At 46.9% G+C, this 138,400-nt stretch overlaps 15 protein-coding genes across 28 annotated transcripts; 6 read left to right on the top strand and 9 right to left on the bottom strand.

The window, feature by feature from the left end:
• Positions 1–18,302: 18,302 nt before the first annotated feature.
• LOC120949348 (electron transfer flavoprotein-ubiquinone oxidoreductase, mitochondrial) lies at positions 18,303–21,162 on the top strand. Its single transcript, XM_040366606.2, has 4 exons — positions 18,303–18,910; positions 19,130–19,249; positions 19,327–20,461; positions 20,529–21,162. Exons 1-4 carry the CDS (start codon positions 18,880–18,882, stop codon positions 21,064–21,066), a joined length of 1,824 nt encoding a protein of 607 aa, XP_040222540.2. The 5' UTR covers positions 18,303–18,879; the 3' UTR covers positions 21,067–21,162.
• An 81-nt stretch (positions 21,163–21,243) lies between these two features.
• On the bottom strand, positions 21,244–22,689 carry LOC120949349 (vesicle transport protein USE1). Its single transcript, XM_040366607.2, has 5 exons — positions 22,386–22,689; positions 21,978–22,302; positions 21,835–21,897; positions 21,624–21,765; positions 21,244–21,542 (listed from the first exon to the last, which is right to left on the bottom strand). Exons 1-5 carry the CDS (start codon positions 22,526–22,528, stop codon positions 21,499–21,501), a joined length of 717 nt encoding a protein of 238 aa, XP_040222541.1. The 5' UTR covers positions 22,529–22,689; the 3' UTR covers positions 21,244–21,498.
• A 279-nt stretch (positions 22,690–22,968) lies between these two features.
• On the top strand, positions 22,969–29,280 carry LOC120948445 (transportin-1). The gene is made up of 7 exons (XM_040364769.2): positions 22,969–23,807; positions 23,913–25,901; positions 25,969–26,140; positions 26,228–26,323; positions 27,449–27,524; positions 27,897–28,071; positions 28,149–29,280. The coding sequence occupies exons 1-7, from the start codon at positions 23,709–23,711 to the stop codon at positions 28,254–28,256; spliced, it is 2,715 nt and encodes a 904-aa protein (XP_040220703.1). The 5' UTR covers positions 22,969–23,708; the 3' UTR covers positions 28,257–29,280.
• A 4,576-nt stretch (positions 29,281–33,856) lies between these two features.
• On the bottom strand, positions 33,857–55,823 carry LOC120949114 (coronin-1C-A). 9 transcript variants are annotated; one of them, XM_040366132.2, is made up of 7 exons: positions 55,722–55,803; positions 55,393–55,633; positions 47,007–47,399; positions 40,867–40,989; positions 39,164–40,015; positions 38,679–38,939; positions 33,857–38,592 (listed from the first exon to the last, which is right to left on the bottom strand). In XM_040366132.2, exons 3-7 carry the CDS (start codon positions 47,202–47,204, stop codon positions 38,278–38,280), a joined length of 1,749 nt encoding a protein of 582 aa, XP_040222066.2. In that variant the 5' UTR covers positions 47,205–47,399; positions 55,393–55,633; positions 55,722–55,803; the 3' UTR covers positions 33,857–38,277. The 9 variants fall into 9 exon arrangements, with proteins under 9 accessions (XP_040222066.2, XP_040222071.2, XP_040222070.2 ...); XM_040366137.2 differs by having other exon boundaries at positions 38,679–38,918; XM_040366136.2 differs by lacking the exon at positions 55,393–55,633 and having other exon boundaries at positions 55,722–55,823.
• A 3,397-nt stretch (positions 55,824–59,220) lies between these two features.
• Positions 59,221–60,012, top strand: LOC120952758 (bifunctional endo-1,4-beta-xylanase XylA-like). 2 transcript variants are annotated; one of them, XM_040372240.2, is made up of 2 exons: positions 59,221–59,630; positions 59,708–60,012. In XM_040372240.2, the coding sequence occupies exons 1-2, from the start codon at positions 59,342–59,344 to the stop codon at positions 59,854–59,856; spliced, it is 438 nt and encodes a 145-aa protein (XP_040228174.2). In that variant the 5' UTR covers positions 59,221–59,341; the 3' UTR covers positions 59,857–60,012. The 2 variants fall into 2 exon arrangements, with proteins under 2 accessions (XP_040228174.2, XP_040228175.2); XM_040372241.2 differs by having other exon boundaries at positions 59,222–59,600.
• Positions 60,013–63,128: 3,116 nt separating this feature from the next.
• On the bottom strand, positions 63,129–69,410 carry LOC120952372 (uncharacterized). 4 transcript variants are annotated; one of them, XM_049605994.1, is made up of 4 exons: positions 69,276–69,403; positions 69,104–69,155; positions 68,678–68,902; positions 68,409–68,629 (listed from the first exon to the last, which is right to left on the bottom strand). In XM_049605994.1, the coding sequence occupies exons 1-4, from the start codon at positions 69,288–69,290 to the stop codon at positions 68,478–68,480; spliced, it is 444 nt and encodes a 147-aa protein (XP_049461951.1). In that variant the 5' UTR covers positions 69,291–69,403; the 3' UTR covers positions 68,409–68,477. The 4 variants fall into 4 exon arrangements, with proteins under 4 accessions (XP_049461952.1, XP_040227607.2, XP_049461951.1 ...); XM_049605995.1 differs by lacking the exons at positions 68,409–68,629; positions 68,678–68,902; positions 69,104–69,155 and adding exons at positions 63,129–63,475; positions 63,667–63,718 and having other exon boundaries at positions 69,276–69,410; XM_040371673.2 differs by lacking the exons at positions 68,409–68,629; positions 68,678–68,902; positions 69,104–69,155; positions 69,276–69,403 and adding exons at positions 63,129–63,475; positions 63,667–63,718; positions 63,840–63,974.
• Positions 69,411–70,492: 1,082 nt separating this feature from the next.
• On the bottom strand, positions 70,493–71,083 carry LOC120952435 (urease accessory protein UreE-like). The gene is made up of 2 exons (XM_040371762.2): positions 70,954–71,083; positions 70,493–70,850 (listed from the first exon to the last, which is right to left on the bottom strand). Exons 1-2 carry the CDS (start codon positions 70,963–70,965, stop codon positions 70,581–70,583), a joined length of 282 nt encoding a protein of 93 aa, XP_040227696.2. The 5' UTR covers positions 70,966–71,083; the 3' UTR covers positions 70,493–70,580.
• A 1,107-nt stretch (positions 71,084–72,190) lies between these two features.
• On the bottom strand, positions 72,191–75,440 carry LOC120949106 (uncharacterized). Its single transcript, XM_040366119.2, has 2 exons — positions 75,226–75,440; positions 72,191–72,980 (listed from the first exon to the last, which is right to left on the bottom strand). Exons 1-2 carry the CDS (start codon positions 75,250–75,252, stop codon positions 72,336–72,338), a joined length of 672 nt encoding a protein of 223 aa, XP_040222053.2. The 5' UTR covers positions 75,253–75,440; the 3' UTR covers positions 72,191–72,335.
• Positions 75,441–75,538: 98 nt separating this feature from the next.
• On the top strand, positions 75,539–76,711 carry LOC120949107 (uncharacterized). Its single transcript, XM_040366120.2, has 2 exons — positions 75,539–76,500; positions 76,575–76,711. The coding sequence occupies exons 1-2, from the start codon at positions 75,989–75,991 to the stop codon at positions 76,684–76,686; spliced, it is 624 nt and encodes a 207-aa protein (XP_040222054.2). The 5' UTR covers positions 75,539–75,988; the 3' UTR covers positions 76,687–76,711.
• A 61-nt stretch (positions 76,712–76,772) lies between these two features.
• LOC120949108 (uncharacterized) lies at positions 76,773–89,219 on the bottom strand. The gene is made up of 6 exons (XM_049606661.1): positions 89,052–89,219; positions 81,704–81,923; positions 80,489–81,628; positions 80,225–80,418; positions 77,740–80,155; positions 76,773–77,669 (listed from the first exon to the last, which is right to left on the bottom strand). The coding sequence occupies exons 1-6, from the start codon at positions 89,126–89,128 to the stop codon at positions 77,463–77,465; spliced, it is 4,254 nt and encodes a 1,417-aa protein (XP_049462618.1). The 5' UTR covers positions 89,129–89,219; the 3' UTR covers positions 76,773–77,462.
• Positions 89,220–93,177: 3,958 nt separating this feature from the next.
• Positions 93,178–103,261, bottom strand: LOC120949474 (ceramide phosphoethanolamine synthase-like). Its single transcript, XM_040366792.2, has 6 exons — positions 101,580–103,261; positions 96,436–96,640; positions 96,176–96,316; positions 95,801–95,958; positions 95,526–95,692; positions 93,178–95,423 (listed from the first exon to the last, which is right to left on the bottom strand). The coding sequence occupies exons 1-6, from the start codon at positions 102,310–102,312 to the stop codon at positions 94,737–94,739; spliced, it is 2,091 nt and encodes a 696-aa protein (XP_040222726.2). The 5' UTR covers positions 102,313–103,261; the 3' UTR covers positions 93,178–94,736.
• Positions 103,262–105,980: 2,719 nt separating this feature from the next.
• LOC120948284 (coiled-coil domain-containing protein 6) lies at positions 105,981–112,873 on the bottom strand. Its single transcript, XM_040364441.2, has 5 exons — positions 112,452–112,873; positions 111,198–111,322; positions 111,028–111,118; positions 110,324–110,757; positions 105,981–110,247 (listed from the first exon to the last, which is right to left on the bottom strand). The coding sequence occupies exons 2-5, from the start codon at positions 111,311–111,313 to the stop codon at positions 109,575–109,577; spliced, it is 1,314 nt and encodes a 437-aa protein (XP_040220375.1). The 5' UTR covers positions 111,314–111,322; positions 112,452–112,873; the 3' UTR covers positions 105,981–109,574.
• Positions 112,874–113,005: 132 nt separating this feature from the next.
• On the top strand, positions 113,006–114,842 carry LOC120948286 (IST1 homolog). Its single transcript, XM_040364442.2, has 3 exons — positions 113,006–113,979; positions 114,054–114,257; positions 114,334–114,842. The coding sequence occupies exons 1-3, from the start codon at positions 113,146–113,148 to the stop codon at positions 114,517–114,519; spliced, it is 1,224 nt and encodes a 407-aa protein (XP_040220376.2). The 5' UTR covers positions 113,006–113,145; the 3' UTR covers positions 114,520–114,842.
• A 368-nt stretch (positions 114,843–115,210) lies between these two features.
• On the top strand, positions 115,211–124,175 carry LOC120961446 (uncharacterized). The gene is made up of 8 exons (XM_049606660.1): positions 115,211–120,306; positions 120,414–120,501; positions 121,297–121,409; positions 121,508–121,715; positions 121,787–122,717; positions 122,816–123,041; positions 123,127–123,295; positions 123,370–124,175. Exons 1-8 carry the CDS (start codon positions 116,419–116,421, stop codon positions 123,912–123,914), a joined length of 6,168 nt encoding a protein of 2,055 aa, XP_049462617.1. The 5' UTR covers positions 115,211–116,418; the 3' UTR covers positions 123,915–124,175.
• A 1,588-nt stretch (positions 124,176–125,763) lies between these two features.
• LOC120951432 (putative uncharacterized protein DDB_G0271606) lies at positions 125,764–134,646 on the bottom strand. 2 transcript variants are annotated; one of them, XM_040370146.2, is made up of 7 exons: positions 133,852–134,646; positions 132,627–133,063; positions 129,589–129,700; positions 129,112–129,186; positions 126,984–127,142; positions 126,339–126,915; positions 125,764–126,254 (listed from the first exon to the last, which is right to left on the bottom strand). In XM_040370146.2, the coding sequence occupies exons 1-7, from the start codon at positions 134,377–134,379 to the stop codon at positions 126,007–126,009; spliced, it is 2,136 nt and encodes a 711-aa protein (XP_040226080.2). In that variant the 5' UTR covers positions 134,380–134,646; the 3' UTR covers positions 125,764–126,006. The 2 variants fall into 2 exon arrangements, with proteins under 2 accessions (XP_040226080.2, XP_040226081.2); XM_040370147.2 differs by lacking the exon at positions 129,112–129,186.
• Positions 134,647–138,400: the final 3,754 nt, after the last annotated feature.

The raw sequence follows: 138,400 nt of genomic DNA, 5'->3' as shown, positions 1-138,400 counted from the left end.
AACCTTTAATGGATTTTCACTATGAAATCGGGCTGGTCTGGTGGTATAGTCGTCAACTCGAACGACTTAACAACATGCCCGTCATGGGTTCAAGCCCCGAATAGACCGTGCCCCTGTAGGATAGCATACGTAGGACTGACTTATCCTGCTATGGTAAACAATAAGTCACTGAAAGCCAAGCTCACTTCAACTAGTGGGTACAGGCAGGCCTTGATGACCGGCAGCGGTTGTTGTGCCTCAAGAAGAAGAAGACTATGAAATGATTTAAATTTATACTTTTATCATTTAGTTTTATTATTGAATACTGGCGATCAGGTTGCCCAAGATGGTTGAAATGTATTTCAACTATCAATTTCTTCGCCAAAACATCATATAAATGTCATCCTTGATAACATTGAAACATTCATGGAAAAGCGCAATATATCATCACATTGTGAGAACATACTCACCTCCATAAAAGGAGACCATTTTGCCCCGTATAACCATATATCGAGACTCCATCCTTCACCTTCATCCTCCAGCAGCAGATTCCTGCTGGTGTTGATGACACGACCGTACGGCACACCCCTTGCGAATGTATGATACGTGTCGCTGCACTGCAGTTGACAAATTGTTCGGGTGCTGCGTACGTTTTAAAATTACTCTCACGTCGTTTTGCGATGAACCTCGCAGGCGCAACATCCTCCCATGGGAGAAAGGTGCGACAGTTTATTGGAAAGCGTTAAAAAAGCACCAAAATTCCGTACCCGGTGTACCAAACCGACCAGCCCCTACTGCCCATACGGAACGTAACATCCGGTCGCACAAGGTTGGTTCGGTTGGTTGGTGTCCTTTTCATTTGCTCATTTTCACGTGCTTTAACTGTTTCACATTTTTTTTAAGTTTCCTCTTTACTTGCATTTCGATGCACACCATGGGAGCGAATTTAATGGAGGTTTTTGCTTACTTTGGGGCGCTTTAAATATGAAAGGTTTTTGTTTATGGAGCTCGGAATGCTCGGCCGAAGGTTGCTGGGAGGCTTGAGAGTCATTAACTCACACACCAAAACGGGACCGGTACGACACGATTGGACGAGGCAATGCAGCAATAATGGAAATCAATTGTGATCGATTGTTCGTTGCGGAATGGAACGGCGGGCGAAGTTTGCCGCTCTGTTTGGAAAGGAATTTCATTTTTATTTAACGCAATGACGATGAGTGTTTTAAATTAAAATATTTAAAAGTGTTGCTTGCAGTAAGAAAATGTATTTTTTCACGTGCTTCCTAGCTTTAAGCTCAAGAAGATATCATTTCCTAATGGGATTTTATCAAAACAGGAAGGCAATCTCTAACAAAATTCAACCACTTTAAATCCTTTTCGCATCTCTTAGCCAAAATTGCTCCATAAAACAATAACTTTAATGCTGCATGTCCAACAAAAAGACGCACGATCAACCTGTTTCTGTTTTCTCTCTTTTACCATCCTCACCTATCGTAACTTGCAACGAAGATCGGCCCATTTCCCAGGACACTGTGCCCAGTAATTTATGACCCCGGCACTCCTCTCGGTGAGCTTCTGTGCGGACGACATCTTCGGCGACACCTTCGGCGGCTTGGTTTTTTCTTCTTCCACCTACCCTAGCCAGGAAATGCACCCTTAAACTAGCCCTAGAAATTCCGCTACATTCCGTTGCGCATCTTTCCCAGCCAGCTGAGATGTGTGGAGAAGCGTCCGTCACCAACAAAAAACCCTCCGTTCGAAAAGGATCACAGAAGCACAGCACGATCGAGTCATATCGATTACATACTCACTTTAAATTTCACCGAAAACGTGCTCGACCCGAAGATCGACCAACACGAACGAAACAACGGGAAACAAGGGGAAAGATCCAGAGCAATACACACACTCGAAAAACCTATCGAAAAGGAAACATGCCGCCAATGAGATAAGTTTTTCGAAACTGTATCCTAGATAAAAGTGTAAAAACCGTGTTCGCGATCGGAGGCAATTCTTTTCGCCTTTTCCCTGTCAACCGTCTGTTGTGGCGAGGTGTAAATGGACTGCTGTTCATGGTTGTGTCTTAAAGAGGTTTTTTGGTGAATCTTTGCCCTTTTTGCCGCATTTTGCCGACTAGAACTACCTGTCCAGTCTGGAACGTAGAGATGTCCTGCGGCGACAGCAGCGCGGTCTTATGCAACATCTCGATTTCCCGACCTTAATGCCCTAGTGGCACTATCGTCCGAGCGGGATCTCCGTTAGAAGATTGGTTCCTGTGTCGTTTATTTCGGTAAAAGTGCGGTACCAAAGTGGTAAAAGTAATACGATACATATCATTGTACAATCAGAGGGCAGTTCGGTTTTCACAAAAAATGCTTTTAGAGGATCGTGGTTAGGAAGTTTGGAAGAAATTCCACTAATCCACACCGTCAGCTGGTCATCGGGATGTATTGAACAACTTCAACTTTAACCCTTATGCTTGATAGCTAACATCCAAAAAGGGCGACAGAAACCACAAAGGAACATGCTTCATGCTTCATCGAAGCGTTTCAATTAATTTCATTTGCTTCGCAGATGAGCACCCAACACTAAGGACACTCCAAAAGGACATCGTGTCACAACGGTAATCATAACCTGCATTTGCCCCGGGTCAAATTTATTGCCCTTTCACCCCAGGCGCCACCTCCAAGACACCGAAAACCCCCGTGAAAGGCGTTACAGACACTGCAAATCTAGTGCCATCGGGGTTAGGCAGGCAAACGGGGCGTACCGGCGTGTTGGCGTCGCTGAAAGCCAAAGCTGTTCAAGAGCATGAAATCGTCCGAGGACGTCCCCGTCTCGCCACCCGTTCGCCAAAAATGTTGAAAAGCCATACGCCCGCCATACAGCCATCCCACCAACTCGTGTGCGTGCGTCTCATAACTTTGACTTTGAAGGCCTCTGTTTTTTTTGCTGTACGATTTTCCACAAATACCATCGGGCATCGTTTTTCCCAAACGAATGTCTTTTCCCTCTTCTTCTTGTTGTTCGCTTTCTACGCGCTGACCGTACGAGGTTGGTGGTCCGATTAACGGTTACCGGGGCCGATCATTGGGTTTACTTTATTATTACGGAACGGTTCTTTGTTGGGCAGTTTTTGTCTTTCCCTTTCAACCTGGTGGTTGGGTTTTTTTGGCAAAGTGGATGGATGGTTGAAGGTCTGCAAAACGGGGAGGATACAGTGATTTACGTGAGCAAACACCTTAATTGAGACGATCTCATTAGCAACGGTGTACTTTGTATGTGCGTTGATGGAGCTTTCAAGCTTTCATTGAAGATCGTTCACGGTGGTTGAAATAATGCTTAACCGTACATTTAGTTAATGAGTCAACGGTCGCTGGATTGAATGTTAATCCATTCTGGATTATTTAAAATAGCAGATTTGATTTAAGCTCATGAGATCGCATGAACGTTTGGTATGCGATCATTCGCATAAGAATTCTAAAACGTTCCACCAAAGTCCAAATGTTCCAGGTTTTGGTCTTCTCCTCTCTGAACCCTCGTTGAGCTGTAATTTGTTAGCTCATAACTCCCGTTGATTAAACTCCCATTATTCAGCGAAAACAAATAAGCCCCAAATCTACGATACGGAGATCGCCCCGATCTGGTGCTAATAGGAAGCAAATTAACATTCCCACTTGGCTACGGCCGCACTGGCTCCGTCCACTGGTCCATGCTTTAATTCATTGACAAATATTTCACCATTCATTTCCTTCCAGCGAAAGGGGTTGGGATTCGTAGAAAAGTGGGAGTTTTTTTCTGTGTGTTTGCTCCTTTCACTCCTCACGAAGATGAGATGATTTACATATCCAGCGGTAATGAAGCTCGGCACACACACACACACACACACACTCACACACACGCACCTCGGATCGGTCATCCGTTCCCCTTGTGTGTGAGTCCGCTCATCCTTCCGGCCCCGGTTTGGGATTTGTGGCAAAATTAGCAACTTGAACGTGAGCGTGTACAAAGCAGCATCCGAGCCGATGCTGCCGCTGCTGCTGCCTGATATCGATCTGCCTGGAATCTGTCCGGGTCTCCGGAGCGGAGAGTCCCTGCGGAGAGACTCACACACACACACACACACAGACACACACCATCCCGACGACGCGCCGGAATATCCTACCAACCAGCTTGACAGCTAATTTCAAAACGATAAATCGTGTCGTCCGAAGACGCTTGAGGAGGTTTGGCCCGCTTACGGCCCCGGCCCCGATTCACTGTTGATGATCGAAAGAACAAACAGTCCATTGTCTGCGCACAGCATGGGGCATGGCGCCTACGAGCTACTTTTCATTAACCGTGTCTATGTCATTTCTCCCGGCTGAGCAGGGCTGGGATGAGGGGTTTCACGGGGGTGTAGGGTGTCGTCCGAAACTGCTTTGCCAGCGCCGAGATCCCGAGGGCCGAGAGTTGTATCGTTTTGCCCTTTGCTGTTTGGGTTTCATTCGCTTTTTTGTTTTTACAGAAAAAAAGGTTATCTCTCTCTCTCTCTCTCGCTCTCTCTCTCTCTGGCTCTCTCTCTCTTTTTTGCTCTCTTGATCGTTCCTTCGCCAGCATTCCAACCATTCCGAAATCAAAGTGTGCCTCTTTTTTGCCTGAGCCCTTGGCTGCACCCCCATTTTCCCATGGCAACGCGCGTCAGTGATCACTTGACGGATCAGTTCAGGCTGTGCGTGTGGACCTGTGTCAAAGCTCTGATCGACTACGGACTGGAGGCTCCCAAGATCCTCGTTACCAACCGCGAAGGTGTCTCCGGAATCCTTCACCTGCGCCCCTCTGCGCCACTGCACCAAACCGAGAACGAATTCTAAGCGCTTCTAACACTCCCAGCCACCGTCTGCTACAAGCTCAAACCAGCATGAAGATACACGAGTTTTCTGACTTTTAAAATCTTGTCTTCTGACAGCTTTTCTCCCCTGCGAACCAACCCCTAAACTGTCCACCGTGGATGGGCTTGGGTTCTGGAGGAGCGTAAAACCTGTGCTGCACCACCAACCGGCATATACATTGGGAGATGGATGGATGGATCGATCGATCGACCCGAAGGAAAGGTTCTCAATTCGTGGGAAATTGATCTTTCGTCACCCCCCAAGCCCCTTGAGAAAGAAGCTCCTGGAATCTTGCGATCACTGGAACGAACGGAGCATTTGGACGCCGACTCCCGAAATGATTCGATACTGGTACTGGCGAGCTGTGTGACAGACGCCCAGCCGGTATCTGATTACCACGAACCACGACAGCAAGGAGGAGCGGTCCACTGGCCAAGGTCACGCACGCCATCAAATTGGAATTCGATCCCGGTTCTGACTACTGGTCAAAACCACGGCTCGTCATATCAAAAGCTCAGCAGTATCACCCTCACGCTCGCGCTTCGGACGCGTCACAACCACAACTTTTTTTCGGAGAATTGTAGAAAGTCTCCATAAAACCATCATCAGCACCATTGTGTGCGTTCAGCCACAAACCCTTACGGTGGGGCGATAAATTTATGTAAAACACCACTTTTCACCCATCAATAAACCAGGAGTGGAACACGCACTCCCGCGTGAAGGTGGAGTTGAGATTCCACACCGGGCTCTCGGGAGGCTCTCGGACGTTTCTTTTTATTGCTTTATGGTTCGTTTACGATCCAGCATTGGGCTTTATAGCGTTGGACGATGCGTCGCAGACGCATAATTATTACTTCACCTCGAGAAGGATCGCGTTCCGAGTCACCAGCGGGCTTGATAAGCAAAGGCGTTAAAATCAATTTTATTGAATTATCAATTCCTCAACTCCGAACCTCATGATTGCTTATCGGAAAGGCCTCCTCTTCCTCTGAAGGCTAGATTCCGCCGATGACGGTTCTCTCGAATCTCCCGATAAGTGTCGTTCGACCATTCCAGGGGGTAATAATTCCGTTTGCGTGTTTTATCGCTTCCCAGGAGCTCAGCGGTAGTCACTGGACATTCGAAACTACGAGCCTCCGAACATCGGGATTTGTGGAGTTTGTGTTTGGACTAGAAAACATCGAATTGTAATTCAATCCTCTACGGACCATACCGGTCAGATCGACTCCATTCGCGCGTTTACCGTGTGAACTAGTCATCCTGGGGCAGGTTGATGGGAATGGAAAAGATATTAAAATAAATTCACGGTGTGAACATATTTCTCCTCGTTGCAAACTGCTAATTTGGATAAATTAACGTCCACTTAGGCTGTGTCTTCCAGCGGGAGGAGGAGTTCGTCGAACGTTTGTTGTGAATGAATGCAAATGAATGAAGCGAACGAGATATATTTCATCCGCAGGTATGAGAAGCATTCATAAATCAAGAAAACGAATTGTGAAGATCGGCAAAAATATACGAAAAGGAGATCGGATCGATCTGATCCAGCAAAACCATCCGACGCAACTTCACTTTTAGGAACTCTGCTCCAGACTACGGCGCATCAAAACCATCAACACCATCTGCAAGTCATTATTGCACTCCACTCCAAATCCCCTTGGCAAGCACACAGGCCACAGTGCTAAAACTCTGCCAACGCTTCCCTTCCAAGTATTGGGCCCATTGTGAGGCTGCGTCAAAGCCCACTTCCCGGAACAACCTGCAACAAATGTCCATCAAAACTCAATGTTATGTCTCTCGCTATGAATACGGCACGATGATAGAACCAGCCCGATAAATGTCATTCCCGTGCTGGCAAGCCGCGCAAAAAAGGGGTCGCGATCGTTGCCGCGATCGTTGTCGTCGCTTGGCGGCTGTCATCAGGGCCGTCGTCGCTCGTGTGGTTATCCACAACACACGGAATATGTTCCCATGTTCTTTCGACACATTTCCCGCCGGTATGTGCGGGAATGTGCGACAAGCGACAAACCGTTTCATTAGCACCGTGGATCTTGTCCGCCCAACGCTTTTCGGTCTGTTTGGAGCTCTTCCGCTGAATCTTTGACCGTAATAATAAAAAAAAAACTGTCTCAAACTCACGGGATGATCTTCCCCCAACATAAATGTGTGCAAAAAAAAAACAAATAAACAAACAGAGGGAAAAACGGTTCACCACTCTTTGCCGAGATTTGTGGCCGCGCCTGACGCCAGTACCAGCCCGACGCCAGGATGCTTCATTTTCTGCACTAAACCAACCGTATCGCTGTCATTAATCGTTGGCGCCAGTTGGGCACTCGTCGTTTTTTGTTTTTTGGTTCTGTTTCGACTGTTTGCGAATGATGAAACGGATGACGGTTTGGACGGTGGAGAAATTCGTTCCGGCGTCGTTCTCTTCCTTCCCCCGCTACCCTGGCTGTGCCGACAACCCATCCACTTGGTCCCGAAGCGATCGATCTTGAATGGATCTTCGGCACTCGACTCGCTCGGCTTGCTGAAGAGGTGAATGAAATGATTTATGATCGTACTATGAGTATGCAAAAAACCAAAAAACCAACACGCAAACTAAACAACACACCGGTCCATGGGGGAGACGAAAGACCCGTACAACCCTAGGTCATAGTCTAGATGCTAACAAAACCAACAAAATAAACCGGGTCGGGGTTTGGTAAAGAAATTCTATTTACCAAAAAACAAACGGAAGATGCTTTGACCCAAGAGAGGGAGCAAGAGAAAAGGGAGGACAAAGAAAGGGCAAACGATCCTCGTAATAGCCGTATTAAATTGGTAGTTAGGCATTAGGTTTGCTGGATCAGCGGATCAACGATCGCACTGAGAGAACACCAAGGAAGTTGATGAAGTTTGATGGAAATTCTGGACAAGGAAAATCCAAAAAGAAAGAGAGAGAGAGAGAGAGAGAGAGAGAGAGAGAGAGAGAGAGATCACAGTGCATTCTATTCTGCTTGATAGATTTTGTACGGCCACCATCATCATCATCATGATCATCTTCCTCCGCCCGGTTTTAGGTTACCCTTTGGGCTCTGATCGGTCAGGGTAGATTATAGATATTTGCTGCCTATTTTTTTTTCTGGCAGCATAATTATCCGTAGTTAGCATCCAAGCTCAAAGCTCTGCCTTACAATAGGCGTGCATAATCGATACACACAGTTATGTGTATGTGAATAAAGGGAACGTGCCTGCCGGTGCTAGCTGAATAGCGGAACGTGTTTTTAAGTACCTTTAACTATTAATCGGCCGTATAAGGAGCATCTGATGTAGTTTTGGGAGGCAAACACAGCCTAATGTACCACAGAAGAGAAAGAGAGTGTGTTATTTCTGTTGTCTTGGGTGTTGGCTTGGGGCCTCACAAGGTCCCGTGCATCTAAATAAAGCTAGGAGTGATAAAATTCCTTTCCAAAACGCCTCATAACACACGGAAATATCTTTTCCGAAGATCATCGTGTTCGCCTTAAACAAGACAATATTGATTCGTTATCCCCCAATCTTGGGTACGAAATCTGCCGAAACTGACGCTGGTCTGGGGGCCACCAGGGCCTTCACGCATCAATAAAATCAGCCGTGTAGCACATGTTTGATAAATTTGGTAACATTTTTCTCCGCCACGTTCCTTCCCCTTTCGTAGCACGTGCCATTTGCCACCCTTAAGCTCCCCAAACGATCCCCAGATGGCTCCACACGGGCTTAGACCTTTTTTTTGTAGTTGCTGCCTTTCGCTCTCTCTTCAAACTGCAGCTTGCTTTTTTATCATCATATTTTGCCCTGTAGGCTCCTACAACAACAAGACAAAAACCACACACACACAGACAGTGGAGCCTTCACTTGATCACCCGTGATAGTATCTTGGATCACCCAAGACGGAGCTGATGCGATCGCTGATTCGGGCTCCAACATAGGCACACGGGGTGAACCTGAAAATGTGTTCTAGTGCAGGAAATGGAATGATTAGCGCACGAGCTCGGAGGATGGGGAGGCCCACCTGGCGGCTTGTTTTGTTGACAGGTTCAGACTCACGCCGGATGCGATCTGGTACGTTCGAGGAGGGCAAGGACTCAACCACGTACACGCACCCGTTTGTATCTGTTTTCAATTTTCTAATTTTCAATTATTCGTTTTACTCCTAAATCCCTCCTTCAACGGCCCTAACGCGGTCTTTCAGTCTACGATCCAAATCTCGCGCGCTCTTCAATGGTTGGTAATTATCACATTTTGATTATGACGTGGCTGTTTTGTTTTTTTGTTGCCCCTCCCCGCTCTTTGTGTTTTCATTTTCAAACCCGTAGCTTTGGCGGTTGAATTTGGTGAATAACCAAAAAAAACGAACAATCCAGAGATAACTTCCGTCGAAAATCGATTACGCAGCGCGGCATGAAATGGATGGAAAATCGCCACCGTCATTCCGGGTTGATTAGCAAAACATCACGGAGAGCAAGAGAGAAAGAGCACAGTGTTGGAAGGATGCCGCTAGGCACTTGGGTCGAGCGAATCGGTGATCGCGCAGGGGAATGGTTTGGAAACTCGTTGATGGAGGCGCCTAGCTTCAAAACCCATATCCCAGAGGCCACACGCAAGTCAAAACGCTCGCACACACACACTCACGATCGAATTGATCGCTGTAACATGGCGGTCCGAGCAAGCCACAACGACGATGATGATGGGACCCTGCGGCATCGTTGGTTAGGTAGATAGATCATCAACATCACACTACGAGACCCCGAGCTCCGGGACCCCATTAGAGTCTCACCATCCCTCCAATGGGCCCCCTCCCCCAAAAAGGGCGCCACACCACACCAGCCCTCACTCCAAACGGGGTGTAAATGGGGAGAGACAGAAAATAATGACTTACTTACCTTTTATAAGACGTTAAAGGGGATGGAAGAAGGGTAGGGTATGGCGCATATTTGCCCAAAGGCCTCCCTGGTTTCTGCCCTTCTGCACACTGCGGTTGCGGCTCGTTACGCTGCCATCGTTAAGCTAATTTTCTCTAATTTTCGGTCCAACAAGACAGTCGCGGCGTAGAGGCGTATTAAAATGAGCCCCAATTGGGCGAGAGGTCCCCAATCGTTTCTGCTACTTTCCAGCACCGGGTGGCAAGTCTCATGTGGGTCTCGTCGCTCGCATCTAGGTGGTCCTCCGTGGCGCGGGTGAAAGGCCAACTCCAACGAAGTTTGGCTCAATTTTAGCGCTGATTGGGAGTGTGCGCCAAATGAAGAAGAGCCGGTAATTCGTTGGTAATGTCGCCCCCAAAAAAGCTCCGAAAAAATCGCCATAGCACACCGGCGATGGCAGGCAGGCATTATCATTACCAGGTGTAGTTGGAGCGGTGTTTACACATCATTAACAACTTCTAACTGGGGAGGACGATCATGATGGTGTTTGGGTCGTTCAATAGTACAACAGAGTGAACGAAGAGTCGCTGACGATTTTGCCACTAATCACATCACAACGTGGAAGTAGGCACGATCTAAGCTCTGTCATCCCAATCCCGATCCCGGACAGACGGACGCTCCCGGACGTCGGAATCGTCGGAATTGGTTACGACAGACAGCCACCCGCTGGGCACATTAGTTCCCAAAAATTATGCTAATTCCCGTTTGCCATGCGAAAACTCATTCATGGTGCCAACAAACGGTGGAAAGGCTTTTTCCCTTCGCCACACCCATTGATCAGCACCGATCGTCTGTCATCGGTTCCTGCTGTTTTGCGAAACGGTAAAGTGCAGCAGCATGGTGTGTGTGTGTGTGTGTTTGTTTGACCGACCGACCAACGTTTGCCGCCAGCTTCCAGCAGTGCTCTGTGCGATCCGTTTTTTCCTCTTCCTCTCTCTCCCTTTGCTAAGGGTCACTTCCATGTGTCATCGGTATCGGGCACGGCATCTTACTGTAGCATCGTCGTTGTGTCGTTTGTCTTCTGTCGCTTCCTTCCTCGACCACCCCCGATGCGTGTTCTAGCCCGGGGGTCAAGTGTGACGTATTGCTGGCGAGACGTATGGCCACGCTCGCCTGTGTGCCAAACCCACCGCCGGGCTCATTCATGAAGATGCCCGATGCCTTCGCACGATAGTCCGATCAAATCCGTTTTGCAACGCAGTGGGATGGTTGATCTCGATTGCCGAAGGAAAACACACACACACACACAGAGGGCGAACACTTAAACAAATATGCATAACTTCTTCTGGAGCGGACAGAGAAAGAAGCACCAAAGTAAAAAGGGGCACTACGGCTGCCCGGGGAAGACTGTCGCCAGTGGTGTTCGAGGATCAGAGGATCGCGGCGACAACGCAGACTACCGCTACCGCCGGAGACGTGTGCACCGTTGCTCCGCTTTATTTGACTTTTTGGCCAGCTTTTTCGCCTCCTGCATGCATTTTCGGGCCGTCTCGGCGGCCCTCTTTTTCACTGCGCGCCAAGTGGCGCTTGGGCCTTTTTATTCTGGTTGGTGTGGTGGGAACAAACATCTTTCTGGTGCGCTTTGGTGCTTTCTTGCTCTTCTGCTTGTCTTCTTCTGCGGCTTGGACAGTCTCCGCATCGGGGTGGACAAATCTCGGAGCCAAAGCCAAAAGGCATTTAAGATAAGCATCGTGTCGTACATGTGTCGCGCGCGGACAATTGATGACGCCAATGGCAAACTGCGGCGAGCGAAAGGACGTTCTGCTGTTTGGTTTGGGAAGGTTCAGAAGATTCAGAGGCGCGATCGGAAGCATCAGAAAAAGTATCCGCAACGAAACTAACTAAGCTTTGATTCTGCTGCTGCATATTAGAAGAAACAAATGCAATCAATCATGATGAGACTTAGATTAGTACAAATTAGTGCGTAGAACATTGGAATAATTATCTCGTATATGAGGATCAAATTCCATATGGGATTTGCGGAAAGGAGATTTATTTCTTAATTGCAAATTCTATAAAAGATGAAGTGTATTTAACCACAAGTAAGACACCCTGATAACAACTTACGTCCTAAATGTGACCTAAATTAAAATTCCTTCGATTTAGTGGTTCAATAAGAAAGGATCGATTGCAAAAATGAAAACCCACAAAGTAGGCTGGTTAAAAGATGAAATAAAAATGCTCATATCATTAAACAGTATCATTAAACAATCTCAATCGCACACAACATGTAGGGTAAATGTACCAATAGTGGTGCAATTTGTAGTGGTACAGATGTGTTTTTATGGATTTAAAGTGTTAGGAAGAACAGTTTCTGAATATTTTAACACATAGCCATTTGAATATGTTTCATCTTCGCAAGCACAACCATTTTTAGCATGAAACACATCAAATTTACGAAAAATTACATATTTTTGTGACTAATTCGTTGTACCTATAATGGTGGTATGGTTCCTATAGTTATCGTATTGTGTTCCTACAATGGTGGTAAACAAAGATACCTCCAAAACAGTGCATAATATCAATGAAACTTAGTTTCGAAGCTGTTTTCGTATGAATAGTAAAGATTACTGCCATAATATTGGTTTCTTGCATAATTAGATCGTAAAAAATGTATAAATTTGATTGATGAAACTATTGACTAACGTACTGCATCACACCTAGTCGTCAACCCACACCCGGAAGAGTGTGCCTGATTTGAAGTCAATTTTTTATCCAGCCATATAAACGAATTTTGGCCTTTTTTTGGTAAATTACTTACATAAAACTCATTTCTGTTGCTTATTTTAGTGAAAACAGTACGACATGTCAAACATATCCTCGAAAAAATCTAAAACGACCTGTTTTTATTGATTTTATTACTACAACCACTATAGGAACATGCCTGTTTTTTGTACCTATAATGGCACTATGGTAAAACACACTTAAAAATGCATAAATATGGTAAAAGGCAAATAATGTTAGTAAAACAATAACATTTCATAGCAGTAATGTTGAAAAACTAATAATTGCGTTGTTATGTGGTCATTTAAAACGTTAACAAGGATATGAGTGTCGTTATGAAATCCTAAGGATTTTGGAAAAATGTTGACACATTTCACAAAATAATGGATTTTTCGGTCACTAAGGAACGGAATGACCCCATTTAACTTTTAAACCTTTTTTAAAAGACTAAAGAACATTTCACACTAACGTAAATAACTTAATTACTTTTAATTTGCCGTATGAACCGCATTTTAGTGCAATACCACCACTATTGGTACTACCACCACTATAGGTACATTTACCCTATACTATATTACAAAGATTCTAGCTAAATATTTGATTGAAGACATTTCCGACGACTACGATTGATCACGGGATTGACCTCATCACATAGTAAAGGCTTCTGTGTGAGGCTCAATTGCACTTTTTAATCACATAAAATCATGTCGTTGTCTCTTTGGTGTAGGTCCAAACGGGGATCAAAACACATCTTGCCTTGCAAGAAGTAAGCGCATCTCAACATTAGACCATCCCGTCAATCCAGATAAGAGGAGATATAGAATCCATATAACTAGTAACAGTGTAACGTATATTCAATCGAGGGGTTGGCTAGCTTGTAACGATACCTAAACACCTTGTCGAAGAACAAAAAATAATGATTTTATAATTATTTATACTTTGTTTGTAAGAAGAAAATATTAATCTAACTGTACTGTCTAATGTTTAAAGAAGGCACCTTGAGTGGTTCTTCACCTATACTCGTAAAATCCTATCTTACTAAAAGACCCTATCTTTGTCTCTGAATGACTATGTATGCGAGCTGATAGATCTAACATATCAAAAATCATCTTAATTCTACTTCAGTCTAATACAATTTCTAAAATTATTTTATAACCAACAATGCATAAGTCGTTATTTTAACTTTAATTACAGTACAGTTGTAGTTTACAGGCAATTGGAAGTTAGAAGTCATTCAACGAGGTAAACCACCATCTACAATCTTTCCATTCATTTCATTCTGGGTTTTCCATGTAGAGCTTCTGGTATGACAAATACTTCATGCTTTCATTCCTTGCTCCTCACACGTGCACATTCCAACAAGGGCAAACACAACCTCAGCGCCGTAATTTCCCTCAATTCAAAGTACAGGAAGTGACTTTTTAAGCATAAACTGTCGCGTCCTAACCTTGTTGACTTCACATTCTTGCCAAATCATAAAAATAACATTCCTTTCGAACAATATTATCGTTCATGCCTGTTCCATATGCTCGTTTTTTCCCCCTTGTTGCCCCTAACCAATTTGCCTAAAAGCGACCGTGTCTCTGCCTTAATGACTCAAAAAAATAAAACTGAACGGTGAAATTGATTGTGGGTTGTTTGCTAAAATTAGGACTCCTTTCTTAACAGGAGACCCAACCCACCCGGTCACGCAATAAATAATACAACCTTTCAACAACAAAAAATCCCCCTCACAGCCCTGTCCACACACACACACACACTCACACGACCAGGGAGACGGGGCGTTTGGGACGAGTTTAAGAAATTCCACAAAACCCATCAATTCCTCTCACCCTGGACCCCCGACTTGCTAAAACCAATATCGGTCGCACACCAACTGTCTGCACAGATATTGTAAATAGGCAACAAGAGCACCAAAAACTGGCCACAAATAGTAGGAAGGAAGCGGAAGCACAGCATGCAAGTGGCACAAAGGCAGACGAATAACAACAACAACATCAAAAAGTAGAGAAATTGCTAAATCTTAAAAACACATCCCGACCCCGCCAAGTTCCCCCGGTTCAGCGAGTGTTAAAAGTCAGGCAGAAAATATGTGAACAAACTTGAGAGGTATTAGTTTTCTCAAATTTGAAAATTGCACTTCATGGCGCCAGAGTTCGCCGGGTCCGGCAGGCTTGGCTAACTTGGCTGACTGACCGACCGGCTGTTTGTTTTGTTTCAAATTCCCAACTTGTGTCGTCCCAGTGCGCTATCCTATCTACCCCCATGGTATGCCCGTTCTTCGCTGGCCGCCTGTTATGTGTCTTCCGGGTTTTTTTGAGGCGTATCTTCGTCCGGTAAGGGACAAGTGCTTTTATTTTTTTGCTTGTCCGGCCATCCGGCCTTGTGCGTCCGGTAATCATGCCCTTGTCATAAAGTAAAGCTGTTTGCGCACTGTTGGGCCACTGGTAGTGATAATGAGAGGACGGCTCTGCACAGAACTGCACAGAAGGTGTGCCTGCCAATATTCTCACTGGATCGAACCGGAAACCGGAAGTGGAACATGGTGGAATGCGGGCTAAATGATGCAGTTGACAATGAAGTCATTCTAGAAAAAATAGGAAGATAATAAAACAATACTGACAGTGAGATTAGGGAGGGCAAAATAAACAAACAAACTTAGTGGAAATTCCCGGCAGGGGGAAAAAACCTCCGAACGGTAGCATTTGATGCGAAAATTTGCCCTCTAAAAGGTAGGCATTTCCGGTGCAGTGATGGAATGTGAAGAATGTTAATTTTATGCTATCGGTTCGTGAAGGCTTTTCTGTGATAAAAACTGTAATAAAGAGGAACTTTTCCGCCATGTTTTGCCATTTTTCTCTAATCGCTGCGACCAGCTTCTTCTCGTACATTCTACCTAATGATTCGTTTTAGGTTTGTATGTTTTTTTTTATTTACCATTTAAGTTCTTGCCTTCCTTATTCTGATTAGTTTTGCCATCTACTAATTGGTGTTATAAATTCCACTATTTATTACATCCATTTACGTTCCATCCGTGTGGCAAAACACGTACGCCAAGTATCGATAGATAAGGGTAAATTAATAAACGCTTATCAGTAACGTTCTATCTGCGGCTCAGATCATCGTTGAGCCCGTTCTTTCTCCTCCTCCAAACGTTACGCCCAAATGTCACCAAGACCAGCAACTCTATTACAAAAAGGTCGATTCGAACACGATCAAACAGCGATCGCGATGGGGCGAAGAGAGGGATAAATACGATAAAGATCCCAAAGTCGCCACATCCTCTCCGTGCTCCGTGCCCAGCAGGACATCATCAGGATAAGCCTTACGCTGGCAACTAACAAGACCTGCGTCGTCTTGGAAGGCGCCCACGGGGAGGCACCCCAAACCGAAGGGGAAGAAACAACCAACTACAAAAAAAGCCTGCCCAAGTGAACGGCCGGAAAAAGCGAACCGGCCGAGAATATTTCATTTTTGCCAACGGTCAATCGTTGGGGGGTCCGGCCACAATTTGGGAAGTTATCGTTCACAACTGAAAATTACCACGGTGATGAAATAATTGTTAAATTTCTCCCTTTTTCTGCTCGGTGGAAGTGATCGGTGATGGGAGCCGAGGGTGGTAAGAGCCCGTGAAAAATGAAGCCAGACGAAGACCCCGTGGGTTCCTTTTTGTTTTATGTTTTCCCCCCTTTTTCTGAAGTGTTTTTTGGGTTACTGATCGCCAGAATGCACTCGCACATGGGTGAAGGAAGTCTTAGGACACACCAGGCACTGGAGGAAGTTTAACGGAAAATTAACTAAAAATCAATTTATATTTAAAATCCAACTCCATTTCTTTTTTGTTTTTTTGCTTGCTCATGCCGTAGCAATTTCTTCCCAATTTTCAACCACCTGTAAAACAAACAAACTTTAGAAAACCAACAATCTACCTCCCCGTCCGGATGACCTAGTAAACGGTGCCAGACGGTGCAGCAACAATCATCCGAAGAAACAGGAAGTCATTCTGTCAGGTCCTGTCCACGGATAATTGAGGATCGTTTCTTCCGCCCCGTCCGCCCAATCCGTTGCCCCTCCCCACCCTCGTTGGTGGTGCTTACGGTTCCGGCCGTCTCAAAAATGGTTTGAGGATCAACCTTTTTTCCCTTTCCTCTCCTTGCTCTCTCTCTCTCCACCTCATTTGAAGGGCCGAAACGAACAAGGCGGTGAAATATTATAATTATGACTTGCGAGAAACGGCACGAAATGAGACACCGGGAAGGAAGGCCGGGTACCCCTAACCGGCCAACGGTAGAGCCCACACAGCGCAAATGGGGGAAAAGGTAAGCGGGAAAGAATTAACAAAAACACAGAAGAAAAACCGGACAGAAGATGACCGCGACCGTGCGGTAATAACGGTTCTGGGTGGGATTGGAGAAAAACTAACAACACATTTACACGGGCCGGCCGGCAGCGATTGTCTCGTTGGGCTGGCTGCACTCCTGGCCAAAGGTGATTAATGAGGTCCTAACGATGGTCACCGTGGGACGTGCACCGTGCACCATGTGTCTGTCTGGCCGTGTACCGGCAAAAGGGCCAATAAAACAAACACACAAACCCATCGGAAGTGGAAACACGCACACACACACACCGACCGGGCCGGTCGCTTAGTAGGCGGTGCCATGAATGTCCGCCATCAATGTACGCATGAAGCCAGAAGGATACGCACGAAAATCGAAACACATGATTGAATTTGTGTTTGGAAAGGATACCTTTATTCCCCCTCGTAATGGCTGACTTATTTCGCCCCGCTCTTTCTCCTCACAGTGTGTCACAAATTCCCTTTGCATGTGGATCAAATGCGTCGCGACGGGTGTAATTGAATTTTAAGTGCTACTAATTACACCCAAGGACGCGCGTTACCGGCATGGTTGCGGCTTTTGTCACACCGGTAGCGGCGGCGGCGGCGGCGGCAGCAGCACACGGACACCCAACGGAAGCATCCACTTGGTGCCGTCTGTCGCGCGGTATAGTTTAAATTTTTGGTGGTTTTATTTCTCACACAACATGCCCCGCGCAAACCAAGTGCGTAAGTGCTTTTGCGTACGGACGCGCGCACCGCACTTGAGGCGCAACTAATTGAGGCACCCCGTTTGTCGGCATTTTGGAGGCCGCGACAAGTGCAGTAGTACCGATCAGGATTGTCTCGCGTTAAAAAGTGTGCATTTGACCCAAAATTACTCATGCTCATGACATTGATTTCTTTGAGAACGGGAATATTCTATGTGCGTAAGCATCTTCAAAGCATGTCTCCAAATTTTATGAATGAACGTGAGAAAACCAGGATCTTCATTAGTTTGCTGTATTTTGTAAGGATCCAATTGAAATGGTCCTTGCCCTTGTCGGCAGCCGCTGAGCCGGTGTATCCTTTTGTCGGCAATTGCTTTGATGGTCCTTGAAAATTGGTTTTTGATAAGCCGGCTCCGTGTTTGACATCCCTGGAAATCTGGTTTTTCTCTGTTTTGATTAATGATAAGGGATACAAAAATGAGAGGAAATACAATTTTACATTCAATCATTTCCATACACATTTAATATACATTCTTGGTAAAAAACAGTTTTAAATACCAAACGGTGTTTTCAACGAGCAAAACCGAACAACGAGAACAGTTGTAACGGTTTTGAAAGCCATGAGTTTAAATTTTAATCAGACGTTTCAAACGTCACGCGCCCTACGACCGTTTTTTGACAGCTACACACCTGGTGGGGGGAAGGAAAATACATTTTTCCTTCGCTTCTTCTAATTATAAATGCACGACACTAAAAAAAGTGTAGTATCATGTAAATAAACAATAAAGGATCCCCATTTCCGTGCCAAATCCTAAACCGAACCCGAAGTGAGCAAAGGTCAGTGGGGCGCGAGATTCCGACGGCCGTCGCAACTTGCAACCGGCCAAGAACACACGAACAGGAAGAAGAAGAAGAAGAAGTTATCATTCCCTTTCAATCAACAAAACACAATCGCTGCTCAGCTGTGTTTTGGAACCGCTTCAATCGCTGGTCAGCCCGAAGTCCACGATTACACCACGACCGCCATCGGCAAGCACGAACGCCCAAGCGAACCGACCGAGCGGACGCACTTTCCTTGCGATCGGTGCGCCAAAGCCGCGAGATCAATTGAGAGGTGTTGTTGGTGTTTGATTTCATTCGACACAGTGCGAAACCAACTTCCGCGAGTGTTCCAGACGCTTCCCTTATCCGCTGCACGCGAGGTTTAAGAATTGGAGCCTTCGCAGTAGAGGAAGGCTGCTTAATTACATAACGAAACAAAAAAACAAAGGTGTTTGCCTGTTGCCTCGAATTGTGAGGGTGGACGTACATATACGAACAACATGGCTCGAAACATGCTCAACATTGCCAAGTGTAAGTGAAATAAAGTGAATCAGTTTGCCGATTTCTTCCCCTCCCCTTCACACCCTCTGCTCTCTACTACACCCACGAGTTGCACAGTTGGACTTTGACCTTGGTCGACGTAGCGCGAATGTTGTCAAGACGACTGGTTGGCTCTGCCTACTTGTTGCTAGAGTTGATTTACACAATCGGGCGTAATTGAGACATGCTGGTTGCTTACTTTCTCCGCAGATACTCGAACACTGCTCCAGCGGCCACAACTTCGCCACTATTCCGAGGCATCGGCACAGTTCCCGAAAATCACCACCCACTACACGATCCACCCGCGGGATAAGGATCCACGATGGGGAGGTGAGTTGAGAAAATGGTGCCTGCCACTTCGTTTTTCTACACACCCCCCCCCCCCCCCCCCCTCTTTCTCTCCACAGAGGTCGACATGGAGCGTTTCGTCGACGAAGCGGATCTGCTCATCGTGGGCGGTGGTCCGGCCGGTCTCTCCGCAGCGATCCGGGCGAAGCAGCTAGCGGCGGAGAAGGGCCAGGAGCTGCGCGTCTGTCTCGTGGAGAAGGCGGCTGAGGTCGGTGGCCACATCCTGTCCGGCGCCTGTCTCGATCCAGTCGCCCTGAACGAGCTGATCCCGGACTGGAAGGAAAAGGAAGCCCCACTCAACACGCCCGTCACGCACGACAAGTTCTCGTACCTCACCGAGTCGGCCAAGCTGCCCATTCCGATCTTTCCCGGCTGGCCGATGGACAACCGGGGCAACTACGTCGTGCGGTTGGGTCACGTGGTGGCCTGGCTCGGCCAGCAGGCGGAAGAGCTCGGCGTGGAGATCTACCCCGGTACGGCCGCCTCGGAGATACTGTACCACGAAGACGGCTCGGTGAAGGGCATCGCCACCGGCGACGTCGGCATCGGGAAGGACGGTGCGCCGAAGGATACGTTCGCGCGCGGCATGGAACTGCACGCGAAGACGACCATCTTTGCGGAGGGTTGCCGGGGCCACCTGTCCAAGCAGGTGATGGCCCGCTTCGGGCTGAACGCGGAGAACGACCCGCAAACGTACGGCATCGGGCTGAAGGAGGTGTGGGAGATCAAGGCGGAAAACCACAAGCCGGGGCTGGTGGAGCACACGATCGGGTGGCCGCTGGACCGGCACACGTACGGTGGCTCGTTCCTGTACCATCTGAACGAACCGACGCCGCTGGTGGCGGTCGGGTTCGTGGTGGGGCTGGACTACGTGAACCCGTACCTGAGCCCGTTCCAGGAGTTCCAGCGGTTCAAGACGCACCCGAAGGTGCGCAGCACGTTCGAGGGCGGCAGCCGCATTGCGTACGGTGCGCGGGCACTGAACGAGGGCGGCTTCCAGAGCATTCCGAAGCTGACGTTCCCGGGCGGCTGTTTGGTGGGGTGCGGCGCCGGCTTCATGAACGTGCCGCGCGTCAAGGGCAGCCACTACGCGATGAAGAGTGGCATGCTGGCGGCGGAGAGTGCTTGCGAGGCGATCTTCTCCGGTGCGACGCAGGAAAAGGCGGGCCTGGAGCCGAAGGACTATCCCGATCGGTAAGTGGGGGGGGGGGGAGATTTCTCGGTGCGTAAAATGACTTTTAACATTTTCGGTTTGTTTCAGCATCAAGGAATCGTACGTGTGGAAGGATCTGTACAAGGTGCGAAACTCCCGACCCAGCTTCCACACCGGGCTCGGCCTGTTCGGCGGTGTGGCGTACAGTGGCTTCAGCATTCTGGTCGGCGGGCGGGAACCGTGGACGCTGCACCACGGTTCACCCGACCACACCCGCCTGAAGCCGGCGAAGGACTGCAAGCCGATCGAGTACCCGAAACCGGACGGCAAGCTGACGTTCGATCTGCTCTCCTCGGTGGCGCTGACCGGCACTAACCACGAGGGCGACCAGCCGGCCCATCTGACGCTCAAGGACGACACGGTGCCGGTGAAGAACAATCTAACGATTTACGACGGCCCGGAGGCACGCTTCTGCCCGGCCGGCGTGTACGAGTACGTGGCGAACGACGAGGGCGGCAACATGAAGCTGCAGATCAACGCGCAGAACTGCATTCACTGCAAGACGTGCGACATTAAGGACGTCACGCAGAACATCAACTGGGTCGTGCCGGAAGGTGGCGGCGGCCCGGCCTACAACGGCATGTGAGCGGGCGGTTTTTGTTGCGGTCTTCCACGTCGCTGGGCGGACCTTCCGGTCGAATTTATTGTGTTAAGAAGAATAAAGTTTCCCATTTGTAATTCGCGCACAGTGGAAGAAAAACAGTACCTCATGTATATCACACATTTTGTGAAAAAGAAAAGGGAACGAGAGAAAAAGGCAAGCTATTTTAGAAAAATTGTTTTATAGTATATTCATACACGCGCAATAAAGGCAAAATTTACAATAAGCAACAAACAAAAAATGCAGATACTGATCAACAAAACAAACGAAAAAGAAAAACGGCAACGGTTTTTGATTCTTCTATGCTCGAATACGTGCACACAGGCGTGCGCGCGCGGCCTACTTGGACGCGTTGTGTCTTTTCTTGCTCGTCTTGTGTCCCCGTAACCAATCGTTCTACTCCTCCTGGAGTGTGCTTTAGTAAACTCTCTTTTTCATTATTTTCATAAACATTACCATAACTGAAAAGGAAGAGAGAGAGAAAAATAGTTATTTAAGTGAAAAGAATGTTCAATTAGCTCCACTGTGCCGAATCTACTTACATATGAACGTTATTATAACGAATACTATCATCAGCCACATCCAGCATTTGCAGGCTTTCTTTGAGTTTTCCTGCAGCTTGGTGGATTCGGTTGTTAGCGACGATGTGTTTTGGTCAGTTAGCTTGGCAGACTTGGAAACGATCTGTAATAAAAATGGTGAAATTGATTATCCCTTCATAAAAAAGCGGAAGCCCCAGATCCAGCTCCGTACCTCGGTGTCCTTCTTCAGGATCTTTCCAGCCGTTTCCGTCTGTTCCTTTAGGTTTCTCGTTAACTGTGAGCGAAAGATAGTGAAAAGACACCAGCGTTAGCTTATCAACTCGCAGATAAAACACGCCCAACACGTCGACCCACCTTAAGCATATCTTCCGCCAGCCGCTCCTGCTCGGTTGAGTATTGTTTCACGGTTTGTTCTAGATTTTCTGCCACCTTCTGCCCTGCCCGCCGCCGTATCGTCGAAAAGTTCCCATTGAACAGCTCGCTGCGGAGCTCCTTTTCGTACTTTTGGTCGTGAAACTGGCGCACCTCGCGCATCACATCGTCCCCGGCCGGATCGGTGGCCTTCGGTTTCGTTCGCAGGCGTCGCTTCTCCTCCGGCGTTGGTTCTACGTAGCTGGACGCTTGCTTCAGTTCGGTGCAGCGGTTCTGATAGTCCTCTAAAACCTTGTCTTCCGGTTTACTGGATCAAAAACGGCAAACAGTTTGTGTTATGTTCTGTTATGTGGAAGGGTCGCCACACCCTCTGGTTCGCCCAAAACTTACTCAAACTGTTCCTCCAGCTCCTGGATCATAATGTCCAGCGATCGGATGTACTTTTTCAACCGCCAGTCCTGTTTGTCGACCGCCACTATCTCCTCGCACTGTGCTATCAAGCTGCGGATGTTTATTTCCAACTTCGATGCCATTGTGTGGCGAGTGTGCGTTCGTTCGTTTTTCCCTGGCTGCTGCTGTTCGCCACCTTGATCCCGTTGCCCTTTTCGTGTTGGGGGAAAAAATACGCTATTTCATGCAAAATATCGACCGGCCGACACGTAAACAAACTTTTCCGTTGCCACAAACGTCAAATCGCCCTCGGCGGTGTGTCAAACCCACATTGCTCGATTCGTCGATCAACATCGGAATCGATTAAGATGGCAAAATTATTGAATGACATTCCACAAATGCTTCTTTTGCATTTTTATGAATTATTTTATTGTTTTCTCAATTCATTTTCCATATCATGACCACATTCTAAAAATAAAAATAAAAATCTTCCAGCAAATTCCGATATCAATATGGCAGCCCCGCACGTCGATGACAGTACCTGGCAGACCTCGTACGCGCTGTCACAAAGTCAAAAACTACCCCCACCTTGCATCTGCAGAAAAAGGATTGACAGTCGCCCGCGTTGAAAGGAAAAAGGTGAAATTCTTGCGGCGGAAAAAAGGGAGCATTTTCCACAGATTTATAATCACTTTCACTGCACCTGGCGAACTTAATTTCCCGACGCGCGAAACACGCACGAAACGGTGGAAAGCCCACCACCCGCTCGAAATCGTGGTAGTTTGCAAAGGATTTGGAAAGTGTGTCTCGCTGTGCGTGTGCGCCTGCATACACATTCGCATTCACCGCACACAGGAACACACACACAGCACAGCGGACAGGCAGCTGCCTCAGACAAGCAAGCCTTGCATTTTCTTCGGGGCGACATCTTTTTTTTTTTGTTTCTTAATTCAAGTGCGGGTTTGCTTCGAGAGTGTTCGCGGTACGCGCCGGACGGGACGGACAAATCGTGCGGAGAATTAGCAACACAGTGTTGTTGACACGGCCGGTGCAAAGTTTGCCGAGAGTGCGAATTTGCGTTCGATCTTATCGCCATCCCAGTTTCGGAAACGTGCTCCCCTATCCGCCAAGGCCGCGTTGTTGCACAGAGAGTCATTTGCAAATAGCTTTGCTGTGATAGCGTAGTGCCGGAGAGGAGGACGTGCACAAAACCGAAGGGCAAACGTTCTTTCAGAGCCCCCCTGCGAAACCAAACGGGCGTGTGTGTGAGAGCACCATAGAGAAGCTCCGGTTGAGACTGCTTCCTTCGTGGTGCCGTACAGAATGTCGTGGGAACCGCAGCCTGATGGCTTGAGCCAGATCATCACACTGCTGAAGCAGTCACAATCAACGGACAACATGGTACAGCGTGCTGTGCAGTTGGTACGTACAAACCTTTGTCAGCCATGTTGCAACTGCTTAACGACCAATTCCCTAACCCACTTCTTTGTTTCCACTCTCTTTGCTGTTGGGGTTTTTTTGGGGCAGAAATTGGAAGAGCTGAACCAGTATCCGGACTTTAACAACTATTTGATCTACGTGCTGACGAAGCTAACGTCCGAGGATGAGCCGACGCGATCGCTGTCCGGGTTGATATTGAAGAACAACATCCGCATCCACGGCACCGAGCTGCAGCCGGCCATCATCGAGTACATCAAGCAGGAGTGTCTGATGGCGCTCGGCGACCCGTCGCCGCTGATCCGGGCGACAGCCGGCATCCTCATCACCACGATCGCCAACAAGGGCGGACTGCAGAACTGGCCGGAGCTGCTGCCGACGCTGTGCGATATGCTCGACTCGCAGGACTACAGTGTGTGCGAGGGTGCGTTCGGGGCGCTGCAGAAAATCTGCGAAGACTCGGCCGACGTGCTGGACAGCAGTGCGCTCAATCGGCCGCTGAACATCATGATACCCAAGTTTCTGCAGTTCTTCCGCCACTCGAGCCCGAAGATCCGGTCGAACGCGATTGCCTGCATCAACCAGTTCATCATCAACCGCACGCAGGCGCTAATGGTGCACATCGATACGTTCATCGAGAATCTGTTCCACCTGTCGTCGGATGATGATCGCGAGGTGCGCAAGAACGTGTGCCGCGGGCTGGTGATGCTGCTGGACGTGCGCATGGACCGGTTGATGCCGCACATGAACAGCATCATCGAGTACATGCTGATCCGGACGCAGGATTCGGACGAAACGTCGCTGGAAGCGTGCGAGTTTTGGCTGACGCTGGCGGAGCAATCCATCTGCAAGGAAGTGCTGACGCCGCACCTGCCCCGCTTGGTGCCGGTGCTCGTGCGGGGTATGAAGTACAGCGACATCGACATCATCATCTTGAAGGGCGATGTGGAGGAGGATGAGATGATCCCGGACCGGGAGGAGGACATTAAGCCCCGGTTCCACAAATCGCGCACACACACCCAGAAACCGTCGCTCGGCGGTGGTGCGAGCGGAGCGGACGGTGCGGTCCGAGCGATGGAGGGCAATGACGACGACGAAGACATCGACGATCCGTACGATGAAATGGACGACGATAGCAATCTGTCGGATTGGAATTTGCGCAAATGCAGTGCCGCTGCGCTGGATGTGCTGGCAAATGTGTTCAAGGATGACTTCTTGCCAATCCTGTTGCCGATCCTGAAGGAAACCCTGTTTCACGAGGAATGGGTCATTAAGGAGAGCGGCATCCTGGCGCTGGGCGCGATCGCGGAGGGCTGCATGAACGGCATGGTGCCGCATCTGCCCGAGCTGATCCCGTACCTGATCGTGTGTCTGTCGGACAAGAAGGCGCTGGTACGGTCGATCACCTGCTGGACGCTGTCGCGCTACGCCCACTGGGTGGTAAGCCAGCCGCACGACCAGTATCTGAAGCCGCTGATGAAGGAGCTGCTGAAGCGCATACTGGACGCGAACAAGCGCGTCCAGGAGGCGGCCTGTTCCGCGTTTGCCACGCTGGAGGAGGAGGCGTGCACCGAGCTGGTCCCGTACCTGGGCTTCATACTCGACACGCTCGTGTTTGCGTTCCGGAAGTATCAGCACAAGAATCTGCTCATCCTGTACGACGCGATCGGTACGCTGGCGGACTCGGTCGGCCACCATCTGAACAAGCCGGAGTACATCAGCATGCTGATGCCACCGTTGATCGAGAAGTGGAACAATCTGAAGGACGAGGATAAGGATCTGTTCCCGCTGCTGGAGTGTCTGTCCAGCGTTGCCACCGCGCTGCACTCGGGCTTTCTGCCCTACTCGGAGCCGGTCTATCGTCGGTGCATTTCGCTGATACAGCAAACGCTGAACCAGGATTTGGCCAGCACCACCAGCCCGGGCCAGTTCGAGCAGCCGGACAAGGACTTTATGATAGTGGCGCTGGACTTGCTGTCCGGGCTGGCGGAGGGCCTGGACTGTTACATCGAGTCGCTGGTGTCGAGCAGCAACATTATGCAGCTGCTTTACCAGTGCATGCAAGACTCGATGCCCGAGGTAAGGCCTGATCCAGCAATCTAGAAGAGAAAAAGGTGCTTACCTCTAAACTGTTCTGTACCTCTAGGTTCGCCAATCGTCGTTTGCGTTGCTAGGCGATCTGACCAAGGCTTGCTTCCAGCACGTGCATCCACACATTGCGGACTTTTTGCCCATTCTGGGCCACAACCTGAACCCGGAGTACATCTCGGTGTGCAACAACGCGACGTGGGCTATTGGCGAGATCAGCATCAAGCTGAGTAAGTGAAAGGAAACTGGAAGGAATGTGCAGTTGTGCGCGACACGGCGAGCTAACTTGTTGCTTATCTTTCTACCCATTTGCACAGTGGAAGATACAAAGCCGTACATTCCGATGGTGTTAGCACCGCTGATTGAAATCATCAACAATACCAACACCCCCAAGACACTGTTGGAAAATACTGGTAAGTAGATTAGTTTGCGTTTTCCTTTATACTGTTTGCGTTTTACCATTGATGGAAAATACAGGGTTTTTTACTTGATTTCGCAAGCGTAGCAACATTTACAGGGGTTTCCAAGTCACTTTCGAATGTGCACATAATTATTCACTGCATCCAAGATGTTTTTCAACAGTTGTCAAATAGTGTATTTGCTTCAAAATGAAATTTCAGTTTTAACACATGATTTTCAACACCTCAATCAAATAACTGTAAAACGCTATTCAGCTTGCGTCGTGTTGAAAATCATGCTGATGGAATTACCAATTGTTTTGATGGAAATGAAATGTCAGATCGATGTGGAATAACATTTTGCACGCGGCAAATAACAATTTTTATATTCGAAAATGACTTGGGAACCCCTTGCTTGAATCCGCAACACTGGAATTGTGATATTGTGTGCCGCGCTTGTAATATCAAGTGCGATGGTTGTCTTAAGCACTGAAAACAACTGATGCGCTTGTCCTGTCAAATGCTGCAGTTTCGTTCAACGTTGCTAGGCTTAAGAAATCAAGTAAAAACCCCTGCAATTCAAATCGAAACATATGGCAACGAAGCAAGCTTTGTTAAATTAAGTTTTGTCCGTTTATCTCAGTATCTGTTTGCGTGTGAATATTATTATTGCCGTGGCCCATTCAATCTGTGTTCCATGTTTTGTTGTAAATGTTATTTGCTTACCAATTTGCCAGGTTTTGTAATAGAATGTTCGAACTACGATCGCGTTCGTTTCATTTACCATACTTGTTTGTGTGTACGCGCGTGTTTCTGTGTTACGGTGGCGATAATTAGTATGTTAACAGCGCAAGTTAGCAAGAAGCTTTAAAATGTAAACGATAAGAAATTAAGAAGAATGATGTAAAGATAAGAATTAAATTAAAAAAATGCACTAGAGATACAGATAGATTGAAGTAGCAAGCGCTTAAACCATATAATCGGCCGTTCATGCACATCAATCGTAATCTACGCAAACGGATCTCCTTTGCCGGTTCAAAACGCTGCCGATTCTGCATATAAGTTTGTCACTTCATGTTTCCATATTCTTTACTATTTGTTTCGTTTTCTTTCTCTTTTCCTTTTTCTTTTCCTGTACAGCGATAACAATTGGGCGTCTAGGTCTCGTGTGCCCCGTAGAAGTGGCCCCCTCATTGCAACAGTTTGTGCGACAGTGGTGTGTAACTAAATTATTTCGCAATATTGTTCGTTGTGGTTTTTTTTTTGTCCATTCTTTCTTAATTAATTACCCGCTCCCCCACTCCTCTTAGAGTGTATCGATTTCTGTTCCCAAAACTCGACACACACACACACACACACGCGTGTTTTGGTGCGTTTTTGTTAGTGTAAATGTTTCATCGTGTTTTATTTTTTTTTTATTGTAAAAAACAAATTTGTTACAAGTGTGTCGTTTTCTACCATTCCGCGGCTACCGCGGTTTTAATTCGTGCGTTTATCGCAACGATGGGACGCTCTACTCCCCTCTGTGTGGTGTGTGGATGGTTCGATTATTTCATTCGTTTTTTACACTCCCCATAAAACGCTTCAGGTGCTCATCGCTGCGAAACATTCGCGACAACGAGGAAAAGGACTCGGCCTTCCGTGGCATGTGTCAGATGATTACGGTCAATCCGGTCGGCGTGGTGCCGGATTTTATCTTCTTCTGCGATGCCGCCGCCTCCTGGATGACACCGAAGAAGGATCTACACGAAATGTTGCAAAAGGTACATGGCACAGGCTTCGTAGGCAAAAGCATACTCCTGCCACAAGATTGTTAAATTAACGTGCTCTTCGTTTGTAGATCCTGCACGGTTTTAAGATGCAAGTTGGTGAAGAAAATTGGGCCCGTTTCGTTGAGCAGTTCCCGCCCCAGCTGAGCGAGCGGTTGGCCGTAATGTACAGCATCTAAGCACCGGCAGCATTGCATCGCTCGTTCCATAAACGCAAACATTACAGCCACCCAAAAGGTTCTCCAACGCGGGAGCGGTGAGTGTATATACATAATGGGGCAAATGCTACTATTATTATTTCCATCATTTTTGTCATCCACGAATGGAACTGTCAACACGGATGATCTTGATTGTTTTTTATTTTTTTTTTAAAGAATGGTTAGCGAAAGACGGCCACGAATTAGTCGTATTAGATACATACCGTGCACATATTCTTCTGCCACGAGTTGACAAAAGCTGCCAAGTAATCAGCTGAGCTTGTATATTTTTTTATCAACAAAGTTGTGAACAATGCATTCAAATTGTAGGCTTGTTTTTTGGAAATTATACTAGCCTTCGATGCTCCAACCACTATTGCACGATGCAAAAGGAATTAAGTAGTTTGGTTTCTATCTTTTTTCATGGTACAGAAGTGAGATTTCGAACTACGGGAGATGAAAATGGGGATTTGCAGATAGAATGCAGGCAGAAAACCCTACAGAAAGGGAATGATGTTGGCCGTATGGATGCGTTGAAACATTCAATTGTAAAATATAACACCGCGGGCATTAGGCCCCTCTTTTTTCATCTTCATCTCTCAGCCGAAATACAAGCAAAAAAGGAAGGCGAGGCTATCAATCAATCGCTCATTATCTCTACTCTAAAACTTAGCCCCCAAAAGCGTGAATTGATGCAATGATATCCGTCATTTAATATCGGTTTTACCATGGAAGCATGGGACGCGCAATAATGATTAGAAAATGAACACCACGTGGAGAACATTCCGTTCTCTTCGGTTTTTTTTTATTTGTTTTAGTTTGTGTCGTAGGATGAACACATAGTTTTGCTGTAGTTGTTTTAGGAGGGCGTGTATTATATATTTTAAACACACAGGATCGTAGAAAGAGAAAACGGAAGAGCAGCAACGCCCGCGCAGTTTATTGCATGTAAATTGTTACGCGCTCCGTGTAATTGTGTTATAAATTGTTTTTCACACACTCTCCACACGCTGTTGTTTCTACGATAGTAATTAGCCCATTCCCCCCCCCCCCCCCCCCCCATCATCATCGTATCCAACACTTGTTGTGTCCCCCTAGGTGTTGTTGTCGTTGTACCGCGTGCGTACGTGCATGCAGCTTCGGGTTGTAAAGTAGAGGCTTTTATTTTTGCAACTCATTTTACCAACGACACCCCGTCGTCTGTGTGTAAGCATGTACGTGTGTGCGTGTGTGTGGGCGACAGCTTTCGTTTTCGTTTAAAACCGGGCTATCTCATCTTTTCATCCCTTTCCCGCCTCCCCTCTCTCAACATAAGCTCATCTTCCCCAAAAAAAAAAACAATCTTCCCTCCGTTATCCTTTCCTCTACGAGAAAACAAAACAAAAGTACGGTAGGAAGAACTCCAAATAAGTTACATTCGAATATGGTGCGTAGAACGCGCCACACTCTGCTATCTGGAGACTTCTGGACGTTACATATAGGGTATGTGTGTGTGTTAGGGTAAAACAAGCGTAGGGCACAAAGGTATCCAAACAAAGTCGATAGGGATAATTTCGTTTCGTCGTGAAGACACACAGGGCAAACTGGGTAGGGTATGAGTTATTAGTAGGAGACAGAAAGGACAACAAACCTAATACTAGAAGCTAGGGCTGTGCATCATGTACTCGGTAGCATTATTATTGAACAAACCCCCGGCTCAGACGGGTGGAGAGAGATAAATTCAGTTGTGAGGCAGCGGAAACGGAAACATACCAAAACGGAACAGATCCAACATTGCCAAGTGAAGCCAGCAGGAGATTAAAAAGAATGGGAAGCGTTAATATTGATAGGGACAATTTTAAGCCAATTTAACTCAGATTAGGGTACACAAGCTTAGGGATAATGTTAGGGCAAAACGAAACAATACTATGTAGGGAATCAGTGTGACTGAGAGAGAACGTGTGAGTGTGTGTGTGTGTGAATGGAGTGTATGAGTATGAGTATAATTGTGAGCAAAATGCCATTAGTGCTTACTTTTTCCGTAGCGTGTAGTTCGTTGTTCAAGACGTTTGCTAATGGCTAAATGTTTTCTGATTTCCGATATCTGAAACGGAGTGGAAAACGGTAGATAAAACATACACACATCCAATCCAATCTATCATCTTCGATTGCGCCGGTGCCGTGTGCACATAGAATCTGTATAGAACTTTCGCCTCTTCGCTATAGAGATTAAACGAAACGTTGTTCGCTGTGTATTGTTTTTTTGTTTTTTTGGTCAGCAATCAGCAATTAAAAGCAAAAAGATCGTGTTGTCGTGTAAGTAGTGTCAAACGCGTTTTCCCTTAGTTCTGGAATCGGTGCAGTTACCGGGTCAGAGTGCATGGGGGAGAAGGGGGTAGTAGGGTACACAGGGCAACAAAACAGAAAGTGATATTATTATTAAAACAAGGAGTTCAAATACGTAAGGCACAACAGTAGGGACACAGAGCAAAGGTTAGGGCAGCTAGCGCAGGGCCAAATCATCGTGCATTCGTCGCGTCGTGTTCGCGTTTCGCAAACAAGCATAATCCGGGTCGGGTCGTTAATTCTTCGCGCGCGTTTCTATATCGGGTCGTAATCGTCGCGGGTCGCGTTTAATAGATAAAATGAAACAGAGTTCGGTTCGGTTCGGTCGCGTTATTCGTCTTCGTCGTCAATCCGTGTCCGCGTTATTTATCCGTCAATCCGTGTCCGGTGTGGTGTGTTTAGGGGGAATGTTGGGGGAAAACGTTGCATCAAACGAATCCGTTGCAAATTGGAATTTTTGTTATAGCTTGATTTTATTGGGGAAAAAATCGTGTTAGTTGTGCTTCCACACAACTGAAAGAAATCTGCTATCTTTACAAAACTTATTAATGATTTTGTTCCACAAAAAGAGAAACCGAATCAGCTTCGTTTGTTGCATCAAAACAAGTTCGAACGGAAGGGAACGAAAGGAACAAACTAATTAAAGTAACTTTGAACCAAGAACTGAAGTAAATAATGAAACAAAAGTCTGCTGTGCGGAAGAAAAAGGAAGAAAAAAAAACCTAATCAAACATACCGTGGGATTGGCAGAAAATTGCAAGTCTGAAAACATTATCTTAAAAAAAAAACCAAGACAGTACTAACACACAACACAAGAGAGTTTGACTGGTTTTATGTTTAGTAGGTATGCACAAAATAAAACAGAAAACAAACTCAATCCTTGCCGCCCTTGACAAAGAAAGGGAGACAAATCAAAACTCAAAGTGTAGTGCGCACAGAGATATGTGTTTGTAAATAGGCAGACTATTTGAGACGCGTGGGCGTGGTGGTGCCATTAGTGTGTGATAGTGAGATATTATTTATTGCTCCAGCGCATAACAAGCAAAACAAAAATCATGATAATAAGTATTCTAAAGCAACTTACTGCAACACTGATACCATTCTGCAAAAAAACAGGAACTTTACACAAACAAAACCACAAACAATTAGAAAATGAGAAGAGAATTGTAAACCGTACTACTAGCCTGAAAGTAACTTGTAATTGCTGAAATTAACAAAAGATTAAGAAGAAAACACTAGCAAAACAACACGAAAGACAAACTTGAGATAACAAAGCCTTATTGAGAAAAGAAAACAGGAGAGACAGTGCTTAAAACACACAGCAACAACAAACGCATGTAGAGAGAAAACAAAACAAGTGCAAAACACAAGATATCATTAGAAAAGAAGAAACGCACATAATCTCACAGCCACAGAAACAAACAAACTTGCAATACAACGCGCCCCCCGTGTGCCAATCTTTTCATCCAGCGTGTGTGCGTGTGTGTGTGTGGGCACGTAGTTAACAGAAACTCTAAAAAGACTGAATCCAGAAATCCAAAACATATGTGTGTTTCCCCATGCGCATAAAATAACATACGCACACTTAATACAAACACAACATAAACACATACCCCACACCATCTGCAGAGAAGCAAACAGAACTGAAAAATAAACAAATTGAAAGGAGATAAAAAATGCTTAGCTAACTACTAGTAGGGAAAACCCTTCTTATTCCATCATTTGTGATGTGTTGTTGTGTTTGTGTGTTAGTTCTGTTATACGATTATGCTTCTTTAACAGTGGCGCCTCGTTCCTACCCACTTTTAATTCAATGCAAGGTTTTCCGTCTTCTGTAAAGCGTTTTATAGACAAAAAATAACAATTGAACCAGCTTTAGTACAAAATTCCAGACTACTCCTTAAATAACCTGTTGTTGTAGTTCTGTTAAACGCTCATTCATTTGTTTATTCCCTCTTTGCCAATCGTTCCTCACGCGTACGTTAAGTTCTAGTAGTGACAAGGCTTGTTTTGTGTTGTTATGGTTACTGATACGTCATACATAATCATCTTCATAATTATCCATCATCTTCGCTCAGTGTTGCATGAATACAAAAAGTGGAAAGTTCCTTGTTTCTAATTTACCAAACCGAAACCTGCACGCTAGAATCAAAGAAGAAAAGAAAAAAAGAATCAAACAAAACCAATGCCAAAAACCAGCTTCAAACCACAACACGTGTTTAGAATAATGTACAGTGATGAGCGCTGTTGTAGTGTGTATAAAACAGAATAGAGAAAACAGAAAAACAAAAACAAAAGAAAAAAACAACCTACATAATTTAACGCTAAACAAAACCCAGGGCTGTGTAAGGATTGATCTAGCTGTAGAAAATTAACGAAGGGGAAGTTAAGGATGTGAACAACACATATACCGATCAAAATGTGGAACAAAGTCGTACGCGCACACACACACACACATGCCTCTCCAAAGGCAGTCGTTCGTCCCCTTCGATCATTGTTGTGTGATAGTGTGCATACAAAATCAAAACCGTTCGTTTTTCTTTCTTCAATGCCCAAAAAATGGCCAAACAAATACTCGTTTAAAAGTGTGTGTGTGTATGTGCAATTGTAGGCAGCTTAAAAGTGTGTTATGTTTTACTGGACTTAACTGATTTGTGCAACAGAAAACCATGTGAATAACACTTAACTTATAAAAAAGAAAACACACACAACCAAAAAGCTATATCGGATCGTCGTTCCTCTCAGACAACCAATAGACAAAACGAAAGCAACATACAAACAAACAAAGCAAAAAGGTGCAACTAATCCTCTCGTCGGTTCGTCAGTCGCGTAATAATCTAATAAGGAATAAAGTAATAAGGGGGGTCGTCTCTCGTCGTCGTAAACGTTAAACAAATTCGGGTAAAACTCGCGTAAATCTCGCACCATCCGTTATTCGTCGCCGCCGCCGCCGCCGCCGCCACCGTGTTCGTCGTGTAAATCCGTGTGATCGTTCTCCGTCTTTCCGCCGTCGTGGTCGTCGTCATCGTTCGTATTCGTCGCGTTCGCGTATTTATCGTCGTATTATATCAAACTCAGTCGCGTGATCGTGTCGTGTCGGTATTTCGTCGGGATCGTCGGTATTAATTAAAACAAAGCAGCAAGGATAGGGTTTACGATAGGGGATATGTGATACTACATACATAGTAGGGAAAATGTTACGTTATTTGTTTTTTTTTTCTTCTTTGTATAGGGGTTTTTTTTTAAACAAGAACAGGAAAGGAAGGGAAAAGCTCTACGGTAGGGAATAGTAGGGACTGTATTTTTGCAATTGATCATAAAAAAACAAAACAAAACAAAAACGGGCCAAAAACCAAAAACCAGCAGCTGGTGGTAGTAGTTGTTAGCTTGTAATCTGTCGTAGTTTTCTGTTATTCCTTTCCTATCTCTCTCTCTCTCTCTCTCTCTCTCTCTTTATCTTATATTAGTCTCACCCATACAACCTGTGTGAGGGTGCACTATATTGACTATTTAGTTACAAAATCACTTATTAGAAGAAAAAAAACCTCATGTACGAATGTGTTGGCTATGATGTGTATGTATGTTTACGCGAATGTGTATGTGTGAGTGTGTGTGTGTGTGTATTTAAAGAAAAGGTGTGTGTAGTTCAACTGATTTAGTTAGATTTTTCAATTACGAGATGCTGCCGTTGCTGGCGCACTGAGGCACAACAGCAGCAACTCTTTTACTATTAAATAGGAAATCAAATTTCAAATTGTTTGATTGGTGTTCAACAAACTGTTCAAAGAAAGGAGCAACCACTTACAGAAACAGAAAGGTGCTATAATATGTATGAAAAGATAAAGTTGAGTACCCGTGGCGATTGCAATAATTGTTGTGTTATCCTTTCCGATTTTACTTTACTAACTTAATTTGCTTCCCTTTGTTTTAACAAACAATCATCATACAAAGCGTGCGTCACACTGTAATTGTAAAAAAAGGCATTCTCACCTTTCCAAAATCAAATGTGTGTGTGTGTCAGAATTAATCTTAGAAAGGGAAGTAAAAAACCAAACAATGCAGACAATTTTTCATCCTGTTTTTTTAAAGTAATAAACGTATAATTAGCGAATGTGCGATTGAATGTGAATGAGTATGTGTGTGTGTGTGTGAGTGTGTATGAGAGAGTAAACAAATAGGGAAAAATACGATACAAAGATACCAGAACAGTATAGGATTATGTTAGGGAAATTCAGCGCAAAAGTGATAGCGTGTTAGGGCAAAAGCAGCAGCAGCAGCAGCAGGAGTGTTAAATAAGCAGAAAAAGGTCAAAAGGACAAAACCATGTCCAGGAGCATAGGAGCATAGGTTATATTTGTGTATTAGTATATCAACAGAAGTCTCATCCTCAATTTCTACCAATTCTCCCCCTTCCTTCCCATGGAAGTGTACCCGTATAATACTCCCTAATCATCCTTCTACATCCTCCCCTCCATTATCGATGGTTGATCGTCGTCGTGTCTCTTTTCCTCCTCTCTGCTCACATTTTTTATATGATCATTTTGTTTCCTAAAATTGCGTAGTTTTGAATTATGTTTTTGGTAAGCAAGCAAAGCTAGTAAAATATACCCTTTGCTTTTGCTAGCTATGGTGCATGCAGAATCACTGTGCCCAAACATCATTTCTCCCTACTACGTTTTTTTTTCAAGCCTAATAAAAACGTTTATAAATTTGCAAGAAACAAAAAGAAGAAAAAAAAGAAGTAGTGGGCATGTAGTGCTGTTGCCATGCTCAAGAAGATTGGGCACTTGTTAGCAGCTTACTAACGGCTCAACACTACTCATCCGTGCTCAGCATCATTGTACTATTTATGTTCTAAGAAATCGCTAAACCACGATCGCAGCACGCGGATTGTATGATGGTGTAGGTGGTTTGCCCCCCACATAGAACAACGCTTCGTTTAGCAGATACACTAAGAAATGAAAAAATCCCGTTCCAGCGTAAGACAATGCTTCTCAACGAGAGAAGAAGAAGAAAGAGAAAGCAGAAGAAGTAAAAGTACACAAATCTCTTGCAAAAACCACACAAAAACTCACTACTGAAAAGCTTTACTTGAACGACGAACAGTCGAACAGAAACTCGCTCTTCTGTACACAACAACAAAAAAGCGATAATAACAGGAGGGGGGCTCTGTCTGCCTGATCCAGCAGCGCCTCGAGAGAAGGAAGAGAGGGCACAGTTACTTAAACAAACTCTTTCTAACCAATCCAACCGGAAGCTGTAATAAAAATTACTCGCAGAAAGAATAGCACCTACCTTAGAGAAAGTGACCGAATACAAGGTGTGATTCTAGGAAGGGCAGAAAGAGTGCGACGGAACGAAAGAGAGAGCGTACATTATACAATATTTCGAATCATTAGACAGAGCAGAGCGCACCAAAACCCTTGCGAAGGAGTAGAGGAAAAATTAGACGAAACGAAACTGCGTAGCGATTTTTCTTTTTGGTTGTAGAGCTGACGATGCACTGTGATGTTCAATACAGAACAGAAGGAGCAAGACACGCACGTCAGAGAAGCTTTAGCAGAGGTTTAGCGGTAAAGGTGGTGTTGTAGAGCAAAATATACGGATAGACAAAAAAAAAAGATTTAAGGAGAGAAATAAGGTGTTGTGTCACAACAATGATTACAAGAGAATACATATTATACATCTAAATCTATTAAAACATATTTAGAAGGTGTGTATGTGCTTCATTACAGGGTTTTACCAGGTCAATAAACAACTGTCCACGTGCAATTGTCTCCTGTGAATATTCAACACAGCAGCACTACAGCGTTTTCCAGCGATTTTTATAGTTGTGGGACACTCATTCCTTGACTCTTTCCTATTGGAAGTGAACTTTATATGATGGAATTGGACTGGCTCCTTGGAAATTCCAATTGGGTGTGTCCAACAAGGGTGCTATAGAGTCCAATTCCCATTATATTAAGTTCATATCATGTAGGAAAGAGTCTAATTAGTGTCCCACAGCTAGGAGCTCCTGGGAAACCCTGTAAGGTGAACGTAGTAGGCTGTGATGGATATTCCACAGGTTGTTTATTGACATGGTCGTCAACCCTATGTTATTTATTGCATCCGAAACTATTTGCTCAAACTTACTTACCAAGCTTCTTCACTCTGTTGATTTCGGTTTTTTCTCATCCATTCTTCCATACCTCAAGCAAAGAAAGCGAAGTAAAAAAAACACACCCAATGCTCTCTCATCTTAAAATACTTAATACACCTTTGTTTTTCTGTACGTGGTTTTCCGCTTCATCATCCGTCCAACTACAATCGTTTTTGCTCGCGTAAGTTTTTCTCTTTCTTTTTTTTTTGTTTTGCTTTGTTCATCCGTTATCTTTCTGCTTTGTTTCGTTCTCGGTTCCCTTTCTATCTCTTTCTCTCTCTTTCTCTCGTTCTCTTCTATCTTTGTTTTGATTTATCTAATCATAAAAACAAGTAATAAGAATTAATTTAATAATAAGTATTAATTCGATTCGCGCGACTATCCCACTACTACTTGTTTGTGTGTGTTTGTAAATGTGTTTTTTTTTATGTTTGTGTGTTCTCGTTCCTTTCCTTCCCTTTTTTCTTTTTTTATTTATTCTGTTTCCATGTTTAGTGTTAATATGTTGATGTTTGATGTTTTTCGTCCATTCTGTTCAGTTCGAAAGCTATCGTTCCCTTTATCCTATCCCCTTCTCCTCTCCGTCGGTGTAGTTATATGATGCGCTAAAGAGATGCTGTTTGTTGCGCACTATCTCTCTCTCTCTCCCCCTGGGAAGGTTTTCCCGCTCCCGTTCGTGTTTGGTGTTTGGTGTTCGGTTCCTTTGCAGATAGCCACAAACTACCGACCTGTGTGCGCCTTTTTTGATGCTTTGTTGCGTGTGTTCCATTCCATTTCGGCTAATGTCGGCAATAATATATACGCACAATATGTGTACTGTTATAAAGGTTCCTTTTCCCCCCACTATCTCCCAATACCGACGAGAGTGTGGGCGAGAGGGAGCTGATTTTTGTTTTCGTTTTTTTTCGCCCTTAACTACTACGCGTACACAGAGAGAGAGAGAGAGAGAGATAGAGAGCGAGGGAGAGTGATATCGACGAGAGGGTTTTGCAACAATGGGAAGGATAAGGGAAACGCTCTGTGGCGATAGGCAAAATCGGTTAGTAATTGTAGTATGGAGCTGTGTATATGTATAAAAAACATACGTTTACAAATACAAAATCTCTCCCCTTTTCCTTATCGCAGCTGCTTTAAGCATGGTTCCTATATAGTTTTTTTGTTTGTTTTGTTTGTATGTTAAATCCATATTCAAGGCATTTGTTTTGTTTTCTTCTTTCTTCTTCTTCTTCTTCTGCATCCTCCTCCTCCTCGTTGTGCTGCACCGCACAACAGCAATAGGACACACAAACGATGCAATGTGTTGGCGATTTGTTGCGCATTTTTTTTTCTCTCTCTTACAATTTCCACGTACACCACATTCCCTTCCCGTGGCCGCAGCATTGAAAGGCTGATGGGTGGGTGGGAGTACCCATTCTAGTACAAAAAAAAAAAACAAAAAGTACGGAAGCTCAGTGCCGTCACTAATGCGTCAACTTTGCGCTGATGACCATGTCCGTCCGTTCATCCTTCTTCTTCTTCCCCTACTCAACTGCCTTCTTAGACTTCGTCCGGCTCGAGGGTAGAATTGCGGTAGTTGCCGCCACCGTCACCTGCTGCCGCGACCTGCTGCTGCTGCGCAGTAGTCTCGTCGGACGTGGGTGGCAACGAGGAGGGTGCTGGAGAGGACGAGGTGTCCGTCGTGGCGGCAGGTGCGGCGAGCCCGGCACCGTCCACCTCGGTCAGCCCCCGGTCGGTCATCGCTTTGACCGTTGCCTCCAGCGAGCGGATCCGGTTCTCGTGCTTCACGATGATTGCCTTCAGCTTGCGGAACTCTTCCTCGAACTTTGTCCTCAGCTCGCCAAACTGTTGCTCCTGCAAAAGCGCGTTCCGGACGGAGACGGAAAAAAAGTGTTAGTGATCTTCTTCCTAAATGAGCAATTGCCATGAAGAACACTTACCGAAACGCCACCGATTGTGATCTGCTGTGTGCCGTTGGCGGGCGATGTGCTTCCACCGCCGCCACCCGACGTTCCATTGTTGACCGTCACCGGCGAACCGTTGGCGGACGCACCGGCCGAACCGCCGGTCGATGCGGACAGCGTCTTCGGGCCACCGCTCTTCGGTGCCATCTTGTCCAGCACGTTCGACTTCTTCGTGACGGTGAGCGTGGTGCTCTGGGCCTGGGACACGTAGCCACCCTGCACGAGAAAGACGCGATCCTAATTCAGCGGGTTTCAGAGAGATGTTCTAACGCTACTGTTCGGTACACGGGAGCTTACAAACTAAGGCATGTTTTGTGTTTTCTGGCAGGGGTTATGGACGGGTTTTTGATGTTTTGCTTTACACCACCACCCGCGGAATGTGCTGTGCTTGTGCTTTTGTTAAAACGTCTTTCATCTGGCTAGTCTTTTATGTGGCATTACACACACACTTCTATACGTACCTTCAGCGAGATAAGCTGCGGATCGGCATCGGCCCCACTGATCCAGTCTTCGGCGGAGATGGACGCCTCGTCGGCGAGCGTGTCCGGGTAGAGATCCTCCTGGAACAGTTCGCTCTTGCGCGGCACCGTCATCGAGATCACCTGGCACAGCCCCCCGTTGTTCAGCCGGTAGAAGCGGGCGACCTCGCACGTGCTCACGTCGCAGCCCCGCTTCGGCATCATGCCGATGGCGCGCTGCGAGTCCGGCGTCTGGAACTGGCTAATGTAGTGGACGTACGGGTGCTCGGGCGTCACCTCGAAGTACCGGATGACCGAGTCGCCCTTGCCGCACAGGTAGATCAGGTTCGTGTCCGGATCGTACAGCGGAAACATCACGCCGTTGGACGTGTCGAGGTCGACCATCACGATCGGGTCGCCCAGTGCGTCCGGGGCGCGCAGCGAGTACTGCCGCTCGGACGACCGGTTAAAGCCGGTGGTAAAGATGAGCCCGTGCCGCAGGAAGATGGCCCGGGTCGCTTTAGAGCCTTCGTGGGCCAGCGCCTCGTTCAGCACCTCGCCGTTGCGCGGGTTCAGGATGCGGATCTTCTTGTCCTTGCACGTCGTCACCAGCTGCGAACCGTCCCAGTTCCAGCAGGCGCTGTAGATCGTGTCCGGATGGCAGTCGATCCGCACCAGCACCTCGCCCGTACCGACGTTCCACACCACGATCAGATTGTCCGAGCCGGCGGTCAGCAGCACGTTCAGGGCGGACGGGTGCCACAGTACCAGGCCGACGCGGCGCTGATGGTACACCAGATCGACCACCGGCTCGGTGAGCGTTCGGGACAGTCCACCGTCTGGAATTTGCCATACCTATCCGTGGGGGGGGGGGGGGGAGCGGGAGAATGAGAGAAAGAGTTAGTTTGATTGAAAACAGAATGGGTTGAATTATTTGAACAAAACTGATGATTGGAAGAACTAAATGGACTTTACTATTCAATTTTAGATTAAACCGGGTGATAAATAACATAAAATGCAATATTATAAGCGAAAAAAGAGGAATTTGAAGCATTTTAATTCGTATTTTCTTGCATTTCAATAGGAATCTCCACTTAAATGTACCTTTAACAGACTTCAAAAATAAGGCTCGCTTAAAACAGCAACTTGCATACCTTCAGGCGTGTCGCCACCGAAGTAACTCGATTGGCAAAATTAGCAAAATATTATAAGCATTGATATGTTTCTTTTATTACACTATGGGATGTTAAAACTATTGCTCAAGAAGACAGCAAAGCCTATAAAAATCCAAATGTGTCATCTATTTTTTATACAAAACTCAACCTCTGAACATCCTTTGCCAAGCGCCTAAATGTATGCACTATGATTTTATTTCATGATTTGGTTATTAATTGAAGGTAAATATTAATGAAAAATCAATGCAAAGGTCTAATAAAGAAGGACCCTACTTGAAAAAGATCGCGATCTATTTATACACCTCATAAATAGCAAAAATGTTTAACACTGGGTCGTCCAAGACATTAATCTATCGTGTCCCTTTCCTTGCGCATCCTGTCCCTGTACTAATGCCCTGCTGGCATTGGATTTGTTTTGCTCTCGAGTTCTCTCTCCACTACCTTGACCGCGCGTGCTCATCCCTAACCTTCGGCTGCTGCTGCTGCTACTACTGCCGCCTTTCCTCCCCTCCAACCACCTTCGAGACTTACCTTCACGACGCAATCTTCCGACCCAGATGCGATGACATTGTCGTTGTGCGGGCACCAGGCAATATCCAGCACGGGGCCCTTGTGCCCACCGACCAGTGCATGGTCCGCCGCGATTCGTCCGACCTGCAAAAGAAGAAGAAGAAGAAGAAGATCAGATCAGAGAGATGCGGGTTTTTTTTTTAATTTTGTTCATTTCCGAACGAAGGAAAAACGTTCTCTAGACGCCAAAGAAAGAATGACATTGAGTCCGTGGCGCACACTCAGGAGGAGGTGACCTCAATTTCCACCCACCACGATCATCACCACCACCACCATCAGACCAGTAAGTCAGTGAGAGATGATCGATGCTTGTTTTTCACATTAATTAGCGCTTGGAAGAGTTTTATTCCCATTGCGAAGACATTAAACCGGACTTATCACTAAGATTTTGGCCCACAGGCCTCTACAAACAGAGTTATTGAGCTTGAACTTCATGGTTTGTAATCTTCCCAGGAGAGAGGGGAAAAAAGACTCCGAAAACAATGATTACAGCAGGACTGATGACACCATCGATTTATTGGGAAATTGATCCCTCGTCTTCCAGTGCGTTTCTGCGCTAGTAATCCATCTTTACGGTTCAACGGTTCACGATTACGCTTGCGTACGCAGTCGTAAAACTTGATCAACACAGTTTCAAAGCAAACCACCGCGTTCGATTACTTATCCGTTCAACCGTGTAAAAAAACTTCGATTCGGTTGTACATGATGATCTTTCACTTCGCTGGCATATCTCTGCGGGGCAGGAAAATTAACCCCCCCGCACAAACAAAAAAAAAACACAAACGCCAGCCGGTAAAGTGTGAAAATATCGGTGCATTAAAAAGAAAAGAAGTGTCTTTAAAAATAGTTTTGCACACGAATGATACACGAATGGGCGCGATCGGCCAGTTCGAAGATACGCCTCTATACGCCTTCGCACCGAACAACAACGTCTCGAAACACCTTCCTTTTCTGCCAAACCATTCCAAACCCGTTGCGCTATTTACGCCAAAAACATTAAACACACGATCGTTTGGCGCATGGTAGATCACGTCGCGGATGGGGAGAGAGTGCGCTGGTCATGGGGCAAAGGATGTTTACTTTTCCAGCTCGCAAAACACAGCACGCCCTTTCTTGCTCCAGAGCGCACGCAAAAGGGCGGTCCGTGCGCAAAACGCACCCTCAGCTCGTGGAGAAAAAAAGGAAATGGCACCCACGCGGGACTTTCCTTATTTTTTTTTGCAAAATAAAATTGGCAAACACGGTGCCCTAATGCCAACACACACTAATGAGAGGCCAACCGCATAATTAATTATTAACGCCAAATGCGAGGGAGGCTCCCTCCTTCCCGTTCGCGGAGCGTGCGCGCGTCCCGGTCCTTATACGGTCATATACGGCGGTCGTGCCCCAATCAAACGCGATCACTCACGTGGTCGCCCATCATCCTCAAGCAACGACAACAACAACAGCACCTGCCCTGCTGAGAGACACACACACACACGAGAGCATCCTTCGTCGCCATCCATCGTTTTGGTCTTCCCTTCCTTCTGCAGCAGCATCTGAGCAGACGAAAACGCTGATGGGGGAAGAATTTATAGAATCGCTCTCTGCGTGTGTGTGTGTGTGTGTGTGTGCGCCACCTCATTTGTCGCGTGTTTCCATAATTAAACCACGCGTGCTGTGTAGTACCCACCCAGCGCTCCTGCCCCAAATCCCCCCCCCCCTCCCCCACCCCTACGCATGTATGCCGTCCGTTCGATCGGTCGATCATGCGGCAGAGCGCGGAAGTGGCAGGAGGATAAAGGTGGCGAGATGATCAAATATTTGAAACATTTGAACTGCAGCCAAAAGGCGTGCGTGTGTTGCGGTTTTTTGCACTCACCCACATGTGCATGCATTAAAATGGTAAATAATCTACCTTTTTTTAACTTCTCTCTCTCTCTCTCTCTCTATCTCTCTCTTGATCTTAAACTCAGTACGGGGGCGGGTGGTCAATTTGTGAATGGATAAATAATAAAACCGGCCAGCGAGTTGTTGTTTTGCGCGACAGAAAGTAAACAACCTTCTTGGGTTGGATGGATATGAACGGGGGGCGGGGTACGGTTCCGTTACCATCTTTGTGCAATTTTCCTTTTTTTCCCCACCCCGCATAAGGAATTCCCGCACAATTCGGGTCGTGTCACAATAACAGCTCTATCAACGAAACGGGTCTTCTTCTGCGACTCGTGACAGTTTGTGTATCATTTTTTCAACTGTAAATTGTTTGTGACAGAGAGAATTCCGTCGCAAAAATTGATGACAAAGAAACATTGATTGGTAGGGCGAGGAAGGAACTGTACAGAAATAATCAAATATACGTTTAAGGGCATTATTTTTGCTTCCTGTTTTGTTGCGGCATGTTCTGTTTTCGCGCAGATCAGTATAACGCCTTCACATATCATATGAGTATACTCTTTAGCAATGTTCGTGCAACAAATCAAGACAACCAAACTACAAACAACTTCAATGCCTACACAACTACTACAAAGCCATTTTATAATTTTTTTGGATCTGGTGTTCTTCATTTAGGTTATTTAATGCGCAATTTCAGTACCAAATCAGCCTGTGAACTAACATTTAAGGACAACTAATTTCCATTATTCACTGTCAGCACCATGCTAGTTAAAACCGGGAAGCTCCCTGGCTATTTTGTTAAGGAATAGAAACTATTCGACCGTTAATGGATCTTATGAATTTCTTGCACTTATGCACAGTGTTCCGACATTTTTCAAGAGATCGGAATGATTGTTTGCAAGGAACATTGTTAAAGAGTATTCTTGACGACGTGTGAAGAAAGAAGTCCGATAAGAAAAATTAAAACTCTTACTTAAGTACATTATTGCCATCACAGTCCACAATGCTGCTTACAAGATCCTGTCCCAGATCCTGTTCTGCAGAATTGAAAGACCTTGCTACAAATTTCTTCGCCAGCTACCAAGTTGGATTTTCTTGGAGGCAAATCCACCAGATCTTCGGCAGATCCTCCAGAAGTGCCGAGAGCTCCAGATCCTTACGCACCACCTGTTCATCGACTTCAACTCGGCCTACGACTCCATAGACCGGAATGAGCTATGGAACATCATGAGGCGGTACCGCTTGAAGGTGTCATTCGAACTCGCGCGGGGCTCTAGCCAACGATAGCCGTGGCATGATCTTCTACCGGTCTCTCCAATTTCTTGACTTCGTGGATGACATCGACATCATTGGCAGGACAAAAGCGAAGGCGTGTGAGGCGTACACCTGACTCAAACGCGAAGCAGCAAAGAATTGGATTTAGAAACAATGCAACGAAGACGAAGTACCTTCTTGCCGGAGACTCAGACCATCTGAGAAGCAGTGTATTAGTTTACGGCAACAATCTCTAGATGGTAAAGGAATTCTGCTATCTTGGGACGGTTGTTACTTCGAACAACGACATCACCAGAACTGCACGCTGCGAACCGACTGCTGAGATCCGGAAGACTTCGAGACCGCACGAAAAGTGAGAAATATCGCACATTGATCCGTCCGGTGGTCCTTTATGGACACGAGTCTTGGACCATTCGAGTTGAAGATACAAACGCTCTGGACGTGTTTGAGCGACGCATCCTCCGGGCCATCTTTGGCGGTATGTACGAGCGTGCAGGATAAGGATAAATCACGAGCTTGCTGAGCTGTATCGCGAACTGAGCATCCTGACGGTGGCGAAGTCTGGCAGGATACGATAGTTGGGGCATGTTATGATGAGGATGCCCCATCAAGAAGGTGTGTTCGACGGATATATGGCCTAAGTTGCCAGTCCTAAACCAATTGAAGTTGGAAGGTCATATTGCAAGAGCGGTATAGTTTGGAGAAGGTCCAGGAAGCTGGATTGATGTAACCTCACACAGCAAAGAAGAAGAAAAAGAAAGACAGCGACCTCCAGTTCGGCACGAGGCCCATGTGAGCACAGCGAACTCGATGCCTGGATCTGAACCTGTTACAGATAGGGTGTCTATATGGATGGGAGACTGAAGCCAGGGACCGAGCATCCTGGAGAAGGATTGTTGATTGGGCTATGTCACACCGCCGTGCTCTATCGCAAGCAGGCCAACAAGAGAACAAGAGATAGAGAGAGAGCGCGAGAGAGACTCTAAGGAACTGTCCAGGAAGCTTCAAATCCAAAAAATATTAGGTATATGTCTTCAGGTTTCACTTATCCTTAGTACCAAAAAAAAGAATAAGTTTTAGTAATTCTGTCTATGGGGCCCTTTCCGTTTGAAATTCGTAGGCTGAAATTTCAGCCAGTCAGCTGTTTGCATTGTATAGCAGTTTTCGAGCAGCTATCTAATTGAGTATAATATACAGGTGGGCTTATCCCAAGGTGTATGAATTTAGAAGGCTGATTTTTATCGCTTCTGCTTCTGAATGAAGATTGTAAGAGTGTTTTGAGTATTCGTCAAGCCTCCAGAAAGCTCGTTGGAGCAAAAGTTTTCACTCGTTCTGTCAAAAAGTGATGTTGATGATGAAAATTAGTTATGAAAAAATGCTATAAGACCACCTGGACTACATACACTTTGATTCCAGATTCCACCACCTGATCTCTTTAATGCACCTTGGGATAAATGTAAACAAACCTGTGTTTTCGAGCAGGTACTCGAATCTAATTCTAGCTTTTAGGCTAAAATTTTCTAGACTGAAAATCGCAGGCTAGTTTTTTGTGTGGTTTTGTATGGATTGTTTACATGATTTCAGCCTCCAACTGTCAAACTCCATACAAAAAACTAACTAGAATCGTGAAGGCCCCCTATTTTTGTTATTATTAGGTCAATGTTTCAGTAATACTAAGCAGTTAGATCTAAAAGTTGCATATTTTCAAGGAATTTTGAGATGAAAGATTGGCCGTTTAACATGATTGTTGGAATGAAACCGATCATTTTTACTCATTTTACAACAGTTTATTGCTGTTCCAAAAACTCGACAAAACCTTAAAACATTAGTTGTTGTTTGTTTAACCTCTATAAAGCAAACACGCTGAAATCAACACGAATTCCACCAAACCATTCGCTGCGGGCCGTGTGTGTATCGTTGAGTTCACTGGAGTTCAATAAATTCCAAATATAAAATAAATGAACCCTTCTCCGATTTTATCGAGCAAAAACTCCATCCGATCCGACCATATTCCAAATCGCCTGTTTGTCTAACCTTAACCAGCCGGTGTGGAGCAAGCGGGACTAAAGACTGATGACGAAAGCGATCAAGAACGCACAACATTTAACCTCCAAACCAAACCCATTGAGCAGCCAGTAGCAACAAAACATCACGAGCACACGGCCCCCGGGGCAGGAAAATTCACTTTAAAGACGATGCGATTTCACCGGAAAACTCGGGGCTCTTCCCCTCCCCCACCCTCCCCAAAGCTTGTGCGCACGTACACGCGCGCGCCATACGACAACGACACGCATACGACACGCACGATGATCTCGCGCAAGAAGCAGCCGAACGCACACAGCAGCCTGTGCTACTTGTCTCCTGGGTCTATCTCATATGAGAGCTGTGAAAACATCCCTTCCCTTCGTTCCTCCTTTTCCCCTCTGTCTCGCCAAAACGCAAGAGAGGAACGATGACTCAATGTAGGATTTTGCACCGTGCCCTTCCCCAACATCCGATACGTTAGCCGTCGTCGTCGCCTAGCCTAGCTACCCCCGCCAAGCAAACCCTCGAACACACTCCTCTCTGTGGGATGCTTGCGCTCACTGCGAATCGAAGTTAAATTCAGAAAGAATGCTCTAAAATTAGCATCGCCGATGGAGGAGCTATTTTTGGTGCCGGCGGGCCGCGCGCACACACTTTTCTCTCAGCCGACCGACCGAAATGTTGGGCCGAAAATGCGCGCGTGATCACGAAAAGGGGGGGGATGGGGAGACTTTTTTTGGTCACCGGACGTACTGCAATGTAGCGCGTGCATCGAATGCGTTATTGCTCTCCCCCATTGTTGTTCCCCCTTACTAAATCCTGGCACAAGATTAAGGAAAACTGCTACTGCTAGGCCTACTGCTGGAAACGGTGGCCCAAAAGATCACCATAGCAACACACATACGCAAAGCACCACCACCACTACTTACCTTATTGTGTGGAAGTACGATGAAGGCACCGCCGCCCGCCGACTCGACGATGATGGCCAGAAACTTCGGATTGACCGCGCAGAACGTCGAGTCCCAGCTGCTCTTCGACACGCGTATATTGTCGTAGCACTGTTCGCGCTTCAGCGCCTGGCCGAACACGTGCCGGAACTTGGAGCTTCTCACCACACGAAACGACATCTTCCTTTACACCGCACACACACACACACACACAGACGCACGCACGGACACACTGGCCTACTTGTAAAAAAAACAACCGGCTACACAACAATCCACCTGTGCGCTCCACACTTTAGGCACTTTTTCTTAAGTTCAAAACACGTGCACTCACTTTCTTCAAAGCCCTTTTCTTTTACTTTTGCACGTTATCACAAACTGAAAATAAAAAAAAAAATAAAATAATTTTCATGATTTCTTTGTTCTAAGGAAACACTTGCACTGACTAACGTTACTGTCTGCCCGCGTCCACCAGTCCACCAAGTCCACCGAAACGATAACACACACACACACACACACACACACACACACACACACACACAAAGGCGCACGTTTTGTGGGATGACGTTTGCAGATGAATTGGAAAAATCAAACACCGTGCAACGGACCCCGTCTTTCATTCGGCACTCCTTTTTTGGTCAATGGAAAGAAGCAGTTTCTTCATGCGCAGCACACACACCACACATTTGCGCCACGCAACCGCGCTCGCAGTTTCCTTTACCGGACTCGCAGCAGATCGAACACACTTTTCTACTAATCGAACGGATGATGTGAAGGGGAGTTTGAAGCGGGGGAAAGGTTCCAGTTTTTTTTTGCCATCCACCACCCACTGTTATCACTGTTTGCTTAAGGGGAGGGTTTTCCCCCCCACTGCTGTCAGGGTTAAGGGTAAAGGAGCCTTATCTTCAGAACTCGGTGTGTGTGTGTGTTTGTTTTTGTGCCTTTTTATATTATCGCAATCGATAAGACTCCACCACCACCAACTCCACCACCAAGCCATATCCGTTAATGCCTTTTTGGCCCTTTTTTCTCGCTGATCAACCCCTCCGTCTGACTAACGATGTTTTTTTTTATCGCAAATGACTCATCAAACTCAAGGTTTAATGAGTTAATTTACAGCGGGAAACTGGAAGGCACTGTGGAAGTGTTCTTGGCCGATAATTGCAACATTGAAATTAAACTTTATCTTTCGACCGATTTTTGGATTAAATTGAAACGTTATCAGACTTTTTCGGTGAAGACTCGTTTCTATGAATATAATAATATCCTACACACACATACTACACACATGTTTGCAACATTCCATTCATTCCTTCACGCGCTCGCTAGACAAAGCGCCACAATCAATTATGACTCGTACTCATTTTGAACGGCCATAATGGAGCAATAAATGACTCATAAACACACACACCACGCCCAAATGGCATCATTCTTTTAGCCTTTCCTTTGCATGAATATCACGTCGGTAATTATAATTCTCACAGCAGCCCCCTATCGCCCTTCAGTTAATTAATTGGCACCGATCGCTTCCGACGCGAGACACCATCCGATGTTAAATCATTCCACTGCTGTTTCTACTACTGTTTGCAATCGAAAGTGGCCACACTTATCGCTTTATTTTCATCGCCCAACCAGATAGCGGAATAGATAGAGCCGCGCGCAATGATTATCGCAAAATAAATCCCCCAAAAGCGACCCGAACGCGTAATGATATAAGATCCCCCCACACTAGAAGGAGGGCAAATCGAAACGACAAACCAAAAAAAAGACGACACTGCAACCAACTACTAAAATGTCTTCATCGGCGGGCGATCGGTGATGTATTTTTAATCGCACTACAACAAACCGTTCCATAACCTTGCGTCGTACACCAAACAAAATCCGCATCAATCCACCTCAGGTGTGCTGCTGCTTATCACACCCATCGGGATGGGGATGGGGTGGTGGAAAGGGGGGAGCACAGTATTTGATTTTTGTTGTGTTTTGTGTGTTTTCGCGTGGTGATGATGGTGGGGCGATATGGCGACACCGCGCGCATTTGTCGTTGCATTGCGCGCTGCCTGCCGCCCCGCTTGTCACCCATTAGTGCCGCAAAACTGTGTTTGCAGAAGCGTAAAACAGCGAAGTTGTTAGCGGTGGATTTCCAGCTCCAACGAACCGAACCAAAGTGGCATGGGGAGTGAGAAAGAAAGAAACAACAGAAAGAAAAGTAGCATAAATACTACACCACCATCGTACGAAGCGCCACACACCAGCGCTGGATGGGGCATTTTTCACTTTCATTTCGAACGGGGTGTGGTGAACTGCCGAATGCTACTGGCACTGGGAGAGGGGTGGGTGTTTTGTTGTCTCTCACAACAATCCGCGAGTCACCTGTGTCACTTTAGTGAAGTGTGAAGCAAGTCGGCTTCATCCTTTTTTTTCCAATTACATCAGTGCGAGCGATGATTGGCGTTCGGACACCACATAAAAATAAAACCGATTACGGGGTGCAGTTTTCGGGGCGTCCGTTATCGGATAGATAAAACGATTAAATTCCACCACCACCGCCACCCCTCACACTCACGCTTTCGATGATGCGCGTTTGGGGGGTTTTTCTTGGTCTAACTTTCTGAAACGGGGATGCTGTGTAACTGGGCACCGAACTGAGTCTTATTAGCGAACTGCTGCTCGATTCGTTTCAATTCCCAGCTCCAGCAACGGATGGGGGCTTGCCAACCCCAAGAACACGAACGATTCGATCTTCTCCATTCAGCAAACTGGCCGTTGAGGTCGTCGTGCACCCGGAGGGAAGGTGATGTTCCAAAAAGGCGCGCGCGAATACTATTTAAAGCATTTTACCTCACCAGACCGGCTGACGTCGTCGTCGATCAGGCAGCAAACATCTGACCTTCGCGCTGGCATTTCACAGCCGGCGATGAGGAGTTATTTGTGTGGGTAAAAAATCATGAATTGTGTGCCCTTTTCGTTTGCCGCTCTGCCAGTGTAATGTAGAAGTTGACAGCAGATGGCGGGCATAGTACGATTGACACATTTCACACAGCGCACCGGGGAGACATCCTCATGCGTCGATGTGTGCTTTTTTCCCCCCTGTAGGAACGTTCACAGCCAGTTTCATCTTCAACTCGCGTCAATTGGCAGTCGGGTGCGTTCCTGCAAGTGTACAAAATACCGAATGAGTAAGAGGATGGTCACGCGAAACAAAACAAAAACGATGCGATCTCAAGAATTATAAATGCAGAATCTTTACGCTCGTGTACGTGGTTCCTGCTCCTCCTCTTCATCGGGTTGTCTGTGTGTGTGCGCCTTCGTAGTGTGTTAGTGCGTCCGCCAAACGGTCTCCGCCTGCGCCTCTCCCGTGGTAGAAATATCGACGAATTATTCACAAAACCGGATGTACCGGATGATATCATCAGCCCGTCGTCACATACAGCACACAACCCCCCATAGGGGAATAGAGACTGTTGTGAGAAGCGTACTGTTTCTTTCGTACGTTACCACACCAGCAGGCCGTGGAGCTGGCTTTGGACGGTCTTTTGCGAGTGTCTGCGACGACAACAGGCAAAGAGGGAGAGACACATTTGCTAAGGGCTTTTTTGGCTGCTTTTGGCTGTTTCCCGTGTTTCCACAAACAGCTGACGCTGGCAGACCATCGTCGTGTCGTTTCGTCAGCATTGCGGTACGAAGTGCGCCGGTCGGGAAAATCGATCAAAGCGAAAGTGGTGGCGGTGGTGGTGCCCGGTATCTTGCACACAATTTCACCGGCACGGGGCCAATTGCAGCGCAATCTCATCTGCATTGGCGGACACACACACACACACGGTTGGCCAGCCGGCCGGCTATCGGACCAGACCCCGGATGAAACCCTCTCCACACTCGCACACACACACACACACACACACACACGCGCGCGGGTATTTGAAGTTTCCATCCGGACGCACACGTTGGATGGTGGCTCGTACCGTGGTTGCTGCTGCTGCTGCTGCTCTCATTTTCTACACATTGCAATCAATACGCGAAACGAAACCGGCGCCCGAAATGCGTTCACACACTTTTTCATCTTTACCAAACAGGACAGTGGCGAAAGACAGGAGATCGGATGGATGGGGCGGGCGCTAAAACATTGGCTTGCTTTTTTCTTCTTTTTTGTTAAATATATAATCCACCAGCCAACTGCGCCCGTAACCGTAACAACACGCACCACGGATGGACAATCCACACCTACCAGCAGCGTGTTGTGGCACAGTAACACGTACTTTTCCTCCCATCGTGCGCGGTGAGGGTGGGATGGTGTGGATCAAACATCAAATGCGCAATCTTCCTTTGTGATAGCAGCAGCATCAGGTTGTAGAGAGTATGCTCGGCGTGGGAGGAAGAAGAGATGGTGCTGCACAGCGAAAAACTGGCATACCGCATTGGAAAAGCGGATGACGCGGTATTTAGCACACACACACACACACACACACTCACTCGGCGATAGAGATGGAGGTGGAAAGTGTCGGATAATGTTTTATTGATTGAAGAACCGGCTGCATTCGGTCTTTCTACTTCTTCTTTTTGTGCACTAATCTATTAGACCTAGGGGTTGAGTTGGTAGTCAAACATTTAATGAGCTCTTTGCATGTCCTTCAAAGAAGGAGTTTCAAAGCAATTTGAAGTTGGAGCCTGCTTTACAAGGTTTACCAGGGGTTCTCATAGTTATGGGAGAATTGCCTCTTCTTGAGTCTTTCTTATGAGAGGTGAACACAGGCTCCTTTGAAATTCCTATTGGATTTGTCCAACAAGCTATAAAGTACAATTCCCATTACATTAAGTTCATTTCTTATAAGAAAGAGTCAATAATGTGTCCCACAGCTATGAGAACTCCTGGAAAACCCTGTAAAGCAGGCACCGCCTTCAAATTACTTGATCGTTCGGTATCAAATTGAAGTTGATCGTTCGGTATCATTCTCAGGGCGTAGGACATGACTATTAGGGCATTTATAGGTTGTCTGGCATCATGTTTAGGACATCAAACGTTTTTAAATGCATTTATAACTGAAATTATGCATCATTTTACGCGGTTTTTTCTTCTTCTATTGTATAAACATTGATGTTCGTCTGATTCAGATTCATGTATCGTAATGAGTATTTGGAAAGATTCAATGAATCTGAATTTCGGTGAAAAAAAAAAAAGAATTTCGATATCAAGATACATGAATCTCAACATTCATGAATATCTATGAAATAATGAATCCCAACAGATTCGTAGAACTTAAGCTTCTTCTTATTCCTCTTCTTGGTGTAACAACGACCTACGTATTCATTCATGTCTATACAGCCTTTCGTGACTTCTTAGCAAGTATACCCAAGTAGCCGGATAGTATATGTCCTTGCTACGGGTCCTGCCACGTAGCCGAGTCCTTGCCACGTAGCCGAGTCCTTGCCACGTAGCCGGATATTATGTCCTTGCTACGGGGAGAAGGCCTATGCGAGGCTTGAACTCACGACAGACACGTTGTTAGGCTGTGCGAGTTAACCACTACACCTCGGGATCGTGAAAATTCAATACCTTGGAAATCATAAATGTCTGAAGATTCATGAATTTTCTAGAGATTTATTATTCTTTACCGATGCATAAATCTTTGGAGATCATGATCATGTAAAGATAGATGACCAAATGGAAGGTTTCAACACTCTTATCGTTTCTACAGATTATCAACTTCTTTTGCAATGAATTCAAACGGAAGTTTTGAAGACAGTATCCTCCAATCCTACAAGTTGATCTTCAAGAACTAACCTGAATTTCGCCTTGCCTTGTCTCAAAAGGAAACACACCCACTTCTTTATGCTAAACCTTGCCGTCTTATCTCTTCTTCCTCTATCAAACCGAAGCTGCCGGCGAGTGTATAGAGAGAAAGCGAACCGCTGTGTTCTTTCCTCTTTCCACTTGTCTCTACACTCCATTTGCCAGAATGCGGGAAAGCTAGTGAAATCAAAGTGTTTGGCCGTTTTGCTGTTTTGCCATTTTTTGTTTGTTTGCGATTGTTGTTTCTTCCACACCCTGTTTCTCGTCTCCGGTACTGGCCGGTTTGGCCTATTTTGTACACCGCTGGCCAGTTGACTGGTTGACGAAGGTCACACCGACAACGGTCTCGTCTTCCTTTTTCGAAGCGAAACCAGCGAAAGGGAGAGCGAGAGGGCGGAGCTCTTATTCTATGCAAAACTTTCTCCAAAACGGCAAAGCAAACCAGCAAAGTCAAGCAGGCCATGCCAGGGGTATGGGTTAGCTTGAATCCGCGGTTTTTGAAGAATTGTTTTAACGTACGACGAGACCTCAACCAAAACATCAAACAATTGAAGGCAAAGCGAACCTATCGTTTGGAGACGACGGGGTCCCGGCCCGGGTCGTGCGGATGAGTCGACCGTGTTGGGTTGACCTAATTGTTTTTTTTTTCTTTTCTTACCAAACACACACACACACACGTACGAGCCGGAGAAGGCTACTGCTGGCCAAAGCGCAAAGGCCGCACTACTGCTGAGGGGAAAAGCAGAAAATAACCCGCTTAATAAAAACATTATCTTGCACACGTTCCTTCCCGCGGGGTTTTGGTCGCGCGAAGCAGCGAACCTCATTAGTTAAGTAGTTTTCCACGGACACTCTGCTGGGAGCGTGCGACAAACCGGCCTGCCCTTCCCTTCCCTTGTTCTTGCCTTTCAACACACACACACATCGAAACGGACGACAATCTCCCCTTCCCCCCTCCACCCCCCAAGGGAGCGCGGAATATCTCTCGACGCGCAGCGCATACGTAGTAGCAGCAGCAGCAACCTTTGCGTAGAGCATCTCGGGCGACCGATTTCGCGCCTGGCGCGCCTCTCACTTGTTGGCAGCGCGGCACGCGGAGACGACAGACCTTGGTCAAATATTTTCAGCACGTACTACACACACACACACACGCACAAACGTACACTTTACACGCAGCAGCAAAGCAAGGGTCTCTTGCGGTAAAATTCACTCTCAAACTCCACTTGCTGCGACAAGCGCGTTGGTCTGCTTGGGTTCACTTGGGAACCGGGGGGTGTTGGCAGTAGGTGGGGGGGGAGAGAGATGCAAGTAAGGAATAATAAAAAAGCGGACCCGAAACAACCGCCCACTCGCGCACTGACTCGCGCATGGTTCCGACCACACCGATGGGGAATGGTCATCAGAGTTCCAGCCCAAGCCACGATCTGTCTACATCTTTTGCGATCCATTTGATTGCTTTTACTTTTTTTTTTTCGCCACCCCACCCTTCTGAACCAACCATTCCGAACATTCGTGTCTCAAAGAGGGCCTTTTAATCTCGCTTGATCTGATTCACTCCAAAACGGAAATCATCCATCCCCCGCCCAAGTAGATCCCGCAGGAACGTTCGAACCTATCTAACCGCAGCGAGGGACAACAAAAAACAAACGCGTTTTTTCGTCAAGCCATTTTAATACCAAAAAAGATCCTGCCATGGACACACACACACGATCGTGGATTACGTGATCCTCCTCCCTTCGTGGTGTATTTATGGGTTTTGTTCGCAAAAATATGTACGTCGGTCGCGCGCGATCACTCTCTCTCTCTCTCTATCTTTATCCTTCTCACTCTCATGAGATATGCGTATCCGAGGAGGCAAGATTTTCAATCACACATTGGCAACACACAGCCTGCTTGCTACGCTTGCCTGCCCGCCTGCCTTCATGCTCGTCTTGGGGCCGTGCTTGGGCCGCGCACCACCCGTAAGATCCCGTCTGCCCACTTCCCACACGCACGCACGCACGCACAGGGGGCACCGAACTCGTGGCCAACCGGTGGGACCGGGTTGGGACATGTAAGCAGCAGCAGCACACTTTAAGCCAGCGATCGAAGACAAGTTTCTCACGGACGAAGTTCACTTTGCAAGTGACCGAATCACTCGCACACACACACACACACATACCAAGCACCATTCACATCATCATCATGCCCGCACTGTGTTCTGTGGCCGTCTTATGTTTTATGTGCCGACCGCTCCCTCTCTCTCTTGGCAGCATTATTCTTTAAGGCGGGGTAGATGCGATTGTGACTCGACCAGAAGAAATTAAACTCACACACGCACACACCGCGCGATAAGCCGAAATGATCCGTGTCACAGCACGGGACGAGAGTACTGCTGCTGGTTCTGGCCCTGTTTATCGCACACAACGCCAAGCACTGGCACTGCGTTCCCTTTCTTTTTCAAAAAACGGAACCACACTGGGAAAGAAAGACAGCCACCAGCCAACCCACGGCAACGCGATAAGCCTTTTTGCCAAAACGCCTCCCCACACCAAACGCACACACACACCACACTGCACCGCAACACTGCAGCTGCTGGCTTACCCGAGACCGTAACCCGTAAACACACACGCCGTGTCACCGTCGGAAATGCAAATGCGCGCACCGCCGGTCAAAAATTTTGCAGCCGCACACACGCAAAACTGGATATATATAATTTTTAATGTATCACGATCAACCCAAAAAAGGCAATGCTTCGGGCAGGCAGTGGTGGTCAATCGGCACCAGGGCGTCGATCTGCCAGTGCGACAGGCATACGGTGTCAGTTGGCCGCACGAATCGCCGACTGTGGGGTGATATAATAATGTACTGCCATTTGTGGACTGATTTTGGATATTTTTACACAGCACGCGCACGAAAAACACTACACTTACCTGTTATTTCGATAGAAATTCTTTTCGCCTTTGCGGATTTCTCGCGACGCACGATTGTTTACCACTGCAGCATCGGCATGCGGATGACAGCCGATGTCGGCGTGTTTATACCGGTCGGTTTGGCACGTCGGACTGTGTGTCTGCGCCTAATCGTTGGTCGCGTTTCGAGAGATTTTCAATAAAATTTCATTATTTTTACAATTTAAACACTTTTTGATGACCATTTTTTCATCAGTAAAAGTGGTATTGCATGTTTTTGCACGAAGATGAATGATTGAATCAATTTTTTTAATCTTTTGTTGTTCATTGCAACGGTCCAGCTGGTATAAGCCACTGAACTGAAATTATTCGAATTCAAATTTGAAAATAAACGGTTTGCGCTCAATGGACATGTGGCACACGGTTGCGCTTGTGGATCTAAATTATCGCCCAAAGCGGCCTGGTAATTGAAGAAAAGGTAAGCTTTTTTGTGAAGACAAAATCTTACAGATAATAACTGCATTAAGATAAAAGATATCTATTTAGAACAACTCGGTGTTGTATAGCCACCATCATCTGGGGTACCACGTGGTGACGGAGATGTGTGTCTTCGTGTGTGATGACACGATAACTGAACATTGATCGCCAAAAACAGTTTAGTTTTGCAGATCTGACCAGTGGCATACGTCTCAACTCTAATAGTAGCCTTTCTTGTGTGTTATCGGTGATCTCTCACTGCACGGCAACGGAGCGTACGCACGATTGATGTCATCTGTGACGCGAGATTATACCGCCATACGAATTAGTTGAAAAAAAACCACGTGGTGATCATGCGAACTCACATCATTCGTAAGTGAGCTCCGATCATTTAATGTTCCGATCATACGTTACATTACGCAAAGATCGCAGTTGGACTACATCGCACTTGCATTGAAATTACGTCGGACGTTCAATAATCACATATATGTATGAGACAAAATACAGAATGACTCGCCTTTTAGATGAAGTTGTTCAGAAGAATGTTTGGGTACGGGTTACAGTGAGAGTGTATCGTTGTAGTGCCTATTTCTTAGATTGCTTAAGGAACTATGATATAGGTGCTACAATGATACACACTAGCTGTGCGGTAATTGCTTTATTATGCCGCTCATATGACTCTCCTGGCTTCGAAAAGCTGACTATCATTTGAAACGCTTTTTCTGCTTTTCTTACTTCTTTTTAGCGTAACATTCTACGCGGTTAAATGTCGGCCTATATAGACTGCAGAGACTTATTAGTACCTCACAGTCGGATACTAAGCCCTTGCTATAGCAAGACGGTCCGGTTGGGATACGCTACCGTCCGACCTTGTATGAGCCCCTGCATCTAAAAAATGTAGCCCCTGCATCTAACACTACCGAACGCAACCAGTGAGCATACATATTATCCATCAAATTTGTCGTAGGGTATCGTTAGGCTTGGAATAATCTATTGTATTTGAATGCACTAAAACGGGTTTTTGCCCTATTTCAAATAGTTTGGAAATCCTGAAACTTAGGACCTGCCAACTATTCTAGATCATTCAAGTCATGTTGATCATCAACGAAATAAAAAAGAATTCAAAAATATCTTCAAACAACACGCAAATCTTCATTGGAAACCTTGGAATCTTGTTCATTTAGCTTTACTCATCAAAATTTCAGTTAATGTAAATATTTCCCATTCTTTACTGCACTTTCAAAATAATACAGATTAACAATAAACATTAGGTTATTCGTTTTATCTTAAAAGCTTCAAACTAAACTCATTTGATATAGCTTATCAAACCACATTGATCGTATGCTTCCCCGTGCACATCCTACTCCACAACCCCCACAGAACGAAACGACACATTTTATAATCCCTTGAACAGCGCAGGCCGTGCCCTACAGGTGCAATCTTATTTTGTTGTGGCTGATTTTGTGTCCGGATTGTCTAATCGCTAAGCTACTAGACGCCGAGCTTCCCATTAATTACCGACCCTGCAACCCAGTCATAACAGCGATTAGCGAAAATGCCAAAGATGGCTCATATTTTGTGTGTTGGTATTATTTTTTATTGCCCACCACCCCCTTGGGGGCGTGCATCATTTATGCTAATCGACCGATTACTATTTGTCTTGCAGTTGTATATATGCTCTCCGGTCCGGGTTGCTGTCCGCTCGCTACTAACAGTGGTGACATAGATACAGAAAAAAAATTGCACGAGCTAATTAAAGATCAACGATCAGGATCGATACACACTGCGGGCACTGCGCGAGGGCTTTTGCGCTAAAATACGCATAAGGTCACACATTCGGGCTCGTGCAAGTAGCTTCCTGCGTAGCTTACGTACGTACTATGCCAGCGAAAGATGGAGCGGTGCTACACCGCGTTGCTAAGCGAAGAGAGCAGTGCCGCATCCTCGCGCCACTAGATTGCTTTGACATTTGGTTGCATTTGAAAAATTACACGATCGTTAGCATATTTCATTTGAAACTGTTACATTGAATAGGTGGTGTTTCAAATGTACTCCCCTTGAATATTACATTTAATGTTAAAAAATAGTCTTTTAAATTGTACACAGTTTTATGAAGTGTCCATGCTTCAGCTATGATTTATACCACTCGTTAGAACGGTGAAACAATTTAAATTAGAATTAATAACACCCCTATCAGAGGCCCTTCCTCACCCTTAAGGCCATGGTAGCATCATCAATCATTTCCTCCTCATTTGTTGCCCGATCCCACCCCGTCCGATGCAGTTGCAGTGGCACTGGCAGCCGGTAACGATCATCCTCCAACCCAGCAACACCGGCGCGAGCAGCATAATCGATACTCCTGCCGTTTACTGGTAAAACAAAATGCTTGCCCCCTTCCCCCCCTCTTTCACCTTCGTTGCTGATAATGTGCGGCTAATTATTTGGTGAACTATTAATCGAATGTACATTAACCGCCGTCTGCGGATGATGAATGAACCACGATCTGCGGTGCATACCGTCACAAACACATGCACGGTGAGTGTGAATAGTCATCCCGCCGTGTGCAAGTGTAATAATGTAAATAAACCAAAGCATTAGTTTAAATTATCGCCACAGCCAGCATGGAGCGGTGTGGCAATAGGCCACCGCCATCACTGCGCTCACTGTGGCTGTGGTCTTTTCGGACACCGGCGGTCCGAATGTGATGTGGATGCTGGGCAGATGATGTTGGTTGGTGGTTGGTGGTTGGTGGAAAAGCCTCACGCCGATATGGCTCGATCGTACGGTTCACTTTAACCTTTCCCGTAGGTTTATCGCAGCCGATGCAGTGCTGCGGGGCGCTCGGATCATGGTCCGCTAATAAGTATTAGAATAAAGATCTCCTCCTTCTCCGTGGCATTGAATATTTCAAACCCATCCAACAGCCTACGGAAACGTCACACGGATGAGCGCGGACGGCTCAGTGTACCGCGGGGTGCACAATCCCTCCCGAGGTAGATTGCAACTGCACACCGGCGCTTCCCACCTATATAAAGCTTACCAATTAGCGTAATTTTCATTCAGTGTTGAACAAACAGTTCAGTAGTAACAAGTGGCACAGCTCAGCTAGCTCACCAGTGTCAATTTACCCGATCAACTGTAACATCCACCTACGATCAACGAAAATGTTCAAGTTTGTGCTGATCAGTGCGCTGCTGGTGGCCGCCGTCTGTGCCGCACCGGCCGACAACAGCAAGCCGGGCCAGCAGGGCCGCACCGATGGGCTGGATCAGGCCGAGTCGGCCTGGAACAACAACCCGAACGCCTGGAACGCCGGCCAGAACACGTGGGGCCGCGATCAGGCCGCCTGGAACCATCCCAGCTCGTGGAACCATGGCAGCGCGTGGAACCACCCGAACGCCTGGAACCGTGGCTACAACAACCGTAATGACATGGCCGCTGGCCGCCGCGCAGGTTTGCTACAGGACTGTGGACCGATGTTAAAGTGGTGTGTTTCTCTCTCTCTCTCTACCAACTTGTCTTTTCGTCAGGATACGATCCCGCCAACCGTTGGGGTGCCGGTGCTGACCAGTGGAACCGCTATGGAGCCGCTGGCGCTGGCTACAACAGCTGGGCTGGACGTGGTGCCGCCGCTGGATGGCCCGCCGGTGCCGCTGGAAACCGCTGGAACGCATGGTAAAGCGGCCGATGTAGATGTTGAGTGCCGATTCGCCGATCCCTTTGACACAGATATTGGGCCAGTTTCGTAGGAGCGGACGTCGATGTGTATCATACTTAAGTTTTCTTCTTCTTTGTATTCACATTTCAAATAAAGTTTACTGTGTGCACCATACAAGGGCGTTTTTTGTTTGAATATGTGTTCTAATAACAGTTGGAGTTAGATTTAGAGTTTGGCGCCTGAAAGTATGCAATTGGCTTGTCATGTTCAGATGAAACCATCGAGCGGTTGTTGAAGAGAGATAGAGCATCTAAAGCGCCTAAAAGTATGCAATTGTCTTGACAAATTCAAATCAAGCTCTGGAAAGATCTCAACCGCATTGACTATGCCACATGGGAGTCCTTTAAATCTTTTCGTCTAATTTTCAGCGATTTCTTACAAATACAAAAATCTACATGGGATTTGAAACCATGACATGCATGAGTCGTAAGAATTACCATGGGACCGGGCAAACGGGTCAAATATGAACCTATTGAATGTGATTCTTTACTTTATTTCTTTATGTGATTGTTAAAAGTTTCCCTAACTTACTATTTAACTAATAGCTGATTGGTACAGTCATCAAATGCAGGATCTAATGAAGTTTTGGAATGCTTCCGGGAAGCTATTTATTTAGCTAGAGTATTTCACCACATCAAAAGAAGAAATTAAAGTTCATGTTTTGCACCTAGGTAAGTCCTTTTGCTAGCATTTTATTGACATTTTTAATCAACAATGCAAATAGCTTGGCACAGGATGCGCCAAACTACTGAATCTTCATATCCATGGTCATTCGTGAGATTAATAAACATGCCCGTGTCATTCGTGAGATTAATAAACTACACTGTGAGCAGAACTTTTGGCAAAGCTATGTACTGGGGGTATCTGTACAATCTGTACACCATGGCCACCATAGCCACCATGCGCTATCTCTTCTGCGCTCTCCTCGTAGGCTGCCGGCGAGTAATCAATCGACACGGCTCCAGCGTGTGAGGACGAGTGTGCTTTTGCGTATGCCGTTGAATAGGGAGCTCCACTAGCCAGCTGTATGCAGAGCAGGATGAATGCAGAAATTAGCTGCAGGACAAAAGAAAATAGCAAAAATTATATTAAAACCCAGTTTTCAGAAGTTAGATCTTTTGAATACAGAACGATCTCACATAACACTTACCAGAATAATCTTCATGTTGGCAGGAGTCGTACTTTGAACGTAGGTTCGAAACGGAATGATGCTAGAAGCAGAGTGTATCTGTGCCGCGAATCGTTGCTCGCTTTTATAACGTGCAAAAATTCAAAAATCCTGGAAATTCCCAAAATGTGCTAAACTAAAATTATCAAACCAGATTTTCACATTTCCGTTGCAGGGTTGCTTACTCTATCTTACTCCATCGGCATTCCCGTTGCAAATGGGTTCCATTTTTCTTGAAACACAAAAGGATGTGGTTCAAACGATCCCATGATTCTGGTTTCTTTTTGACGCTTTAACAGTCTGTGTCACTTATTTGACTTTAGGTCTTCCTTGGTATCCTTCGGTTATTTATACTTACATTCAGTTAAATCTTCTTCCTTCACTTCTTTCTAGGTACAGGCACTGTTTTAATTTATGGTTTGTCAGGTTAGGATTAGATTTAGGATAAGAATATTGGCTTTTAGTTGGACAATACTAATCAATGAACAATAAACTTCCCATGGTACAGTCGTCAATTCGAACGACTCTATAACATGCCCGTCATGGGTTCAAGCCTAGAGTGGACCGTCCTTCCGTAGCAAGGATTGTGACTATCCGGCTACGTGGTAATGAATTAAGTCTCGAAAGCCTGTATAGACCGGGCATGTGCGCGTAGGACGTTACGCCAAATAAAAGATGTTGTGACATATCACGACAGAACGTATGCCATTGTGACAAGATACAGTGAGAAACCCTGTAAAACGAGCTCAACTTTTTATTGTCAAGATAAATTACGGTTAAAAGCCCCTTCTAAGCAACCAAAACAGACTGATGAATTTCAGTGGGACCGTAAGCGACGAACGTTTTATTCTCCTAACACTTTTTTTGTGTATCCGCACATTTTCCAACCTATCTATCCCAGGGGCGCCGCAAAAAAACACGGTAAAATAACGTCAAAAAAGAAAAAGCACTTAGGTGAACCACAAACGGGGCTTTCGGGTGCAATCGACGCTAATGCCAGATCACTTTCATTCTGGCAGAAATCGCTTGGCTGGCTTTTGCATGGAGCGATAACAAGTACAAGAAGCAACGGACACGGGACAGTGATAATTCTATCACTCAGGAGGTCCGAAATGTTTGCTATTTTAGCAAACGAAAGCAATAAAACAGATCCGGTCTAACCGGTTTTGGCTGAGCTGGTTAGCTTACATTTTTTGTTGTGGTTTGTTGTGTACAGACAGCATCCAAAATCTTGTTCTTATGGGCGGGTTCTTAAGCAGACGCTCGTTCTTGGTTTCTTATCTTCCGTAGGAGGAAGAAGAGGGAAGCGCAATCAACGCATCATCAGCAGAGGGAAGCGCAATTCCGACCGGCTTATTTTCCGGTAATCTGTTCAGGGTTGTAATTAGGCACCAACGCTTTGCCAGGGGCTCTGTATATGTTTGGCAGCCTCACTGCCCAAGCAGAGGTTGTGTTCTGCATGTCATGCCATTTTAACGATCTCAACGTAAACGATCTCATTAAACGTAAGAACAGTGCATTGGATTGCATTTTTATTGCCTGGAAGAGGCGGACGCGTAGTAGTACTTGCTGCTTGCGTCATTTAATGTTATCATTGCCCTTTCGTAAGTTTGATCCTCAGCAGGCTTGCTTACATGTCCTACAAAAATAGGTAAAAATTTCAATATGAATAAATTTGTTTACAAATATTTCAAACAAGACCCTTCCAAAACAACCTCCATGGTCAAGATCGATCCTCAGCAAGCTTGCTTATAATTCCTTCAAAAATAGGTAAAAAATTCAATTCAAATATGATCACAAATATTTGAAACACGACCCACTCCAAAACAGCCTCCCTCGTCTTGTCAGCTCTATCAAAGGTATTCTCATCCCCTGTTTGTAAACCGTTCGCGCAAGGTCAACCATTGGTAAACAAAGATCAAGCTACGGCGTCTTTTGCGTAGCGCGCAAGATCATCCGCCGGTGCGATCGTAGCACGCCGGCTCAATCTCATTAAAACGTTAGAACCACACGGACACACAAACACACACACACAAACACGCAAAGCGAAACACAAAACACGATATCATATGTACACTCAAATCACAATTTATTTTATCCCTTAGAAAACACACCAAACCTAAACTTGACTCATTCAGTAGCCGTGAGACTTGTATCCACCATGACCATGCTGTTGGCCGTGTCCGTGACCACCGACCTGGCCGTGTCCTCCGAAGCCCTGGCCGTGTCCTCCGTGCTGGCCACCACCTCCGTGCACGTTCTTCTGTCCATGGCCACCGCCAAAGCCTCCCTGGTGTCCACCGCCAACGCCGTGCTGGCCACCGCCAAAGCCTCCGTGCTGGCCACCGCCATTGTGTCCCTGGCCACCAAATCCGCCATGTCCGTGTCCATCATTGTGGCCACCGTGTCCACCTATTAGATAGGGAGCGAGAGAAAATATTGTAACGTTTGTTTTGTCACTTTCATCCACTGGATTGCTTCTGCAGCAAGTCATTTGAAATCGGTTTCTGATCTCAATTTTACACCGTTAGTGTTTCTTCACTATAATTATTTCGTTGTTTTCGCGTTCTAGCGGCTCCAACCACACCGACACTAATAATTACCTTGTGCGCTAACCATCGCGACGATGGCGATCACCAGAAACAGGGAAGACATCTAAAAATTGGAGTAAAAAGCGAAGAAACGACAACACGTTAGAGATCACAATCCTTTCACTGGGAGAGTAAAAACGGTCCAAGATTCTTCCTTCATCTCCACACAGCATCACACAACGTACCAGAAACTTTGCCATCTTATGCTTTCACACGACCTTCGTTCAAACTGCTCCAAAATGTATTAACAGACGCGTTCGCTTGTTCGCTACTGATCGCTCTCCGGCAGCTTGTGCGTTCTTTTATAGTTCTCGCCCGACCCAGGGCTCGGTTCGGCCGGTCGCAGGTTCACATCGGGCATCATCAATGACTTCATTTCGGCAGCGGTAGATGCAGGGCTCGACCAGTTCATCATCATAACCAGCACAATCTTATATGATTACACGCAATCAACCCCCGATGAGGTGGCCGGATGGTTTGGTGGAGGAAGGATGACAACACACACACAGGGTATTGCTTGGGACGGACAAACAACTTCGGAGGTTTCTAGTTCGGAGTGGGTTCTTCCCAGCCCCGGGGAAATAGAGTCTCAAAAAAGCAAGCAAAAACATAAAAATAGAATGGATCGGTGGGGGATGGAAACACGATCATTCGAACTATTGCGAGTCCAAAGGCATCACAAAAAAAAAACCGGTCGCAATGAATGAGATAAACACGTAAAACAGTAAAACAGATGCAAAAATCCTTATCAACACTTCACAAACGCGTTCTTAAGTGCGTTGATGGGCGAGCGGGGAAAAGGACGTTTTGTGCGGTATAGAATACGGTGGCAATAGACTCTGCCGTGTCACTGGTTGCGATTAGAATGTTTTGCCTTTCGGGTGCATGTGTTGTGGCTGTATGGTGTGCAAGACAGTTGTTTACAAATACGCTAAACATGGTGGCACATTTTGCTACAAATATGTCTTACGCAATAAGATTTTATCAACGGCTTTTCAGCGGTGTTCGCATCTACAAGCTACAGTTTTTTTTATTGTATTGTGTTCTGACCACACATTGCAACCCAGTGCCTCTGGGTCATCAACCACAATGTCCTTGGCTGTGCTTGATGAGTAATACGATCTGTTAGAATAGGAAAAATCTAGTGAGCAATAGGGTAAGTGTACCAATTATGGCTATAATATGTCATCAAGATACCGATTTAACGCCTGTAAATATAAGTATTGGGTAAAATTTCAATCTTCTTTATGGTTGGTTTTATGTAGCCTACAATGTGTAGAACACGAGAGTATTTTTTATTTTGACTCAATGTTTAGCGAAACAATAGAAAATTTCGATTAAAAATTGCATCTCAAGTTACCAATTATGGCTATAGTGTTCCTAGCAATTCGCCATAGCTGTACCAATTGTGGTTGTAAGCCAAAACTCGTGGATATTTACACCAAAAATTACTTTGTGACATTGTTTTAACTGAAATCAAGTAATAATAAGTTCACTGCACCAATATAAGTATGTAACCACCATTAAATACGTAAAATTAACATTTTAAAATATCCGTTTTCTATCACTGGTTGTATTGATATCCACGCTCAATTAATCGCACAATTGATGAGGCTAATTCTAAAAAAATACTTTCGTACACCTTTATGATGACACCGAGCTTGGACATACACCTGGCAATCCTTCATATCACTCATATCACAATCGTAGCCATAGTTCAACTATCTTCTGACCAAGATACTTTTGGCCAAGACTAGCACTAACTATCGATCAGGCATTTGGCAATAAGGCGACACGAGCGGGTTCAGATTTCACTTTCTTCGTATGAAAGTCTTTCGAAACTGCATTATTTTGGTGAAACTGATTCGATTACATTCTTCTGATTATTCCAATGATTACTGATTCGAACACTTTACAAATAAATGATGCTTAAAACACATAGGGTAACTGTACCAGTATTCGGCAGTGCACCTGTTTTCGGCAGGGTAGCTAAAAACGTGTAATTACGTAAAAACGCGTTGAAAATGGTATCAACACATATTTTTTTACATAGAGATATGCTCATTTGTTATTCATATACGAAGTTTCACATCATTTCCATGCATAATTTTCAAAATATCAAACAAAATGTGCTGAGTTCAACGTGTTTCGACAGATTTGCAGTTAGCCAATAGTTCGGCAGGTTTCATTATTAACAGAATCAGAGCACCAAAACAATAAAAGTATGGTTTTTATGAAAGATTTGATGGTTGCAGATTTTATACTAGCCCGCTTGGAATTTTAAAATCACTAAAAACAAGTAATTATTCACTTTAAATGCTGCCGAAAATTGGTAACAGGTTGGCTGATAAGTCCCCGGTCTAACAAAGAAAAACACATTTTTTTGTCAAAATTCGTTTTTATTATTCAACATAGTTCCCTTCAAGAGCGATACAACGATTATAACGACCTTCCAATTTTTTGATACCATTTTGGTAGTACTCCTTCGGTTTTGCCTCAAAATAGGCCTCAGTTTCGGCGACCACCTCTTCATTGCAGCCAATTTTTTTTCCCTGCGAGCATCCTTTTGAGGTCTGAGAGCAAGAAAAAGTCGCTGGGGCCAGATCTGGAGAATACGGTGGGTGGGGAAGCAATTCAAAGCCCAATTCATGAATTTTTGCCATCGTTCTCAATGACTTGTGGCACGGTGCGTTGTCTTGGTGGAACAACACAATAACAAAAGTTGCTTGACAAAAGACGCTCTGTCTCACAAACTAATTGACATACAGACGTCAAATTTTGACACGAATCATTTGAAGGTTGGTAGCGGAATTTGGGGCAAGTGTGCCATACGGGGCAAGAGTGCCACCAAGCATTTTTCCTTAAAAACTTTAGTTTAATGATCAATTGTGTATACAGTTGGTTCCTTTCCAATGACTAGGTATACTGAGCCGAATTTCATATAGACCAATCGATATTCCCCATTGTTTTGAACTGATTTATATTGAGTTTCAAAATTGAGCAGAATATTATAATTTTTGAATCCAATCAAATAAGCTCTCAAAAATCATGCGAACAATCAACCGAGAAAATATTTACACCACCGCATAGCTGAGAAAACGTGAAATTTTTTGTGGGGTTTGTTGAAAAAAACTTTCTTTTTGTCACTGAAAAATTCAATTTCAAAAAAGTTACCGCGCGGCTACATGAGGTGAAATATACAGCGAAATGAACTATTTGACAGGTGAAATATCTGACAGGTACAGCTAAAGGGTTGGGGGAGACACAACATCCGCTTTCGAAATTCTATTAAAAATAATATATTCTTAAGCAGAACATTCCCTAATTAGAAGAAATTATGAACTGTTGACTGAAAATTGACGAAGTACTCGATATTGAAGTTATTTCATGGATTTAATTACGATTTTGTGCACGTTATTTGTTTACATTGCACATCAGCTGGTTGCTGTGATGCTTTATCCGTCAGATATTTCGCCTGTCAAATAGTTCATTTCGCTGTATATTTCACCTCATGTAGCCGCGCGGTTACAACTTTTGGGGCAAGTGTGCCATCTCTGTTTGGGGCAAGTGTGCCATCATCTTTCATAGGCGCGAGCTGTCAAAAATGTAAACATTGTTGTAGTGTGCTGCGGAATGGTGCGCTATTGTGAGCGGATTCCACGCCAGAAAAACAGAACAGTAACAAACCATATTGTGGTACAGTTGGTGGTCAAAAAGGGTTCATTGGTGACTAAATACATGTAGGAATACATACACTAGTGGTACAAACGTAATTATTTCCTATTATCTAAGAAATACGGTTATTTTAACCAGGTGGCCGTCTTGCCCCATACGAGTGGCACTCTTGCCCCATAGCCCAAAAAACAACGTCTTTTTGGACCCTTTTTAAAACGCTTCAAAAACTGTTTTATTTGCACTTTTTTCAAGCGAAACTCATTTATAAGTGAGGAAATAGATGTAAAATGGTTATGAGATTTAAATCGGCTTTTGAAAACCACGTTTTAGTGAGTTATAACTTGAAATGCTTAAGGTGGCACACTTGCCCCAAGTTCCGCTACTATATAAAAAAAATGCATTTAATACTAGCGGCGCCATCTATGTGTCAGACCGGGGACTTATCAGCCAACCTGTTACTGCGATATTTGGTACACCGAAGGTTAGTTGTACCAATTATGGACGTACAGAAAAAAGGCATATTTTCGATGAAATGTTGGTAGATTTTGATGTGTAGTCGTTAAATAACTAATATTTTGCACCAAAATGATGATTTTGAGATAAAATTATGGTTAGGTGCTTGAAAATCGCTAATATCCTACAGTGCTGCTCTTATCAAAATGGTAAGAGATACCAAAAATCTTGGCAACACATTTTAAAAGGGTGATAGTTAACAAACGGAAGTGACCAACATGAAACTAATGAAGCACAAATGTGTTAAAATGTTCATAATTGAAATGAAAAATCCTTCCGTGGTTTTAGAATGCAAATAGACTGTTTTAGAGCGAAAATAGTGTTCGTTATATCCATAATTGGTGCTATAGCCATAATTGGTACACTTACCCTACACATGTTTTGGAATTTCCACTGTTTAGTAAGTGCAACTGTTTGCTTTGATGCAAAGATCAAGCTACGGCATCTTTTGCGTAGCGCGCTCCATCATTCGCCGATGCGATCGTAGCACGCCGGCTCATTCTCATTAAATCGTTAGAAACATACACACACACACAAACACGCAAAACGAAACACAAAACACGATATCATATGTACACTCAAATCACAATTTATTTTATCCCTTAGAAAACACACCAAACCTAAACTTTACTCATTCAGTAGCCGTGAGACTTGTATCCACCATGACCATGCTGATGGTCGTGTCCGTGACCACCGAACTGGCCGTGTCCTCCGAAACCCTGGCCGTGTCCTCCGTGCTGGCCACCACCTCCGTGCACGTTCATCTGTCCATGGCCACCGCCAAAGCCTTCGTGCTGGGCACCGCCAACGCCTCCGTGCTGGCCACCGCCAAAGCCTTCGTGCTGGCCACCGCCAAAGCCACCGTGCTGGCCACCGCCAAAGCCTCCGTGCTGGCCACCGCCAAAGCCTCCGTGCTGGCCGCCGCCAAAGCCTCCGTGCTGGCCACCGCCAAAGCCTCCGTACTGGCCACCGCCAAAGCCTCCGTACTGGCCACCGCCATTGTGTCCCTGGCCACCAAATCCGCCATGTCCGTGTCCATCATTGTGCCCACCGTGTCCGCCTATTAGATAGGGAGCGAGAGCAAAGGAGAGCAAATAATGTTACGTTTGTTTTGTCAGTTTCATCCACTGGATTGCTTCTGCAGCAAGTCATTTGAAATCGGTTTCTGATCTCAATTTTACACCGTTAGTGTTTCTAAACTTTAATTATTTGGTTGTTTTCGCGTTCTAGCGGCTCCAACGACACCGACACTAATAATTACCTTGTGCGCTAACCATCGCGACGATGGCGATCACCAGAAACAGGGATAACATCTAAAAATTGGAGTAAAAAGCGAAGAACGACAACACGTTAGAGATCACAATCCTTTCACTGGGAGAGTAAAAACGGTCCAAGATTCCTCCTTCATCTTCACACAGCATCACACAACGTACCAGAAACTTTGCCATCTTATGCTTTCACACGACCTTCGTTCAAACTGCTCCAAAATGTATTAACAGACGCGTTCGCTTGTTCGCTACTGATCGTTCTCCGGCAGATTGTGCGTTCTTTTATAGTTCTCGCACGATCCAGGGCTCGGTTCGGCCGGTCGCAGGTTCACATCGGGCATCATCAATGACTTCATTTCGGCAGCGCCAGCAGCCGCAGTTCCTACAGTTACAATTGGCGCTCGATCGAGCATAATAATGATCAATAGCGTAATACTCGTTTGAAATGAAACTCTTGAATGAATCTTACAATGTCTCGGAAATGATACATTGAACAGAAGTAGAAAATGTTGTAGATGATCATAGCTTCAAAAAAGTATCGAGTTCAGAAAAGACATCGATTGAAAAATTGGATATAAAAAACAGTAAAGGGGTATTGTAGATGATTTTAAAGTATTCGATTGCATACCTTTAGGCGCTTAGCGACGCTGGCAAACGTGATGGTTTTGCCCCAGCAAATACAAAGTTCTTTCTTAAAACGTCTCACACAGGCTCATTCCAATTTGTGTTGTAGTTTAACACTGAGCAAGTTTATTATTAAGGTTCGGTTAATTTACTACTGAAAGACAGATAAAGGTATCCCGTTTAGCTGGACGCCCAGATTCAGACAATACAAATGCTTGGAGAAGTGAAGATATAGAGGAAAGAAACATATAAAGGATTACAAATGAATCAATATTCAATAAATCCATCTTTTTGATGACCTGCGCAGTCATCCTGGCCTATATATGCTTCCGAAATGTATTAGTACCACACAATCGGATAGTTATTCCTTGCCAACGGTGGTCTGGACAGTCTGGTTTGGTATGTATTAATAAAAGACAGTAGATAAAACGGTGATTGAACGTAAATCATCATATCTGCTAAATGATCTGACCTAGTTGTTTTTTTAGTATGCTCAACGAGGAAACAGAGCTAAGGAACTAAGTTTGTGTCCAAACTGTAGATTATTGCATCCTCTCTATCACATTTCTCATCTCTGAGACGTGATGATCGATCTAAAATTAAAGTAATAGTTTCCATCCATAATCAATTCCTGTAATCTGGTTTGATGATCAACGAATACGGTGATAGATCGTACATTCATGAAGAAATAATCAAAGATTGTGCCAGATGTAATTACGAAATATAAAAAATGAACAAGAATCCCTTGTTTTGGTACATTTTTAAATATTTTTTTTATTTAAATGTTCAAATGCCTTGAAAAAATAAGCAAAGAAGATTTCTCTTCACAGCGTGATCACATTTCCCCTAGTGTCCGTGCCCATCCTGATGGCCGTGATCCGATCCGTGCGAGTGACCATGATCATGATCGTGATTGTGATGTCCCGCAGCATGATCCTTTCCATGTTTATGTCCATGATCGCATTTCTTGCCGTCCCTTCCGTGGCCATGGTGTGAATCTGATCCGTGGTGTTCTGCATGTTTGCTGTGATCGTCGTGACCACCGTGTTCACCACCATGGTCGGCTTGAACGGCGACAATCGCCACGATGACAAAGATCGCCAACAAAATAGGTCCCTAAAAAAGGACGACCAAAAAACGTTGAAAATCACTGTTCACTGTCACTGAGGATCGGCGTCTTTCCGGAGTTCGGATCGAACAATGTACACCGGCCACTTACCCATTTAGTCATGATGGCGCAATTTTAAGCTATACTTCGCTTTACTCACAAAACTGTACTGAGCTATTTACTGTGCAGCGTCTCCGGCCGGACTGATCAGTTTCCTGGGACCGTTGCACTGAATGCCTTCTTATATAGTGATCAAGCTGCGCGCACTGGCTAGTTGTAGTTTGCAATGCAGCTAACGCCTTGCATTATCTGAAGCGTTGATTGGTATTCGAAAAACGGTGCAGCAAATCAAAACAACAAACATTGCGCGGAAGGGGAATTTTTGTTTTGCCGGAAGACGATGTGGGATTCACCGAGACGATTAATTGCTTCTCAAGGCTAATGTTTTCAAAGGATTTTCCGGAGTAGTTTACACATTTTTTTTGTGTAAGTAAAGTTTAGTACAAAACGCAAAATATACACAATGACAAGCATATTGATAGCGGCCTCCAAAAATATTCCAATTGTTCGACCCGATCGCACCGCGTTCAGCTGTGAGCCGCTCCATGGAAGGTAGAAATAATCAAGACATATGATGCTGGAGGTCAACTGTTATCAAAGCTGGGTCCAATTCCAGTTCCATTGGGGGGCATCCCGTAATGGTTTGTAATCATTTTCACATACTTTTGCCTTTGACTTTGCCTTTGGTCGGCCAACCTCACATGGATGTGTGAGTGTGATCAGTGCGTGAGTAATCAAACTGTAAAACAGACTGCGTGTTAGGTTAATTCCGTGCGATGCTGAAGGGTAGGCAGATGTGCTGTAGTTGAATTAGCTTAGATTAAATCACAGAATTGAATTTGCAAATGATTGAACTTAGTGTATGGATGTTGGATGACTGATCATGACTTCCAGACTTTTGTATCTCCAATATCTTATGGAAGATGTGGCATGCAAACTACAGTAACAATCAGATTGATCAGTGTTCCTCTTAACTTAACAACATATTGGTGTACCTGTTCTGATCAACGGTCGATCACGCACGATCAGTCGTTTTTTAATTCATTAAATTAAAGGTTAACAATCGCCTCATTAGCCAAATCTGCACCTGCAGCAACTGGAGCAAAAGTGATCGATCGATCGATCGATAAGTTCATTTTTTTACTCACCGAGTTCATGCCAAACTATCGCTCACTCAACGATCGTTGATCAGGACAGGCACCATTGTTGATATTATCGAAAGACTTAAGAGAACCTGTCAATGTTCGGATAGTACCTGGCACTACAGATACCTCACATACAATACCCATCCGTTATTCCAAAATCCAAATTATTTACTTTATTATAAAGTTCATGCAATCCTTTCTGGCAGTGGATGATAGATTCAAGGATAACATGCTTATATACAAACGCTCGGGCTGCTCTCGATCGCCGAGCTATAATACTGATCGCCTTTAATTCGCCTTGCCTTCACCACTGTTCCAGACCTGGTCGGCCGTCGCATTGTGCGGGATCGTCACATTATGCCCGACCAGCCAGGGATCGAAGCGCTTCAGCTCCTTGATAAAGTCACCGTACGCTGGATCGGCGCTGGTCGATGTCGTTTCCGGTACCTTATCCTCGATCTGCTCACCGAATGTCTTCTCGCTGCTGATAAGCGTTCCGTCCGGTTTGTCCTCGCGCTTGAACACCGCATGCCCGTCCCGCTGGCCGGTAACGTAGGGGTCGAATCGTGTCAGCACACGAATGTACTCGTTATACTCCGGGCTCGCTTCACTGCCCTGGGGCACGGGGTCATCAAACTGGGCCAGCGACAGTTGGCGAACCGGGCGCAGTTGCGCAAAGTTCGGCACATTAGGGGGCAGATCCTGATGCAGCGCATCGGTCACCGGGTCGGCCGGGATTGGGACCTTCTTTCCGGTGACCCAATCGTCGAAGCGTGTTAGAAACTCGGCATACTCCTTAAACTGCTGATTGTTCTCGTTGTTGGGGACGCGATCGTTGAACGCACCGTTCGGGTACTCGTCCACCGGTTGCCCGGACTGTGGTGCCGCTGTACAAAGTCCCACCGCCAGCAGGGACACGGCGATCGTACACACCTAAAAACACAATACATGGCAAAAGCACACAGGTTTAATAGAGATGTATGATTTGTATGCAGCTGTTTGACAAACACGCTCGATGACACAATCTTCACCGAGCAGCAAGCATTTTGCATAAACCGGGGAGTGTTAATTACATTATGGGAAACGTTTGCACAACACAACGATAGAAAGCAACACTTGCTTGCTTGCGTTTGACTCTGTTTCTCTGGTTTTTTTTTCTTGTTCATTTGGCAAATCCTTTCTCCATTAGCATTGCTTGCATAAGTAATTTAGCGTTTAGTAAGCGTCCTAAAAGTGCTCCTCCACTAAACCACTCAGGTGGTAAAATGCAGCCACCTTGTCGTGTTAATGCAGTCGTGCCGATGATGCGCATGATCACTTTTTTGCATTTCACGCGATCGAGGTTCGTGCGGAGTTTTCTCGCGCCTCTAGAAACTTCGCTGAAAGTGTCCTGCAGGTAAAATGGTGTCAGTGTTTGCAGGTAAAAGGAGGAAATTGTTTAACAAACATTGAGATGAGCAATGATCACGATTTTCCAAGAGTTTCACGACCGTTCACCGTTCATGAGATTCATGTGATTGTGCTTAATGGAAGATGTTAGCAAACAATATGACAAGATCATCGTGTGTGATTGTGTATTTTATTTTAAGATCCTTTTGCCACTTTGACTGACTAAAACATCATCGATCGTACATCCTACATTAAGAGACATTAAACTCGGTCGTGGAAGCATCCAGAGGCATTAAAATCCAACTTTTTCAAACAACATCATCTAAAATATGACAAGATCATCATCGAACGTATATCCCCTTTTTAAGACAAATCAACTATATTGAAGTAACCGGCGGCATTAAAATCTAACTTTTTCAAATAATATCATCCAAAGTATGACTAGATCATCATCGATCGTATATCCCACTGTAAAAGATATTCAACGTCTGACATTGAAGTATTCGGGGGTACTATAATATATATTTTTCAAAAAACAAAACAAAACAAAATTCCAAAGCCTGAACAGATCATCACCGATCGTATATCCTACATTAAGAGACATTAAACTCAGACATGGAAGCATCCAGAGGTATTAAAATTCAACTTTTTCAAACAACATCATCTAAAATATGACAAGATCATCATCGATCGTATATCCCCTTTTTAAGAGAAATTCAACTCTTGTATTGAAGTACCCGGCGGCATTGAAAATTAACTTTTTTCAAATAATGTCATCCAAACTATGACTAGATCATCATCGATCGTATATCCCACTGTAAAAGAAATTCAACGTCTGACATTGAAGTATTCGGGGGCATTAAAATCTATCTTTTTCAACAAAAATAAAACCTCCAAAGTCTGAACAGATCATCACCGATCGTATATCCCCCTATAAAAGAAATTCAACGCCTGACACTGAAGTATTCATTCGGGGGCATTAAAATCTATCTTTTTCTAAAAACAAAACAAAAAACTTCCAAAGCCTGAACAGATCATCACCGATCGTATATCCCACTCCCATATAGCATTGCAACTCTGCACTGTTTAGTAGCCAAATTCCCCACAGCAGTGAAAACTACAACCCAAGGCAGGAATGCGTTTCATAACGTGCACGGCTGCACTTTCACTTTGTTTGCGAAAACGTAGCTCTCGTCGTGCAAAATTCGAGAAGAAAACAGATCCCATTTGTACGCGCCTGCAAAACCCTGCCCGAAGCAGCAGGTGACGTACCGTACACCGGTACGGCACTGTATGGAAATGCCCTTGAATGCCGCATTTGCCGCAGTTGTTAGCACTCACAGCATTGATGGGCCCGTAAGCGGTTAAGCAATTGCCGCCGGCTGCCAAAACCCCGATCAGCAATTAACGGCAGAACGCTAACCGGAATGTTGATGAAGGACCGAAAGAAGGTTTCCTCCCATGTTTTGTCACATTCCAAAAAGCCTCTAAGGGGGTTTGATACTACCCCAAGACAAGTTCTAGCGATGAACAGCATGATGATCATTATTATCGTATAAATTGCAAGCTTAACTCCCGTAACGATCAAATTTCACCGCTCTGCGGATAGCAGAGCCTGTGTGGAGTTGTTTTTTATGCGAGCAAAATCCACCAACACCTGACGGATGAGAACGATCCAGGAAATAAGAAATGCTTCGCCGTGATCAACAAAGATCATGCAAAGATCGCTCTTGAGAAAGAGACACACACACAGACACAGACATGCCGGAAAATAACGGATTCAACTCACTTTCAAAGGTCCGCGCATCGTTGACATTGATCTAAATGGAAATCCGCCTACTGCGCGCGAGGATCACACTGGTTTGCTGTTCGTTGTTGTTTCTTTTCTTTTTTTTGCACTCACGATCACGATCAGACACGCCTGAAGGTGACTGAATCACTGTAAAACCTCACAAGCCAGACGCGTCCGGTAGCGTTGAAGATTGAATGCCGACTGACGGTGGCTGCCGATAAGGTGATAAATTTTATGCAAAGATCAAGCTCCACCATGATCATCCCCCAGGTGATGTTCGTTTGTTGTTTTTTTTCGCACCTTCTCCCGCTCATCTCACATCAGCTCACCGTCAGTTGTTTGCCGGCGGGCTCGAGATTCATCTGGGCGGAACCATACCCACCTCGGAATGACGTGATGCGACGTGAGAACGGTTGGTGCTTACCATCCATCTCTCTACCTGACCTTTGCAGCTGAGTTACTACCGAAACCGGACCAACTTTTCTCGCCCTCCCGGAGTGTTTTTGGGTGAGTGGCTCGTGATTGATTTGGTGCCCGCATGCTTCCGGTTCTAATCGTTTCTACCTTTCTACGTTTTACCTGTCACCCGGCGGGGCTTGCTAAGCGTCTAAGCCCTAATGTGCCTATAAATAAGCATACGACCATCGGCAATTGCTCGCATTACACTCGAGGCTAACCACTGAAGCACACCCGCACCAGCAGCAGCAGCACCAGTTGCAGCAACTCCCGCACAAGCTAATCCCCAGTCCAAGTGCTCGAAATGTCAGCTCCATCAAGAGTCCGGTTCCACCCGCTGCTGGCACTGCTGGTGGTGGTGTCGATCGTGGGCGCACAGTACGGTGCCCGTGCCGCCATACTGACCCGTGCGATCGAGGCACAGAAGACGCTGGTCGAACGCGAAGAGCAAGCACTGCAGGAAGCAAAGGATCAGGTCTACCGGACGGCACAGAACGCGATGGATGTGTCGCGCGATGCGATGTCGAACGTGGCCGAACAGCTCCGGTACGCCGTCGGTTACCCGTGGCGGGTAGCAAGTGAGGCACTCGAGAAGCCGAAGCTGTACGCCAAGTACATGCTGTACCGGGCGACCAATGCGCTGAACGGAGAGCCCGAAACGACGCCCGTGCCGGTTGTGCTGACGAACGACTTCCAGCCCACGACTGCCAGCGCTCCACAGGCCGAGGGTGACATTGTGCCGCAGTGGATTACTGGATTGCGTACGTTCTTCAACCCGGAACCGGCCGTCCCGAACAAAGATCTTCCCAAGCCGAGGTAAGTTGGAGAGTGTTTTTCTGTAGCGTTAAACATGCTTTCTAACAATCTCTTTTGCTTTCTCCCATGTACAGCCCATACATCGAGGTGATTGAAATTAAGCGCAATCCTGCGACGGAGCTGGTGGCAGAGCCAGCGGTAAGCGAAACCGCACAGGAACCGCAGAAGGAAGTGATTCAGCAGTAACGAGGCCATGCGAGGCCAGTTGCACAAACTTATTTATCTACACACTTACCCCCTTTGCTGAATAAAACTCAAATACGATAAGGAAATTGCTTTTGAATTTGTTTACAAAGATTTTATTGCAAATTTCAGTTCAATAAATATCTCATTGCTCTTTGCTTGCTTCAGTTCACACGCCTGCATTATATGGCTAAACGTTTGCTAACGACAAATGTCGGCTGGGTCTTTTAAACCCTCTGGCTCAAGTCTAGTCAAGGGTCCGCTATCTCTAGCTAAGCTTAGACTTATTTTATACACCTCGCTCTCACAACCTTGGCTTACCTTCCGCTCCAAGGCACATCTCCGTTGGGACGTGTTCGGTTGAGAAGGGATCAAAATATTGCTCTGCAATACACTTTTACACACTCTAATCACAACTTTTGGTCAGAAATTACACCTTTCTTGTTTACTTACAATCTAATCCACTTTACATCGTAGCGATATATATGACAATTGATAAGGAGGTTCCACTGGGCGAATGAAATAAAGGGAAAGAGAGAGAGCTGACTTGCAAAAATATCATAGCATCTGCTCGAAATAATCCCCAAGGGGATCTGTTCATTCATCAACATCCTTGTTGCACTTTCTCCTTTTGCTGGGCATACGTTGGCACCCACCTCTCCAGATACGTCCGCTCTCTTTGAATGACGTACCTGATTGCGTACCTACTCTACCCTAAATGATTAACCTAATATCACATTTGCATTCTGCAAAATTGTAAGCTCCTTTCTGGGCATGGTCTAGCGCATCAGCACACGGTACCGCTTGGTGGCTTCGGGCGTGTGCACCGACGCAACGGACAACAGCAGCTCCATATCGTTGGCAGTGATGTCCATGGCGGTGGTGATCGAGCTCAGCGTGCAGAAGTCTGTCGCGAGCATGACGCTCGCGATCGTTTCCGACTGCAGGTAGAGCTCGCGCAGTTTCGATTCAATAAACGCCATGCACTGGAAGTAATGAGGAACGAAATTAGACACCAACTCTTCTTCCGTGTGCTAGGTGGGCATAACCTTTTACCTGATAAGCGGAGATTCCAGCGGACCACATCGCACTGACAGCCTCCAGCATGGACGATACCAGCTGCGACATGCCGACGATGTCGCCGTCCACGAGCGACTGCGACGAAAGCAACCGTACCTCGTGCGTGTCCAGGTTGGCAACGATGGCATTGTTCTCCGTCAGCTGCTGCTCGTACAGCGTGAACCGGGCGGCCAGGTGCAGATCGCGCTTGAGCGCTGCCTCCCACTGGGCCGGCGGTGCCGTCGTTGCCTGCAGCACCATATCCGGCATGTAGTGGTCGGTGATGCGACTAAACAGGGACGGCATAAACCCGGTACGAAAGCATCGCACACCTTTCTCAGTCTTATCGCTGCCGGTGCTGCCGGTCGCATCGGTCGTGTGGTGATGGTGACCGCTTGCTGCACTGTGTCCTCCACTGTTGCCGCCCCCTGCACTGCCAGCACTACCGGTATTGTTGACACCGTGACTACCACCAACAGCACCACTACCACCACCTCCGACGGAGCATCCCGAGCCGGTACCGCTGCTGTTGTTATTCTCATCATGTCCACCGGCGGCCGCTGTTCGCATCCCCTTCGGGAAGGGAATGTCGATCAGCTTCAGAATACTGCCCGGATGCTTCGCCCGCAGCTCATCGTTCTCGTCCAGCGTAGCCATCGTGTGCCCCGGCAGCACAATGAGTGGAATGTTTTCACGCATTAAAGGAAGGCCACCGGACGGATGACCACCTGTCGTACAGGCAGCATCCTCCGGTACGGGCTCTCCTCCTGTCAGTTGTTCCAGCAGTGCCGATCGACCGCTCCAGTACGGTCTATGGCTTCCGTTCGGCGACAGCTCCCCAATAAACTCCATTTCCGACGCGTTCGTTGGCGTTTGCAGACAGTACACGGTCGGTATCTGATGGCAGACGGCACACTCGGGCTTTCCCGCTTGCCTGCTGCTGCTGGTACTACTACTGCTCGGTTCTATCACACCAAACGATAGCTCCGGCAATGGGGCAACACTGATCGCTGCCTCCGGTTCCTCCTGCTCCCCCAGCGCGTGTCCTTTGCCGCGCTCCAGCAGATGATAGTCGGGCAGGTTACGGCTTTTGAGAAAGTTGGCCGCAATCTTCCGGTACCGGTCGAAGCTGTTAAACTTTTGCCGGCAGCAGTGCTTCAGCGGCTGCACCATGCCGAGCGGCCTCAGCACATCATCGTCCGGCGTTCCCGCCTTCCGGTGTATGTCCTTCAGCATCTCATTTTCCCCCAGCACAAACACGACCTCGCTCTTTGGCTCGCCTTGGTCCTTCTCGCTGACCGCGTCCTTCTGCACCTGGTAGTCCCCTCGCAGCAGACTGATGTACTTGAGCTGCTCAAACGCGATGCCTTCCTTCGTCTTCTCCACGCCCCAGATTAGTCGCTGCTGCGATTCGGCCGCCTCCGACGAGCCCACCTGCCCGAGACTGTTCTCGGTAATGAGATAGGATAGCCGGACGGACTCCCGATCATCGCCGTCCGCGCTGCACCGACCTTCACTCTCCGCCTCCAGCACGAGCGCCTCCTGCGCCAGCTCGGGATCGGCTGGGGTCGGCTGCAGCAAAGCCACCTTGCCGATTTGATAGCGCGCCTCTAGGTACTGCTTTTCGCGCGCATTCATCACCAGCCCCGTGTCCATGCTTTTGTTGCCTATCCGCAGCTCCTGGCGGACGAAGCGCGAGTCCCGGTACACCAGCACGTTTGGAATGTCATTCATCACGTTTTTCTTTAGCGCTTTCTGTACCTCCTCGTTTGCCGGGCTGGTAGCGCTCGTGAGCTCCCCGGTGGTGGCGGTATGCTGGGAGATATCCTTCTCGCTTCCACCGGCTAGGGAGGCTAAATTTTTCATCCTCGTCGCTGACCGAACCATTCCGGATGAGGCCGAACGAAGCAGTGGTGGTTGTGGCGCCGCTGGTGGTTGCAGCAATCCTGCAGATCGTTCAGCAAAAGGCACTTTTAAATCATGCATGCCTTCAGCTGGGATTGAAGCTGCCGCTGCCGCTGCTGCGTTCGCTCGCTGCGCAATGAAGGCGGTCCGAACGTTCGCTTCGTCGAACGACTCCACGTACACGGTGCGTTTAATTTCGCAGCAGCGTATAAAGTACGACAGCACGTTCAGGATCTTGTCGAGCGTGTTGCTCAGCTGCGAGCTGCCACAGATGATGGTTTTCGAGAGCTTGGTCGGGTAGCCGACCGCACCGTACAGGTCGCCGAGCTGGGCCCACAGCACGCTGTACGGATGGTTGGCGGTAATTTCGTTCATGCGAATCTTTTCCCGCCTGATCAGGTCGAGCTTGCTGCTGGGGGACGAATCGTCCGTGGCGGTCATTGCCGCGATCGTACCCACCCATCCTAGGTGGTGCGTCAGGACGGCAGTGATCATGGTGCTGATGAAGCTGGAATTAAGCAACACGTGTCCCGTTGAAAAAGAGTCGTCAGTTTAACCCAAATAACGATTTACTTACAAGTTTGTATCCTTCGTATCGGCTGACGACAGCAACGAGCATAGATCGTTCATGAACGTGTTGGCGAGCGAGGCAAGGTTACGATCGGTTAACGTGCTGCTGCTGAGCGTCAACCAGACTGGGTTGTTAAGCCGCGGTGCTGTAAAGAGATCGTTCAACCACTGTTGCGTCGAATGCCAGGCTCCCAGCATGATCTGTAATGAAAGACACGAAATTTGAGCGTTGGTGTCTCCTCCATTTACACTCTTCTAGCAGCCCTCTTACCTGCAAAAACAATCGCCATCGAATGTACGCCTTCTCAACCGCCACCCGCACCCGGCAAAGGATCGATTCGAACACCGTCATGTGCTCGGAGCAGAACGTGTCCGTGTCCTGCAGCATCACCTCGTTCAGCCGTATGCAAACTGCCACCCCGAGCCGCTGCTTTTTGCTCGGCGCCTTCCCCTGGTAGTTGGTAGCGGTCGAAAGTAGCTCCCCACTGTACGCTTTCCGTCGGTTCATCAGCTCCATCGTTTCACTGTTCCGACGATTGCGCGATACCACACATCCATCACTAGCCGCCGCACTGGTTACCGTCGCACCCGCATGCTGCCCAACAGCACCACCGGCACCACCGCCGCCACCACCCGCCATCATCTGGCCCAGCTCGTCCAGGTGGCCCACGTGGTCCGCAACCGTGTGCCGGTTTTCGAACGAGGTCGACAGATTCTTCGACACCCGCCGGTGAAAGCTGCCGTACGAGTGGCAGTCCTCCAGGCTGACGCAGTTCGGCGGTGGCGGAATGTCCACGCTAAAGTTGTCCGTGCTCATGCGACGGATGCAATCGAAGTCGCTGTAGATGGAGGACAGGCTGCTCCGGTGCGACGAGGAAGTCGGATGGCGCGAAGAGCCCGACCCGGACAGGCCCCACGGATCGGTTCCACCGTACCCGGAGTCGACGCCACTGTTGGACGAGTGGCGCAGGTCGGCAAACCGATCGAAGTTACAAAACTCAACCGGCAGCACCGGTCGCAGCCGGTGTAGTAGCGAAGGGTCGTGCTGGGTGGCGGTTGACGAGCTCACCGTGAACGAGTGTAACGACCCCGTCCCGATCGAGCTTAGATCGCTCACGGAGGGATTGTAGTCGACGCCGCCACTGCTGCTTCCAATGCCGCTAGTTGTATTGCCGCTACTGCTGCCATTGATGAACAGCTCCGAGCCGGGGTAGGTGGACACGGACGACTTCTTCGCCCCATTGTACACCGGGGTGGGGAACACGAGCGAGCACATCAGCGTCTTCGGTGCCTTCAGCCAGTGCACCTTGAAGCTGCTGCCCCGGAACGCGATCGGTGCCGAGCCGAAGACCATCTCCTCGAACTGTTTAATCTCCGTCTTGAGTACTGCCTCGCTGCGAGGATCAGTATGCTGCAAGAAGAGAGACATCGCGTACCGTTAGTACCTCAAGCTTGAAGAAGCTTGTTCGGGGGGCGACACACTTACTTTCCGCACCCGGTAGACGACATTGCAGTGTTCGCACTTTTGCACCTGCGGCACCGACGGTGGATGATGATCGCTGGCGAAAGCGGCCGCTGCCGCCGCACTGTTACTATCGGACGACACCTTCTCGACCGTGCTGGAGTCGAACAGGAGCTTCCGGCCGCGGATGTCACACTCCTTGAACACCAAAATGCGCACCTGATCCGCGCTGAACGGGAACTGTCTGCGGGAATGGGGAACAATTAAAGAAGACGAACAATGGTTAGGAAGATAATCGAAGACATCACACGCTCGCGCCACAAACACCCTTTAGATACAGGATTGTTTTATAAGCTTCATATAAAAATCTGATCTGGATTGGTGCCACTGTCAGTGGGGAGGCAATGATAAGACACCAGCGAGTTATTGGGAGGATTACGACGACCACACGACCATGGCTTATCTGTCTTGATGACAGCTGTAAAAGGGCGACAAGGGATGGGAACCAAGTGAAGTTATCAATCTGATAGAAGGTACGTGCCTTACAAATGCGATCGTATCAATGATGACAAGGTTCAAGTGAACATTAGAGACGTATTCGCGGTGGTGATGTGCTCTTTGGAACGCACTCACGACTTTGATCCGACTCCGGCAAAATCCAACCCCCTAGTTCTGCCCGGAGCTGGAGTCGTCTGGAGTCGTCCGGAGTCGCCCAGAGTCGTTCGGAGTCGTCCGGTGCAATGTGCTTGTGATTAGGTGATTCATTTCGTTGAGTTTTTTGTATTTTACTTTACGCGTGCACTTCGTCTACAGGCATTTGTTTCGAAGGCCTACTTAGGCCTACTCCGGACGACTCTGATCGACTCCGGGCGACTTTGGGCGACTTCGGACAACTCCGGATTACTCCGGACGACTCCGGACGACTCCGGATGACTTGAACTCCGGACGACTCCGGACGACTCCGGATGACTTGAACTCCGGTCGACTCTGGACGACTACGGATGACTCCGGACGACTCCGGACGACTCCGGATTACTCCAGACGACTCTGATCGACTCCGGGTGACTTCGGACGATTCCGGACGACTTGGACTCCGAACGACTCGCAACAACTCCGAACGAATCCCAACAACTTCGAACGACTCAGGACGATTCCGCACGACTCTGGATAATGCTGGGTCCGGATCCGGAGTCAGTTCCAAAATTATCGGAGTCGGATCGGAGTCGACACCAGATTTTTGGCAACTATACCCATCACTAGTTGGCAATGACTTGTTAGACACTTTGACCCATATATGCTCTACTTGAAAGGATCTTTTCATACATTTCAGCATCTCATCTCAACCTTAATAATTAAAAATGAACTCGTGGCATACAATCCCCCCCCCCCCTTTCTTTAAAACCACAGTACAAAATAACATCAACCGTTTGGCGCATGCGCATTGGTGCATGATCGCACTTATTTGCCGCCGTTCGTTCGTTCCGTTTCTTTCTTTTTCATTCGTGCCGTTTGCGTTCCAAAGTCACGCGGCGAAATTCCTTCCACTACAGTCACATGACTTGGTCTTGCTGGTCCCTTGCAACCGCCTTCTGCCACCCCCAATCGGCTAGCCGGTACCGGGATTAATGGCGCAATGTGATTGAACGCGCCAACATCTGTGTGTGTGTGACAGACAAACACCACGAGCACGTTGCTTGTCGGAAGTTTTACGCGTTTGATTATCGAACACCATCGGCATCGATGATAAATTGGACGCGTTATCCAATTTTCTTCCTTTTTTTCGTAGGGCTGGATTAGGTACAACGCAGCGTTAAATTTGATAAGAGATTGCGCTAATGATCGATCGGTTATTTTCGTGTTCGCCCAGTGTGTGTGTGTGTGTATGATTAAACATTAAACAACTGGGGGGTTTTAGTTTGTTTCTAAGACTGTTTCATCTTGTTATTCTTCTTTATTCTTGAATATTGGTAGTGGCACACGCTTATCATTTAGTCCGGGTGATTAGATCCTGCTATCGAGGAGTCGAGCGCACAGCATGTGCTAGATGTCGCGTGACATTGGGGGTTCGATTTCCACGGCAGACAGCACGACTCGGTCGTTAGCCAAACAAGAAGAACTGAACAAAAAAAACACAAGGGAAGTTATCATAAGAAGCGGAAAAACAACGCACGTGAGTCGGGCACATACGTAAAAGCTGCTTATCGTCCGACACGATCAATAAAACGTTCTTTATGTAAGATCCTTGTCGCCGTAAAGCAAAAACAGCGGAAAAAACAACAACAACACGAACCAGGAGAGATTGCCAAATGACGATGACTCGGTGCTTTGCCCACCCTCTATTCTCTGACCCACCCCTAATTTATTAACAACCAGTCCACGTGAGTTAAAAACACAAAGAGCACGCTCAACGCTATGAATTATGCTGTCCACCTTGCCGCCCCTCCCGAAAGCCATCCGCAGTGAGCCGGATTAGAGCAAACAGGCAAATGATAATCGTTTATTTTTGTGACCACCGCCATACCTTCTCCTCGCTTCTGCAGCAGCACCAGTGGGACCAATAAATCAGAATTTTACTCCCGCAACCCGCGGGGTGGTTGTGTGCTGATTGTTGCTATAAAAAGTAAGCTCGCAGATAAAATAGATGGCACAAGCGCGTGCGACGACCGCGAAAGGTGTGGGTCTCGCTCACATGAGATGCTGATAATAGCTTCTTAGGCCCGATCTCGTCTCATCTACATCGAGTGCGTTGCACCCGTTGATAAGAGGGGGGGCGGTTGTTGTTGAGTAAATGTTTGAATGGGGAGCGGTTTCTATCTTTTTTCCTTTTTTTGTTTTGTTTAACACTTTTTAATGTAGATGCATTTTTAGCAATTAAAGGTTTATTTTCTCAAATAGAAGACAAGAACATGTGCTCAATGTGTTGCATTTGTTACTTTTCATAGAACATAGATGTAGAGATGGGTAATTTATGGGGATGTTGAGATAGGTAAGATTCATCAATCGGAATAAATCCTCAAAATGATTCAATTAATCTGAACCTCTAATTTAGAGATACATACAGGGTTTTCCAGGGGTTATCATAGTTGTTGGACACTTCCTTGACTCTTACCTATTGGAAGCGAACTTCATATATTGGAATTTGGACTCTATGGCACCCTTTTTGGACAGGCTCCTTAGAAATTCCTATTACATTTATCCAATAAGGGTGCTGTAGAGTCCAATTCCCATTACATTAAGTTCATTTCATGTAGGAAAGAGTCTATATAGTGTCCCACAGCTATGAGAACTCCTAGGAACCGCCGTAAAGACTTCCAAAGGATCATGGATCTCGAATGATTTATAACAATGCAAACATGCATGAATATCTACTGATTCTATCATATACTTAGTTATGATTCCCTAAATGTTCATACTACGCTGAACATTAACACGAATCTTGAAAGATTCATGAATCTCTTAAGAATCGTGAATCTCTAAAGATTAATAATTCTCTATAAAATTTTTATCGGGCACCAGAAAAGACAGACCAAACAAGTTTGACACATCGAGTAAGTGTTCATATGAATATGTAGAGATTAGTGAATCCCTAGACAATCTTTAGTGATTCGATTCGAGACTAAAAGTTCAAAGATTCATACAGCACACCACTACACTGATGACGTTCTACGTTAAAGTTCTTCCGAACGAAAAGCAAGAGACACACAAAAGCACATGATTGAACCACGAGACGAGCCACACGATCCCCTTCTCCCTCCGCGATTCATTCACGACACTATTTTTGTTACTAAAAACAAGCACACTCCGATGCACCACCTACCTCTTGCAACAATGAATCGATCGACAGACAGTGAGCTGGCTGCACATACAAACAAAAAAAAAACTGCATCATTTAATGAATGAACGCGTCATCTGAATGGGTGGGTGCCGGGAATGGACCGACTCGGGGGCATTCGCACCCCGTACATGTGCCCTATTTTAAGTGTCAACGTGCCTCCCCGCCACGAATCGCGTTGATCATGCGACCGGAACTGCATCACCGGCTGCTGAGACGGAATGTGTGACAGAACTGCACGGGCGATCTTGCTAGCTTTGTATGATCGATCGAACGTCACGATTTCATGATTGACACCGTGATGCATTCCCCACACCACCCGCTGTCGGTTGTGCGGTTGTGCAGCTTGAACGTAATCTGGTCACAAGATTCGAAATGTTTCTTGTGCCGCGGAATAAACGAAGGAAAAAACACGATAGAACCCCGCATCACGCGCTCTCCCTTCCTCTTCGCGCCACCAAGCACGATCGTCAAAAGGTTCATCGCAATAAAATAAAGATGCCGATGCGAATTTTTGCTGCCCCCTTGGCCCCATTTATTTCGTAGCCAGCAGAAGATGGCCACGGTGGGAGAAAGAATGCGCGGCCGTTTGTTGCGTTTTTTTTTGCTATTTTTTCTGTCTCTTAGACACCTTTCAACGCGTCTTTGTTCGGAGGACGCATTTTCCATTTGTCTCGTGCGCGCGCCCATGTCCACTTCCTTCTCGGATTGTCCAAGCTGCGGCTTGCGGTCTTTCCACCATTACGCAAGTACACACCGTCCCGCACACGAGGAAGCACGCGCCCATGGTGTGATGCGCCAGGAGGTCTTGTGACCGGCGAGTGACGATCGTTTCGTTGGCGAAAGCAATAATTAACACTAACCACCGCTTAAGACACGCTGTGTCACGACACACTTTACTGTTTTTCTCGTGCAGCGCGCGGAGGTCTGCCGAGCCGAGCGGAAGAAGACGAGACGGGTCGGAGGAGGTTGTAAACATAAAAGCCAAATAAAGCTATTTTATCACGCACATCCCGACCGCATCAACGGGGAAAGGATGTGGAAAGATCAAGGAGAGGGTTTGTTTTTCCTTTTTTTTTGTTTTCATTATTTTTAGATTGATCAGAACAATTTGAGTGGCAGTTTGCGTGCATTGGAACTATTTTGGTTGCACAACGTGGCCAAGTTCAAGATCGTTGATCGGGCTCTATTTGTGCGTGTGTAGATCCTCAGGACCCGAAACCCCCTGATTGACGATCGGTGTTGATGCAACAGCGCGACAACAATTCATTCATGCAGGACGATTCCGCGAGGACGCGACAACAATTTAAAGCACCGGCGGCCGTCAGCCGCGGGCGATGAGTTTCGTTTCTAATGACGCAAATCATACCGAAGCGGCTAGAGTTACCAAACCCGAACGGGTGCGCGAAAGCAACCAAATCGATCGATACGCGATCGACACCGTATGCACGTGGAAGCCGATCGCGCATGCCACCCCCACCCACCGTGATTCGGGTGCAACACCGCCCCCAGGTAGGGTAGTCGACCGATCGCGCCAAAAATGAAACCCTCGCTCTAATCTAACACGATCATTCCTTCTTTTCCCCCTTTTTTGCCAGTAGCGCCAAACTGTGACCCTTCCTGTGACTCGTGCACTGACGCCACATAAGCACACACACACACACACACGCCCAACCACATTCACGCATTGGACCGATCAATGTACAAGCAGAGGATTTCGGTTTCGTTGCGCTAAAAATAATATCCGCCATCCGTATCGTTCGGTGGGCAAACGGGGTGAGGGGCCGGAACAACAACAACAAATAGACGAGATATCGCGCAACGCGCCCACAGTAAACATCGCGAAATACGCGCGAGAGGTGGCAAAAGGCAAGAAGCAGCACCACCCCCTAACGTACGAATATATAAATGCACGGGGTTTTTGGTTGGGGGATGGTCACGCAGATGATCGTGATAGTTGTAGTGGGTGGGTGCCAGGGGGCGGTGGTAGATGACAGCCGATCAACGACTGATCAACGCCAAACCGGGGAAGGGGTGCGCAAGGTCTACCGGTAGATGATGGGGCATGAGTGGCGAAAAGAAGCACGTGATTTTTCGGTTTTCGTGGTCCCTCCCTCGTACCCGACCACGGTTTTGCGGTTGTTCGAGCGTTCGTTTGTGTTTGTGCCGATTGTACCGGTTTAGTAGTAGACGGCGGTTTGGACGGCGTGACAGGGTCGCGGGAGGTGTTGAGAAAGAAAGCATAAAATCAACTTCATTCTAAACCGTTCTTCCGTGATGTTTTCTGTTTCAGCGATCGTTTCCAGCGATGGTGCGCTAGGCAGTGACGGCTGTTTATGGTTGAATTGAGCCGGAAGTGACACGAGCATCGTTGAAAATATTATTTCTAAAACGAAATTATTCGATTAGGGTCGAAATGCACAGTAATTAATGATGAATATTGCTATCTATAGCACAATTTGTTTCAGTTAAACGTATCAAGCTCCATTAGAGTGTTGTTGAATGCAGAAAAAATGCACCAATGCGCATTTGTGACGAATAAACAGTGAAACACGGAACACTGCCTGCCCCATCATGTGCGTCTTTATCTGCACCCGGTGATGGGGCAAAAGGGAAGCCCCAACACAGCGCACCGATTCACAAACGCCGGCCAAAGAGCATACGCGCGCCACACCTGTGCGAGCCAAAGGCAACACAGATCAGAGGAGACAGAGATAGGAGACGGCGGCCGCCGGCCACTCGAACGGCAGAGACAAGAATGGGCTGATTCTCGTGACTCGCGCATCGTCATCGTTTCACAACACAACACAGTGTACAACACAGGCAACACACACCACGCCCTCTCGCCTCGTCCGTTTCGTGACGGTTTTATGAATAAAAGCCGCGGAAGCGCGCGCTCTCGGCAAAGAGATAAATAACGCGGCGGGAACGATATGTCAATGATTTTTGTGAGATTTTTTTTTCTTTGCTACTCTTTCTGAAGGTATGCAAAGAGGTACAAAGGGTGAACTTCCGCGCTTTTGCAGAAGCGTTTTGTTCATCTCGAGAACATTCATTTTCATTATCGGAGCAACAAACCGACCGGTATGATAAAATCGCGTCGGTTTGGTAGTCCCCTCCCCTTACTCGTCCGGCCCATAGTTCGTGCGTCATTTTACGCAATTTTAATTGTGTTACGCACTGTGCCGCTTTTGTTACGCCACGGGCGTGTCACATTGGGCACGTTGGTGATAACAGCAATACGGGAACCAATTAATTTGCTCAACTTTACGCACTACATTGAGACGATAGAAGCAGGGAGGCTGTGGGGATGAAACATGTTTATATCGCAGTATGATGTTTCTCAAAACAAGGTTCCATTTCGGTACGAACATTCGGTCTTGGAACCTTCCCGATATTCACGTTTGCTATCACGTTCCATCAAATCTCACCTAAAATGACATCAATTTTGCGTAGTTTACCTAATGCACAATAAAACCCCCCTGGCCCTCCTGCAAAGGGTATCCACACCGGGCGTTCTCCTTGTTCTGGCAAACTTACCCTGGGCTTGTTTTCTGCGACGATGAGCTAGTGTTTCGTTTCTTGTTGAATAGCAGCTTGTTGAACAGGGCCATCATATATTTATAGTCCAAAAAAAACCAGGGCGACCGGCTCGATTCGATTGGCAGGTACGGTGGCGCGCACGACAACGAATCGGGTGGGGGGGGGGGGGGGGGGGGTTTGCTGATTTTCCGCTACCGCTGCAATATAGAGTTTCTTCCACTCACGCTCCCTCTACCACACGGGGAAATTGTTTCAACAAAGATCACTTACAGCCACTTTTTTGCAATTTTTGCCACCGACATCGAATTCTATCGGTATGGTACACACTTTGTGCAAAGTGGCATTCACATCTTCATCACTATTTACAGGCCATTTTGTAGGCCGGCTGCACACAACTGTTTCCTTCCCGTTTGACGGGCCGTATCACTGCCGGTAGAAGCATTTCCATCACGACACGGGTGGGGGTTTAGTTTTCACATCTAGTTACCCGCGCACTAACGATCGCCGAATTTCCCTATCATTTACAACCACAACAGTGACACACACCAGCAACGAAATTTGCGCCAAATGACGTCCCAAATCATCAACACGCGTTACCGTGCTGGCGTTTTGGTATGTGGCGCCTTCTTCTATTTTATGTACCATCCGGCACACACACTTACACTCTCGTACTACTGTTCCCTCCCCTTAGAGCACGCCGCACGTCGGCTTAACACTGTACCGTCGGGGTTGGACGATCGTACGCAACTGGCACCAGGCGCAGCGCGTTCCCCGTTTCGTTGACGACCACCACAACGGCGTTGGCGTTGTTTTACGTTGCAAAGTTAAGCTTTGCACAAACACCGCCACCACTGCCTGCTACCGCCTTCTCTCTACGCCTTGCTAGCGCGGGAAGAGGGTTCGCTACAGACTGGCGCAAGCGCACACTTGCGCCCTGCCAAGAAGCGGAGGGTGATTTTGGTGTACGTCACGCGGGTGTACTATTTCGTCCGTCCGCCGCCTCCATCCTATCCGCTCCTCCTCCGTCCAATTAGTAGTAGTCGGGCTTAATCTATCGGCGACTCTCTCCGGTGACTTCTTTCGCAAAGAGGGGTTTGGGTTTACGCGCGCGTCTTTTCTTTCGTGCCGGCAAGCCGATTGATTCACATTTTCACACCGTACCGTCGTTTCGTTATCTGTGAGCAAAGAAAAAAAAGGGGGTACAAAGAGTTAGCTGATTGGATGCTGATCGGATGCACGAATGTGTGTGTGTGGGAGGGCGGGGGGTTTCATTCAAAAATTCCACCCTCCACCTGTCCGATAACGGCCGGTGTAATCATTTCAAGCAACTTGTTTTCGCGATCATGCGATGAATGTTTTTTTTTGTTCTCTCTTTCTATCTCCGTATATTTCCACTGGATAAAAATTGTCCGCAGACCGGGACACAAACAATTGGGGGAAGGTTGTGCAGTGGAGCAATAACAAACAATAACAAATGCTTCGCTCGTTCGCTCGCTTGCTCGCTTGCTTACGTAGTGCTAACCGCACGCCAGTCATATGATTTCCCCTCGCACCACTCCTCACACTACCCAGCACGGCAACCGGGTGTCACGGCGACCCACTCCTACTGTTGCTGTTTTTGCATCATTCACGTACGATCCGCATCTGGAGTCTAAGCCTACAACCAGATCGATAGAATGTTCACCGTTTGCCTCACGCTTACACAATCGCATGCACGAAAGGCGATCCAATTCCGTAATTAGATTATTAATCTAGAAGCTTTCCTCGGCAGCGTACGGCGGCACTCACGGACGGTCGGTCCACCATCATCGAGTGCAAAAAGTCACTTGTTGCCATTTGTTGCCGAAAGCGATGAAACTGTTTTGCACTTCAATCAAACCGCTTGCCGGACACTTTAAGCACACGAATAGTGCACTTCATTACCTTTAAATAGTCAAATTACTGCAATTGATCTGCTAATTGAAACGAAAGTGAACCAAACGAAACCAAAAACAAACCGAAACTCTTCCCTTCCCGTGCTGCTTCTTTGCCCTTTTTGCCTTTGCTGTTCGGTTTGACAGTTTGCGGAGTTCGATTCGTTTACAGCTGGTGGTTGAACGGCCATGGGTAGATTTTGAATTTGAATTTCCGTTTCTTTCTTCCCTTTTTTGCATAATAGTGTTGCAAAAGATGAAAAATGTTTAAAAATATAATGGAGATGAAAATTAATACATGATTATTATGTATTATTGGCCATATTAAATATAAAGAATTGGTTGCATTCTTAGAGACACCCTGTACGTGTGGCCAAGATCTGCTGTTGGGAATTTGAATATAAACAAACAATCGGAAACAACGCCAATACCAAACGTCTGAACCAAGGTCTGTTGAAATATCTCAACTGATATCAGAACTCTAGCTTCGGAAAAGCACTGTTTCCAGTTTAGCTGCATCTTATTCTAGAGTTTAATCCACGGGGCGTCGGAGAGTCACTTGCGTACACAAGTCAAATCAGAAGAGGATTGTTACCAATGTTTGATAACATTTGCCAAGCACCTGCTAGTCCATGTTTTGGGCTCGCAGAAGAACAACTAGAACATGGGGATTTTATTGACGACGAAGATGGAGAGACAGAATCTGATTGGATTATGCAAGAGCTGGAAGAGCGTGGTGAGGAATATGTATCCAACGAGGTGGATAGGAATGAAGACGTTAGCATACATCAGGAAGAGGAGGAACAAAATGAGGTAGATTGGAACGATAGCAGCGTCTGGAGCGAAAGCGAATGGAGCATGAGCAGCATAACTTCTAACTGTATTAATCAGGATAGTGAGACGAATGAGAGTAGTGAACAATGTCACGATCAAGATAAGGTTGATGATAGTAACGCCAGTAATGTACGAAGTCAAGATCCTAATGAGGAAAACAATTGGAGCATGATCAGCCAAAGATCACACGATCAGGATCATGATAATAATTGGAATGAGAGTAGTGAACAATGTCACGATCAAGATGAGGTCAGTAATGTAGGAAGTCAAGATCCTAATGAAGGAAAACAATTGGAGCATGATCAGCCAAAGATCACACGATCAGGATCAGGATAATTATTGGAATGAGAGTAGTGGACAATGTCACGATCAACATGAGGATGAAGATTGTAACATCGGTAATGTACGAAGTCAAGATCCTAATGAAGGAAAACAATTGGAGCATGATCAGCGAAAGATCACACGATCAGGATCAGAATAATTATTAGAATGAGAATAGTGAACAATGTCACAAACCTAATGAGGAAAACAATTGAAGCATGATCACCGAAAGATCACACGTTCCGGATCAGGATAATAATTGGAATGAGCGTAGCGAACAAGGTCACGATCAAGAAGAGGATAAGAGGCTGGAATGTTATCATTGCAAACAGATCCTAATGAAGGAATACAATTAGAGCATGATCAGCGAAAGATCAAACGATCAGGATCAGGAAAATTATTGGAATGAGAATGTCGAATGTCACGATCATAATGAGTATGATGATTGTGACGTCAGCAATGTACGATGAGGATAACAATTGGAGCATTATCAGCAACAATTGGAGCAAATATCACAAGATCAGAATCAGGATAACAATATGAATGAGAGTAGCGAACAAGAAGAGAATAACGGCTGGAATCAAGATCTTGATGAGGAATATGTATAACGATGGTAATGAATTGGGCTATGATACAAATCAAGATTTGAAAGCAAAGGAGAAGGATGAACGTTAGACCGGATATGATGAAGGTTCTAGGCATGAATGGAATGAACATGTACAGGAGGGATGAAATGTCCATAAGAAAATGTTGGAAAATTGGAAGAGCGGATTGTGGTGATATTTTAAGGAATTTGAGACTGAATGAACTATCTTTATGCCACCTGACACTGAACGTGAAACACATCGGAAGGAGCACACAGTATCCATTCTTCGTCGGAGCAGTATCAGTACACGTGAAAAGGATGAATAGTTACATAAATCTAAACATTCCTTACCAACCTTCGTTAAATTTGATGCACTATATACTGAAAGATTACATTGAAATAAAATCAGCATTTAAAATGATGTAAAATTCGGATTAAATGCGCATTAGAAATACTATTCCATTAAAGATTTATCTTCAATTAGTCAAATATTTCAAGCAACTGTATTTCTTATTTTCTTCTCGATTCGTTGGAAAATCTACTCTTTCAACAATCTCTCTTGCTTTTCCTTCTGCTCGTCGACTGCATCTGCCCGCACGAGAAAAGATGGAGTATTTTTATAAAAGGTATACTATTCCTGATTCCTGAAGTGCCATTACAAGCTCCTATTGCTTTCGTAAGTTGTGTGGTGCGGGTGTGTGCGCGTGTGCGTTTGCTGAATTCATTCACGGTAAGTAAAGTATGAATAAGTTTTAGCAGAAGTTGGAATCTGTGTAAATGAGCAAGGAAGAGTTGGAGGGGAAAAACAAATCGTTTCCCTCCTTTTTTTCTTTTGTAAATTACAATTTTGGCATCGTTCTGGTTCAGCCTCTGCTTAAATCGGAAATGTGCGGAAATTTCTAAACGTTTCCTTCTGCTGCTCCGCAATAAGTAAAGCCTAAGGGAAGAGCTTGGCTATCGATGTTTTAGATCACAATACGCATTACCGAATTACTGATGGTGCTACAGGCTGCAGCATGAAAAGTTGTGTCAGACGGAATAAGTTCTTACCATACTACCTAAAGAAGGGGTGGACGCTGCGAAAGAAAAGCAGCGAACTATTACTTCTGTGCTGTATTATATATCAGTGCCCAATCGCACTCGACTCTCGACTAGTATTACACCGGTTGATAGCTTCCCATTTTGCCTTAATTCATACCCAATAATGCTGCACTGGACTTGAGAAGTTGTTAAAGTATCTAGCTTTTGTTAACGGTCTAACGCAACGCTCTCTCTCTCTCTATCTTTCTTGTTACACCAAACCACATTTCGTCGGTACTACGTTTGATTTCTTAGTTGTTTGCCTCTAGCGGACGCAAGTAGATGTAAAAGTAATACATATTTAATCCTAAAACAAACAAACAAAAAAGCACTTCCACACTTAAATCAACCTGCGGAATGACAATAAATAAGAGCGAACTGGTGATAACATGGAAACATGAGGATTTAACTACGAGGATGAAGATAAAACCGCGCACGCGAACGAACGGCCAACATTCACGAAAATCAACGGGCAATGGCTGATGGCATTACTATCTGATTAAAAAACAAAACAATATCACAAACAGTTTCCAGTGCTCTCTGTTACGCACGAACCACACACCTTGTTGCGGGGTGGTCCTATTTGATCGTTTGTACGAAAAATCCTTTCGGGAATAGGATTTTTCTCATGTCAACACTTGCGCGGTGGCTAGGTAACATCGTTAACGTTACCATACTGTTGGCGTTTCCTCACATCTATAACAGCAGTTTATGCGCAACCAATGATAGACATAACAGCAAACGAAGTACACAACATTACAGACTATAGTATAGTATCCGTTTCTTCCCTCACTACGACAAGCCCCGAGCAATGCAACGAATAAACGATGTCTTTAGTGTAACCCCTGATAATTAAATTAAATTAATAGTAACTACCGTGGAGGAAAAGCTTCCACCGCATATAGGAAGCTTTCAGAAAAGCCTCTTCATCGCCAAAGTAAAGTGCTCCTACAGCTCCTTCTTGGTGTTGTCCTTTGGTCCACTCGCCTCACTCCCAGTCCCATTGCCATTGCTTACCGCGGCGGCCGAAGGCAGATGGTAGTTGTTAATGTTGTTATTATTGTTATTATTGTTGTTCAGCTTCAAAGATTCGTTCACACTTTTCGGCAGCGTCGCGCTAATGTTGCCGAACGATTTGCGCTTCAAGCTGGCCACGTCCACGTCCGCGCCGATGATGTTGTTACACTTGACGGGCTTTCGTTCCGGCGTACGGTTGCTGCCGGTGTTGTTGTTTGGTTGTGCCGCACTGTCGAGATTGTTCGGTAGCTGTGGTGCTTTCGGTTCCACCGTTCCGCCGTCTTTGCCCCCATTGCCAGCTAGGTCCGGCTCATCGCCGGCACTGGACGATGCTGGCGGTTGCGCATGGCCTTGCTGCTTCTGCTGCAGGTGCAGGTGCTGCAGCAGTACCACCTTCGTCCGCAGTACGCCGGCCGGCCCGTCGATGTTGGTGATCCAGAACCGGCGGGCGGTGAGCATGCACACGTCCTTCACGTACAGCACGCAGGCAAAGATCTTGTACACCACGCCGTACACCGTGTCGTACTCGTTCGGGATGATACCGTCGACCGAGCTTTCGAAGTAGCTGAACATGGGAAACCATATGCGTGTACGGTTGGAATCGTGCGACATGAGGGCCTGTGGGGCGGTAAAAACAAAATGAGGAAAAAGCAATTCATCAATACGATTTATCATCAACACAACTGCACCGCAACAACAACAACAACAAAAAGCACTTGCCTGATTGTTAGCTAGCGTGTGATAGTACAGAAATAGTCGCGAGGTTATGTAGAACGCCACGAACACGTCGATTGAGTAATGTTCGTGGGCGGCCAGTATGAAGAAGATGCCAAACATGTTCAGCAGCCAGGTGAGCGTGTGCAGGAAGTACAGGTTCCGGGGCGTATCTATTTTCGGAAAGAATCGAATTATTAGAACAGCGCGCACATGGGGATCGACCAATTACCCCAACACACGGCAGGCATGGCAGGCGTGCGTGTGTCGACCAGACGTACATTCGGTAATGAAGAAGTTTAGCAGCGTGAGGGCGACGGTGTGGCCGCTAAACATGTAGTCGCCGCATGTGCGGACGCCCTGTATGGACATGCCGAGCCCGCTCCAGATGGTGTAAGCACGGCTGATTCGCAGATAGATCATTTCCGTTATGCGCACGCTGGAGAAGAGAGAGAGAGATACAGAGCGAATTGAATAGAATTATATTGAACGAGAATGTTCGTTTTAAACTTCTTAACAGAAAGGGGAATTCTAAGCGAGAAATTCTTCATAGAGGAGTTTCTGAGGCCATCACAGGATGAATAATTAAGCAATACACTCTGAAAGTTCTTTCCCCTTTCCTTCCCTTTTCAACCACTACATCTCTCTCAACTCACTTGCTGTCGTCGAACTTGTGATCGTGCGGCGTACATTCCAGATGGGTTCCCGGTACGCTCAAGGACGTAATCAGCATCGTTACGCAGCGCAGCAGAAACACGGTACCAGCCAGGGCGAAGAACCGGCGCAACAGCACCATCCTACACAGCAGCAAAAAGGATGACAAAAATCAATTTCCATTCCAACTGTTTGCATAACCTCAACCACCGCCACCCACAAGGTCACACACACATAGAGCTGACGCCGGGCGTCTACTTACCGGTGCTTGTGCACTACCAGTACGCATATCCAGATGCAGAACAGTATCGTGCCGGTTACCTCGCACATGTGGAAGGCCCACGGTATGTGCGGCACATTGTCCAGGAAGATGTCCGGCAGGGGTGGATATTTCTTCATGTCCGGCACCCGCTCGTGCACCACCACCATCACGAACGCGGTGATCCAGGTAACGAGAAAGGCGTATCCTGTAAACGGGGGGGGGGGGGGGGGGAGAAGAAAAAGGAGTAAATTAAAATCACGGCACTAGCTCTTGCGGGATAAATCATTGGCTACGTTTTACGAGATGTTTGGAGTTGTAGGTCTGAAAGTGGGTGAAAGTCGACGCAAGCCCGTGCAATTATTGCACACACACACAACAAAACTGTTGAAAAAAGAGGTGTAAATTGTTTGTGAGGCACTGAGGCACCTCTCGGTTGAGTCACATCCGAAAGTGTTTGGGGCGTTTTTGTTACAATCTTTTCGTCTCTTTTCTCTACGTCATAAGTGGAAGGAAATGTTCAACGCACAAGAGACGTTGTTTTACACAACGAATAATTTTATTATTATCGCCATCTCTGGCCTGCTCAACTGAACCGTCGGTACAGTGACGGCGGTTATGCAATGCATGTCCGTCGGAACAAAAAACGGTGGCTCTTATGCGTCTCGGGTCCTTTGCAATGAAAGATGAGACGAACGGTTGCGAATTAGATAGGTTTTCGGGGATAATTTCTTGCTTCCACGAACTGAAAACATAACAAGGGGTGTTTTTTTCTGTTGCAACTTGTTTAGCTTGAAGTGGATAGAATGGCATGTTGTAGATTTTATGTTAACACGTTGCCCTTATTCCGGGAGAGACATGCTCGGAAAAGGCAATTTCAGAGTTCTTTTTTGCCATTAAAACTAAAAATTCTCGCACGCCGCTTTTCTGCTTAACCCGATTAACAAGGCACAAGATTACAATCGAAATTTGCCTCATGAACTTTACGGTGCCTGTCACGGACGACAAAGCATCGAGACGGCGGCTTATCAATCTTACAGCAAAAAACCGTGCCAGACAAAGCATTCTGCTTGCGCTAATCCCTTGGGTAAGAAGCCGGGTACGCGATGGTTTGCGCGATAAAACAAAACACAAAGATTTCCCGCCCTTAAAGACCATGACACTACGACGACGGCGACGACGGCGACAGCAACGACCATTCCATGTGCGCGTGAATAAACTGGAAATATCATGATCCCACACAAACACACACAGCAGGTGACCGAGTCTTTGGATTTCCTTTGCCTCAAACAACGTCAAGCAATCATTATCTTATCGCGCGTGCTTTCTTCCGCCTCTCGACCGAAGGGAGAAAAGGCATTACTCATAACAGCAGCCGGTAACAGCGGCACATCTCGTGTTAGACACCGAACAAAGCGTGTGCCTCCTCACCACACTATTGGTTTGGACTTTGGAACGGGCACTCGAAGCGGGTGGCCACGCGTCCTCAGAATTCGCGATTCTGTGCTGTGGGAAGTGTGCTTTAACATCGCTGACGTCTTATGCTAGCCACCACCGTGTGTCGTATCTTCCTTTTGCACTTTGAAATTCGCCGGGGTGGCCAGTGGGGCTATTTTCGAACCTCTTCGACTCGCTGTAAGGACCGTCTGCATGTGTGTTGCACACACAAGCACGGCACATTCATTGGCATTCGATAGACGATGAGAGCGAGAGCAGGCGGGACCGACGGGTGCGCGCATTTGTTTACAACAATTGCATTCCTTCGGACATTTGGTATTGATGATAGTGTGTGTGTGTGTTTCTGTCAATACAATCGTAGCTCGTGTGTTCCATTCTTCAAGCCATCTCAAGGCGCAATCTGCTGATATAAACATTTGATTAAGCTCGCAACGACGCAAACACACAATCACAGGGAAAAGGGGGAGAGAGGAGTAATGTTTTCTATACCACCAAACCGATCAAAACCGATCCGTCACTCTCCATTTGGGTGGCATCGGGAAGGTAAATAAATATGTAACCCTGTCCACGCCACCCGTCCAAACACTAATGCGCACAGCATACTCTAGACCGTCTTTGAGCGGCGAATTAAGGTCGTCACGACAATCGCGCGGCGTCATTCGGCGGTGTGTCCTAAGTAGGCGGCGATTGAACACCAATCGGGGTTTTGGACGAGCGGCCGGCCCTGGGGTGATTGTCGTTCGAAGCGGGAACGTGAGCAAAATTAATAAAGAAGATCTCTACACTAGTGATGGTTAAAGTTGGCAAAAATCCGGAGTCGACTCCGATCCGACTCCGATAATTTCAGTCATCCCGAGACGTCCGGAGTCATCCGCAGTCGTCCAGAGTCGTCTGGAGTCGTCTGGAGTCGTCCGTAGTCATTCGGAGTCGTCCGGAGTCGTCCGGAATCTGTTGGAGTACTTTCGAAGGTGGACTCAGGCCGTCTTCTAATGACTCCGGCCGATTTCGGACGACTCCGGGCTACTCGGGATAACTCCGACTCCCAATGACTCCGGCCGACTCCCAACGACTCCCAACGACTCCGGCCGACTCCGAATGACTACGGACGACTCCGATTGACTCCGGACGAATCCGGACGATTCCGAACAACTCTGGGCGACTCCGAAGTCGGAACTAGTGGATCGGATTTTGCCGGAGTCGTAATCGGAATAACAATACCCGGAGTCTGATTGGAGTCGTTGATGAGCTCCAAAGAGCACATCACTACTCTACACACACAAAAGCACACGCCGCTGAGTGATCGTTTTGCAGCAATCCGTTCCAGATGCGCTGCTGACGCTATCGGAGCGCGAAGGTTCTTGACAATCGATTAATGAGGAAGCTTTTTTAAATAAAGTTTTGCGCAGAACGTTAATTACATCTTTCTTTTTAAGCACGTGTACGCGCGTCATCGCGTTTCGGGAGACGGCGAGGGTCGTGCGTAGTTAATTGTTTCCCGCTTCATTTATCCTAACTAACCGGCCGAGACCCGAGGCGTTGCTAATCTTGCACAGGTAATCCTCCCTTGGCGGTAATTAGAACACAAAACCAAACCACAATCAGTTTTGCGAGGTTTTTTTTGTCTTCAAAAAATCGACAATTGACGCAAGCACAGGGATCTCGATAATTAATCAAAGAATATAGCGTGAATGCAAAGCTTTAAATGGTGACTTGGGTTTTGGGGCATATTTTGTCAAGCAATCGATTTTTGAATGCTCGCTACGTTTAAATAGCAAATCAAAAACCTTCCAAAGTTCACTGAACGCATTTAATTTGCACATTGAAGCAAATAATCAACCAACAACGTTTGCATTTAGGTCTCTATTTCTGCGCTATCAGGCAAATTGCATATTTGTACGCTCGATTGCACACACACACACATGGTTTTGTGTGGTGCAATAAATTCAACAAATAAAAATAAACAATTCTGCGCTTGTGTTTGTTGTTGCCTTCGATACCGGGGACCGGATTATCGGCCCTGTGGCCCCGGCCGGTTGCCCCAATCGATTGGATTTCGATCAAATAACGCCTACCCACCTATCTCTACGACTAGCCATGTCAAGGTTTAGCTTTAGGGTGCATCGCATTTTTAATGATTTTTGGAATCGTAGCACCCTACGACGGGGCACAAGGTACAACCGAAACGGTGTGCCTAGGTAGACAGGTTGAGCGATAAAAAGAGAGAGAGAGAGCGAAAAAGAGAGCTTATCATCCTGTGCAGAGGTCCAGTTGGTGGGGATGATGAGACTTGGCAGGAGAAGGGTGATAAGCAGAGTTCCCTAAATATCATGCCACTGACTCATTTTCTTGCTTGCTACATATCTATTCTTATCGTTTCGTGCGAATGCGTTTGCTTTTTCCTCTTTCTCGACATTTCGAAACGGTAGCCAACCAACGGAACCTTGTGGACCTTGAAATGCTTCAAAATGCTGCGGTCCTTTTCCCCCGTAGAACGTATTTTACCCACGAGGTACCGGAAATAGTCTCTAAACTCGCGACCTAAAGTGTCATTTTCCAACCACTTTGGTGCACTTTCGGTAGGCGGTGTACACAGGGCGGTGGAGATTCCCTTCGATTGAACGCTTAAATGGAGCACCATTTGTGCTCCGGACACCAGCGTATCACATCACCGTGGTTCCCACAGACAGCGAGCGTGCTGCTGCCGGAGAGGAAATTGAATTAGAGCCTTCAATTCGTTCGACTAATAGGTCGTACAACTACCACCGTTGTGTCCGTGGCGGGAGTGATCATGCCGCACATCCAAGTAGCGCACACGCGTGCACCGTGGTCAGACAGTCTGTCTTCCCTTATTTCCCTTGAAAAATACGATGCAGGGCATGGGCTACTACGCTGCGGGAAAAAAAAAACAAAATACAAGCAAAAGGGGAAACATTGCAGCGCCCTCTTCCAATTAAGTTTCATTCTCTCATGTTCTTTTCTTGGTTGCATGCGAAATAAAAAGGGAATTGCACGCACCCGTAACCCTTCTCTTCGGCCAATTGGATTTAATGCAGCTATTGACCGTATCGACTGTGCGAGTGGTGGGAGCTTGGAATCGGACCTACCCGATTCCGATACTGTATTCAATCAATCAATCCATTCTGGAGCCGATTCCGGAGTTGATTCTGGAGCCGATTTCGGAGTTGCCTGCGGAGTTGACTCTGGAGCCGATTCTGGAGTCGACTCTGGAATCGATTCCGGAATCAGCTCCGAAGTCAGAATCGGTTCCAGAATCGGAATTGACCTGGGAATCGAAATTTGCCCCGGTAACCGAATCAGGATTGATTCCATAAATGGAATTAGCTCCGGAATGAGAATCAGTTCTTGAATTGAAATAAGAAGTTTCAGTAGCGAAATCAGTCCGGGAATCTTCATGTGAATATATCGTTAACAGGTAAATTTTGATTCTTTGCGATTATCGATACGTAGTATCTTATGGAGATGCCGAAACCGACCCCGATTTCGAAGCCGTTTATGTTTTCGGAGCCGATTCCGGAACCAATTCCGGAGCAGATTCCAATTCCAGAACCGATTCCGGAATCGTTTTCGGAAACTGATTCCGAACCTACTATCCGGAATCGGAATCCGACAAAAACTTCATTTTTCCCATCCCTAAACTGTACCCTTCTTCCCCCTCCCCATGTACGTACCTAAACTTATCATGGTTTTGAAAAATTCCGGCTGAATGCACGTGGCGCACCCGTCGATGGACATTGGCGGGGAGATGCGCTCCAGGTCGCTGTAGCTGTACCCGACCGAACCGTAGCTGGTGCCCATGCTGGACAGCAGCGTGGCGGCATGGTGATGATGGTGCTGCGACGCATGATGATGCTGATGTGGATGTGGATGATGATGGGGCGTCCCCATGCCAGCATGTTGCTGCTGCTGCTGATGGTGGTGAGGCTGATGATGCATCGGATGATGGTGTCCGACGGAGGAGGCGATATCGTTCATACTGTAGTCGGGCGTCCACAGCCCCGCCAAACCTAGCGGGCCCGTCGTGGCCAAATGTTGCCGCTGCAGGAGCCGCGTGGCAAACCAGAAGCGCTTAATGTCGCCAAAGCGCAGCGGCGAGGCACAGTGTTGCGGTAGATCGTGCACATCCTGTTCGGTAATCGCGAGCAGACAGCGCCCATCGATGTCCTCCCGGGCGATCCAATCGATGATGCACCGCGACAGGCCCTCCTTCCGCGCCCAGTCGCTTACGTTTTCGCAACTCCAGCCGAGCACGCCGTGAGCGGTGGTGGGGTTGGGGTGAGTGTGCTGCTGGTCCGCCGGCATGGTTGCTGTGGTGGAGCTATTTTCTGGCGGTATGTTGCTAGTGGTCGCATTCAAATTCTTCAACAGTTGCCCAATCTCGTATGCATATTTTTGTGATGACATCGAACCGCATACAAACACACACACATACACGCAGACACACGTCACGTTCGCGGCCGTGGAAGTAGGTTAATTTCACTTTTTTCTCTCCCTCTCACACCAGCACACTACTCTTGCGTACTCACGTCACGTTTTCTCACACACTTCCGCAGGTGCTGTTTGTCGCGTGAGGAGGACAATTTTCGGACAGAGGAATGTGCTTCCCATACGACACACCGTGGGGACACACTGCTCTGTGTTGACAATCACTCGGACACCAGCCGGACACAATCACACACGGTATTCGTCACCGCCCGCCAGTGCCACGCGCAGCATCCAAGCAAACACGCCACACACAACGCAATCACCTGGCAACGGGGAATGTCCGCAGTTGGGTGGTTTTTCACACTCTCATCCCCCTCCCTCTTTGTTGCTGAAGCACGTTGTATCTGCAGTTGTGAAAAGGGGTGAAGAAGCACCAAACTTCCACCAACAACACACGCACTCGTTTTCTTTCCGCAAACAATACGGTACCGCTAAAGCTGAGGAGCTAAACTTTGCGGGCGATAATTCGTAAACCTTTTCACACTTTTCACTCAGATTTTTTTTACCCCCCCGAACGTCGCAAAAAAAAAAATGCTTCCCTCAACGTTCGTTTGTTCTTCTTCACCACAACCCCGGAGCGCACACCCAGGATACGCACTTCCTTCTACTGCGCGACCAATCGTTGGAACGAGCTAACTGCGCGAGCGGAAGATGTTTTATATTTGCACTGATTTACGTGAATGAGCTCCGCGAGCCGTGCGAGAAATAATCACAATACCCAGCCCACAGAGGCACGTACAGTAGTGGGGATGTTTTCGCATGTATGTTTGTTTTTCTTTTCGTGTCTGTCACGCATGTCACTATGGAGCACAGAGTGACCAGAAATACCGATTTATCTGTATTCCTATTCCGATTTTTATATGCCTACCGATTCACAGATGACCGCCCTAAAACCAAGGTGTTATAAATGACAAGGTGAAGTTGTTCAGAGCAAAATGACATTTCTCGACTTGACACTTCTCTTCCGGGGGCTCCGGTATAAAAATCGGGGAGGGCTGGTGCGGGGTAATGAAATTTGTATGCAGAGAGTGACAGATGTCCCCCACAATGTCGCCCAGCAAAAGCGATAAAAATCAACCTTGTAAATACATTATCCTTGCCCTAAAACCACCGACAAACCGACGTGACACTGGCGTTACAAAAGTGTCCCACACGAAAGTACCAGTGAGGCGATCACTTCTGTCAAAGTAAGCTCTGTTCACTGCTGCTTCGATGTAAACAACTTTTCTAAATACAAATTGCGAAGGAAGTGTGAGTCACGATTTTTTGAGAATTATTGGACAAAACACCCAGGAAAATCATTTTGTAAGTTTCCAAATCAATGCAAAAGATGTGAGAAGTACATAAAACAATACGCATTGGAATTTGCGAAGAAAAACAAAAAGGGGATTTAGCAGTTTCTTTTCTGTGTCACTATAGTAAGCGAATCATTATAGAGATGGCGCTAGTGTTTAACGTATTTTCATTTGAAATAAGGAGACAACTTTTGAAGCTCATTTTGTTCGAAGTGTCACGTCGGTTTGTCGGTGCTAAAACTACCGATTTTCCATTTATCCTACCGAAAATCACAGATATTTGATTTTTCAGTCGTTTAAGCTTAATCTGTGGCGCTTGGGATGCTGTTTCAAGGATCGCTATCCTAATTTGTTACTTATCGCGCTGATGCACGTTTGTTTGCCTGGCACTTGAAAAATGCTACATGCGTTTTGAATTCAAAATTTTATCCGTTAAAATTTCATAATAAATTAAATGTTCATAATAAGTAAAAATGTCAGTTATGTGGATTCCGAGAATTGCTCGTCAAAGAAAATCATTTAAATTTGAAATTGAATTTCACCGTTGGCGGTTAAAGTTTAAAAAGAAATTGACGTCGCCAGCGAGCGAAACTGACCAAAAATACACCCTCCCCAAGCGCCACAGATTAAGCTTAAACGACTGGAAAATTAAATATCCATAGAAAAAAAATGAAAGCTCCACAGCTTCATTGGTTTGATCAATAGATGGCGTATTACAACTCATCATTATATTGCCATCCTTTTCTTACAATGTGTTTCGACAAGTTTCATCTTATCATGACCTATATAGCCTTCTAACTTTCTGAGCAAAAATCTATATGAATGGTCGTGTGGTCAGATATGTGGGTATCAACACCAACGACCATTACTCAAATCTCACTTGTTTCAGTGCTGGTGGTTTCCTTTGGAATTTAGTATTTAAACAATTGTATCGCCGTTCTAGTTCTAGCGATGCATAACTTCAATGCGAAACCATACAACAGTACAGAGGAAATGAGAAAGCTCTCCTCCAAGCGATGAAGCTCAACTGGTTGGGATATCCCACCAACAGATAGCGCCACCAGCTTTTTCGCTATTTTTAGAATGCATGAGTCGTTTGCCGTCTGCTAAACGAAGTCTTTCTATATTCCGTTTAGGTAGAGAACTTGAGTCGTTTAGAAGCCGTTTAGTGGTCGTTTAGTGGATTTGTGGCACTTGGGTCATCTTTACGACCACCTACCCGGGTAGGTCATACATTTTGTATGAGAAATATTGAGCGTATTGAGCGAGCGCAGTAACACGGACGTCACACGAGGCGTAAACTCAAAAAGTTTACGCTTGATTTGTATGGGAGAGCGTAAACTTCCTGTCAAAAGATTATAGGGTTGTATGGCTGAAATCCAGTTTACGCCGCATTGTGTGACGTCCGTATAAGGGCGGTGGCAACGCTGATCGGATGCGATTTTATCGGACGAGATTTATATGAGATTTGATAGATAACGTCGGACGTGCGATTTCGTAGTCCGACGTTATCTGTCAAATCCCATATAAAAATTTGACAGGCCGTCCGATACAATCGCATGCGAAAAAGCGTTGCCACCGCCCTAACCGCTGAACCAAATCTAATCCATATCCTAGATAAAGGATGCATATTCTCGTGAGATGGAACTTTCATTTTGAGCATAAGGACACCCCCCCCCCCCCCTTCATCCCACTTAACACTTCTTTCGTTTTTACTTCTTTTAACCCAGTTAAGTTCGGTTAAAACTCGAACCTACCGAAAACTACCGATAAAATTTTGATGCGCCTACCGAAAACTGCCAAAATAATCTGGCCACACTGATGGAGCATGGTTCACTTCTCCCGACTACAGTAGAGCCTGGGCAGTTGGGCGGAGATAAAGGTTTTTAACAAATAAATTTATTTTTTTTTTGTTATTTTTAAAGAGTAAAAGATCCTTTTAAGGTATAAGATTTAGTATTTAATGCTCTTTTTAATGATGTGCCGTTTAAAATACAATTAATAAGCCAATTGTGCAGTTGCACCACATGCAGTAGCCTTTCTGCTCCTTAAGGGTGCCAACGGCGCTTTAATGCAGCATGCATGTGAATAATAAAAAGCGTTTTGAATGGAATTGAAAAAAACGAACGATCCAAAATGGCTGCGTTAAAGATATTTTAAGCTGTTTTAAGTCATTTTACCATGCTGAAGTTGGTTTAAGGCAATTGCTGAGGCATCGCTCGGTATGCACAGTAATATTAATATTAATTCCATTTCGGCCGACCCGAGCCCAAAGAAAACCAACACAAAGCGCACATTATTTACCATTATTTATTTTTCATTCGTCTTGTTGCAGTTTTGGAAAATAATATATCAATACATGTCATAATATAATAAGGATAATGTAATAATAAAGATAAGAATGGTTACACAGTAAGCTGCTTTCTTAATATAATGTAGAAATTCTGCCATTGCGCCCCGATCGATCCCTGCTTATATGCCTGGTTCTGCTCGCTTGTTAAGAGAAGTGGGGCACACGCAACGGTGGCAAAATTCAAACCAAATATCCTTCCCATACCAACGCACCCACACACACACACACATACACCATGTGCTTAATAACTTTTTCTCCGGAACGAGGATCGAAACATTACCCTTTCTCCTCCCCTACCTAACTGACGTGCGGTCCAGTGGTGTATGTCTTAGTTTCACGCTCACCTACACAGAGCGTGCGGGTTCGCTTTTTCCACCACTTCCACCTTTACAGTGTACATAATTTTAACTTTAATTTTAATAGCTTTCCTCCACACAGGAATCACATTTATGGCCGAAACGATGCCGAACACAGTATGTACGCTTTCTACTCCCTCCTGTCTATCTTTATCTGTCTGTCTGTTTGCCTGGTATGTCCTACAATCAGGGTGGTACCAGCCGGGGTTGGGCACGCTCTACCTAACGAGTTTGTCGTTTCTCGCGTCTTCCAAAGAAAAACAGCCGCGCAAGCGTAAAAAAATCAACGAGCGTTACGAGTTAATAAGGCAATAGAAGTTGGAAACAACAACGATCAGTCTGACTAAACGCAGGGATACTCGTTTCCCGGTATTGGTGGGGTGGAGTAAACAGGTAAGTATAATGAATGATAATGCATCGAAGAAAAAAAAGGACAAATAAATCGATTATAATCAAACACCAGATCACACACATACGCAAATAGAACAAGAAGAATATCCGATTAAGAAGTGTGTTAGCTAAACATGTCTTGTTTGATAGATATTTGTAAATAGTGTTTGCGTATGTAATTCTAGGATTCCTTTCTCTCGCAATAGCTCCTGCCACGTGAACGTCCTTGCCTTTGCGTTACCATCATCATTAGATTGCATTTCATCCTAAACATACAGCAACTCGCTGCATTTGCCTATTTTTAATGCCCACCTTTGTTCTGCTAAATAATGTATCGGTTGTTACTCTCTCCCGTTTTTTTTGCCTCTCTGTCTCCATAATGTGCACTGACATATACATACACACAGAACATTTACAATTTACACCCACGATCATTGTTTTGATTGGACATTCAGCATTAGTAAGGATGGATCATGTATGATCCTTGCCGGGATGGGGGTGATAAATTTCGCAGCTTCGGTTATCTATACTACGCAACACTAACGTGTAACAGCGGGCAACAACAGTTGATGTGAGAGAAGAAGGGAACTATTTTGAGTGTGTTTCGTGAATGGAGTGAGCGTTCTGTAGGGTTTGTTGAAATGCAGTCCTAATAGTTTTGCAACCTTTAGTATACACTCCCCTGACTAACTGATACCCTGACTGTTGTTGACTATATTAGCCTAAGACGTTTGCTGTGTTTTATATGCTATGTTTGTGGTTTTTGTGTGCACTCCATTCATGGTGGCGCTGATGGGAACATCTATAATGCAGTGACGTTGTGTCGTGTTTTTCTTTTCTGTTCTATTCGTTGGTTTTATCATAATTTCCGGTGCTTTATCCCTACTTCCCTACACTTCCATCGTGTAGCGTGTAGGATCGTGTGAAAGAGAGTCAGCGAATGCGGCGAGAGAAAGAAAAAGAGAGAGACGGACAAAACACTTTTGTCAACTGGGTTCTGCTGAATAGTGGCTGTCTAAACGGCAAATTTTTTCTCTTGATGTGAGAACGAATAGGTTTGCTGATACTGCTCATTTCATATTGAACGGGTTTTCTATTCCTACTCTCTCTCTGTATCTCTTCTCATATTGAGCTCTGTGTTTAGTTTATGATGAAAATGAACGCACGAAACATAAAAATAGGATTTTCACGTATTCTATCCCATTCGTCTGTGCACGATGATCACGAATCCCGCTTCCTATCGGTTATGCTATAAGTACTTTTGCGTTACGCTTCCTTCAATGTTCTAGCTATATGCTGGCTTTTTGTTTCCCCTCGCCAAACTCATCGAGAAACTATACTCCCCCCTGCGTTAACCATTCACAAATTCGGTATATGTTGCTAGTTTCGTGCCATTCGATTGGGGCGACCCCCTCCGACGGGGTAGAAATGATCCGATCATCATCCAACCGTTCTCCAACGCTTTATGACAACTAGTAACAGAACGAACGTGTTGGTTTTTTTTGTTGCTTAAAATAATTCCACTACTATTATCACTTCGAACATCCCATTCCAGTTCCAAAATTATCGCTTCTGCGCTGCTCAACTTCGCTTTTAAATTCCCTTTGCTTCTTTTCCTTTCTGTCTTTAGCTAGATTAGCTACTCTGAAGCACGTGTTGAGTGCGAGCGCACATTCACCTGTTTCATGGTTAGTCGCAAACCTCCACAAACACTCTCTCTTGCTCCCTCTCTCTATCTCTCTCTGTCTCTTTCATTTTCATCGTACGCGATACGGCGCTAAGAAGAGGTTCCTTTGCGAGCGAGGAACATTTTCCATCCTGTATGAATGCGAACAACTTGCGAACTGCGAACAACTTGCGTTTACTGCTTCTAGTGTTCTCTAACAATAATTAGTATCCGAAATATTACGTGTTTTTAAACCTTTTTTGTATGTCCTTGTTGATTTTCTTAATTACGTACTAGCTCTCTCTCTCTCCCTCTCTCTCTCTCTCTCTCTCTCTCTCTCTCTCTCTCTCTCTCTCTCTCTCTCTCTCTCTCTCTCTCTCTCTCTCTCTCTCTCTCGCTCTCTCGCTCTCTCTCTCTCTCTCTCTCTCTCTCTCTCTCTCTCTCTCTCTCTCTCTCTCTCTCTCTCTCTCTCTCTCTCTCTCTTGCACACCCAACCGATCCCACCAACAGCTGTCCGTTACGAACTGTTTGCCGAACTGAATGATTTCTTCTATAAATTCCCTCCAAAAAAAAACCCAAAATAAAAGTATAAGAATAGAAAAAGCGTGAACGAATTATACATTCACTCTGCATAAGATCGTGCCTTGGAGGGGTTTCTTCTTCTTCGTCTGCTGCTACTGCTGCTGCTGCTGCTGGGTTGTGTGCCGCGATCGCTAACTTCTAACTGATCTTTATCCGCTTTGGAAAAGCGTGTATGCATATTTATAGAGGCAGCGTTTTGTTTTACTTTTTTACCATTCCTCACGATACACGATCGTAATGTCGTTTTGCGGCAAACGGGTTTTAGAGGAAAAGCGTATGGTTGCACATCGGACACGGTTCAGTCGTGTAGCAGCAAACCCTGTAACGATGCTGCTGCTATGACGACGATCGGCGTTTGAAGGACGAAAAAGCTAAGCTTCAGTTTCAAGTGTGCTTCCTATATCCGCACACGGTGTGCCGAGGACTGTTGGGCTTCCCCGGCTTACGATAAAAAGGAAAAGGGAAAGAACGGGCTGCTGCTGCTGCTGCTACCAACCTGGTTCTCTGTTCTGCGCGCGAGCGACACAGTCGCAGACAGTTTAATCCTTGCACATCGAGGTATCCATTGGGCTGGCCGGTTGCACGAAGGACGTATTGCCGGTGAACGAGATATTACTGCTAGTGTTGTTCGAGGCGGACGAACCGATGCTACTGTTGAGCGAGCCGGCACCAACGCCGCCGCCGCCGGTGCTGCCACCGCTTCCGCCACCGAGCAGTGGGAACAGATTACCACCACCGCCGCCGCCGGTGGAGTGATGCGAGGAAAGCACATTCGGTGCCGACGTGTTCAGTCCGTGCGGTATGGCCGGCTTGATAAACCGCTCACTGGCCCGCCGGCTCACCAGCTGCCCGCAAGTGATGCAGCGCGTCAGCCCGCCCGGGCTGATCGGGCGCTGGCTGGCCAGTGCCGAGACGTTCTCATTGAACAGCCGCTCGTCCTCGAACTCGAGCGACGATTCCGACTCGGACAGGTGCCGGGAGAGGGCTTCGCGGCGTTCCACCTCCTGCTGCAGCTTGCGCTGCAGCCGCTTGTTTTCATCGCGTATGCACTTCTCCTCGTGCGCAAACTGTTGCGTCTTTTCCTTGCTTTCCTTCTCGGCCGCCGCCAGGTTGCTGCGCAGCTGGTCCACCTCCGAGCGCAGGTTGGTGATGTGTGCGGTCAGCTGGGTGGCCGTGTCGTTGCCATTCTCGTTGCGATGATGGCTGATCTCTCTGTTTCGGGCGATAAAAGCATACAATTAGGTACTTAACAATAGAAAACGGGAAACCACAAAGAGTTTGGCCATACTTCGGGCTGGTCGGGTCGGACACCGGCTGATCCAGCTTGATCTGCAGCGAGCGCTTTTCCGCCTCCAGCTTGTCCATGCGCTTCCACAGCTTGTTCACCAGCGCTTCCTGCTCCTGCTCGAGCGTGTTCTCCAGCTCGACCATCTCGCGCCGCAGCTGCTCGAGATGGTTCTGCTTGGCGGACGTTTCCGCCTCGAGCTTCTCGATCTTGCGCATCAGCTTGTTCACCAAACACTCCTGCTCCTGCTCGAGCGTTTGCTCCAGCTTGCACTTTTCCTGCCGCAGCTGGTCGAGCTTGCGGGACAGATCGTTCGTGAGGCACTCCTCCTCGCGCTCGTAATGGTGCGCCAGCGTTTCCTTCTCCTTCTTCAGCGCCTGTATTTTCTTGAGCAGCGTGTTCGAGATGTACTCCTCCTCCTGCTCCGCTTTCGCTTGCTGTGGGGGGAGGGGGAGGAAAAGTAATAATAAGAAGAAGCACGGAACGGGTGCGAGATAAGCGTAATGACAAACAAACTCTCCCGCTTCTGCCAACGCACATCCCTCCTTAATCGGAAATCAATGCATCAATGCATAGTTGACAGAGGGGTGAGGGAGGGGGGAGTGCATCATACAACGGAATCTATTGGCTTATACACCCCCCGCCTCTTCCCCCACCGCTCCAAGATGGCGTGACACGTAACGGGCGCGGCTGCCGTGTTTACTTACGATGATAACTGACGCTTGGCGCAGGGCACGGTTCTCCTCCTGGATGACTTTTACACGAATTTTATACGTTTCTAGCTCTACCTTCAGAACCCTGAGCAAAAGATACAAACGAGATGCGTGATGAGCAAAAACCGTGGGACACAGTGTGGTTAGTTTTCCGTTTTACTTACTTGTTCTGTTGCGTGAGACTTTCGATGCGCTTTTGCAGCTGCTCCCGCGACACCGGGCTCGGCGGGAGCATCGCTCCCCCGTCGAGTGAGCTCTCCGACTCACACGGACTGTCCATTTTGTTGGGCTGGAAGTAGATGGAAAACGCACATCAAGCAAAGGTGAGGAATCGCTCGTGCGACAAATAGGTACGATCGATAACGGGGATCCTTTCCTTGTGTGTGGAGGTCCCTGCCATCCCACGCCTCTTTCGAGAGGACAGATAAGCAAATCAAACCGGAACAATTATCGGCTCGTACGGCAAGAGGCGCACACGTTCCCGTGACTATCAGATAATCCCATGCCTTCCCCAGGTTCGTACTAACAGTGATGCATTTCCGATGATGATGATGATAATGCACTTAAAGGTGCTCCCTGCTTATTAGTCATATTTTTGGCAATCCACAAACACACGCACACACCCCTCGGTGAAAGGCTAGGGAACTGCAACAAGCACGAAGAGCCACCGAGACGGGTAGGGCCACTCTTGCCACACATTAGAAAGTCACAAAACGGGGCTTGACAAATCAGGCAAATCCCTGACGATGAGGTTTCAATTACTTCCGCCTTTACGTCGACCAGCCCAACAAACAGTCAATGATCAAAGTAGCCCTAGGTGCCACGAGATGGGTGTTGCGAGGGGGTTGGACTTGCATTCCCCGAAACTGAAGCTCGAAATTAATTTACCTTTTCGGGTAACCCCCCCCCCCTCCCCCAGTGGTGCAATCTGCCCTAATGCCTACACATACACCAATGCAGCAACAGAAGACGTGTTTGCCACAACCGAACACCTCCCTCCCTCCTCTCTCTTTTTCCTTCACTTTCGAAGGAATTACTACACCACCATCACCACCACCACTGCTGCCGTCCTTTCCCTTCCTACCCCTTGAGTGTGGTATGGGAAAATATAAAATCGTAGCAACACCCATTGCCAACTCTTGCCCACAAAACAGCATGCAACAGACCGATCTGCATCGGGGTGGAATTAGAGACAGCCCATGCCAACTTGACAGGGAAGGCAGGTCGGGGTAAGCGACGGGGAGGAGTTTTTACCCGTGCAGAGAAGCGAAGCCCCCGAAGCTCCGCCGATCCTCAACCGGAAGAGGACTGCAACGGAATGGGTCTGGGCAGCGAAAAAGGTGATGAGTAGCAAAAACCAGCAGCAGCAGTGGGATCACCACCACCACCACCTTTTTCCTGGGCTCCCTGGTACTTACATCCAACTTGGCTGAGGAACTCGGGCACCGTGCAACAAACCTTCACCGTCGAACTACACACGCACGCACGCACGCACTGGCTATCTTTTTTCCCCCGTCCGGGCTGTATCGCACGCCGCCGCGTTGGTCCGGACCGGATGTAAGCTTTTGTTGAAATTTTATTGCACGAAATCACTTTTTTCCTCCTCCTCCTCCTGCTATGTTTGCCGATATTTTTCGTGCTTTCCTTTTCTTCGTTCTCGCCGTTTTTGACAGCAGGCCGAATATTTATATCAAAAGTGTACGGGCGGGAGGTTCGCTCATGCAGGCTTTCGTCTCCCTCCCTTCTCCGGCCTTTTTAACTGTCGCACAGCGAAGGCGATCCCTGTTTTTGAGAGATTAGATCAACACAAAGGCGCCCTTTGGGAGGTTGTGCGGTGGAAAATCGGCACCGTGCTGCGGTTCGGCACCCTGCGAAATGTCAACCTGTGTGCTGCTCGGGTGCGTCCCGGTGAAAATGCTACGTGTCTGGCTGTCTGTCAAACGCTCTATCAACCCCAACTGTCAAAAGCGAAACGCAACAAAAACAAAGACGCAGAGTGACTCATTTCCACCGAGCAAGAGAGGGGAGAAAAACATTGTCCTTCCAGCGCAGCCCTCATTTACCTCAAAAGTTACTAATTAAAGTGTCTGTGGCTGTTGCATTTCTTCGACCATGTTCTCCAGCGCGCCCAACTACACGAAGCTGAAGACGAACCTGCGGCTGGCGCTGAATCGGCTCAAGCTGCTGGAGAAGAAAAAAACGGAACTGGCCCAGAAGGCGCGGAAAGAGATCGCGGACTATCTGGTCGCGGGCAAGCCCGAACGGGCCCGCATCCGGGTCGAGCATATCATCCGCGAGGACTACCTGGTGGAGGCGATGGAGATCGTGGAAATGTACTGTGATTTGATACTGGCCCGCTTTGGGCTGGTCACGCAGATGAAGGAGCTGGACGAGGGCATCGAGGAGGCGGTGAGCAGCATCATCTGGGTGGCGCCGCGCCTGCAGGCGGACGTGCAGGAGCTGAAGCTGTGCTCGGACATATTCACGCTGAAGTACGGCAAACCGTACGCGGAGCAGGTGCGCGCCGCCATCCCGCCCCACAAGGTGTCGGACAAGCTGATGCACAAGCTGGCGATACAGGCCCCGCCGAAGCTGCTGGTGGAGAAGTATCTGATCGAGATAGCGAAGATCTTTAACGTCGACTACGAGCCGGACCCGCTCGTGATGAAGGACGACCATTCGAGCATTATGGATGGGGAGATTGACGGTGCTGGTGGCGGCGGCGGCGGTGTGCTGATCGATCTGGCGGACAAGAACAATCTGGACGGCGGTTCCGGTGGCGCTTCCGGTGGCAGTGGATCGGGAAACCGAGGTGGTGGTGGTGGTGGCAGTGGTGGCAGCGGAGGTGGTGCAGTGACCTCGCCACCGAACGTAGGCTTTGTCGCGTATCCGCCAGCCATTCCACAGCTACCCGTCGTACCGCCGACCGTTCCGTTTCAGTATCCGGTAAGATTGGAGGGATGATTCATCGCATGAGTAAACGTGATAATGATGCTTATCTTCGTTTGAATCAATTGCAGGCTGGCCCGAGCGGTCAACATTTCGGTGCGGCTTCCGCACCACCACCGTTCAATTACAACATACCGCCCAACTCGTCGGAGAAGGAAGAGATTAAGGATTTGAACATAAATTCCAACTTTCTGAACGAAGAGCGAGGCGCAACAGGCGATGCCAGCGGACCGCCACCGTCCTATTCCTCGCTCAGTCCAGATGATAACATGCAGGTAAGTATCATACGTTTTCTTTTGGGAAATAGTTCATCTAAACACTACTTTAATTGGTTTTTCTTTCATTTTTCAGAACTCGACCAAACCGAAACCTCAACCCCGGTCCAAGTTCTCGCCAGAGCTAAACTTCCCGCCCTTGCCGAACGTGCCGCTGGATCTGCCGGACATACCGGACGGTGATGAAAACAAGAACGATAACGATGAGATCGATTTCGACGATCTGTCGCGCCGGTTTGAGGAGCTGAAACGGAAGAAGTAAAGCTCTTTATAGAGAGTTTGTGCCTGTGCCAACAGCTTAGCTTTGAGCACGGCTGAGTGTGTCTCATAGCTTTACCGCTCGATCGGATCGCAAAGGGCAAATGTATGCTGGAAACGTTGGTACGCGCATCAGGAAGTTACCGTACCCGTTTTGTTTTTTTTAGATGCTATATAATTTTGTCTGTATTGTATTCCTCCCCTCATTTATTTGCAATAATCAAATGTGAACAGAAATTATGTATTAATGATAAGCATGAATAAAGGACTCGTAAGGAGAATGTTTAATTCAGGGTTAAATTTATAACCAATGAACCCAACATGAAATGAACTGATTTTATTTCAATTCTTTGATAAGAAAAATGTGCACAGCTTGCGTGCACCATCGTCATACAGCATACAGCTTGCGTTTTTTTTAATATGCCTTAATAAAAGGCATGTTGGTGCTTTTGCCAAAAAATAACAAGACAGATGTTAAGATTTCAGCTAAAAGATTAAGTAATTTAACTTAAAATGCTACATTCAATTTCCTTACTTTACTTTGTGTACGTCTTACTATGAAAACAAAGTTCATTCCATGATATTTAACCAACGGTCAATTCAAAATTGACTTCGACCAGCATTCGAGCCCGAATGGTTTTCACGCATCCTGCTCGAAACAAAGTGACAGCTACACAAAAAGCGCCCACACGCACACACATACGTACACACGTACGCAAGAACGCACGTCTTGCAAGCCAAGTGAAAGCCACAATTGCTTGATTCTGCGGAAAAAATTGTGAATATTCATGCGTATGCTTACTAGGTAGTGTAAAATTCGGGTGATTTGGGCTGAAAAGTATAAATACCACCAGACGGTGATGAAATACAGGTTAAATGTTGCTTTTACTTGCCAAGTGTGAGTGAATGTGTGTTTGGCAGTGGTCCCTTGCTAGCCGTGGTGGTCCCTCTGCAGTTAGTGGTCCCACTAGCGTTCCCCCCTCCCGCTACCACCATCACCAGTGATCCCTTTTGTGATGGAATGATAGCAAATTGTGTATACAAACAAATAAAGGGGCAAGAGAAAAGCGTGAAAAGTGCGTAATTGAGTGTCGTGAAAAGGCTGCCATAGGGCTCGTGGAAGCAGGGTGGAACAACGCTCGGGGAGAGGGAGCTCCTGTTCACGCCTTTTTTCTGGGGGCAGTTCTCTAAAATTGCGTTGAAAAGATTGCCATGCTCTCCTCCCTTGTCCCGGATGTGTGAAGTGTTGTGCGTGTGAGTGTACATATGAACATTCAACCGTTTGTGATCAGTAAAGTGAAACAATAAAAGAGAAGAAAAACGATTGCTTCGCAGAATTTGCTCGACTCCTTTCCCTTCTTTGTGTGTGAGTGCGTGCGTGTGTGTGTCAATCACTCCATTCCAGAGCGTCATCGCGAATGGCGGAGCTGCTAGTTGCTGGTTCGGCCGCCAGAGGGCATCGTGGCGTGGAGCTGTCAGTTTGCGTGTTGTCCCGTTTGCTGGCTCCCGTCGCACGTCCGTCGTTCGTAGAAGAATGAGGATTTGTTGGCTGTGATAGAGAGAAGAAAAAAGAAAAGCGGTGTCGCAAGTAGTTTTAGGCCTACATCAGCCGGGTGAATTGTTTTTTAATTGGAAATCACCCATCCAACGTTTTATGCTGCCAACGATTTTGTAAAGAAAAAAAAAAGTTTGTTTTACCATACCCGATTGTTAGATAGTTTGTGAGTTGAAGTGTAGCAGTGTAAGAGCACCACCGAAACAATGGAACATTTTAGAGCGTGAATGTGTGGCGGGGCGAAAGGGGAGCCGCCATCGACGAGATTGTTGTGTTGCGTGAAAACGGAATTGTGGCGAGCAGCAGTTCGATAAAGGCCAGCTGTTGGTCGCTGTTGGCGTTCGTAAGATGGCACAATACTATGAGATTGTACAGCAGGACGAACTAAAGAATGCCTATCAGCAGATAAATATTGACAACGGAATTCAGCTGGTGATGGGCGACGATGTACAGTTTGGCTCACAGCAAGTGATTCTTTCGCAGGAGCAACCGAATGAAGTGCAGCTGATCGGTGGCGTCTATCAAACAGCGCACCAAATTCCACAGCAGCAGCAGCAGCAGCAGCATCACCAGCAGCAGCATATACAAGACGCAAACTATCTTGGACAGGCGAACACGTCCATGGTTGCAGACACGTACATGCAGTCGCCTATGGCCACCCAGCAAACACAGCTCCAGCATCAGCAACAGCAGCAACAGCAGCAGCAACCCCCTCTCCAACAGCAGCAGCAGCAGCAGCAGCAGCAAATTTACTACACTGACGAAAGCACCGGGCAGCTTGTCCAGGCGTCGAATATTTTACCGCAAGAACCCTTGCTCGATCCGCAGCAAACGCTGCATGTTATGCAAACGGCTTCGGAACAGCAGCTACATCAGCCACAGCAGCAAATTCTGCACCAACAGTTGACGCCGCCACCCCAGCAGCAGCAACAGCAGCAACAACACCAATCGCCTGTACAGCAGCAGCAAATCACGCACCATCCAGTGGTTCAGGTTGTTCAGGGAATACAGCGTCACGGCCAGCAGCACATCATAATCCGGCAAACGGATCAATCAAAGTCCCTGCAAGGGGGCTTGCAGCAGACCCAGCAGCAGCACATACTCACCCACCAGCAGCCCACCCAGGTGATACTTCAATCCCAGGGCACGTCACAGCTGATCCAACGGCAGCAGCAACAGCAGCAGCAGCCACAACAGCAGCAACAAACTGACCAGTCCAACGCGCAACACATTATATACGATCAGATTTCTTTGCAATCCCAACAGCAACCACAACAGCAGCAGCAGCAGATCGTTTCACTGTCGACGATTCATCAAACAGGAGGTGGTCCCGTTCAGCAGCAACAACAGCAGCAGCCACAACAGCAGCAGCAGCAGCAGCAGCAGCAGCAGCAGCAGCAGCAGCATCATCAGCAGCCGAAGCCTTCCCAGCCACAAATTACACAGATTCAACTGCAACAACTACCCCAACAGCAGCAGCAACGTGTGTTTAGCAAAGGCGCTTTAACGCTCACTGCGCAGCAACATCAGCAGCTGTTCCCGCAGCAGCAGCTCCATCCAGGTGCACCCCGTCACTGTATTCTACTAACGAAAACGGGCAATCAGCAACACATTGGCGGTACACAGATTGTGCTCAATCAGCAGCAGCAGCAGCAGCAGCAACCGATTCAGATGCAAAGCAACGTGGTACAGCAATCGGCCATGCTTACCACCCAGCAGCAACAACCCGTTCAGCAGCAGCAGCAGCAGCAGGCGCTGAAACAGGATGGACAGCAACAGCAGCAGCAGACGCAAACCACGGTCGCGGCAGTACAGCTGGCCCAATCCGCTGTGCCGAAAGGGGGCGCTGCCGACACGCTGCTTCGCCCCCGATTGACGCGCCCACGTGGGGCGAAACCGGCTGCCCCTCGGCAACCGCGCTCCAACATGGCCACGGTGAACGCGGTACAGATGCGCGGTCCACGACCACCGACGACGACCCAGATCATTACGACACAGATACGCGCACCGGCCCAGGTCGCGACGTCGGTTAGCGGTGGGACAGTGAACGCACAGCAGTCGGCACAGCAAACCGCCGTTTATCAAGGCATCACCGCACGGAACGTAATGGTTGGGAATACGCGCGCCAAGCTCCTGACGATTAACCGAACACCGCAGGCGGGGGGGCTTGCCACGTACCAAAACCCACCGCCTCGGCTAACGGTCATGCATCGTACCAACCCGGGCCCAACGTCGGGACAAACTTCTATTCCCATTTCTCAACAGCAGCAGCAGCAACAGCAGCAGCAACAAATGCAACCACAATTGCTACAGGTCAGCTTGGCATCGATCGTGCAGCAACCGAACAGTGCAACTGGCTCGCCAGTGACAACAGTGTCGACCGCGACCGGCACAGCACCGGCAACGGGCGGGACAGCCACTGCGGTCGTCCATCCGTACAATGTGGGCAAACCGGCGGTGGTGGTGAAAACGGAACCGGAAGCTGCTACATCTGAGACCGGCTCGGGTGAGATGATCGACCTGGAGGATAGCATTAAGGCTGCTGTACTGCCCCGGCGGGCCGGCACTGATGAGGTTGGTTCGAGCGGCACCGGAACTCTCTCCATTGCCGGAACGTCCGGGCCGATCTACACCATTCACACCCAGCAGCCGACAATGCAGCACCAGCAGCAGCAACGGGTCGCCACCACCAACGGTCTGTCCTTTGTTACGAACGATCCGAACAGTTTGATTCACCTCGCCAACGGTCAAACGGTGACGTCGGCACAGTTTCGCACATTCCAAGAGAAGCAGCAACAGCGGCAGCAGGAGGCCTTCCGGGGCGGCTTCAGCCAGCAGGGTCGCGGCCGTGCCCCGCAGCGTGGCATGATGATCCGCCAGCGGGGTGGAGCCGTCGGCCGCCAGATGGTAGCGATACAGGCGCCTCAAGCGCAGCCGACAATGATGGCAACGTCCGCGCCGCAGATTACGCTTCCGCAGGGCCCGATCCACATCTCCGCGGCGCAGGTGCTGCAGAATCAGGGCATGGTGCAGCCGGCCACCCAGCTGCAACTGCAAACCGGCACGCTGCAGCAGGTGACGCCCACCACTACCCTCCGGCAGGTGCAAACGATCGGGCCGCAGACGGGCGAGACGGAGTTTCGCGAGAGCGCCCGGATGCTGGTTATCCTGCAGAGTGGCGAGCAGCGGCTGATCACGTTCACCCTGCCGAAGGAAAGCTGCACCGTGCAGGATCTGCTCGAGCAGGTGCAGGTGCAGTACTCGCCGGACAGCAACATACAGTGCATCTCGAACCCGGGCGGTGACGTCGACTACATCGTCACGGTTGGCATTGGCGAATCGGAAACGGCGGAAGTGATCCGGCAGGCGGAAATTACGCTTCGCAGCCAGTTCCAGCTGAACAATCATTCGCATCAGTCGCAACCTATGTTGCAGCAGCAGCAGCAGCAGCAGCAGCAGCAACAACAACAGCAGCAGCAGCAACAGCAGCAACAGCAGCAGCAACAACAGTTGCAACAGCAGCAGCAACAACAGCAGCAGCAGCAACAGCAACAACAGACGATGATTCCACAAGCATGCGTTATTCAGCAGCCGCAAACAATGATGATTACCTTGCAATCACAGCAACCACAGCAGCAACAGCAGCAGCAGCAGCAGCATGTGATATCACGGTTTGCCGACTCGTACCGGCAAACGATATCGCTCGGCACACCGGTATCGATCGCTACCTCATCCGGCACGATGCAATCGCTGCTGCAAACGACCACGCCGGAAACCGCCGGCCCAGAGGTGAAGCAAAAGCTGATCAAAGGCTTCCTGGCGGTGTGTGCCTCCTGCGGCTACACCGGGCTGGATCATGCCAAATGCCAGCGGTGCAAGCGGATCTTTACCGAGTCACCGCGCCGCATTCCGGAGCCGGACAAGACGCCGGGTGCCGCCCTGACGCCGGGTGGCTCCCATCCACCGCCGCTCGTAACGTCCACGCCCATGAGCGGACCGGTGCGGAACAAGTACGATATCTACGCGAAGAAGCAAGCGATGAACACGATACTGTTGCGGTCCGGCCGGGGCGGCTCGGCACGGTCCGGGCGGGGCCGAGGCGGCCGGGCAAGCGTGGCTACCAAGTATCCGGACGTCGATCCGCCCGTGTTTACGCTGAGCAGCGACGACGAGGAGACGTCGACGAGCGAGCGCTCGAAAACGCTCTACAAAACAGCGGTAAATAGTTCCTCGAAGGTACGGGTTCGTTACAATCGGGGGTGTGGGGTATGATATAATGGACGGTTTTGGAGTTCTTACCTAATTTTGCATTGTTCTCTTTGGTGCTCTTCAATCTTCATCAGGCAAATGCTTCGTCACAGTCCATTAAGCGGGATCCGTTGCCATGTGAACCAACAAACAATGAGGCTGACACGAGCGCCGTCGTAAATGGTAAGTGTAAAATACATGTTTTTCTTAAATTCAAATTACTGGCAATTTGTCTGAAATTTAAAATATAGAAAACAATGTTTTAAAACCCTTTTCCCGAAAAACCAAACCCTTGCCCGGTGAGCGGTTAATTTTAAAAGTGGCCGCTTCGAGCGCCATCTAGTAGACGTTTTGGTAAGCTGTGCCGTACAGCCCCGTGAAAAAAATCACCTCCCCACAGCTGTCAAGTGCGACGGATGAAAATCTGACAGCGAGCTATGAAAGCCGTAATGGCGTGTCCGGCTGAGCTAAGCTAGACAGCGAAAGGGAAGAAAAACTCACGTTTTCGAGATTGCTGCACAAGTGCACGATAATGAAGATTGTTTCAGCAGTCGCGTGAAACAAAGTAAAATTTAGCGTGTATAGCACTGTATTGTAGTGAGCGTACAGCACTCCCCACATACTCAGTAGCTACCGTCCGCAAGTTTCGTTCTGTCGGTCGCTGTCGCTCGGAAGAAAAGGCAAAGACGCGCTGCGTTGAACATTGGTTGCTTTTTGTGGTTTGTTATACGCTGAAAACCCACGGCACGATTGGTCTGTACAACGGGAAAGCTTCGCCTAGCTGGATCGACATGGTGGATAGATGTAAGCCAGCCCGAACTGGGCGTATGTTGATAGTGCCAGTAGCAGCATCAACAGACACACGCATGGGGTCACGGTGAACTGCCGCGGCTTTGGAGAGAAATTTTCATCTTCGGCTACTTCCAATAGATCGATTTGTAAATGTGTTCGACTCTGTGTTCCCTTTTTCTTTCGCAGACAAGCCTCGGTTGGACATCACGGACGTGAAGAACCTGCCCGATGGGCAGATAACACAAATAGATTGCAGCACCATACGGGTGGGCACGCTTAAGTATGAGGCGAATGAAAAGGTAAATATTCAGCCTGTTTCCCACTGCTGGCTGGGCCCACTGTAACGACTTTTTTTACCCCTTTTGTTTCTTGCTGTTCTCTTGCTGTGCCGCTGCAGGTTACGATCTCCTCTAAGGGCGTCCGCATTGTGGCACCGAATGTGAAGCGCCCGACCGAGTTCGTCAGCTTGGATCTGCAAATGAACGAGATGAAGAAGGTGCTCACACACTTCTCGAAGGGATTGAACGTGATATTTTTGTACACGAACATTTCCGGCGGTGCGTACGTGCGCAAGCATCTCGAGATGGATCCCAGCTCGGACAAACGTAAGTAGCAGCAAGAGGGAAAGAAGTAAATTCAGCAACTCATTCCTACATACGCTTTGTTACGATTCCAGTGCCCTGTTTCCGCCCCGAAATTGCTTCAAACGATCTAACCAAGCGCATCATCCTGCTGGTGGACAGCATTAGCGAGGAAGCAAAGTCCATCATAAAGAACATCTTCCACCCGGATCTGCTCGAGGAGATCAGTATTCGCGATGCGAAGGAGCTGATCCTGCGCTGTTCATCGAGCCGCTCGTCCAACACGTCCAGCGCCGCGAACGCGCTGGTCGATGCGAACGGGTCCGGCTCGAACGATACGAACGATTCGCTGGAAATTCGCACGATACTGATCTATCCGCCCGGCCCGGGGGGCATTACGATCAACACGGAGGATTACCTGTGCCTGGCGAAGGATCAGTACTTGAACGACATCATCATCGACTTCTACCTGAACTACCTGAAGCTGGAAATGCTCGACGACGGGGAGCGCCAGAGTGTGCACATCTTCAGCACGTTCTTCTACAACCGGCTCACCACGCTCACGACCCGGCAGCGGGGGCCGCCCGGCGACAGGGGCGACGTGCGGTTGTCGGCGGCCCAGAAGCGGCACGCGCGCGTCGCTAACTGGACGAAGAAGGATAACATCTTCGACAAGAAGTTCATCGTCATTCCAATCAACGAGCAGTCGCACTGGTTCCTCGCCATCATCTGCTTCCCCGGGCTGGACTGCCCGGTCACGGCAAGCAACAACACACCGGCACCGAGCGTGTCGACCGTGGCGAAACCGAAGCCGAAAAGTGCACCACGCTCGAAGCGCAATCTGACGATGCAGATCGGCAGCACGACGATAACGCCCGTGTCGAAGCGCGAGATCGAATCGATCCACCTGGCGGACGATGACATGTGCGAGCGGGACGAAGCGGACGGGGACGAGAGCGAGCTGGCGACCGACGCGGAGGACAGCGACGACGAACCGTCCGACGATGGTCGACCACCGATCAAGCAGTAAGTGTGGTCGGGAGTGGGGGGGGGGGGGGGGGGGGAGATGACCGTTGCTGAAAATGGCATTGTTTTGGCAAAAACTGACCGTTTGTTGTTTACAGGCCCTGTATTTTAATTTTCGATTCGCTGACCGGAGCGTCCAGGAGCCGGGTGGTGGCCACACTGCGCGACTACCTGACTTGCGAGTACCGGGTCAAGATGCCGGACAAGCCAGCAAAACAGTTTAACAAGCTCAACATGCCCGGCCATTGCGTGAAGGTACCGCAGCAGAACAACTATACCGACTGCGGCCTGTATCTGTTACAGTACGTGGAGCACTTTTTCCTGGTAAGTTAGAGCGGAAGTGCAATAGCTACGATTGCAGCAAGCCACTTAACGATTTTTTGCTGCCTTCAATCACTTTTCCCCGCAGGATCCAATTCTGGACTACCATCTTCCGATAAAGCAGCTGCAGGATTGGTTCGAAACCATCACGGTGACGAAAAAGCGCGAAGACATTTCCAACCTCATCAAAGAGTTGATCGACAAACATGACCCCAGTGCGCCGCCGTTACCATCGATCGAGCTACCTACGCTAAATGGTAAGGGTGTGTGTGTGGGATTTGTGAAAGAATTGAACTGAATAACTGAATTATCTCGCCCCCACCCACTGTAGGTAAATTGATAATCGATCCCGACGACAGCCTAAACGATGCCGAGTTCGAGGAGGAGGAGATGGAACACGATGAAGAGTTTGTCAGTGCGTTCGACATGACGCCCGACACGGATGAGCAGCTTTCCTCGCCGGCCAAGGGGACCGACGGAAAGGCCGCCGAAACTATCATTACCAGCAGCCCGCCCGTCAAACCGATCGGTTCGAAGAAAATCATTAACTTTAAGCGCTTAGGCGGTCAGTCGCTGATAAACCGGTCGTCGTCCAGCGGTAACAACCTGCAGGACGGTGGTACCAGCTCCACGGAGGGAGGAACAACTAAAGCGGCAACCTCCTCCTCATCCTCCACCTCCACGACCACTTCCAGCAGCAGCAACAGCAGCAGTAGTAACAATAATAGTAATAGTGGGACGGGGAATACGAAACGGCTGCTGGATGGTAATGGCAGCAAGCTGGCGGGCAGCCAGCAGGACGGTAGCGTGCGGCAAAAGATACCCCGTCTCAGCAACGATAGTAGTGCGAGCAAGGTGGTAACGACACAGCTATAACGCCAGCCGGCTGATAACGGTGAATAAAACTACTCAGCGAGTTACTATCACTACTACTACTACTACTACTACTAGAACTAGCATTGCTACTACAACTACTAATACTACATCCAGTACATATTACTATTGATATTCGAAGTTAAAAGTGCAGCATCAGTGATAAAGCTCGGTGGCACAAAATGTGTGTGCTGCAGTAAAACGTAATGCAAGTAAATTTCAATTCAATATAAAAGAGAAAATTATGCTGAGATACGAACAAGATGGTGCGGTGGAACCTTAAGATATGTAGTAGCATTTAGAGACAATATTAATTTACCTTTTTCCAATTAGTTCTTTTTATTCGCGTTTTTTGCCACTGTCTCGAACTCTGATAATTTTTCTTTATTCTTTTTAGTTTTTGTTGTTGTTGGTTTAAACAGGCAAATAGCGCGAAAAGAAAACTGCCACAGGCACACGAAAACAGCTGTGAAAAAAGGCTGCAATGACACACACACTTCGCCGTGTCATGTATGGGTCGTTTTCGGATTTTGTTGTGATCGCTTCATTCGCTCCCTTGTAGTGGAGGAGGAGGAGGAGGAGTATGATTTACGGAAAGGGCCCTGTTTAGTTCTGGTAATTTCTGGCAGATGTCAGGTTTTAGTCTAGGCGTGAAGCAGTTGAGGTTAGGGTGAACGGGGATAACGTTTCCCGCGAGAGCCGGTCGTGCGTGCGTGCCGATCCGTTAGAGCTTAATACATGTGAATAACCTTAGATTTACGTACGTGGTAGTAAAACCCCAATACAATTTTATCGAGTATGCACTAGCGCTGAATTATGTGAATTACTCTCTCTGTAGCGTGTAGGCGCTACGATAAATGGAAATAAAATTTTGTTAATAATAAACTACTCGCACCCATTTGTGAAAACTACCCAGAATGCCGGTTTGTTTATCATGTTCGTAAGTCCGGTTGCGGTTAATACATGGCATGGCAGCATTCATACATGGAAGGAAAGAGGCAGAATCTTGGAGATGTCTTCATCTTTTCTTTGTGCCTTTCTTCTTAACGCCTCCATGTATGAATCGAAAGTAGACTATCGAGTGAGGGAATGAATGACATCCGATGAAATACGGAAAGGAATCATCTAGCTGAATATGCCGGTAATTTGGTAAATCCTTGCTAATTCAGAGGCATTAAATATTAAACTTCATAATTAAGGTCTGTTTGGATGAGACAGTGCTGGAGAAACACACTGAAATTGGAATTAAAATGCGCTGATTAATATTTATTTTTTGCTTCTACAGTATAACCATCACTAAAAAATAGAGAAAGTACACAACAACAACTATCCGAAAAAAAATATAAATTTCATAAAAAATCTAATATTTTTTCATTCATACATGACATGAATAGGGCACGTCATACATGGAATCAGCAGGCCGTACCGGAACCCCTAACCACACTTTTCTGCTGATAGGCCGTTCAATCTCCTGCTCATACATGGCATGTATGTGGCTAGTGACGTCAACCAAGCAAGAAAATTATCAACATAGGAAGCGTTGTCAAGCAAACGTCATTGTTGAGCTGAACCGAAACGACCAGTGTGCGTGTGTGTTTATGTTTGTGGTAATGTGAAAAATAACGTTTTATTTCATATTGTGTAGGATGTGAGCTGTGTTTTGTTGTTAAATTGTGGATATGTGTAGCATATTTTCTTATCATATCATAACTTGCTGGTGTCGTTTTATATGTTACAAATGTCATCACTTCTCATCGAATAAAGCCGGAGTAACGACGGAAGATAATCCTCCAGGTTCCGTTTGCCGATGAAGGGTAATTAATTTAAATCAACCGACAAAACAAGCTACGGATAGGATGGACTGAAACAAAGAAGTAGTTTATTACACATTTCCAAAGATTCGTCAACTAACAAGTAATGGGTTTTGTCGATGCATGGCTTTGTGGTCCGATGCCTAGGCAGAATTTACCACACACCACTGCAACTGCTTTTTCTAGCATTGTGAACATGTTTCTTCTTCTTCTTCTTCTTTTTACAGACAAATCGTTACACCATCCATGCCGCAACTAACGGCCAGCGCACACCAAACACCATATCACATTGCTTTCTCGGAATCACCGTTTTGAGCTTCCTGCTCCGCCGGCGGCGCTTCCTCCTCCGGCACCGCTTCTACCTGTTCCGGGTCTTCGTCCGCTTCCTCGTCAACTGCCCCGGCAGCTTCCGGTTCGGCTTCCACCTCCTCGTCCGGATCAACCTCATCGTACTGTGGCTGTTCGGCAGTGTCGTTTGCAGTGTCGCCCTGCAGGAGCTTCTTTTTGTGCAGCAAAATCTCTCGAATAATGTCTGAAATGAGCACAGAGAAAGAGGAGGGGGGGGGGGGGGAATGGATAAAGCCACGTTGAAAGGCCCAAACGGTCATCATCATACCCTCTAGCAGCGCGTTCGCATCGATCCACTGGCCAATCTCGTGCGCCACCTCCTTCGCCAGCCAGGGCGTAATCTGCCGCTCGAACTCGGCCCGATCCTTCTCCGTCTCGATCCGGTCGACGGCGGCCAGCACCTCCGGCACGATCTCGTCCAGCCGGCCCTGCAGCAGCTTCGCCGCCGTAATGCGCTCCTGCATCTCGCGGTCCAGATCGGCCGCAATCTTGTCCTGCAGGAAGCGTCGGTCCCGCTCGGTCTGTCGCTTCTGCTCCTCCTGCTCGAGCCGGCGCAGCTCGGCCAGTTCGGCTTCGCGCAGCGCCAGTATCTTCTGCTGCTGTTGCTTCATCTCGGCAATCTCTTCCTCGTGTAGCACCTCCACCAGCGCTTGTTCGAGTGTCCGGCTGACCAGCACCTCGATTATCGGCTGCACCTCGGTGTCGAAATCGAACAGCTCGCCGTCAAGGATTTCGGTCGCCGCGTCACAGCCCGTCTTGGCCGGCACGTACGGTGGCGATGGGGCGCGGTGCAGGAACAGGTCCGTCTGGCAGCCGGCATCCAGCTCGGGCGGATGCAGGAAGAGCTGTTTAGCATAAATAAACTCATTACTGTTTGTATCTTTTTTTTGTAGGTGTTTTCAGGGTGCAATACCTCCTCAAGATACTTCTCGGTCTGGACGGTTTCATGCCGCCGGCCGCGAACCGGTGGCGGTGTACCGATGATGCCACGCTGGTTGCGCGAAACGTACTTCTTGCGCAGCAGCTGGCGGCGGCGCGCTTCGGCCTCCTTCTGCGTACCGTCGCCATCACCCTGCGGAACACGGTGAAGCAAACAGTCAGGTGAGTGAATGCAACCGGGAGAAGGGTAACAGTAAGAAAGTATGTAAAGAAGATTATTGCAAATTATTCGATGAAAATCTGTGATGAAAGAAAGGTGTAAAAGTGCTTGATAAGAGTACCTTTTTTACATGAAAATGGGTTGATCAGAGCGTTAGCTATAAGCAATAAGTGTGCTTATTTAAAAAGGTCCTTTTAATGATCGAGTGTCAGTTAATGGGGTTATTAATTTTAAATAAAGAGTTTTCCAAGTCACTTTTGAATATGCACATAATTATTCACCGCATCCAATATGTTTTTTAATAGCTGTCAAATAAGCAAGCTGTGGTGTATTTGCTTCATAACAAAATTTCAGTTTTTGCACATGATTTTCAACACATAACAAAGAACTGTCAAACTCAATCCAGTTTGAGTCGTGTTGAAAATCATGCTGAAGAAATTAAAAATTATGATGATGGAAATGAAATATCAGATTGATGTGGATTAACATCTTGCACGCGGTGAAACACAATGTTTACATTCAAAATTGACTTGGAAACCCTGTAAGTTAAATTGGATATGTTTTATATGAAAATATAGCGTCAAAAAGAATAATTTTTCATTATAGAAGGTTTTTACACTAAATTACTTTGGAGGTTTTGTTATTTGACTGCCCAGCTATCACAAATAATGACAGCTGTTGAACAACATCTTGCAAATTTTGAATAATGCTGTTCACATTGAAAACATTGAGCCGGAAAACAGTATAGTGCAGGGTTTACCAAGTCACTTTCGAATGTGCACATAATTATTCACCACATTAAAGATGTTTTTCAACAGCTGTCAAATGGTGTATTTGCTTCAAAATGAAATTTCAGTTTCAACACAAGATTTTCAACACCTATCAAACAACTGTCGAACTCAATCCAGCTTGAGTGAGTGTTGAAAATCATGGTGAAGAAATTAAAAATTATGATGATGGAAATGAAGCATCAGATTGATGTGGTTTAACATGTTGCACGCGATGAATTACAACTTTTAAATTCTAAATAGACTTGGAAACCCTAACAAAGATCAGAGTTAATAGTAATATTTTATTGTAAAATATATTGCAAATTGTTTCTAAAAAGAATATCTTTTCATCTTTTATCAAGATTTTATTTTTTATTCTGCTGAGAAAACTATATTTCATGTTTACTTTTACTCGATCACTAAATGGACCAGAACGTTGAGAAGTAAATTATTTACTATAACCAATACATTATGGGAAGTAGGGTGGAAGGACGTCTAACTAAAAGGATTTAAAAAACGAAAAAGATTAAAAAACGATAAAAAAGGATTAGGAGTTTTGGAGGAAAGGGAGGACGGACAAACAACTAAACCAGTTGTTGGATATTGTACATGGATTATTTACATATTTAACATTGTCTAAGGCAACTGTCGGAGTCATTATTAGTATGAAATAAAGGGACATTTGAATTTTAAGGTGTCCGATTTTATACATTGTACTTTTTTTCTTAACGAAAAACGGTCGTTTCGAATGGAATGAGAGCAAAAGAATACACAAAGCAGTGTAGCATGAGAGCATTTTGAACACAGCGGAACTAGTAGATGTGGCAGGTGGCTAACTCTTGTATCAGGTGGGCTCTTGCTGGCAGCATTCAGTGGCGAACATCGTTTGCAGTTTTTGCAAGGCGCAACGGAAAAAAGTTCAACTATTTAAAAAACAGGCTTGAAGCGTGAAAAAACGATTCAATTTTCCACTACGCGAAACTGTACAAGATTGAGAAGTACAAGTAGAGGAAGAAGAAGAAACGGTGAGATGAAAGCAAAACGTCTTGTAAAGAAAGTGAACAGGGGCGAGCAGATTAAACGTTAAACTGCGACCGATCACGATCAGGCCGGTTTTTGTTGTTGTTGTTGTGGCCGATCGTTACATCGGTGACGATGGCGCACACACTCACCTTTCCTGATAGAAGACCAGCGTAACCGAAATACGGATTCCACCGGGGCATGTTAGGGGAGTTGTTAACATGGCCCTGAGCGGGGGAAGGAAATGAGATAACACGTGACGACCCGTACGGGTGGTTTTAAGAGACGAAAGAAAGGAAAAAAAGGGACATAAGGGGAAAGGATACGCCAGAAGAAGAAAAAAAAAAGAAAGAAGAAAGTAACAAAAGACAGACAAACAGAGACAAAACAATATAAAAGGGAAATAGAAAAAGAGAGAGAGAGAAAGAGATAGAGAAAGGAGGATGAATTTTTAGCAAAAGAGGGTTTTTAGTATTAGAAATCTACTCGTAAGGACACAATATAAAGCAATACTCTATAGAATATGGAACGCGCTTCAAAACAAGGCTTCAAACACAAACTTTACGTGTGTTGCGGTTTGCTTTGGAACAAAAATGGAATCATGAGGGGGTGGGGGAAGGTGGACTTACCACTTGCAAATTGCTCGTTGAGGTATAATTGCTGCCCCGGACGACACGTCGATCATGCATCACATTCTGATAGGCTCCATTTTGCTGCTGCTGCTGTTGCTGCTGTTGGTCTCTGTAGAAGAAGTGAAACAGTTATGAAAATCATTGCTTTTACATTCCCTTTTTCTTCTATTTTTCCACCCCCTCATGGTCTTTTCGCCTTCCTTTGTAGGGGTTATTTTCTTTACGCAAACGATTACGCATCACGTTAGTGTGCGCCTACGCAAAACAACCACTCGAAAGGTGAATGCTCCCGGTTGGTTGGGCATTACGTGGGGAGATTTTTATGTATGTGTGTGTGTGTGTGTGGGGGGTGGGGGGGAGAGGGGGACTCAATTAGTGTAGGAGGAGGGTCGGTTTGGGGCAGTTTGGAGTCCATCGTCCCGAATGACCCGCGAACGGTCACAAGCGGACGGAGAAGACGCGCTCCTCGTTCGTTCGGTACCGATTTACATATAACGCAGTGGCAAGAACTTGAGCCGGGGCTTATTTGGGAGAGAGAAAGATATAGTTTTCAGCGCGGTAAATGTACAATATATAGACACGCGATACGCGCGGGGACATTGAGTTACGGGTAGGAGTTGAGGTCTTTTTTTTTGGGGAGAAAAGTCATCATACGAGTGCCGGGTGGTGCGCCCTGCCAGCTAGCCAATCGATAAGACGTGGTGCTGTGGAGAATGTCCGTTTTTGCCAAATATTAAATTAAAATTACATTTTCTTCCATGTACCTTTTGCCTTAATTAACGCAAAAGAATGGCAGAGCAATCTTATAAATCCACAGAACTGGTGAGGACCTAAAACAGGCACGTTTGAAGCGAGTTCTACCATAAATTACATGTATAGGAGCAGAAAAACCACAGTACGTGTAATTAGCCACATTAAACATGAAGCAATTAGAGAAGCAAATCGTTCCACTTCGTATGTGTATACTAACCTAAGGTTGAGTTAATTACTTCACAACTAAATGAGTTCTAATCAGACTTCCCACCATAACGCTCCGCAATAAGCCCACACATTTGCCCGTCTTTTCGCATTACTTGCGGTATAACAAGAGGGGTTCCAATTCGGTACCTTAACCAAATGATTTTCTTTTTAATTTCCAGTACTTCTACTGAAGTACGTAGTTGGAGTTGTGCGTTCGGGATTGGTTTGGTTTGATTAGGTCGTTAACGGTTCAGCGATATGGCAGGTTCTAGGTTCACTGGGCCTATGGGCCTGTGTAACTCAACGTTGTCACCAGAAACTATCGACCTTTCACTAACAGTGTTAGAGCGCCAACAGGGTTTAATGACCATTAGTCACCCTTCCCTGGGAAGATATCATATAGCGAGTCCCCTTCCCAAACCAACGACCATTCGTTCGACCCGATTTCCTGAATCGCTCAACTGACCTACTAAAAGGAAGGTGCTAAAGGGGGTGCATTGCATATCGGAGGAAAGTGGTTGAACATCATAGATAAATCGTTATCTTTCGAGGTTTTCCCTCAGTGTGTGTTCAGACAATAATGCTGCTGGTGCCTTACAAAAGGCTAGACTTTAAAGGCTTTAGAATACCGCATTTGCTTAGAAGTTTAGGTCCCAACAGTGCTTGCTTGCCACATTACCTCGTCGGTTTTGTTGCATGCGGCGGCCGGCGTTCAGACTGTTTGGAACATCCTTTTTTATCACTCCTCTAGCCTCTAGTCGCTTGACCCAGAAAGCGGGCGCCCATTCCACGATGTTGCACTCTCCTCGTTTTTCCCCAGAGCTATGGAAGTGAAGTTGAGAACACTGTCCATATCTGGCAGGAAAGATCTCCGAAACGAAAGACTGCTTTCAGCAAGCCTATTTGTTTGTGGCACGTCGAGCTTCCAAGCGCCAAGCCTTGGAAATGGAATCGATTCCAGAGTTTCAATATCTGAAGGAGGCTCCCTGTTAGAGGGGTTGGTGTTTGGTGCATCGATGGGTGATTAATTATTGAATGCTTAATCCACTAGCTATCGATTGGTGGAGGATTGAAGGGATTGGAAATTCCGCCCGTAGGTCCTGATAGCAAAAAAAGGTGACCTATTTCGGGAACGTGCTTGGTACTTGGGTTGGCGATTTAATTGGTTACATTTTTAGCTCCACTGGTGGTGGTGTGGTGTGATGGTGCGTATACAACTCTGAAGAACTATTCTGGAGAAGGGCCTCGCCCAGGGCTCCGAATGCAACTGAAGGTCGACAGAGCATGTAAAGCATGTTGGTGCGCGGCCGGTCGATGGATTGAGAGATTTGAATAATTTACCATAAGCATGAGCTGTAGTAAATCGAAATTGAATTCCTGCCGTTCAAGGACATCTCTTGCGTATGACCCTTAGAAGTGGGAATCATAATTGAAGTAAGATTGAGAGTACCTGAGAGACTTGGGACTCAAAAATATTGGATTGTTTCGTCTAAAATGTTTTGTTTTTTGAAGTAGCAAGAAATCGTTGATGGTAAAGGTACGGAAATACTATACTACTGCATAGAGGCTTCTCTATATGTGCCATACAGGTCACGCCATATGACACGGATCGAGCTCCTGCCCTAGCTCAGTTAACCTCACAACTCTGGTGGCTGTTATGATGGCATATTTTTAATGTAGAATGAAAATTTATGCAAATTTTTAAACCACTTCAAACCCTTTTACCTCTATTGTACCTTTTTCTTGTGGCCACCGCACGTCATTCTATACAGGAAATAGTACCAAGAAGTTTCTAGTGCGAGAGTAAGAGAGAGTGACACGCAGCCTAGTGTAGTGTGGTAGTGTGTTTTTGTTTATTGTTTATTTTCCCTGTTGTTTTTGATCCTTAAATATCAAACGTTTAAGGTAAGAGGTGTGTGTGTGGAATAGTGAGAAAGTTCCTTAAATCATTAACGAACCAACTCGGTGGAAGTGGTTAACCTTGGGCAGGTGGAATACTACGCCTTCTCCTCTATTTACAGGATAATGTTTGAAACGGGGGAAGGCTCTTGCCACCCAACCTCAAGCCAATTTACCTTGCCGCGCGTTGGTGTGGGCGCTGCTGCTGCTGCTGGTGGCCACTGTTGGCCACAATCGATTGCAGGTCCGCCACCGTCACCTTGCGGACGGTTTCCGCCTCCCCGGGCGGCAGATGGGATATCCTTGGCGCAATCGGCTTCCCGTAATGGTGGCTGCCATGCTTGCAGACGTACTCGCCTGGATGGTTGTGGTTCGGATGATTGATGTCGTTGTTGTTGTTGTTGTTGTTGTTGTGCTGGTGATGTGGGTGGTGGTTGCTACTGAGGCTGGGTGCCGTCAGGATCCGGGGACGGCTCTCGAACGCGTACAGCCGTCGCTGGCTGGAGCCGGGCAGCAGGGCCGGCAGCTCTTTGGTCGGCTGCAGGAACACCCCCTTCGGGACGGTTGTGATGAAGAGGGGACGCTTTCTGGTGTTTACCTCCTGCGTGCTGCCCTGTGAAGTGGGTGAAGATTGAAGAAAGCCAGTGGTGGAAGATTTTTTTTGTTTTCCGACAGGTTGACAGGTTCATTCCTTGATGTGTCTCTCCAAAGCGGTGGGAAAGTATCATTATCGTCACCCGAAAGTGATCTAGTCATGGAAGGAATGGGGGTTCCCCTTAACATCCACTACAATTAACCGCATGCAAAGGACGACTTGCAATGGTGACTAACACACACCGACACAGACACCATCCGGTCAGTAGGTCAGCACTGCTGGGCAATTCATTATTTTCCAAGGGAGCTTTGAAGCTTTTAAAACATTTACAGTGGTGCACATACAGCCATGTGTCTCCTTGAACAATTCCCGGCAGGCATGGTGGAGGTCTTGGGGGACGGTGACGACGTAGGTCGACAAAATATCGACTTCCTGTTTTGCGTAATATCCTACCATTAGTTCCGATGGAACCGGGGTGATAAATTTCATATTTATTTCCTCACCAACACTGTCCATGTTGGTGTGTGCGTGTGTGTGTGTGTAAGTGGCCAAGAGTCCTTGAAATGCAGGACAAAAGCATTTTCACGCCGGCGGTACCACTACTATTAGCGGCCACAAAAAGAGAGAGAGACGTGACGTGATGGAGTAATGACGTTGATGAAGCAACCCATGCTTGTGGTTAGGATAGACCACGTCATTGCTAGACAATTGAATGGCATTTTTTGGAGGTCCTTTTTGAAGTCTGTGACAGGACAGGGACATTAAAGTGAAATTTTGGAGATCTACAAATCTTGGAAAAAACCTACATTTTTGGACGATCGCTTCGACGAATCGTTCTGCAGCTTTCTCAGCTTGGCGTCCAGCTCGCGGCTAAACTCATGCTGCTGGCCACGATGATGTGCATGAGGCTGTTGTTGCTGATGCGTCGTCTTTTCGATCTCGATCGCACCACCCGGTGCGTAGTGGCCGTTGCCGCGTACTACCTGCTCCTGTTTCGCCGGATCACCACCACGATCACCAGCACGATCACCTTTACCGTTGCTGTTGTTCTGTGCGTTGTTTTCCCTATTTCGACCGTTCTGCCGACTCAGCTGTGTCTCGATCTCGTGCAGCAGCTTGTAGTCCGGGTGCAGGTTATGCACAATGTGCTGGCCCTCGATCACCTCGCGCTGGTCGCGGCCGTGTCGCAGCGGGCGTACGATCGCGTTCGGTTTGCCGAGGCTGCTCGCCCGGTACGAATGGTGGTCGCTCGAGACGATCGCAAACGCGGGACTCTCCAGCTCGACTAGTTCCTGCTGTTCCGGCGGCTGGTGGCGGGCCGACAGTGTAGGCATCTTTTGGTTTATTAAACTGGTACCGCTGTATTAAGCGCAATTACTGTACCATGTGCCTAGTTAACTTGATTTGCCATGGTTCGAGTTCCGCTTTGTTTGCATAATTTAACACATCCGGGAGGTACGGGAGCGGGTCTGGAGCTTCATTATTTAAGAAGGAGTGACTAACACTTGGGCACACATGATTACACTTATTCGCGGAGGTTAATTTCACGAAAATTATTCACTACACCCATTGAACATCACATACACATACACACGCGGCCACTAAAAGGAGGTGGAAGAGGCCTTTTCCACGACTGACCTATATCTAGTTCCTTCTGGGAGGGTAAATTAAAGCAGCCGATGTTTAAATAACTTATCAATTGAAAGCGAACGAAAGGAGGACTTGCTCCAAGGATTCACAACATGTTTTCGCGGTACGGCTGCTGCCACCGACGCTTGGTAGAGTTACTTCACCAATAATCACTGCACGCCATTGCTGTGTAGCATTAGCTCTCTGGCTGTGTGTGGGGTGTGGGTCCTAAGCAAATGGTCCACGACACAAAAATCCAACCGCACTGGCCAACGATTCGAGGACGAATGACCCACGGAAGAGAGCGAACCTTACGCTATTCGCTCCGAAAGGCACTATGTGGTCAGTGTGTGTGTGGTGTTGTACATAGCCAAACGTTCTGGAATTTCCCTTTCCCATGGGTTCTTTTCGTCCACTCTGCGTCCACCCGGGAAATTGTGGAGGCTTTTCCCTTTCTGGCTAGTGCTTTTGCTCGCCATCGTACGCTTTCGCTTTTCATCAGCACTTCACGATCTGTTGGCGCAGCAGGCCCCAGGGAAAAGGTTGGTCAGGCTGGTGGAGTAGTAGTAGTAGTAGTAGTAGTAGTAGTTCATTAGAGGTTCCCCGAAGCCGAGCGATGGCCATATACTCTCGTGCGTATGTGTGTTCGTGCGGTCTATCGACCACTTCGCTCCGCTCCGAATGGCAAGTTCGCGTGTGTCCGTTTGTCGGTCCGCAACGATAAACCGCTTCCCCTCTCCCAGTGCTGTAGAACAGCTCCCAAAAGGACCGGCGTTTTGTAGCGGTCAACGAATGTTTATATGGGCAGCTCGCTATATAATTAGGAACTCTCTGCTGTCATCCGACCGCCCTGTCACGCCGAAGAAGCAGAACGGATTAAAAGAAGTTTGGAAGGATTAGGAACCACCGTGCTTGGTTAGAAGCTGTATCAATCCAAGTACATAAGAGAACCTGTAGAACGACAGGAATATTGCTTCATAATCCGGCAGAAAGCAATCCACAAACACTAAATCATGCTGTAGAGCGGAGATTAACTAAGGTGATCGTGCAGTTCAGATATTAATTAAAGAACATAGCACAAAATCGTTGGCTCAATGTACGATGTTACGGTTACTTCGAATAACTTCGAATTCCCCAAACTAGTTTGTGGACAAAACGGGAAACGGAAATGAGTCGACAATGAGTTCGACGAAGCTCACATAAAAAAGTGTAGCCATCGTCTGCATATCTTACCGCGGGGAATTATAAATTCGTCGCGACGACCCGGCAGGCACTTGGTACCAGAAAAAGGCGACAGTTGGCGATGGACACGCAATCTAGCTCTCGTCAGCTCTAGTGTACCGTGGCCACTTCCTTCCTTTGCTTCCTTTCCGGTCGGTTCCTTAATGGAAGTTACTTGCCTGACCGGAGAGGTGCGTGCAACGATCGTACCGACTCGGGATCGTACAGTGGAAGGATTTCAAGTTCATGACCAACGGGAACGCTCCATTCCAAAGGGTTCTATGTGTGTATTACGTGAAGATTCGGCAAATCCGATAAAACAACTCAAAAGGTGATTCACGCCTTCACCATCCAAAAGCGACGGGATATTGGCTTTGTTTGCATTTGCCTTTTTCGGCCGGGTCGTTTTATCTCACGACAGGATATCATTAATTTCAAGGTTAGCCATACACCATACCCAGGGGAGGTCGTTTAACCTGGGCCTGGGGTCGGTCTAAGATGACCGCAAATGACCGCTGGATCCAGCGCTGGTGAATGATTCATCCAGACACACGGGGCCTGAGAGCCGTTGCTCTTACTATACGATGAGTTTTCTTATTTGCTCCCCGCTTCCGGTGAAAATGGAAATCGAAAGTGGAATGTGCTTGGGACCGCCGCCTACCAATAAATGGGGAGTGAGATTTGCTTTACCCGGCAAGTGCTTTGAACTCCGAAACTTCGTCTTAGCTCGTTAGGTAGTGGAGTAGATTCACTAGTAGTGCCACACACCGCTGGACCCTGCTGGTGGAATAAACCCTTGACCTTCAAGGGGACATACAACTGTGAAATGGGCTCTGACCTGTTCGTGGCAAATGGGCATGTTGTCGAATGGGTGTATCATGTAAAACACTTGGTGGCGCGTGTGATGATGGATTTGATGTTATATTTATATTCCGACAAGCAACTTCAACAAACGCCGCTATTATGATGAGGTTTTCATAGAAGGAATTGTTTCTAAGGGACGGTCGCACGAGAGAACTAAAAGTCTGTTCTGGGTTCAAATCCTGTATAGACCGCAAAGAGGTCTCAATAGTGTGGACAGACTTTAACTAGACTACGCTATAACTAGACTTTAACTAGACTACGCAAGAATCTGGTTGTATGTATCTACGTTTTAGTTGTTAATAAGTTGCAATAATCTACAACAGGAAGCCGATGTCCAAGAATTTTGGGGGAACTCTCTATCCAAGTCAGTTTCTAATGTTAATAATAACAGCTAAAGAATGATGAAAAGAAGCTTAAAGTTTTGAAGTTTCCCATTTTCTACTACTTAAGGTACTCAGATATATTCAGATTCCGAACAATATATTTGAATTCTAAAAGCTTCTTCACTTGTTTAAAAGTGAAAAGTATGAAAACATTCACTTGGGAAACAATTGTCTTCACCAATGTTAATCATTCTATTCTAAAATTGAAGCTATTTCCAGACAAGTGGACCTCATTTGTTTCAATTTCTTCAATTTGACACGTTCTTTAAAACTTTCCTTACCAATGGTCTACAGAAATAGGAATCTTGATCTAGATTTCTAACCGCAATAAGACATTCCAACATCATTGTAATCATTCCAATGTACCAAGAACACAAATGCCACACATATTGCTAAGAGTCGTCTAGCGAAACCGTCTACTAAAGTACAGCCGCGGACATCGCCAGGGTTTTCGCAAAAAAACTGATTGACTGCAACCGGAAGCCGGCCATTTCAGGGTCCCAACACCCGAGCTGCAGCCACCCATCACTGCCGCACTGCTGGCCAGCCGGCCGACCTGTGGACAACTTTTCAGGGGCGCAGGATGCAAATTCGTCGTACAAGGAAGAACAAGCATCGGCGTGTCCGCTTTACAAATGTTTTGCCCTTCCTGCTGCTGCTGGTGACATTTTTCGCCTGACCTGAAATAGGCGCACCAGTAAATTCTCGGCCCGGAGCAGAGCATAAAGGTTGTGTTCCGGCTTTGTAGGGACTATTTTTCGCAAAACTAGGCTCTCCCGAGGTCTTGAAAAGTGGCCAGGCCATTTTTAACCGCAAAAGGTTACATTCTAATGTACACCGCTGTGTGACATTTTGGGTTGTATGAGTGTGTGTGTGTGTATTTGGGATGTGTTGTACTATTTCCTGCACCTTCGTTTCTATTGCTGGAAGGAAGAACTATTTAAGGAACTGTGTTGTTGGGTTTTGTGTCGTGCAAGTCTTGCCAAAGTAGCAACAATGTGAGGATAGCCCAGTCCTTAATAGTTGCAGGGAAAAAAGTGCGTCAAAAGGCTGCGTGCCAAGTATTGATCCAAAGATCGAAGATGTACCAGGGTAGGCCCTTTTTCAGATAAGCGACCACACGAGTTGTCGTGTTTGGGTCATTGTACGGCATTTAATTTATTCTCTTTTTATATGGTGGAACCACGCAATTAGTTTGTTAGGGGTAATTTTTGGTTCCTGATGAATTATTGAGCTCGACGAGCAGTGGATCCCGGGC

This window comes from Anopheles coluzzii, chromosome 2 (genome assembly GCF_943734685.1).
Source record: "Anopheles coluzzii chromosome 2, AcolN3, whole genome shotgun sequence".
NCBI classification, from domain to species: Eukaryota; Metazoa; Arthropoda; class Insecta; order Diptera; family Culicidae; genus Anopheles; species Anopheles coluzzii.
This window is presented reverse-complemented; position numbering and strand designations above follow the sequence as displayed.

Coding starts and splice junctions, on each gene's coding strand:
- LOC120949348 (XM_040366606.2), top strand. CDS start 18,880: ATGGCTCGAAACATGCTCAACATTGCCAAGT. Junction 18,911..19,129: donor CATGCTCAACATTGCCAAGT/GTAAGTGAAATA, acceptor CTTTCTCCGCAG/ATACTCGAACACTGCTCCAG. Junction 20,462..20,528: donor CCGAAGGACTATCCCGATCG/GTAAGTGGGGGG, acceptor GGTTTGTTTCAG/CATCAAGGAATCGTACGTGT.
- LOC120949349 (XM_040366607.2), bottom strand. CDS start 22,528: ATGGCATCGAAGTTGGAAATAAACATCCGCAGCTTGATAGCACAGTGC. Junction 21,766..21,834: donor TCCTGAAGAAGGACACCGAG/GTACGGAGCTGG, acceptor TTTTTATTACAG/ATCGTTTCCAAGTCTGCCAA. Junction 21,543..21,623: donor CGTTATAATAACGTTCATAT/GTAAGTAGATTC, acceptor CTTCCTTTTCAG/TTATGGTAATGTTTATGAAA.
- LOC120948445 (XM_040364769.2), top strand. CDS start 23,709: ATGTCGTGGGAACCGCAGCCTGATGGCTTGAGCCAGATCATCACACTG. Junction 26,141..26,227: donor CGAGATCAGCATCAAGCTGA/GTAAGTGAAAGG, acceptor CCATTTGCACAG/TGGAAGATACAAAGCCGTAC. Junction 28,072..28,148: donor TACACGAAATGTTGCAAAAG/GTACATGGCACA, acceptor CTTCGTTTGTAG/ATCCTGCACGGTTTTAAGAT.
- LOC120949114 (XM_040366136.2), bottom strand. CDS start 47,204: ATGTCGTTTCGTGTGGTGAGAAGCTCCAAGTTCCGGCACGTGTTCGGC. Junction 38,940..39,163: donor CGCAGCTTATCTCGCTGAAG/GTACGTATAGAA, acceptor CCGCTGAATTAG/GATCGCGTCTTTCTCGTGCA. Junction 38,593..38,678: donor TCACAATCGGTGGCGTTTCG/GTAAGTGTTCTT, acceptor GCGCTTTTGCAG/GAGCAACAGTTTGGCGAGCT.
- LOC120952758 (XM_040372240.2), top strand. CDS start 59,342: ATGTTCAAGTTTGTGCTGATCAGTGCGCTGCTGGTGGCCGCCGTCTGT. Junction 59,631..59,707: donor GGCCGCTGGCCGCCGCGCAG/GTTTGCTACAGG, acceptor TCTTTTCGTCAG/GATACGATCCCGCCAACCGT.
- LOC120952372 (XM_049605993.1), bottom strand. Junction 68,903..69,103: donor CGCGATGGTTAGCGCACAAG/GTAATTATTAGT, acceptor CCTATCTAATAG/GCGGACACGGTGGGCACAAT.
- LOC120949106 (XM_040366119.2), bottom strand. CDS start 75,252: ATGTCAACGATGCGCGGACCTTTGAAA. Junction 72,981..75,225: donor CGATGCGCGGACCTTTGAAA/GTGAGTTGAATC, acceptor TTGTGTTTTTAG/GTGTGTACGATCGCCGTGTC.
- LOC120949107 (XM_040366120.2), top strand. CDS start 75,989: ATGTCAGCTCCATCAAGAGTCCGGTTCCACCCGCTGCTGGCACTGCTG. Junction 76,501..76,574: donor AAAGATCTTCCCAAGCCGAG/GTAAGTTGGAGA, acceptor TCCCATGTACAG/CCCATACATCGAGGTGATTG.
- LOC120949108 (XM_049606661.1), bottom strand. CDS start 89,128: ATGATGGCCCTGTTCAACAAGCTGCTATTCAACAAGAAACGAAACACT. Junction 81,924..89,051: donor TCGCAGAAAACAAGCCCAGG/GTAAGTTTGCCA, acceptor CCATTCCCGCAG/ACAGTTCCCGTTCAGCGCGG. Junction 77,670..77,739: donor CTGGAATCTCCGCTTATCAG/GTAAAAGGTTAT, acceptor CATTACTTCCAG/TGCATGGCGTTTATTGAATC.
- LOC120949474 (XM_040366792.2), bottom strand. CDS start 102,312: ATGTCATCACAAAAATATGCATACGAGATTGGGCAACTGTTGAAGAAT. Junction 95,959..96,175: donor CACAAGTTCGACGACAGCAA/GTGAGTTGAGAG, acceptor TCTCTTCTCCAG/CGTGCGCATAACGGAAATGA. Junction 95,424..95,525: donor ACACGCTAGCTAACAATCAG/GCAAGTGCTTTT, acceptor ACCGCCCCACAG/GCCCTCATGTCGCACGATTC.
- LOC120948284 (XM_040364441.2), bottom strand. CDS start 111,313: ATGGACAGTCCGTGTGAGTCGGAGAGCTCACTCGACGGGGGAGCGATG. Junction 111,119..111,197: donor AGTCTCACGCAACAGAACAA/GTAAGTAAAACG, acceptor TCTTTTGCTCAG/GGTTCTGAAGGTAGAGCTAG. Junction 110,758..111,027: donor GCCAAGCGTCAGTTATCATC/GTAAGTAAACAC, acceptor CTCCCCCCACAG/CAAGCGAAAGCGGAGCAGGA.
- LOC120948286 (XM_040364442.2), top strand. CDS start 113,146: ATGTTCTCCAGCGCGCCCAACTACACGAAGCTGAAGACGAACCTGCGG. Junction 113,980..114,053: donor CCGTTCCGTTTCAGTATCCG/GTAAGATTGGAG, acceptor AATCAATTGCAG/GCTGGCCCGAGCGGTCAACA. Junction 114,258..114,333: donor GTCCAGATGATAACATGCAG/GTAAGTATCATA, acceptor TTCATTTTTCAG/AACTCGACCAAACCGAAACC.
- LOC120961446 (XM_049606660.1), top strand. CDS start 116,419: ATGGCACAATACTATGAGATTGTACAGCAGGACGAACTAAAGAATGCC. Junction 121,410..121,507: donor AGTATGAGGCGAATGAAAAG/GTAAATATTCAG, acceptor GTGCCGCTGCAG/GTTACGATCTCCTCTAAGGG. Junction 121,716..121,786: donor GGATCCCAGCTCGGACAAAC/GTAAGTAGCAGC, acceptor TTACGATTCCAG/TGCCCTGTTTCCGCCCCGAA.
- LOC120951432 (XM_040370146.2), bottom strand. CDS start 134,379: ATGCCTACACTGTCGGCCCGCCACCAGCCGCCGGAACAGCAGGAACTA. Junction 129,187..129,588: donor CAACGAGCAATTTGCAAGTG/GTAAGTCCACCT, acceptor TCCCCCGCTCAG/GGCCATGTTAACAACTCCCC. Junction 126,255..126,338: donor TGCGAACGCGCTGCTAGAGG/GTATGATGATGA, acceptor TGCTCATTTCAG/ACATTATTCGAGAGATTTTG.